A 131,924-nucleotide genomic window follows, 5' to 3' on the forward strand; every position below is an offset into this window, starting at 1 on the left:
GCACTGACAGCAAAGAATGCTTCCTGTGTTTCTCTCCTCTTTTTGTTTGTCATGGTTCTGAAGTATATGGTTATGTTTCAGAGGCCAGTCTTTGCCATTCAGCGGGGACACTTTCTTTGAGATTTCTTCTGCGTCAGTCCAGCCAACATTAACTCACAGAAGCATCCCGGGGGGGTGGGGGGGTGGGGTCGGCGGGCCACTGTCGGCTCGTGCGAGAGCTGATTGGTTGCAGCTGTTGTTGCCGTGGCAATAAGAGAGGAAGTGAACGAGTCTGTCATCTTCAGTTCTCCCTTCTCAAACTGGAAGGAGCTCAAGTACCTGGTATGGCTTACAGGGGGGGACGGGGTCTCATTGTTCTTTGCTCATTTTACTCTTATTAGGCAAACGCTCTGTTACTCTTTTTTTTTAAATAATATCTGGCATCTTTAGAAGTATATGTTTTTTTTATTTTTATATATTCTTTGAAATTAAATGAAAAGTTTTTGCACTCATTTGTCTGGCACATTCCCTTTATCGTCAGCGCGAGTGTCCATTGAGCCTGGCGGTGGAGAAGCTTGTACAGTACAGTCCAGAAAGCTCATGGTTGTTCTTGTTTTTAATGGTTGTTGATTATTTGAAAGGGGGATGGGGAGGTGGGGTGGTGGCGGAGGGGAGTGTATCTCTCCCACCAGGTCATGGGTCTCTTTAGAGCACAGCGGGCCAGCAGGAGGCTTCTCTCAGCAGCGCTGAGCCCAGCAGCAGCAGCAGCAGCAGCCCGGCAGAGGACGGAGGCGTCAGGGAGGACTGGCCTGAATCGGCGCCCCCGCACCCTCCCAGCTCCGACTCGCAGCGGGCCTTCTCGCACAGCAGGCCCGTGTAGGTTGAGGGACAGGTGCAGCGGACGTGGTTAACACACACCCCACCATTTTGGCAGCGCAGGAGTTCGTTGTCACACACCCGGGCTGTGATGGAGGCAATATGAAGACAAGGAGAGAGAGTGAGACTCAAACACTCAAGAGGGTTTTGGGTGACACTTTACTTGAATTGTGCTGTGATGCTTCAAAAACACATTATAATAGTGCTCATCATCAAACTCCAGAAAATGTAATACAATTTAATGATTGACTCAGTGCCCCATTTGGATTGGATGAAACTAAAATGATCAATGTGGGGAAAAGTGAATACAGTTATAAAAAATTCACAGTATCCTTCAAGTAAAGTGTTACCACGTTTTACTCCACATTAACATCATCAGAACTCTTCAGTGTTTCATCATACAACATACTACACTTACAGAAATATAATACATATTAATACCATGTATTTCATGATAGGGTCAGCAGCATATTTAAAATAGGCAAAGTCTGGTTAAGTCGGGTTAGTAATGTTAGTGTAAATTGTTAGTAATAGCACACTTGTTAAAGCCACTCTGTGTTGAATTTAACTTTGGCACCGTCAGTGGTGACATTCAAAAAATACACTTATTTTCATTTAGTTTCATTTTTATATGAAGAAAAATGTAATCCATCAGAATCATTTTGAAGATGGAGTGATAACAAAAAATATCTACACAAAGAGGTTTCAGAGCACTCTTATTATACCTAGTTTACTGCTTGAAGGTGCTGACAAGTGCTGGAAATGTTTAAACATCCCTTGAGAATTAAATACCACCTTATATATTATATATTCACATATTTATAGTGAGCAGAATTTCCTCATTATTTTATGAAAAATGTAAACTTTCACATCCTCCTATAATAATGTTGACATGCACACTATGGCACCTGAAATCCAAATGTTACAAAAGTGAAGATTCTGAAGTTTCCATACAAGCTAAAAATGAACACAACATTAAATGATTTTCTGTATCTATAAAATCTCTCTTTTTGGACACCTGGCAACTAGAGCAGTTTCATCTCATCTTTTGCATGTGAACAGAATCATTCTGTAATATGAACAAAATCCCTTTTAATCATCTTAATTTCTTTGATGACAAAGCTGATTGAACCCTCATCCCATCAGCTGTGTTACTGCACCAAAATCCTCACTTTCCTCAAAGCCTGTAAAGGCTTTCCCCCAAACAGCACCGACTTTAGACAAACTGAACGTCAAGTGAAAATTGGTGTATATTTAGAGCTGGGACACCGAGGCCACTCTATTCCCAGTGGAGGCAAGCTGTCAAGCAAGCTGGAGGCAAACAAAGCAGCGCCGCACAGACTAATAAACCAACAGAGACAAATAAACAGTGATAAACACAGGGGCCACTTCTGCCCATTTCAGTCCTTTATGGGAGTGGAAAACAATGTGGTGAGCAATCTATGAACTCTATGGGACATAAATATCACAATAACAAATATCAAGCCTCTCTCCTAATACTCAGGATTGGATGCATGCTGTCTCCCAGGAATAGCCAAATAGGGCTTTGATGGGAGGCTTGTTAAGAAACATTGACTCTGCGAATCCTATTTGTGCCACATCTGTTTTACTGGAGAAAGGGAGCTACTGTTTGGCTCAGTGAGTTTTGCTTCTGGCCGCAGCTCACCAATTACAATGCACAACTAGATCCAAAAAAGACATCTGAACTCTGTCTTCTTTTCCCCCCGTCAAGTGACATATCAATTTCGTGACCAAACCAACTCAAGAAACTGAACTAATGAGTCAATAAATAGAACTACAACGTCGAGTTTCTGTCTTCAGAAAGCCTTTATTCACCTGGATTTCTCCTTATGATGAGGCAACAGCTGGGAGGAAGAGCAATCAAGTGTATTAATTAAAGAATCATGTTTTTCCCTGAGAGGCCTTGATACCATCAGGACACAGGAGAGAGTCCTCTAATTAAACAATGACCTTTCATCTTGTCCATCCTATCCCCCTCCTCACTTTCAGAAAAAAATGTTTAAATGTCATTAAAAATTTGAAATAACGTGCAAGGGGAATTCAGCTCAAGGTCAACTATTTGCAGAAGTCTAGACTGTGAGGGACATTGGAAGCCCTTCTTGAGCATTGTTTGGGACAAAAACGACAGCAGTTTTTAGATAACTAGTGCAGCTCAAGGTAAGAGCCTGGAAATAATAATGGCATTGTTATTTAACTTGCAGCATATTTCATTTTCACCATGATCAGGATGACAGTTCCCTTTTGGAAGACAGCAAAGCAAATAGAAACATGGAAGATTTGAATTAAGTTGATGGCAAAAGCCTAAAATAACATCACGCTTATTTGTTGATGCAAGATGTGAATCAATGGTATATTGTTAAGTGATGCCAGAAGAAAGAAAGCTTGTATAAATATTTTTTCCAATTATCTCCGAAGTCATGTTGGTTGGATTGTGTAAATTTAGGATGCACAGTTTAGAAAATAACTCTCCAATTTGACTCCAATGTCCAACAAGTGCATTCATCCAGTTAATATGAATTCAGCTAACTTGGTTTAAGGATATTATGTAGGATAACATTAGCAATGTGGGATAACTGTCTGCTAATAGCTATTTTCAGCAGCATGGATGTTCTCTTCAGCTGCTTCACTTTCTTCCTGAAACTAGGCTACGACCAAAAGCAGCAACACATGAATGGAGTAAAAAATGTCTTCTTTTCTCTGAAGAATCCAAAAGAGAGACAATTTGAGCAGCAGCTGAGATTTTTAAAGGAATGGATCATATGAAAATGTTGAATTTTAATTAACCGATGGCTGCCATCTGGTTTCAAAGCGTAGCTACTGTAGCTGAATGTGAGCTGAGAGGGCAGGTACACACCTACCTACATGTATTTTAATTACTGCCTGATTTCAAAATGTTAAGGTGAACAAGTCTACAACAATTCTGTAGTCCAGTTGACTTTAGAGGGACAAACAGAGACACTGAAGTGTTAATAATCAGTTTTTATCAACAACATACAGTTGGGCCACTGAGATTGCAGGCAACAATAATATAGGGTATTAAATGGGATGAATTGACCCTCATACTACTTACTTGGTGTTCCTGGTAAGGTTTGGAAAACAACTGTGAGAGTGCTGCTATATTTTAATATCATACTTGTATTATTGTGGTAACCGGAGAGTCATCCACAAATAAAAACAAAAACAACAATAAATTCACAGTTCTACCGATAAATGAAAACTGTAGGAAGAATTATAGTGAGAGCTGTGCACCTTTATCTCCTTCTAGTCTCTCACATTAACCATTTCTCAGCATGCAAACAGATCCGGCACAGTCAGTAAATGACGAGATTTGTTGCGTTTGCTTTTGATATGAGTGATAATATTTAGAGAGGGGACCTATGAACTAGGTGTGCCTGTCTGAGATTGTGATGTGTTTGATGAGAGATTTCAGTTTTAATTGCATTCTTCAGTCTGCATGCAGATAGAGTCTTGCTCATGCACATAAATACTGCAGCACTGGGGAAGCTATGGAAGGTCGACAACTGGAAAGTTTTCAAACTATTTCAGTTGTGCAATAAATCAGTAGTATAAGCTCCTTGGGCAGGCGTGATTTCAGGTGTTATGTTGCATTTGCTGTGGTCAATATAAGAATTCTTTACCCTAAAATAGCTTTGTGTGTTTTGGGGCCCATTTGCTGTTAACATTATGTTCCTAATTCCTGAGGGAAACTCTTTCTTCCACCTACTAAAACATCAACACTAATACATAAAGAAACTCATAGCGGGGGCAGTTATACTAATGTCTCTGCTGTAGCCTCAATAGACCAGAATGCAGAGCAGTTGTGGGTTTCATAAAATTCAGTGAAAATCTTCACCAAATATAACACTACATCTTTGTTTTTCTCAGAAACCCCCATTCTTTGGGGTTTGCTCTAAGGGATTCTGGGAAATGTAGGAAAACATGCTAATTGAAATAACAGTAGATGAAGCAGAGCGGTAAAATGAACACAGTAGATTATAAATTAATTTAAAAAGAATGTACATTTAAATAAAAGTTATAATGTTTTGAAGCTTACTTCCTCTTGGATCTCACAGTAGGAAGACTAAAAGTTTGAGGACATGTAAATATTAGATATTTTTTAATCAATGCATCATAGCTAATCTGACAAATGAAACTACTGATCCATGCTGTGCTCTCTTTCACCGCATATGACTACCCATCTGTTTGACTTAAAAACAAGAATAACTTTCACTTTCTTATTTACATTTAATTACTGGTTGTTGTATAACTCAGCATTGTATTTCACTAAGTAATGCCTGGGGTCTGTATATCTATGCATCATAAGATGGCATGGGGTGTGAGCCATAACAGTCTATGCCTTCACAGTTACCTTTTGTGCAGAAACAGATGTGCAAAGCTGACAGTGTGCATTCACACTATACACGCTGAATATATTAATCAAAAACAGTCCATTTTAATGAACATCCATCTGTGTCAGGATCTACTAAAATAAACTGAATATTCCTTTTCCACCGAATTTAAATGATAATGCACCAGAAGCACTTTTTATTTGCATGTTGCAGTCTAACCAACACCAGATAGGTTTGTGATGGTATTTCTTTTCTGATGATGTGGTGTGAAGCTTGATGTTTAAATTTCAAATCATCCATCTGATTTATATTGTTATTTACTGGATCAACCTGTGTTGTTCAATGCATTTCAGAAGTTATTTCTGTTGTTTTCTAATTTACACTATTATGAACAGCTACACCTGCTTCATTTACCTCTTCATAAGCTCCATCACACATCATAAGGCAGCATTGCATTCTGGTATATTGAGAGAAGAAACTCCTGCAACTCATTTGCAATTTTAGCTCATTGGCAACATCAATGGACACTTGATCAACAATAAACTAATTGCAGTTTGGTAAATGATAATAGAAATATGTCAATGTGATATGACAACAGCTATTTCATTGAAACATGTCACTTAATCATATTTGTATTCTAAGCTGCCAAAGCCTGCACAATTATCTGAGCAGATATATATTTACTTTTATTTTCAATTACACCAAACAATAACACTGGCTCCTAAATTATACATTTTACAAATAGCTGTTTCATCTTATAAAGTCTGGTTATGTTTTAGTGCAGATTGTAGACCACTATTGAAATTATAATTGTCCTTACTGTCAATAATCATACAAAAGTTGTTGGAGGTATACATTTTTATTCTTCCAAGATAATACCATTATTATGTGCCAATGACAAAGTGATTCTTCCTCTTTACATTCTTCTTGCTATAGTTCAAGATAAAAGTGCTAATTTTTCCTCAACAGAAGCTCTCTCATTGTTATTCCTGCACATAATGAAAGGCTACCTCCCACATTTTTAATAATTCATCACAAAAAGAGATAAAGCCTTAATTGATCTTATGTTATGCAAGTTGGTGTTGTGCAGTTATTTGGGCTGTGTCTGACTTTCGTTTTCACATTGAGACACCCCTGATTGGCATTCATTCGACCACTTGCTGACATCCTTCATGATAATATTGCACTCTGCTTACACAGGTCATCACCTTACATGCACAGGAAGAAATAGAGGACTTGAAATGAATCCCTCAAAATCATGTCATCTCACAATATGGGGGCACTTTATTTAGGGTACCTTTGTTAGCCAAGATAGAGATTAATGTAGGGCTACAGAAAGTAGGCAAATAAATGTCACTGTCTTGTGAAAAAGCTTAAAAACAATGCTACAGCAGGTGAGACATGGGTGGTCAAATGCCAGTTAGAAGGAATTATCTCTATCAGTCATGTGAAGTATGTCTATCAGGAAGCTCCACATTTGCCAAACAACCTGTGCCCAAATTCCAAGTGTATTGGTCAAAATGCATATATTTAAAAAGGTTAAATGATATGTTAATAGGAATCATCATTTCATAAATGGGTATAAACTTGTTGATTGACATGTATAACCAGTGTTTACAATGGTGATTCTGTTACTTCAAAGTCCTGTCTGTAAATCAATAAAAGTCCTTTATCAAGAGCTGTTACTTTATTCCGTCTGCCTCCTGCAGGTTTGTCACTGAAGTTTGACTTGCTTGAAAGAAACAATGAAAAATTGGTGACATTTGAAAAAAAATGACTAAACATGGCATGCATCGCAAATTGGCCAGGGGGAAATATAAACAGCAGACAGTAATAAATGGGCTGAAGCTCAAAATGACCTGCATTCTCCTTTAAAAATGTTGGTGTTGGATGACATTGCCCTGTTGTGGACTGGCAAAGGGGGTGACGGGATACTCAAACAGATCACAGGCAGCCTGTCAAGCAGTCAATATTGACTCAGCTGTTGTGTTGTTGGTGTGTGACATGGCTGAATAACTTAGCTACTGAGCAGCATGCATCCTGACATGCTATTGCGTTCCCCCCCCTTCCAATTTGAGCCATAGAAGGCACCTGCATTGCTAACATAGCCACAGCAAGTGTGAAATGCAGGTTCAGTTAGTGAATCAAATGGCGTAGTATATTGGGTTAGCTCATGTTGTGGGTTAGATCTGTGTTTGTCAAGGCAGCTGGGCAGTCCTGCGCATGTGCAGCACATTCTTCCAGCCAAGCTCAGAAGTCACAGAGAGAGAAAAGAAATTGAGAAGAGAGACAGCAGAGAAAGAGAGAGAGAGAGAGAGAGACAGAGCTGAGGGGGTGGGAGGTGGAGAAGAGTTGGGAGCTGCGTGGGGAGGGTTTGTGGTTCTACTTACATTTGCAGCCATCGTCCCACAAATAGCCGGGTAGACACTCCTGACACTTAGGCCCTGTTGTGCCCTCCTTACATATACAAAATCCTGTGCCATTACAGCGATCACTGACTGAGCCAAAGGGATTACAATTACACTCTGGAAAAACAAGACACACACATACACACACAAGCTGGAGACAGGGTGGTGCTTTGACTTCCCGGCACACTTGTAGGATTTTCACAGCATGGACCACAGTCCTCGAGCTCAATTATAAACTCAACCGCATTATAACTTTTAAATGGGTAAAAATATGTGGGTTGATTTAAAGACTCATACAGAAATTAATGCTACCATTTCAACTGTAATGGAGAAGAATGAGAAAAGAATGAAGCTGACTCTAGATGCATGAACACTTTGTATTCATTACAGCATATTTGTAATTAATATCAAATTTACTTTACTGTTCTACAGATACACAATGTGCAATGAGCAAATATGCAAAGCATTATCATTAGCTTTAATTTAAGATGGACAAAGTTGGATAAAATGCACATGCGTTTCTATAATTTGATTCATACAGGTATAGATAGAAAATGATGGAAAGAGGAGATGGAAAGTGACAGTAATAAGCAGGATTCAGATGGATAATGGCATGAAACAGAGATAAAGAATGAATGTTAACATTTTAGAAGAATGAGTTTTGTACATTGAAATGGGCATTGTTGAAATATGTTCTTTAATTCTCTCTCATTTCCAAATGTATATAACTAGTAATATAAACTTATCATTTTTTAATTTATCTTTCAATCTTTTGGCCTCATTGCCAAATGCCTCTTCACCAGCAGACAATGTTCATTAGCCATGATTAAATGTTCCTATAAAAAACCTAGTCTGTTAAAAAAAAACCTGTCAAGTAGTGTCCTATGCTTAACTGACCTTCCAGCTTTCCACAGCGACTGGAGCACTCTGCAGTCAGAGTGACACTTATTTTGACAGTCCCTGACCATCACATTGCACCTTCTGTGGCCGTGCCTGCTGCCCGTGGCTGCACCCGAGTGACATCCAGGGGTCAGGCAAGAGGAGAGAGGTGACGGCAAGTGACAAACAAGGGGGGTCGGTAAAAGAGAAGCAGGGTGACGGTGAGCTTGGCACTAGGTAGCGCCTCACTGACTCTTAACGCCTTGTGACGGGTTTCAGCTGCTACTCCTGGGGCCATTTCATGTATATGACATATGCACTTGCGTGGCACCTCTGGCTGGCAGTGTGACTTCCCTGCGACATTTCTCTCAGAACTCTTGTTGCTTGTCAGACTCCCCCCTCAGGACTAGCAAATGCACCTGGCACTGAGCACTGTGAATTCACTCTCCACATGCTAGTTAAATAATCCAATAGGGAACCAAACTGTTGCCTTAGGAACTATGTGAAATGCAATTTTCACACATTCTTACACATAAGAAAAACAGATGATGCAGCGTATGGACGCCTGCATAAAGGTCATGGACAAAATAAAAGAAACACCAGATGAAAATGGCCTTTAACTTTGACATCACAACTTCAAAAGCAGCACTGTCTTCACAGGCAAGTGACACTAAATTGAATACCAATTAGCAGACTGTCAGCTTTAAACATTTCTCACAGTGACTCATTTTATGTGTCAGTTTTTAGAGAGGCATGGTAAAGCTAAGGATACTGCCCACTGGTCTGAAGGTGCATTATACTGAAACCCCAATACTACGAACAATGTCCCATTGGAGAGAAAGCCCATTAGTCCGTCAGCCTGTTAATCCAAACAGACGTCCATTGCTGTGAAAATACACACTCTGGAGTTGGAGTTCAGTGACTGCCGGCCTTATATTTCCCAGAATCCATTAAGATACTTCTCAATTTAACACATAATGTAAACTTATGACTCCTTAAGAAAAACTATTCATTGAAACCAATGTGTAACTTAAACAGCTCTTATGTGAACTAAGTTAAATAAACTAAAGTAAGTAATGTTACTGTCTGACATCTCCAAACACCAGTCAGCATGTCTGTGTAGTTTTTAAGTATAATGTGACGTATTGTTATGTTATTTTATTTTATTTAATTATTTCTTATGACTCATAAACAGATGTGAACACATTTAGTAAACATTAATATTAATTTTAGCTCCATGTAAACTGAATAAGCGTTTCTACTGAGTTCTACTGAGTTCTACTGAGTGAAACATGAGACCATTTTTAGCAGGAGACCTCAGTAATAAAAGAGTATTTTATCAGGTAATAAACATTATGAGTGTCTAATAACCAATAATGATGCACTTCTATTATATATGGTTAGTCGTTCTGATTCTTTTGCCCTTAACATTGTAATTTATTTTGGCATGCTTGTTTTATGTTTTATGTAGTGACAACAATGTGGTTATGGTCTGGTAAAGTTTAGGCACAAAAATCACTTGGTAAAGGTAAGCTAGAGATCATGGTTTGGGTTAAAATTATCATTTGCATGTCAAAATACACCAAGATATTAAGGGGGAAAAACTCTAAGGAGAGTGTGTATTTTCAGGGCAACTGGCCTTCATGGCAGTGGGTTTTTTTGGTTTTGGGGATAACGGGTCATTGGACTGTGGACTTGCTAAATAATAAAACTACATCTGTTTAGCTCACAAATGATGCTGCTAACATTTTGTGACAATATGCTTTTCACTTCCTCCAAACCGCTCTCACCTCTTTAGCTAAGGCAGGCTAGCTTAGCTCAATAACAGCTACACTAGGTTTTTGGATATATTAAACCAAAAATATATCATGTTAATTCATGAGCTTTAGAGGTAAGAGGTTACCTTTGGACAAAGCTAGGCTAGTCTTTGTGCTAAGCTAAGCTAACAGGCTGCTGGTTGTAGCTTCATACGTATTGTACTGATATGAGAAGGTGAATATGCATATTTCCCAAAATGTCAAAATATTTGTTGAACATGGTGAAGTTTTGTGTAAAATAATGACAAAAGTTTATGAAAACTGCATTGGTAAAATAGAGCAATCAAAGCTTACATGGAAAAATGAAGTAGCCTACACACCACAATTGGCTGTTTTGACTGTGAAACATTAGCCTGTTTGTGATATTTTAGGTGTTTCTATTATTTTGTGCACAGTGTTCATTGTTTAATATCTATTGGCAACTGTCATTTACACATACAGCTTTAAATCAATATCTGGCTCAGTTTATGCCTCTTAAAAACAAGCTGACAGCTAGACATCAAATGTAACATACTGCATTAGCCAAATATCAGTCTACAGAAATCCATACCATACCTGAAAGAATGACTGAAACGTCAACATCAAGTTACGGTGTATCTGACTAAAGCTAAATGACTAGCATCCTCCATGACACTCATTCTGACAGGGAGGTTAATGAGTGACACCATTGTGCAGAAGCAGAAGAAGCAAAAGAGGAAGATGTAGAGACCACAGAAAGACATGGAGACAAGGAGGGGGGTACGGATGATGAGACCGTGGGGAATGAAAGATGACACTTTCTCTGGTGAGAAGTCAAACACATGAAGTGAGGCGAGGAGATAGTTTGTGTGAAAGCAGGGTGGCAATGACGGGGGGGAAGGGGACTAACCTATGCACACATTTTCATCGTCCAGTTCTGCAGAGGCATTGCGGTAGTATCCCAGCTTGCACAGCTGGCAGTGCTGGCCCCTAGTGTTGTGCTTACAGCTCACGCAAATGACGGTGTTTAGCAGTTCGATGTAGCTGCATCGGTTGGAGTGGCCGAAGCATTCGCAGTCTTGTAAAGAGGAAGAACGTGTGAAGGTGAGAGAAGAGAGAAAGAGAGAAAAATATAGAGAAAGAAAGAGAAAGAGAGAGACGCAGCAGGGAGTGTTGGAATTGCTCCTGTTGCTGCGAGCGCTTCGGCGGTGGGGTTAGCAAGAGTTTGACAGAGGCGCCATGGCATGCGAGGTTAAGAATGGAGAGACTGCGTTATGGAGGAGGAGAAAGAGATGTTTGGGGAAGTGATGAGAGGGAGGGTAGTTCATGATTAGTCTGGCATGGGCACAGCCAGAGTTAGAAAAAAGACATCACATAAAAAAAGCACGGCATTAGTAGGACTCGGAGAGGTCACATCACTTCAAGCACACCACAACACGAGGCGAGGGAGGCTCTGTTATGATTGCACAGAGACACGGTCACATTGGAAACACCACACAGCGTTAGGCAGGTCAAACCATGAATGGGATGGATCTTTCAACCCAGGGAATGGCGTGGCGGACTTTTGAAATTGTTGTCTAATTGATCTCTTGAATGTCATGGCTGATTTGATCTGAGGTAACGGGATAAGTGGATGAGATGAAGCTTTTAATGGCACAACCCTCTATAATGAAATGCATGAGAATTTCCAGTATTTCTGAAGTAGCTGGGTAGGTAGGTTTGTAGAATTACAGAATTACAACCTAACATTGAGATTATGCAAAATCTCATTCTGCAGTCTATGATACTCACTGGCAGCCCTGCGCTAAGAAGTGCAGCCTCAGCTCAGCTCTCTCCGAATGAAGATCAGTCTGCCATGCTGAGTGACCACTGACACCATGTGTCACAGTGCAGACAGATGTGACCCTTAAGCCTCACTGGCAGCCGCTTGGACAGAAAGCCCTCTCAGAGATCCAGAATGGGGGGTGGCGAATGGGGCTTTCGTCCAAGGGATTGTGGTTATTAAGGATCTGTATTGAGGTCAGGTCTCTCTGTCCACTCACTAACAACCCAACAAGGCTTGGAAATGAAGAAGCAGCAGTCTAGTCCACTCTACCTTTCACCTAAAGCGGTAAGTCTTGTCCAAGTGTAAGATAAGATCTTTTACATTAGATGGCTCACTCTCACAGACATACTCTCAGAAGACAAATAATCTCCCCTTTTCAGAAATGGGCTAAGGTCATAAATCATGCAGGCACGGGGAATAAAAAGTCTTGAGTCTCGGAAACACATTTCCCAAGAATAGTTGTAGTCTCACCCACTTTATTTGCAGTGAAAAAGATATGATTCCAAGGGACTTTTATAGTGTTTAGAAACGATTCAATAGACAAATGAATCTTCAATGTGGCCTGTACAGTAAGACCCATCAGTCCAGCACTGAGCTGGATATATGGAGACAGAGTGCTCTAACATTGGTGCTGCAGGGTTAGGGAGCTTACAGTTAAACAGAAACATCAGTTCATACAGTAAGGAGGCTTGGGTGTCATCTGGGGGTCAATGTATGAATACCAGAGCTCCTACCTCGCTTGCTGTTTGCAATGTGGACAGAAGGGGCAGTGGACAATGCAACTTGAGGAGCTACTAGACAAATTAAAAGAAGAAAGAAACAAAAAAAAACATGATATTGCAAGTAAACATAAAACATGTAATGTCAGAGAATTAAAAATACTGAGCATCAGGCTTAATAATAAATGTAACAGTAAAAAAGAAAGAAACATACGCAATAATAATGAATGATGGCATTGGGAAATAAGGAGTGACATTGCCAAGTGAAGTTGGCTGCATGTAGCAGCATCTGTTACAAATGCCTTAGATGCTGAACAATTCAAATATTATGGTCCTTCTTTTATGCTTCATTTCATTAACAAGTGCTTTGTATAATTCAAAGGCCCCAGTGTATGTTTCCCCAGACAGAAACTACCCCCTGACAAACTACTCTCCACCTCGGTGGAGGCCAGCCAAGAATTTACACCCTATAAATTTGTGCACAGGAGCGTGGGTAAGGAAACTGGCTAGCGGTGAACACATCAATCCCTCGATTCCTTTCCGGTCATAAAACAAACAGTGGGAAAAAGAAATAATAGGCCCAGCCTCTGCCATTGTACTGGGGGACATAAGCCCCCGACACATACGCTTGGCTGCAGTCATGGAAACACAGAGATGAGTGGTTGTGTGCTAGTTGTTTGGGATGTGGCTGCACATCACATCTGCGCAATGGATTAAGCTGAGATGAGCCTAACATCGATCTGCATAAAACCACTGTGAAGCCTCTCTTCCTTTTCTTCCTGATGCGCTAAGATAGGACTGAGAATCCCTGTAAGCTTTATAGCTAATAAAAGTAGAGTGTGTTTATAAATGTACAGTGCACACATTGTTTGAGAGGATAATGCACAGCACTCCAGCACGTTGCAACATGAGTGTCCCATGAGTACTCAAGCCCCCACTGAGGAGCCAGAAACCTTTATAATGAGCAAAAGACAAGCAAACTGAGGATGTGTTTTTGGTTTGTCAAAAAGATACCAAGCCTCAGAAGGGGTAAGATACTACAAATAAGTGCTTTATCTACCAAAGAGCCATTTTTTTGTTTCTACACCCCGAGTTCAATGAATCTGTGAAAAAACATAACTGTTGCATAATCTTAGATGCCTACCTTCTTTTCGGTTAGCGACACCTAGAGATGAGACATTCGGCCGAACTGCGTGCAATTGAGAGAAACCAGGAGTTATTCATGTGCACTTGTGTGATGCGCTTTACAGATAGTCTAGAGTGGGGACTACGTGGTAGTGGACACACACAACTGGAAACACGAACATGTCCAGCATGACTTAAATCAGTAAATCAGGAAACAGCAAATACAATGGGGCAGGGCTGACATGGACGAGCAAAAGAGAATGCATCCAAAGACCCATTAAGGACATTGGAGAGACGTTGTATGTAATTTGTGTGACTTCCATGGGCTTGCTGTGTATGCACATGTTCATGGCAATGGTTATGATGGGTGAAGAACTGAAAAGAAAAAAAAAAGATAAAACCCTCTTGAACTTGAATTTGAGTCATGGTTTATGCAGGCAAGTCTAAACTATGTATAGCAAATTAAGACGTTAGGGGGGCATTTTGTTTAATTCATCACATTGACTATGTAATCAATATCTAATTACAGTGTATTTCTGGTGGAGGAATAACAATGAATAAATAATGGCAGGTGTTGGGACTTGGAATGACGGACTGCTGTGGGTAGCATAACCTCATAATTACATACAAGTCGGTATTTCCGTGTCAGGGAAATACTTTGCGGTTGGAAATGGAGAGGCCTCAAGCAAAGGGACGAATACGGATAAGTTTCCTCATCATGCCCCTTCATCTCTTCACTTGATCTTTCTGTCCTTTTGCTATTGACTCCATGAATCATGCAATCTCGGGTAATTAACATCCAGTGGTGTCTTGGCACGAAGCCTATTACCCTAACTACGTGTGAATAGAGAATATGACTGCTATTCATGAGGCCAAATAATTTTAGAAATGTCTTTTACACATGGGCTAATTTATTTCTAACTTTTTTTTTTTACTGCATTGGAATTAAATAATACATTAGCATTGGGCTTGGCATGTCTACTCACTGTGACAATCACTTCTAAACCCCCCTAGCGTTGCCATTCATTGATTTCAAAACGGCTTGAACAAAAGACTATCATGCGGAATCTCCTGTCTCATCCTTTTCTTTCATTTTTTATCCCACCAAAAATGTTTCACAACTGATCCAGTGTGGGGATTCTGGCATCGGTGCTGACTGCTACGTCTCCAGTGGGTTTAAATCACTCGAGTCAGTAGTTGAGAGGCTCTTTGAAAATGACAGATTAACAAATGAAGAGCGTAAGAGAAAAAAGGGGCACACCACATCTCCTCTTAAAAACTGTGAAGTGCTCGTTGTTGCAGTTGTTTTTATCCACATGCATTCCTATCTGTTCTTTTTATTAAGCTTTTTGTGCTAAAGCTGTTTCCTCAAAATAAAAGTGACTTGCGAGGACATGAACAATTAAATTATGACGACAGGACAAAATATGCACTATTTGATATGAAAATAAAACACACATGAGCAAACCACGCTGCTTGGATCCGGAACGTCTAATTGGTAAAGTGAGTTCATTTTTAATTATTCTGTGTTGCCAATTGATTGGATGTAATACACATCTGGGTGCCATTAATTATTTTGTTATGGGGAATATTCAGGTAAGGCGAGCTAAATGAGTGCTGACGGATTTTAATCAATGCCATACCCATAATGAAATGCAATCTTGCAGAGCCAGAATTGTTTTTTTAAATATTAATTTCACTTTAATGGTCCGCATTAGCCAATTCTGCCTGGCTTAATAAACTTGAAATAGAATTGAGAAAAGTCAATAAGGAATTCAATTACCTTCAAACAACAACATGAAAAGTGCAGTGCTCTCTTATTTTCCCCCTCAAGATTAGCATTGCTTCTAGTCCGTTTAACAACCTCAAGGACATCCTAACCTTTTTTTTTTTTTTGGCCACTCTATTCTTACTTTATCTATTAACTTAGTTTCTGTTTGCATTGAAAACAGCCGTATCCTCTTCTGTGTGTTTTTATAGAAGTAGTTTTTTGTGTAATGCCATTTCTTTGGGAAGCTGCTGTCTGTGCTGCTACAAGACAGCTACCCGTGAGAAACTCTAAATCCCTTTGGGCCAATCTGGATGAGAAGTGAAGACTTTGGTTTTTCTGAGTGTCCTTTCTACATCACCCACCCACCCCCTTCCCCAACCCACTCACACACACACAACCACACACTTATCAGCATGCACACTCTCCCCGTAAAGCATTTGAGGGCAGCCTTTGGACATGGTCTGGCCTGGCATTTGGATGGGACGAAAAGGACTCATGTGCAGCAGTGAATATGTACAGTATGTATATAGAACATATATGAAGAGCATGCTCACACACCCACACACACATACATACATCTAGCTCAAGTCAGGCCATGCATGGAGTTAATTTCGAAGGTGTGAGGAGGTGGTGAGGGAGGCAAGCAGTGGAAAATCGGGAGGGTTGCTTGGTTTTCTTGGCCACATGTCCATTTCTGACTCTGACATCGCATTAGACTTTAAAGCCAGTGTTCACTTTCTGTGCAATCTACCCCTCTAAACCCTGATTAAAAACCACCTTGGAACAATCTGTTTCCACCCTGTGGCTCTCACAACATGTTTTGGGAAACTTGCCCAAAGGTCAACTCGGCTCGTAAATGATGAAAACAGGACGAGTGTGCATGTGTCCCTTAGCAAAACTTGGCTTGGGTATTGAGTGGAAAGTAAGTCACTAGCTTTATATTGAAAATCAGCACTTAATACTCAGTGATAAACAGATCTTGAGCTAAATAATAGGTAATCTGTTATTATCTAGGTGAATCTTTATTAGTGACAAAAAGTTCGTCAGGTTAAAATTTGCAATTAATGACAAGTTTGTGCAGTTACGTCAGTTTGTTAAATCTAATATGGAAAGCTTATATGTGAAAAATGTAAAATGTAGACTGTGTTATCTGTTACTGTAGTTGAGTAGTAAACAATGAGCCTCAAACAGGAACATCAACTATACCAACATCAAAATTAAATATATAAATCCATGAAAGCCACCAGTAGCGTGCTAGAACTAAAGGTCAGTCTTCATATTTTAAATGAAGCTAGTGGACTTCTTTCACTCTTTCCAGCGCCAAAGTGCTAAAGGCCAACCACAATGCAGCTACAGTACAGAAGACTGTAGTGTATCATCACTTTGCAAATATGTCAACCATTGGGAGCAATTTATCCAAAACTTGCATGTCTCTTAACCGAGGTAGTTTATGTATGTCCAGGATCAGATAGAGAAGAGGCATTTTGATAATCAATATGCTGCTCTGGGTACAGAGGAAGCTCACTAAGAACAAGGTAAGGAGAAAAAAAGATAAAAAAAGACTGTATAATGTTGAGCCAGGCTGTGAATGCACTTTGACTTGTTCAATACAGTCCTATGGTTCCTGCATCACACGGCCTTCCAGGCAGCGGTAACCTGAGACATGGCACCTCTCTTCTTCCTCCTCCTCCTGAGGGGCTACTGGTTGACGAAGATAATACCAGCTGAGGCGCTTGCGGTTTATATTAAAATGACCTCCTGTGACATTATACTGCCAGAGAGGTCCTGGCACTTTAATAAAGTCTAGATGCTATTTATTTATAATGCATGGAAGGAGAAGGAAAAAAAAACAAACAAATGACATTCGGCATGCAGAGCCAGGCAAGTGTTATCTGGTTGAGTTGAGCCTGGGTATAATAAATTAATATGCCTGCGTCATGACAGTATTACCCTAAGCTATTACTCATCTTTCCCCCTCCCTGCCTAAAAAAGGTTAATCAAGAATTTAGTGAGTAATCCTTTGTAGGAAGATCGATTGGAATCAGAAATGAACACTTGGCACCAAGTGGATGTTCAGAGTTGTGTGGTGAAGAGTGACACAATAAAGGCAATAGGCAACGCAAAGCATCAAGCATTCGCTGTAGTTCCTTTGTGACTGTTTACTTACTAACTGGACCAATGTTATTGGGAATACCTGCAAGAGAAGAAGAGAGAAAGAACAAGTTAAATCAAAGCAGACTTACTGCTTACATGCATTTAAAACTGCAACATTTCACCATAAGATTAGGTGTATAATGGTGTTCCTGTCATCCTCCCTTGCATTTGATTGCGTCCCCACGCAGCTTATTATGATTCACCTTGATAAGCTGCATACACTTGAAATATCACATGAAACAGGAAAAGCAATGCTGGAGTTCTCCATGATGTGAAAGTGTCATCTGTTGCATGTTTAGCATCACTCTTCTTTGGTTTCTTCTGATTTCCTTTATTATTTATGCTTTGATGTCCCTGTGGTTGGTACTGCCAGAGAAGGTTATTACTTCCCTCCCCTCTTTCACATCTCAAAATGTACCAAAACCACTGAAAAAAAATGTCTGTGGACACAACATGCTCACAGACTGTTGAGATTTGAGTTATTTTAAAGTTTTAAAGTTGCCTACTGTTATCAGACGCTGCTCAGCACGTCAGTTTTTCAAAAATATGTCTTGTCAAAGGCACATAAGACAAAATTCTCATGCACACAGGCACACAATCACACACACAACACATCAAATGGCATCATATAGCAAACTCTGCCTCTGACGCTGAAGGAAGACATGTCTTATCCTGCTGTCTGCCTGTCCGTCCCTCCATCAAGCAATCCCTTGTGCCAGACAGCAACTGAGCAGATAATACAGTCTGTCTCATCCCCATGGTGACCAGATCTCTCCCACACCAGGACGCTAGCTGGCTATGGATGTGAGGGGATTGAGACGTTCACAGGCTTCTCGCACCGATCATTTTGCCATCTGAAGCGACCGCCGTCATCTTGGTTAGGGTATTAATTCGGTCTGTAAGTGACGCACAAGTTCATATCTGTGGCAGATTCAGACGTCATTGAGCGCAGGCTACGCTAGCGAGCACTTTGCCATTTTTTTCTCTATTTGAATCCATATTCTTCAAAGACACGTGAACACACCGGCTGTGTATTTTTGGACAGCACTGGCTTCAGAGGAATGCTTTGCTTTCAGGACATCAACGCCAACTCCGCTTTTTCTAATCATCCGTTTGAACGGAGGCCCTCCCTCCTATTTGTTCTACCCCCTGCCCTCAATAAGGCACACTGCCCATAAAAACAAACAAACCCCCCCCCCCCTTGCCGTGGGAAGGGGAAGCATGCTGGGCAATAGTAGAAATCAGCCCACGTAAACTAGAGAAGAAATTAAATAAAAAGGGTGTTTTTTTTCCTCTCGAGCTTGCATTGCTCTCCTCATCCGCTCACTGCCACACCTAAAGCAGAGGAAGCTGAGGAGGCAAGGAGGCATCTGTGCAGGATTTTTGAGCGAGGCCTTTCATCTAATGGAGCCGTCACAAAATATCTCCAAGTGTTCAGGGGAAACATGAGGATTTCCTGAGCGTGTGCGCATGTTTGTGTATGTGGACTTTGATCAAACTCCTGTCATTCAGTCACTCTCTCTCTCTCTGATCTCTACCTGCCAGATGTATTTAAGAGCCAAATGTGTGACCTGTCTGAGAGCTGTGAAGTGCAGGAGGCTATGCTGACACACTGTACGGAGGTGGAGCGTCATAGATGTCAAACATGGAGAGGGTGGGCAGATGTTAACCAAGAGACAGGGAGGATGAGCACGAGGATGATCTGAACCACCTTAATCACCATGTACAGTCTGACTTAGCAGCATTGGTTTTAAAATAAATGCAAATTGAAAAACTTGTAGCGCCTTATTGAAACAAAGTGCTTCATAATAAAGGATAAAATTAAAAGTACATTAACAGTGAAATAAAATGATGCGTCCAACGATATTGCAACTGCATATGAAATGAATCAATATGAAGTTTACGTGAATTTATGAGAAATAATAACAGAAATAATGTTTTGCTGATACATCTCAACCTATTCTCCAACTCCATCATGTCATATCATGGCATGGTTTGAAGTATGTACAAGAGGCCCACATTCTGATTCATTACTAATGTGAGAAACTGTGTATTGTGCATCTTTTTTTGTGCATTAGCATTCATACGTCCCACCTGTAGTGATTGATTATGGATATTTGAAGGATAATGCCAATATTTGTTGAAATGACACTATGTATTGTATAGCTGAATCATGAACTCAGCACCAAATATTGATTTGATTGAGCTTTTTTCTGCGCTTTTTTTGAGCACTTTACTTTTAGTGCCTAAAACACTTGCACAGTACTGCATATTTTCACTGAAACTAATACTACTGATATGAACAAGCCATTATGCAGGCATGATTGCGTGTAATCGGATTAAATGTGTCATTTTAATTAATTTAGGTAAATGATTTCAGCTAATGACAGGAGCTGATGACATGTACAGGGAGCTGTAAATACACATGCATGTACAATCCTGGAGCCAAACATGCATTATATGAGGTTGTTCCAGTCTAGTTTTGGCTGTGTAACTGAACAACCCTAAAAAGAGAGAGAGAGAGAGGGGAAAAAAAGTATTACTGTGCTAAAAAAGGCCTGGTTAAGTAGCTGACAGTGCAATAATATGCAGGCCCTATCTACATCTAGTCTGGAAGATTAGCAGTGGACCCACTACATTAAATGTAGAGGGATATAAATATAAAACCAGAGAGAGAGAGAGAAAGAGAGAGACTTGCTCATGTTAGTGTGTGTCACCAAATTGGAAGTTCACAGTCAGAGCAGAGAGAATAAGAAGGCTCTTTCTAACACTGTTTACACAAAGATTCCTATTTACTGCCAACTGTATGTGACTGCTGTTTGCCTTCAGCTAAAAGATGAAAAACAAAATCACAAGTGATAAAAACCCATCACACCATTTACAATGATGTGGGATGCATTGTTATGAATAAGACATGGAACAATGTACTTATTCTAATTAGACATTATAAAACAGTTGTTGCATGTAATTGACTCGTGATGTGTTAATCTACTTATATTTATGACGCCTTACAGTTGTGTGACACACGCTTGTACAGTTATGATGTGAATATATTGTACTTAAAAAAAAATAAAGCTGTTACCGAAATGTCTACTCTTTTGTTTTGACTTCTCAATTTGTCTAGTTCAAGGCCAAATACCCTTTTCTTCTAGGTCATGATCTGCTGCGCCGATGGCCTGTCAGTGCAATTATTCGCCGCTTTATGAACAACCTGTGGGGTTCGAGCAGATGTCCGGGATCCCATGTCGGGTCATTCGATTAATTTTCAATCACCGTCTTTTCCAATCCCCTTCACCAGCCCGGCCCCGCCATTATGGGGCACAGTTGCAATCTAATTTTGTCCTATCGCACAGGAAGAGCATTAGGAGCTGCTTATGTTGACAATGTGCTTCATTGATTTTTATTGGGCTGGGATCATGGTTGCGTGTCGCTGGGCACTTGAACGTGATCTCTGAGGGGTGTGTGCGATTCACCGAACATGATCTGTGTGCATGTGGGGGGTCAGCACATGCGACAGGCCACACACACAAACACACACACACACACACACACACACACACACACATGCAGGCATTAAAATACAGTAGAGAGCCTGAGTCTTGTGGGGCATCAACTGATTTACAATAAATCTCACTTTACTGTGTGTGGTTGTGCTTGATGTTCATCCTTCATTGGCTTGGCTCGGTTATGCTGTCATCCATCTAAGAACATCACTGTAACCTTACTAATGGATGATCAGAAACCCATAATAAACATGTTCTCCCATGGATCTATGGGCTTTAAATCTTTAACATGCATCCTATTCCCTTGCTGAACAATCCAATCTGTCATTTATTCAGCCGGCACAAGTACAGAGAGAAAGGACATCTTGGTCTGATTTGGTTCCTAGATGCTTCTGTCAGCTGTTGGCGTGGAAGTCAGATTGCATTGGTTTGTTTGTGTGTGTGATAGTGCATGTCATTACATTGTTTCTGTCAGTATCCATCCAGTTTTGACCTTCGATGTGTGTCACCCGTTTTGCCTTGGCGCTACCTGGACTACTACGGAAAGGGTCTTATCTGCTGAATTTCCACCGCAGGCAAAGTTGGTAATTACTTTCCCTGGCTGCCATCATTTTTATAGCAATCCATCATCATCTGGAGCTCTTTGGCTATACAGAGCCCAGTGATGGTGACAGGCATTGCTAACTGGTTAGCAGCGGAAAGGCTGCCAAAACACAAGCGCACGGCATGCGACTTGATTGAATTCTTCAGGAGCAAAATTTCGGCTTTCCTCGCCGGAGTACCCGGCTCGCTCGCTCAAACTCAATGTGTAGATGTGAATTGAAGGTGGCAAGTCTTAAAGTGCCCAGGAGCCAAGTTGGAAGAAGCACAGTTTAAGATTTCAGGGACTGAATGAGGTGTACATCGGTGGTGGCAGCAATGGGGAAGGCAAGGAAAAAAAAAAAAAAAAAATCTGGAGATGGAAGAAACAAATATTTGAAAGAAAGATTACCGTCACAGCTGCACCGAGCTGAGATGTGGAAAAGACAGAGTAAACAAGCTCGGTCTCTGGGGTGGTTTGGGGGTGTTGAGGGGGAGAGAGCGATAGAAACGCGAGCATGAAACAAAACCCAGAGATGGAGCGAGAACAGGCGGAGGCAGCGAAGAAGAAGGGGAAGAAGAAAAAAATTGGTGGGGAAGAAGGGCAGGAGGAGCAGCTGAATGAAGAGGATGCAAAACAATGCGATGATTTTACAGAGGGAAAAAATGAAAGAGGATGGGGGTAAAATGGAAATTCAAATAGAAGTGGAAAAAGGAATATAAACACAAATGAGTGGGTGTTATGTGTGAGAGAGAGAGGGAGAAGGTGGAAGTGAAGCTATGTGTGCACGGGGAAACGTGTTTATGTGTGTACATGCATAAACACATGGCACTAATTGAGTGTGCAGTAGAGCTGTGAGCCTGGATAGAGCTCACATTTTCTCACAAGGCTCACTGTGTTTAGAATTAAAGAGGAATGACACTCTTTCTGATTCATCAAATGATTATGAGGCAAAAAACCCTAACTTTTTTTAGAGTGTGTAATGTGATTACATTAGTTCTGTAATAGTCCAGTAAAGCAGTATGTAAGTATTATGACTACATCAATGTATGAATTAGTAATTGTACTCCTAACTCCTTGTAATGCCTATAATAAATATTTTTAAAACAACAGATTTTTCAAGGTAGCTCCCCATATGTTTATAAAAATCATAAATATTCCAGTCAAATCTGAATCTATTTCAATAACATAATGCAGTGAGCAGGTCTCAGAGACCCATATACATAATGGTTGTTTTTGTTCACTCACAATACAATGAGATTTATTCTACAGTGGCATTATCAGTTCCTGTGGGATTTGGTCTCGCCATAGTAATATGTATAGAGACCGACTTCCTCTGTGCAAGGGAGAAGATTCATCAGAAAAATCTGAATGTGTGTATATGTGTGTGTCTGCGCAAATGAGTGTGTTTGTGATGGTGGTCACATTTCCACCATCAGTTCCTCCCAGTTGGACTACAGCACTGATAATAAGGCTGTAGCATCTGGTAACTCAGAATTAATGTGCGCTAATTAGACAACAACAGCAGAAAAATGCAATTTGTAAGTCATATAAAATAATGTTTGTAATATTTATTGTGACTGGCACCTCCTGATGTGACAGTGCTTCTTTTTATGCTCGACAGGGATTCAGGAGATGTAACATTTTTTTTAATTATTGGGACGGTGGAGGGTTGATGTGGATCTTCTTTCCAGGCAGGATGAATCATTACAGTGAAATCCACTGCATGTCCATGGCTATCACTGCTTTGATCAAAGGAAATGCATAAACTCTGGCTTTAGCTACATCTGAATAAGTGTCTCCTAATCCAGCCCTGAAAAGGAAATCTACTCATTTTATCAAAGCTGCAGACAAATGAAGACTTAATTTCTTAAATGTTACATATCAGTGGGAGAAAAAAATTAATAGAGAAAGAGAACCTGTTTCACTACTAAGAGTTGTTAGTTCATTATTCCAGTCAAAACTCCACAAACAACATAAAAAACCCTCCTCTGCTAAACCCTCAACAAATCAAAGGTTATGTACATCATGTCCAGCTGTGGGACCATCATAAAACAGTAATGACAGCAGGTGATTGGAAGGATGTCTTCCTATTGTTGCCGTAACAGCCATCATCAGCTCAACAGTTGAACATTTACAAGGCTGTCACCATGCAGCAAGGCCACCACACGTCCCTTATATAACTTCCCCACCTATGTCACTGCGTAGAGGCCAGTCACGACCTTTAACAGCTTCTTTCTTTCCTTCGCAACAACTGCATCTGGGTTTGTGTTTCACTGGAATTTGCACATGTAAAAATATATGCTGGGTGTAGTCAGAATGGATTAATTACTATGAGTTTAGTAATCTGTAGTAATGAGTTTGTGTGGAGATAATGTGCATAACATGGGAAATTCATGTTTTCATTATTTAGTTTATACTCTGCAAAAATAGAAAGGAGCAATTTAGATTATAGTTTGTAGTGAGTCAAAATCTTGTCAAGCAGCTTTAAAGGTGCAGTGTGTAGAATTTGAAAGCCATGAAAGATTAGGACTGCTCTGATTGCTCGCTCTGTCTCACACATACACATACACACACCCACCCACACGCACCCACACGCACCCACACGCACCCACACGCACGCACACACGCATGCACGCACGCACACACACACATACACACACACACACTCACACACACGCACGCACACACACACACATAAATTCTGGATTATGATGATTACAGGTGCCGGTGATATGAACATGCCACTTGTTTAATCCAGATAAGTGATAAATACAAACACTGCACAATATCTGCACTTGTTAATCAGATGCTATTACTTACACATAGAAGTGCTGCCAGTGCTGTTGTTGACATTGCACTGTTCTATCATCTTAGTTTATACAATCTCTGATTGCACATCAACACGACATTGTTTTCCTACTGCTTCAGCCATAAGCCGTGATATCCTCAAATCATAACCTTCATTGGCTTATCACAACAATCATAATTATTTGTGCAATTCTTACTTAATCTAAACAATAATGTGTAGCTCTTGTACTGATTCATATAAATAGGCCTACATATTTCGATGAGTGATGTCATTGCTGCCTATAGTATTTAATAATTTGTCAGACTGCCATATAGGGGAAATATCTCTAATGACAATATAATCATGACATTTGAGACAATCTGCATAATTGATTAGCATGGGTTGGTGTACCCTGTGATTCTGCTTTGACCTTCAGGCCCAAAATGCTGAAAATCACTGTAACAGGCTACAGTGTTACATATAGCATAATACAGAGGTTATATATCCATGACCACAGATACTTGCATGGCTTTAGTTACAGGTCAGAGCATTATTTATATAATAAAACTCAGGATCCTGAAGAAATATTTACTCAAACGTATACTAATATTACTGTAATTATGCATGATACTTATCTATTCACTTCATGCTAGTCTCCTCAAGTAACACACAAGCCTGTAAATTGTTGGTATGTATACTGTGGAAGTGATTGCTTAATACCTTAAAGTGTGTTATGCAGATCAAAGTGAATGACTTTAACAGCCTTAAATATGGTCAGAACCTGTTTTTATTATTTATCCAGAATCATCCAGGATAACTATCTTGTTATATCAGTATATGCTATAATGTATGGTATAGTATTCAATTCATATGATTCATTTTGAGTTAATTTAGAGGAAGATGGAACCCAGGGTTTGCATAATGCATTTTTATTTGCTGGTTTGTTGAGACTGCTGCATTTGACTACTTAATAGACTTTTGTGCTCAGAGAAAGGTTATGTGTATACATGTAGCCTATTCCTATTAATTTATGCATATTAAAAACATCTGCACACTTAGAACTGCCTGTGAATTGCTGATGCCCCAACACGTCTATCCATTAAAGGAATAGTTTATAATTTAGGAAATACTCTTATAGGATTTCTTGGTGAGGGTTAGAGATGTACCACTCATGTCTGTATGCTCCTGTAAATATGAAACTTCATCCAGGGAACAGTTAGCTTAGCTTAGCTTAAGCATAAAGACGCCAGCAATGGCTTCCTGTAGTCTCAACTGGTTGCTTGGCAACCTCTGTAAAGACAAGATTCCATTAAGTTACTTTGACGTCCCAAGAACTAGGCCAGTAAATAACACCCTGTAGAACCTCAACCTGTCGTTTTCACACTTGTTTTTTGTGTGTTTTTAAAGCAGATATGTGTTAATCAGCTTTAAAGGTGCTAGTAGGCTTTTTTTAACCTTTACGCAAGCTTTTTCTCCCTGCTTCCAATCTATATGCTAAACTATCTGTCTCCTAGCTACATCTTAATATTTAGTGAGCAGACATGAGAGTAGTATTGATATAACCCTCTGCAATAGAACAAATAAGTATATTTGTCAAAAACCATCCAAAAGCTGTTTATAAATGTTATGCTTTACTAGGTCTCAGACATTTAGCTTCCCAAAAGTCCCATTTGTCTGTTTGCAGGATATCGGGAAAAAAATTCTGGACAGCTTTGGATGAAACTATTGTGAGATCATGAGCTGAAGATGAGCTTATTAGTTTTTGCTGTGGGTAGCTCCAAATTATGTTAAGTTTTTTTAAGGATTTTTTTGCCACTAATATAAAATTCAAGATACATTTGTACTATTTGAAATCAACTTTTCAGAGGCCACCCAGTGCCACCCCCCTCCACCACTGACCTCTATCTTTCTCAGCATCCTCAGCCCGACAGTGAAATGAACTGCCATAGTTAATTCTCAAACTGATCCCTCTCCTTCTGTCTCCACAGAGGGAGGAAGCAAGAATGAGTAAGGCTGAGAGAGACGGAGAAGGGCGGGAGGGGTTTGGGGGGGGGGGGGGGGTGAGAGACAGAGATGGAGAGAGGGAAAGCGAGAGAGACAGAGCCACCCCAGAAGGTTGAGTTAGCTGTGACAGAGAGTGATGCCCACTTCCCCTCCTATCTCCGCCATCCTTTTCTTTCTTCATCACTTTTTAAATCCTGCTCTTCTTCTTTGCTCCCAAATGCAGCACCGTTGTAAGACGACATATCATCCCCCCCCCCTCCATTCCACCCCTTTAACTCCGCCACACCCCCTCCGGATGATGATTCATCGATCTCCTTATCGCATCAGACGACTTGATGGGCATAGTAAAAAGAAATTAAATCTTAATTAAATTTTCATCTTTGACAAATTTGTCTCCACAGAGCTGCCATATGCTCACTGGGTTCGGGGGAAAACATTGAGAGGGAAGGAGACTTTTGGAATTGGTGTCGAATGGGCTAGAAAATTACAGAACAGCACAAGGTGCATTTTTCTGTCAGCCTTGTGTATTTTTTTTTCTATTCAGGAGGGATAGCCTTGCATTCTTATAGATTTTTCACAGTGTTATTACATTATAGATTTTTTCCCCTCCAAGACAAAGTATAATAATGCACTTTATACTAAGACTGTTTTTCATCACTTGCAGGGCAAAGGGAGTGTGTGTGTCCTTGTGTAGCGCTTATGAACGTGTGTGATGTGTGTGTGTGTGAATAAGGAGGTCTGGATGAGCACCTGAGTGTATATGAGTGTGTGTGTGTTTGTCACCTTTTTTAATAATGTGCTGTCAATCCAAGCTCTGGGAATGGCCATTTCACTAACCCACTCTAAGTCTCATAACGCCAATCCTCTGAGGGGGACAATAAGTCATCAGCCGGTTACCAACAGTCCTGGAGCACCGTCGAGAAAGGCAGAAATCACAGTAGACGCAATAAGGAGAGCACTGAGCAGGATGAAACTTGGGCTTTGAAATGAATGCCGGCACACTAGGACTTATAGTGCTGCTGCTCATCACTCTGCTGTTTTAGCTGATGTATGGGAGGCAAACCGGTCGCCATGGATCCTGTGTTCATGTGATATCGTAAAGAATGTTGTGTTTACTCAGAGATCCATCCGTTCATCCATTCATTCCGTCACTGGCAGTTGGACAATCTGCCGCCTAGTGGCCAATATGAGGAATATGCCAACTCCACACATGACACATTGAACCTGGATTATTAAGTCAGCTGCTCACTACAGTGCTGCTAAACTACTGTATGTGGGGAGCTCTGTATGACCCTTGTTTTGTTTGGACCCCAGAAAGAGAAACTTTTGCTGTTTCTAGTGGGGATTTAAATGATTAATAAACAGCAAGAACTCAGGCATGTGTTGTGAAGTGAAGGGGACGCTACATCCCAACTTTCATGGCTTTTTACAAACTTTGAATGCTTCCCTCTTGTCAAATCATGTAATTGTGTACCTACAAAGCCCAGTATCACAAATAATGTTTTGCTGGTCTTTACAAGCCCACGTGAATGAGCTCTATCAGCATGGAAGAAAAGACACTCACATGATGTCAGTCCACCACAAGACATCAGACATAAAGGAGTTGGCCCATTTTCCTCAGTTCAAGCAGGAGTAAATAATTGCTTCTCTACTACATTAGCATTTTGCAATTGCAGTTTGAGAACATTATTTATTAACTGTAATAAACTGTGTACCCTACATCCACAGGCACTTTAAGACAATAATTATACCAGATCATTCAGTCCACTGCTACTTGGAATTGATGGATTGTACATGATGTCATGACAACTGGCCGCTGTAAGAGCACATTAATGGATCGAGTAGGTTTATTATAGACTAGTGTGTTCCTGATCATGACAGATGGGAACCTGCTGTGATGTTACATGTAATACCACTAGTTGTACATGTCTTCCTTTACTGAAAAGACCTTATTGTGAATTAAACAGTTTCATATTGTTCATGGTCGAAATATGAACTTAAAAGCAGCACAAAGCATATGGTAACATGTTTAAGACCATGCTGTCCAGGGTGAAATGAGTAGTTTGCTTTAGTAAACAACATGAAAAAACTTCCCTCAGTGTTGCACCTTATGCAGCAGCTGGCATTAAAGTCCATCTCCACTTAAAAATGTGTTTTTCTTCTTTTTCCTTCAGTTAGTTGTGTGATCTGTGCTGTGCAGAATGATGTATTTGCAGTTTGACACTACAAGGATGTTTCCACATTCATCTGCTGAAAGTGAAAAGTTTCTCTGTGCTCGATGAAAATCTGATTTCAACACTAGAACCATCACGGGTAAATATTTTTATGCTACATGTTTCTTGTTGTTTTAATATTATTATTTAATATTTATGTACTTCAGTTTTTGACTTTCCCTAAATTAATGTTGCGTTGCACCCCATATTGTATAGTGAAGATGAATCCAGAGTATAAACACAAGCATTTATACCTATAACCACCACCAGGTAAAATTTACCCAAATAGGAAACGCATATATTTTCCCATGGTTAAGGTTTAAATATTCTTTACAGATGTGATCAGACTACGTCAAGTCATAATTAAATTACAAACACAGCAGATGACCTTTAAAAAAGCCTTCAGCAAACGTCTGAAGTGCAGGAAAGCTGTGTCTGCTCAAAGTGTGTTTGAGAAACTCTGAAAATCAGAAGTGATTAAAATAAAGATTCAATAAAAATAATTTTGCCTACTCACAAATGTTCACTGTGTTCATAACTTATGTTTAGTTATTTGTTATTGTTGTTTATTGTTTAAAGGCTATTTATCCTAATTTGCCTGTTGCTTTACTTTGTTTTCCTGATTCGAACACTGTAAGAGAAATATATAGACTACGTTATGATGTGATGTAATCTTTCAGCTTTAATAGTTACCTGAAGTTCATTATTGATGTTAACTTATTTATACATTGTTAAAATGCCTAATTTAGTCACTGATTGGGTGAAATTGCAACTTTAAATCACCCATAATAGCAGTGGTTATTTATTGTAATAATTGTCCATTTGGAATATTCAGGCTATGTTAGTAATTTAAATAACATGGGTTATCTCATTATGTGATGATTGTTGTTTTATAATAACACCACCCAAATATGCAAATATTTCCTTCTAATACCCATTTACAGTGTCATATTAGCCTGATTAACTGACGGCTATGCAAAGTGATCAGTATTCTTAAAGATGTTTCAATTATAAAACAGCAGGATTTAAACGCAGCTGATGATTAAACAAACTCCTGTTGTGACTTTATGCATTCCTTTATGAGGACAATGCTATAATACAACGACAGTAGAGTTCTTAGTTTTAGAAATGCGGTAGCTGGTTTTAGGAATATAGTGACCCCTGGTGGTTCTGGTGTTCAGGGGCGGGCCTTTGAGCATGATTTGTGACATCACAACTAGTTTGGAGCTAATCCTGGTCCAATATTCAACTTACACAAATGTGATGTGGAAACATAAAGCTTCCACTGCACAAACACTGAGAATGGACTTTACAGTGATGCAGGAGACATTTTGTGATCAGTTCAACTTTTCAAATGAATAGTATTTATGGGTTCTGGAGGGTGAAGGAGTAAGTGTCATTTTAATGATTTTAACTAGGTAATAAAACTTTTTGTGAATAAACCATAACAGATACAAACTGTTATACAAAGTAAAGTCTTTTAATAACGTCTTAAAGCACCTCAGGAGGGGATCTTTAAAAAATACATGGTAGTGCAATGCATTTGCAATACACTATCCATTACAGCTCTCACTTACTGCTGTTGAGCCACATGTTTCATCAAAGCAGAGCTTATCTCATGAGGTCTACAAGTCACTTGCCTTGTTGAATACCGTTTTAAAAAAACCTGAAATTGAAAAGTAAAGTGAACTTAAACCCTGATGCTGCACACTGTCTTTGTTAACATACAGAGAGAGAGAGAGAGAGAGAGAGAGAGTCTTTTCAGGCAAAGCTCTGCCTTCATGATGTGGGTGTTTTGTAAAGAGTTAGGAGATGGTAACTAAGACTGAAGTCACACCCGGGGCACCTGATCCTGCTGCTACAGCTGGTGCAGCTGCTGCTGGACACACTTTTCTTACACTTGTGTTGCCACGCAGGTCCGTTTGTCATATTTGACTGTGATGTTGCATGTGAAGTTTCATGACCAATGACTTCCCAAAACGGTACTTAGTTTTTCTCATGTTTTTACATAATTTTACAAATAGTTTGTCCTATTTCTGCTGCTGTTGAAAATTCAATTAAAATGTCTCTTAGTCTTATTGAGCTGAATTGAAACATGGGGCTACAGAGCAGGTAAGATTTCCTATTGATGCCATTTTTCACCAGTCCCAGTCTGGGTTTGGACACATTTGTTTACAAAATCAAAAAATTACCAAAGTTAGTCTCCTTCCTGTCTTTACTTCTCTGCATTTTGTCTCTTTGAAACACTGTTAATTGCTTCACATTGCTTTGAAACCTCACAACTCAATATCTCAGTGTTTTAATGGTGATTGCCAGGACTCTCAAAGATGAGATACTAGATGCTGCTAATTGGGATTCAACTTTTGCCAGCTGTCTGTGTTGATGCTTTTGTTATTCTGCTTGAGGAGAAGTCTCCGTAATTTAGCCCAGCGCTTGTATTCTTGTCTGCAGGACCTATACTGATACCTGCTCTGTCATGTGACTCATCCTTTTAATTAGTCAACATGTCTGTGGTGTGTGTGTGTGTGTGTGTGTGTGTGTGTACTCACAGATATTAGCCGTGCCCTTGGGGATAGGAAGGTAGGAACCAGCACTCCACGCTCGTCCCTGGTAATTCCTCTTACAGCGGCCACAGTCAGGCCCGGTGGTGTTGTGTTCACACTCGCAGCTCAACTTGTCTTTGTCATAGATGCAGCTGTTGGCGTGAAGGTTGCACTTGCACCTGTCAAATAGGGAAGGGGGTGTTCGGGTCGGGGGGGTCGAAAGAAGACAACCACGTCAACATGAGTGAATTTTCTAGCACTGAATGAAAAACATCGCTTTAATTCCGTTGGACAATGCAAAGGGCAGCGTGTCCTTCACTAGCGGTGGCATTGGAACACAGAACAGCGAGCTTCAAGAGGAACTAGTTCAAAGGAGGCAGACGATTCTATGAACAAATGTGGCATCATTATTTCCTCCCTTTTCTTGCTCTCCTCTCCACTCGGGAAGGTAGCTCAGTTTTAATTGTCCCACTGGAGAATGCATAATTGTAGTAAGGTCACAGTCGACGGGCGAGGAGGGATCAGGAGGGAGAGAGGGACAAAGGGTTGTGAGGGGAGACTGAGGAAAACAAGCCAAGTTAAATTGTGGAACAAGCACTGGGAGAATGAAGGCAGCCGGGCTTGTAACTCTGCAAGGCGATAAATAGCTCAGAGTTAGCCAGAGGGCGGCAAGGAGCAAAAGCACGGCTGCGCTCTCGTTGACAAATTAAAATGAGATGAGATCTCAGAATCATATTTTCAGTTTGGAAAGAGGGACTCCCTTAAGGTGCACTAAATCCTCACTCACATCCTGCTCAGCAGAACCTTCATTTAACAATAAACTCAGGAAATTCATTTTCTGCTATGGCTAGATGAGTATTTAGGGGGGTATCAGTTAAATTAATTTATGATCCTCATGCAGCATAAAGCACTCTGTAGAATATAGGCAACTTCTGGCATTCATTTCAACAACTCAATTTTTTAAGAACTTTGCAATAGAGAGCAACATCCAGTCAATGAACATGTGACTGCTCTGCATTATTTCTACACAAAGATTATATGACAACATGTCTAAGCAGCAATGACTGATTGTCCAAATCAAAGAAATCTGGAATCTCGTTTTATAACAGACTGAGGCATCAGTAGACTACTTTATTGTAGACTTGCTACTTTGTCTACATAACAGAACTGTTAAAAATAATTAAGAGTCTTTATTCTTTCAATTCTATTTAGTTTGATAAAGCAGCACATTATCACTGTGATGAAAATGTAATCAATGAAACTTATTCAAAAGTAAAAACAAAGATGATGAGAGAAACAAACTAAATAAAGACTAGCAACAACCCTCAAAGATATAAAATCATACACTTCAATATTACAGTACTAAAGGATAGCAAACACCATTTTTCAAAAATGCATCTTTCAGAAACGTATCCATTGAACCCTTCTGTTGTCTTTGGGGCAGTTTTGACTGAAGAGGACAACAGGTATCATTTCAAAAACGAGGTACTGTATACTTTCATTTAAATGAGGCCTATTGACTTTAATTTTTAAAAAATTGTGTAAAACCTGTAGTAAGTCGTTGGTAGTTGGCTAAAAGGGTATAACACAGAATTGGGTGATAATTTTTTACCTTATGTTTCATAAACAGTCAAACCAGACCGGGTCAGTTGCATGGTAGACAGGAAGACAACAAGAGGGTTAAAAAATGTATGATTTTCAAAAGTACTCAGTAAACATGCTAGCAGATTGGCTCCCTAGCTGTGGTGCTAGCTTGGTTAACCTTTACGGTCACATGACCCTCAGCTTTTGAGTCGTAGTCTGTTAAGTCTCCTACCCCGATGCAATTCCTTTAGTTTCCATGTCTGTGGTTAAATCTTTAGTCACAGTGAATAAAGATGTGTTATGTTATGTAAGTTAAGTTATGTTCCTTTACATGCTACTATGGCCACCCCCTCGCTAGTAAGTGGTGTCTTAATACTAGAAAGTTTAGAGAAAAAGTGAGCTGGAAGCCCTCTCTCCTTGACATATAATGTTGAAATTCGATCCGACACACTCCCAAAACATCAGCGCGAGGATGCTTGATATTCAAAGATAACCTTATTGTTTCCAAGCCGTACCATGACTCACGATCCAGCGCCAACGCTGGCTGCAACTTCAAATAAAGAACTGCAAATCTGACTTCCAACGGGCATGACTCATTGAAGATTAATGGCACATGCAGTTGTGTTTGTTTATTTTAGGGAAAAATGCTGAGAGGCAGACAAAATAGCACTATTCAAGCCTGCGTCTTTACTCTGAAAGTGCCCTTTCATTCAGCTGTTTTTAAAAAAATACTGGGAGCCAGGTGAAAGGCGTCTCTCCGCTTAGTCCTCAGGCAGATAGAAGCAGACGGAGGGAAAGGTGTTGAGGAGGGAGATGACACAGATAGCCCTACAGTTGTGTTCGTTAACATCTTAGTGAGAAACTCCAGTGACAGCTGGCCTCTTTCACCCTGCCCACCCGCCCGTACTACAGCTTAGCCTGAACCCAGAAAAAAAGACAATAATTTAGAGGAAAAGCACAATCTTAAACCACTCACCGCTTCTTGACCTTGAAACTCAATGTATCTGCTGTTCATACGAAATTCGGGAGTGGTGTTCTGACTTCCAGGTTGGTAAAATACCTGCAATGTCTAAACTTTTAAACTATCAACATTTTAAATCCAGTCTTTTGTCTCTCTTCACTCTTATAAATGTGTAAACAATGTGCTTCTAATTTTTAGCAAGTGCACATTGTTGCTTTCACCTTGTTTGAATTAGAAACAATACCAGCAGCAGATGGCATCAGCTTGTAGCTATTACCATTCATTCTGTGAATAACCAAATGTAAAGCTTGCTTGCTTGTTTATGTAATAGACTGTTAAGTAAAAGAAACTCTATTGGATTTTCAATGAACTGTGTGTTTTTACAGTTTAACAGTACTCAGAATCTCCCAGTGAAACATTTCATACACATCATATCCAGTTTTTAAGCTCATCAGTGTAACAGTTTGGATTCAGGAAATATTTAGGTTAAGTAGCTAAAGAAATATAAGGTGTGGAAAAAGTAAGTAGGTTACACTTATTATTCAAAGTATCAGATAAATGTTGAAATGTCTTATGCTGTCACTCAAAACTGTAGTTTCTTCCTTCTCTCAACAAAAGGTGATTACACATCTCTAGAGAATCTTTGAGCAGAAGCTAAGCTATTTTCAGCTTTAGTTACAGATGTTTAAAGCTGAACTTAAATGGATTTAATGACAGACTTGAAAGGATTCAGATTTGATAAGAGGTTATTGAACCCAAGTGCTGACCAAAGCCAATATGATACAAACTGTTTGAGCCTGCTGTGGCGGTCATGAGCAACACCGGATTAGAGCATCAACGACTGTCTTAGCAATATCCAAGGGAGACTTACTGAGACTTTATGACAAAGTGGTTCAAACTGAGTTAAAAATCAAGAAAAGAGCAGCATTCCTACACAGCCCTGTTAAATGTGCTTCCTTTCCTTTTCTGTCCAAAAACACTCACTTGTCAGTGTGTATGTGTGTGTGTGGGTAAGGGATGTGGTGTGGACTGACTCCACACAGAGTCCTTTGTGATTTAACCTTCAGCTTCTTTTAACACGGCCAACATTTTAATCAGCATCCAGAAATGATAGCGCCGTCGGCATAATGATGGAGACCGCCAGTAAGGCCCGAAGGCTCTTATACCCAGCAGCGCTGTCGTGCTGCCAATCTGAAGCGGCTCCTGAATGTGGATACATCATGGGGAGGCTCCCTCACCACCTGCAACAGCTTCAGTGGAGTAAGCGCGTATTTAGCAGCATTTTAATAGCAAATTACCTCCAGGGTCCCTCATGCGTACAATGTAGTGTCTTCATATGCTATTGGGCCTGTTTCACTTTGAAAGCTCTGTGGCTTTTTCACCTGCTGACTCCTTTTTTACTCCTATCTTTTTCTTCATTTCTCTCTTCTCCATCCACCTATTAGCCCATCATTTTAAACTCCGCTCCAATATCTCTTATTAATAAATATTCATGGAGCTAAGGCATCTTTGTTTTTGTGTGGTGCTCTCAAAGTGATATTGCTCAAGGCATTATTGAGTGTGCCAGCCACCGCCTGTGAGCTAAAGGTCCTGATATGTATTCATAAAATTACCCATGAGGCTCAAATTGCTAGACTGGCAAAAAAAAAAGGAGAGAAGAAAAAAAAATGACTGGCTGGGGTTTTGATTCCATTCTGTCTGAAGGAATGCAGGAAACATATTCTTATATCTGACAAGAGTTTTAAGTTCTCCTTGAAATGTGGGGGACGAAATCTGGTTGGGCGCAAATTTATTATTTTTCTTTATCCTGGTGGAAATGTGAGCGGAGCCCGTTGAGACTTAGCTTACCTGAAGCAGTGTGTCTATGACCTCTGCAGTAATGGGATTCTCATTGAGACTGTGGGTGCAGACAACATATTGCGCCTTCCCACTGATGATGCCGATGACAGCAAACAAAAACAAGGCAACACAAAGCCCGGCTTCTCAGGAAAAATGCCATTTTTCCTTTCCATCGCTTCAGCCGTTATCTATATATATTTCCATTCAGCCAAGTTCATTCCCAACATGGCTCCTTTGTACTCATTGCTGCTTCAAAGCTAAAAGTATCAGCTGCTAATTAATAGTAATTATCCACAATCCAAGCCTACAACATCCCCAACGCGCAAAGCTGCTGATCCCAACAAATTGAGCAGACTAAACTCAACATGGTCCTTAAGTGGGTTAACTAAGTGAAGCAATTAAATTTCAATCTAACGCCCAGGTGTTTTCATATGCAAGCCAATTGGGTCAAACGCTTGGTTAATAAACTCCTTTTTTTAGCTCATGTCTGCATTCAGTGTCTGCTGTAAATGAGCGACAACACACCGGGGGTTGTGAGGGGGCGGGCAGTGGGGGGAGTAGGGGAAGTGGCATGAGACAGGCGGTTGAGAGAATACTCCAGCTTAATTATGTGTGATGAAAATGAAATAAAAACACAGGAGTGGCTTGTAAAAGGCCTTGAGATGTGTGTGCGCAGGTGATTTGTTGTCGGTGGAAAGGATAATTGCACAACGCTCGCACAGAAGGAAATTTACTGAACAATATATTTGTCCCACCTGATCTCCCCTAACACATGTGTATATATATATACACACACACACACACACACACACACACACACACACACACACACACACACACCTTTTTCGATATACACTGCAATGCTCTTCCCCACTGACACATACTGTAGCTTGCAGCTGGGTATTGGCTCAAAACACATCAGCCAGCCTGCTAACGTGTTACCTGCTAATTGCCTCTTCTAATCCCTCCCCCACCTTATCTCACAACCCCTGCTGGCCTGCAGTGCATTGTGGGAGAAGAAGTGAGATCTCAGCACAACCTCCCATGGGATGGACCTCAGCTCCCCAAACTCTTCATAATTATATCTTTCTTCCACATCCCTCCTTCTCCTCTCACTAGAAGGTAGGTACAGTATGTGGTTAGAGAAAAGTGGAGGCGGTGGGAAAAAATCTTGGCAGGTCCTATGTACTGCTCCTCTATACGTGACAATTTCTGGCTCAATTTGTTGACATGTGAAAATAAATAGAGAGCCACTGTATATAAAGACATTATAGACCTGGTCTGTTCATACGTTCAATGTGCAATCTACTTAAGAAGGCAGATAAGTGGAATAATGTAACATCAATAGTTCAATATAAAGCCTTACACAGACTTTTAGACAGTCATACTCTTGGGTATCTAGCAATCATACAAAAAACTAAATCTCCATCAATTTGGAAGTTCCACACTGTGGTTTAGTGAGGCAGAAAAACTCACTTGAAGTCACGGCACAAGCGAGACAGATACTAAGAACAGCCATGCCGTGCAGATGCGCTCTCTAATTTAGATTTTTAAACAGGTGCGCGGTCAGTCCTCCTCACCCTCAGTCCTGTTTTATTTATTTCAACAGCTGCCAAGCAAGAGACATACAGAAGGAAAAAGATGTTATTTGAGGCCAGACTGAGTAGCGATGGCAAACAAGTTTTTATTACAGTTTGTAAAGACGTGACGTACACAGACAAATGATTTACCGCAGAGCAGCTCAGTCTCAAAACTAAGCTACAGCCATAACTGCTTAACTGTACTGCACTGTACTGGCTGTGCTTGTATTTACAACAGTGAATTTACTCTGCAGGAAATGAGATATGCTTAAGTGGCCAATTAAGACTTGGAGAGGCACACACAACAGTGATCCAGCTACTATGGCGGCATGCTTAAAAAAACCCCCAACTGCATCACTTCAGATTATTTTAATGATTGTTTTGGCGAGCACATGAGTGATTCTTGTTTCCTGTTTTTTTAAGCTCCTCTCAAAATAAGTCATTATAAATCTAAAAAAAGAATCTTGACAGTTAATATTCATCTTAGTCTCATTACTAATGAGTATGTATAAGCAGCTACACAGGGCCAAGATAACATTTTAGAGTTTTTTTTTAAACACTGCAAACTCAGCTCATCTCCGGTTCCCCACTTTGAGGTGAATGTACCGCCTGCCTGCATCAATCCGTCCAAGCCATCCATCTATTGAATCCTCAGCATTACTAATGTATGCAGTTGGACATGCTATCCAAGCAGGAGTCAATGAAGAGGTCTTTACTGCCTGTGACATGCCAAGCTAGTTCAATAGAATCGACATGCTGGGCCTCACTGATACTGCTCTCTGCTAAAGACTATTGGCTGCGGACCCGCTGACAGAGAATTCATTGCAGAGGAGTGAGCCAGGCTCCATCGCCGGGACGACAGTTTCATACAGAATCGGGGCGAGGCAAAGCCAGGTGGAGAAGTGACATGAAGCGATCTTGTCATTTCATAAGCGACGTTGCTGATTGGAGCCCTTTGAAGGAAGTGACTCCCTGAAGATTGCTGCACATCGATCAGTTTGGGTCAGGAGCTTGTTCGCAGAATGTGAGAGGTTAGGCTGCGTTTGACCTCTCTCTCTCTGTGTGTGTGTGTGTGTTATAGAGTGTGTGTGTCTGCATTCGTCTGTATTGACAGAAACAGAGGGCATGTTCACTGCTGCAGCATCAAACATCTCCCTCATCCACAGCATCACATTTTCTCATTTATAATCTGATATTTTTGTACAAACAAGTACACATTTTGACTCAGTCTCAAGGATTGAATTATCCATTTTAAATCACTTGCAGCACAAAGGAGAGTGTGTCTTATATTTCAGATTTGTACAGAGAAACAGAGCAGCTTTAGTACTGGTGTCACAATTTGAGTCACAAGTGATTTAAAGGAAGAGCAGTGCAAAAACAAACCTACCCTAACCCTAACCCAGATATAATGATAAGCAGCAAATAATAAAAACAACTACCTCTTAATTGTCATTTACTATCTACTGCTATCATCCAGCACCCTCATCACAATCTGCTGTTGCCCCTTGCTAATGTCACCAGCCATTAAACTCTGGCAACCTTCTCCCTTGTTACCTAACACCGATATCTGGAGCAGACATTTCCCATGACTACGCCCACCAGAGGCCATCATCGAAAACCAGGGCAGGACCCAAAGAGCAGGTGTAATTACAGAAAATGTCGGCAGTTTTCCAGAAAGCAGATGGGGTTAATTCTTAGCCCTCTTAGTTCTCTTAGCATCTCGTTTCTGTCTTAAACCAAGGGCGCGGGTCAGCACTAACAGTGTTGAAATGAAAGAGACCCCGATAGACTAGGAGGGCAGCATTTCCGCTAAATTAAATGAGAGGCTGGAATCCTGATGATTAATGAGAACGGCATGAGATGGAAAGAATTTCTTGAAGGAAGGTGTACCGGTGTGTGTGTGTGTGTGTGTGTGTGTGAGAGAGAGAGAGCGACAGAGAGATCAAGATTTAAAGAGAGCACAGAGAGACGAACTGTGAAGAAGAACTGGGTTTGTGTGTGTTTACATCAGGGCTGTAGGTTTTGTGTGTTTTGTACATTTCAGGTCAGCATAGAGTAAACTCATTTTACTAAATATTTATGGCAGCTCTTAGGTGCTGAAGTGTGAGACCACATTTGTCTATATTTAATATGGAGCCACACCAAACTTTTGAGCTTCGTCCAAAAGACAAAAAGACTGAAAACTTCTTATTTTTTTGGAAGGTGTTCCTGTGCAAGACTGCAAAATATGGCAAGACATTATTAAAACTGATTTTTCATTGCAGATTGACTGCTGCAGCACAGGAGGAAAATGTGCAGCAATTTAACATTTGGAAAAAGTAGGTGTAAAACTGGTGGCATGGTTACGTGAGCACAGAAAGAAAGAAATAGAACCAGCGAAAAGGACAGATTTAGAAAAAAAACAGAGAAAAGAAGGGGAAAAGTAAGATTAGACAAACTGGGCACTCTTATGAACAATTTAGTACCAGCTACATGACAATGGAACCAAAACTATTGCAGCAGGTTAGAGGATGTGTACTCAGTACACTTTACGGGAGCTGTCCATTCAGCACCACACAGCTCAATACAAGCCAAATGACCAGCAATGCAATTAGAGCAGCATTTTTCATTTCACTGCGGTTTTTCACTGACCACGGTATTGTAAGGCTGCAGCTAATGATTATTTTAATCATCAATTCATTTGCTGACTATTTTCTTGATTAATTAATGAATTAATTGATCTATAAAATTTCAGAAAATAGTGAAAAATGCATATTACAATATCTTAAGCCCTATCCTACCTATCTCAAGTCTTGAGTTGATGCCATTAATTGCTTGTTATGGCCGACCATATTTTAAAAAGTATATTAAAAAAGAGAGGCAGCAAATCAACACTATTGAGTAGCAATATAGCAGAGAATTTGATTTTATTTAATAGCAAAAAAAGTTAAAAAATCAAAGAAATCCTTTTTTGTAATTCCAGGAAATCTATATAATATAAAAAAAACATATTTATTCATTTTTAAACCAATATTTCTATTTTCAAAATGAGCAGCCTTCTTCACAAAAACACTTCTGTCCAAATATGCACAGGACACATCTTAAGCAGAGGACAAGGTCTCATTTAGCAAAGGCCTGCAAAACGTTTATATTACACAAAACTACGCAGCCCTGGTGGTTATTTGTGGTCAGCACAGTAAATCAGCTGTACTGAAGTTTAGCCAGACCCTACCATTATAATCACCATCATTTCATCATCATCCCGTATCACCAGTGAGTCATCGTGCTCCAGTAAGTTATATTACCTTGCTGAAGGAGAAAAGGTCTGGAAAATTCAATACGGCACTTTCTTTGTTTGATTGTTATTCTTCTCCTCTTTTGTCAGTTGCAGCTCTATTGTATGCTCCTGTTCTGCTTGAAGGCTAAAGCACCGTCGGGTGGCCATACATAATGAGCGTCTGCATTCATTGGCCTCCGCAAAAGATAACTTGCTCAGAATCGCTTTTCATGACTCAATGAACCCATTATCAAGCAGTTTTTATTCATCACTCCCTGTCGTCTTCAGATCAGAATCAAATATCTCGCTTGGGGAGGTTCAGGATCTTACCACGTTTGTGCTGTCACTTTGCGCCCGTGTGTGTGTGTGTGTATTTGTGTGCGCACAAAGTGAATTTGACAAACCGAAACAGTATGATGACGCTGTCAACACTTCTCCCTCTGTCAGAAAAGCTGTATCTGCTCCAGCTTGTGACGGAAAATACTGCCATATGGTGTTTTCTTCACTCAAAAGGCTCTCTTCTCATAACGGCAATGCTGATATGGCTATCTCTGTCTGATGGGTGTCAGGAATTGGTGCACTTAAATACTATAAATTATTATTATGCACAACTCAAATATGAAATTATTTGTCCAACGACATAACTCATTCTAGAGTTTGTAAATTAATAGTCGTCCTTGCTGGACACACAATACATGTCTATTAGAATCATGATTGTTATTCATGGATTATTATTATGATTAATTATGATGATGATTTCAAGGACAGATTCTCACAGAGGATGGAGTTCGATGTGCTGAGGTGAGAAGCTGGAGTCTGGATCTTGTAATGATGAGTAAGTTGTCCGGCTCGGATTTGAAAAGTTCCGATTGGAGCAGTACTCTTGGTGTAGGCTCCCTCCTAGTTTTTAGTGTTAACCCATGAAATGAAATGTTGAGGTTTCACTTCCTATTGTTCCAAATTACACCTTCAAAAGAGCAAAAAGCAAGCATTGAACTGACATGGCAAAAAGAGCTTTCCTACCCTAATCCTTGTTGTTTGCAGTATGTGGTCTGGTGAGTGAGAAGTTTGGAAAACTTACTGATGTCTTCTTGGTCAGTATTCCTAGGGGGGTTGAGGAAAGAGCTGGTGTTGTTTGAGGGTTTGTACTGTCTGCATTTGAAGGGATGAGGAGACTTTCCCCTACATGGGAGAATAAGTTTTGTTTTGGGGGTTTTTTGCTGATACTTTCTGCTGATATTTACTGCTATACTTAGTCTTGAGGAAAATGTCTGGCACCAGCAACTCACTGACTTTGTTTAACATTTGATGCTAGACAGATAAATGACACTATGAGCACCGCAAGAGTCAACGAAACAGAAAAGTAGTTGGCCTGAAAACCAGAACACTGAGCTGAACGACGCTGCAAAGATCCATAGAGCTGAGAGGAACTGCGGAGTTAGGTGCTACTTCTCTTTTAAACTTGATGTTTTGTTACCACAGTTAATAAGTGAATATTTTTACAATTATTTTTTCAACAGACATACCGAACCTGAAACTGTTGATGTTCACACTTTGTTGAGTCTAGTCTAGTTGAGACTTTGTGTGACGGTGGTAATTTAACCACTATCAGTTGGAGTCGACAAATGTGTATTTTGACTTTGCTTACTGACTACTTTCCACACACTCTAAATCACAGTTGTTGTTGTTGTTGTATATGGCTACATATTTTTGGGGTTTTTTTCTTCCAATTTTCCACATTCCCCCTGTAAATTGTTCATACACCATGGTACAAAAACACATCACAAGTAAATCTGATTCCATAAATTTGTGTAGAAGTGCTATACTGCCTTTTCAAATCTGAATATTCAACTAAGTTCACATGCTTACAGTCAAACAGCACTGTTTAGACTTCAAGTAGAGCATGTTATGTTTCTCCAGATGTAATTCACTATGCAAGCATTACCACCATATCCCCCATTCTCTACTAGTTACCGAATCATCAGTGTGGTGGAGGGGGCTACAAGTGAAGGAGAGGTCAATGAGGGGATTAGTCATGAAACCCTGACAGGAGGGCCCATTATGAAGACGGCTGCAGTCGACAAAGACAGGGGGAAGACACGTTGAAAAAAGGCCTCTCCATTAATGAAATGGGTCACCACATGAATGTTGAATGTGCTCTGTCGACAGCGAGAAAGAGAAAAATGCCTCTGATATGGCTGCTTTCTGTGCCCATGACCCTCTTTCTTGCACAAAAGAGGAAATTGGCCATCCTAACTTAGAAGATAAAGAAGGCTTTATGAGGAATCAGATCGGGAAATGGCTCATCGCAGCTGTCAGATCGTCATGATTGTAACGTCACTTCATCATAAACAGTAATCATTTAGCTTGTATGGTGGCATTAATGTATGGATCATGACAGGAATGAAAGATGCTGGCTGCGTGATTTGTGTAATCTGTGTGTGCGTGTGTGTGTGTGTGTGTGAATTTGAGATTTAATTAATGCTAAACTAGAATTGGATTCATGGAAGAAAATGTGACCCATAGATATTGTCTGGTTTCAGATATGCCCACACACATGCAAGACCATGCACCCACAAACAGACACACACACACACACACACACACACGCCATAGTTGTGGACATACTGCATATGTTTCCACCACACCCTACACATAGCAGTGAAGTGTGAGCTGTCTCATCATGCTGGGCACATCAGCAGTGCAGACTTCCAGTCCAAGTCATAAATTCAATTTGTTGTGTGTGCTGGCTAGTAATAATGGTTAACCCATAGGGAAATAAATCAATGTACAAAGTATAAGATCTGCATTATGAGCAATGCAGCATTCTACATGCAATATTGTATGAGGTTGAGGTGAAAACTCCAGCTTCTGAAGTGAAAAATAAATGTTGCTTCATCCCTGAGAAAGGGAAAAAAAGGGAAACAGGAAAGGGATTTGTTGAGGCGTCACACCTCCTGTCCTCTGCTGATAAAATCTTCATGTCACTTGTAGCTTTGGTCCTCATATCTCTGGACTCGGTCGATACCTCTGGCCTGTGATAAATAGTGAGAGATTGGTTCGTACAGCTTCTGTGGGTTCAATGTCAGCCACGGGGCAGCTTATCACTTGATTTTACTTGTAAACAAAGCTTTCAGTGCACATGAGTTTAGTTCACAACTTAGCTCTTCTCTGCCATTAACACTATTCCCAGGGTTTGTGTTTTTCTTGTCTGTTGTCACTAAAAATACTGATCCTGGAAGCTTTCTTTATGAGAAGACACCACAGATGATAATACATTTTTATTTTTAACATATGACCTGATGACTTTAATTGATTCATTTTTGGTTATTACTATAATTAAAGGTGGTCAAGGGAGTTTCTCACCACTAGTAGTGCTGTGGAGCACTGTATTCATGAGGCTTCATGAGGTAACATAAGGTTTTGCATGATGTACTACATTCCATATGTTCCACCTGCCAGTTTTACACGGTTCTGCTCGATAACAGTTGGTGGCTGTGATGTACAAAGAAGCACAGCAGTGAACAGTGAAGAAACAGACAGCAAACAGCAAACTAGCTTGACAAGCAGACTTAAAATATTCAAAAAAATTGACTTCACTATGTTTGTTAGATCTCAAGGTTATACAATGTGCATTTTGGTAAGAAACATGGAACACAAACATAACTTTTGTTTTTCTATAAACTACAAGGATATATACTTTTTGTCAATGTCACAGGTTCTATCATTCTCACTGTTTATGATGTCAATCAATTTGAAAAAGTCCTAATGACTTCATATCATTGTTTTAAAAAAGTACTTTTTAAAAAATACCCATGCATGAATAAGTCCTCGAGTCATTTGGAAAGAGACAGAGACATTTTCATTTTACACAATATGCAAATTAACTCCATAATAATAATTTGTTTTTTCAGATAACTTTAATTACATAACTAATAATGTTTTGAGAAGTCAAGAAGACATTTTTATTTATAGCAAAAATGCACATTTCCATATTATACTGAGCAACTTTTTCTTAGTGAATAATATCACAGTTTTTTTATTTTAAAAACAATAAATAACAAATAATGTATAACTAAAACATTATGATGATGAAGAATATTTGCAAACTGAAACAAACTGAAAGAAACTGCTGTAGTTCAAATTGTGATGTTTTAACTAGCAGCTAATTTTGCGCGTGGAGAAATACTGCTATTATAATAAATACAAATAACTGTAATTAAAGATTGCATTCTCACCCCAGCAACCTGCTTCTAAAATCACCAGTAATTCTGATGCTATCTATCTCAAAAGCAAAGACTGTCACCTTCACCTGGGTGCCTTTCCTCATACAAACTACGCCTACAGGTTTCTATAGATAAATACTGCTCCTGCTGCAAACTTCATTCAGGTAGGAAAACAACACAGAGCAAACACTCTGCTGTTTGTGTAGTGAATATTAAAAAAAAAGAAAGAAAGGCACATCATGGGACTTATGAAAGTACAGTACAATAGGTTTAAGCTGGATTGTCTTTGGAAAGGGGCAACTCAGCAAACAGAGACTAAGCAGTCAAAATCCATCCCTCTTTCATCCTGCTATTGGTATGTGAGAGTGGTAGGGAGAGAGGGAAGAGACAGAGATGGTTTTAAAAGAGAAGAGTCTGTGCTTGAAAAAAAAGGTAGTTTATACATGGGAGACAGTCTGGGACTTAAAAGCTAACCTTAACACTCAAACTCATATTCACCTTCTAAACACACGGGATGGATAAAATGCATTACTCAGACAGATAACCTAGAACACTGAGTATTTTTTGTTTGTTATTCTCATAACTATAGCAACGACTTCTTTTTCTTCACAAAGAACTTTTCATTTGTTAAACAGTGGTACCTTGGATACCTGTTATTCCTTCTTTTACTTTTATATCCCCATTGTACTGAGTCTGAGTGTTATAGAGTTATATGTGAACCTCAGCCTTCAAACCAAACATGGCTGTCAGACTCTCAAGTGTTTCAGACCTACTGCACCTGACATATAATAGCTGATCAAAACCATAGACTGTATATAAGAAATCAGAGATCAAAACAGAGTAAATACAGTGGAATGTGTATAACAGCTGGTTGCATTTTTTTACAAAGTGTCTGTCTTTTTTGGCAATGAGGCAGAACCCCATGTGAGATTTAGATTGCAGAATGTATTTAGAGAAGCACCCCCCCCCCCCCCAAAAAAAAAAAAAAAAAATCAGACACTTCTATATTTCCAATTCACTCGAAAATAATTTAGAAACAACTGAATATGTAATTTGTACGATGTGTGGTGCTTTCTCTGAAGAAAATGAAATGCCTGTTTTCTCTCAAGATTAAGTTCATTAACTGTGCTGTTTACGCCTTGGGTTAGGTAAGATTAACTCCATTTCTATTCTGTATCTTACAGAACCAAGTGCAATGCATAATACCACTTTAAAGATTAGAGAGGGACACAAATCATAAATAAATGCAATATATGAATGGGTTGGGTATAAAAAATATTGTGGTCTGGAATGCAAATCTAAACTTGGAGTCATGTGATATCATTTGTATGATATCACAACCTGGACAGTGAAAAAACAAAACTACAAGTGCCTGAATAAAAAGTCAGACACTCTCAGCCCCATCAAATGTTTATGTAACCCACATGGTTAGAAAGCCATTCAATTCATTTGCAGTGTATGTTACCATGCCGCGCCACTAGGCGGCGCATCAGCCCCTTACTCATTACCAAGTGCACAGAGTTCACTCTTTCTTTCTGACCTGAGACACTGAGCAGAGAGCCACGGTACTACCAAGCTGATGAGCTTCAGAATAAACGTGGTTCTGAGAATTCATGAGAGGAAGATGTGCTGTGAAAAGAAAGATGCAGAAAGTCGTAAAGGAGAAAGAAATCAAGCCTGGTGTTGAGAAGTGACACTGGGAAGAAAAGCTCCGGTAAGCATGGTGGCTAAATGCTAGAGGCTAAGCCTTGTGGTCGGCTTGTAATATATATTGTGTTGAAAATACTTGTTAAGTCCTTACTATAAAACCAGTCGGATCTACGGGGACGTTTCCCAATGTTTGAAACTACTTTGGTGCTGTGTGCATCACTGTAAAGAGTAAAAAGTACATTTAAAAAGATCGCTAATTTGAATGCTAACGCTAACCGCGAGTGGCGCTAAAGCTAAGCTAACAGATATCAGTATTTCTTTGATGTCAATGTGAGTGCTAGAGGTATGGTAAAGCTAATATGCTGATACTATGATTAAAAGAGAGTGATAGAGACAATATGGTGATCATTTGAGTTGATGAAATGTCAGATTTGGGCATTTAATTGTTGTTTATGGTAATTGTGATGAGTTAGTGTTTTATTACATTTTGGTTGTTTAAAATGTTGATGTTGGGTTTAAAAAAGTAATGTAATACTGTTATTTACATTTAAAAACTGTTTAAAAAGAAGAGTTATGGTTAAAAGATAAATATTGATTGGAAACATGTGAATAATTTAAGTTCATGATTAATAAGTGTCATGGTGAAAAAATGCTTAATGCACTGTAAATGTGTACTGGGTCATTTACACTGATTGTGAATTATATATCCTGTATCTGAGTATATTTAGGATGATTTTCAGAACGAGAAGAGAAAGTGAATTGATACTGGTGATTGAATAGAGAGTAATATTAGTGTTTTCTGCACTTCATGTGTAGATTGTTTTTTTTTTCTGTGTGGATAAGGAACAAGATTTCCGAGCCTTGAAAGTTCGGTAGCGAGCCAGAAGGACATCGACAGGGACAGAGAGGTGCACAGCGTGGCCAGCTGTGGGATCCGCTTTAACCTGGACATTCGCTTACTTTCTCACAGATAAGGAACAAAACACAAAATCTACCCGGGTAGTAAAAAAACTGAACTGAACACACTGAACACTTACACACTGGACAATAAAACAAAGGGGTATTTTGTTTTATTTTATTTATTCTTTTTTTTTTTCAAGTTGTAAGGAACATTTATTTTTTGGTTGAAATTTATTTTAGAAAAGTACCAAATACAATATATTAAATTACAAAATATAAATATCAAAAAGTACCAAATAAAATATATTAAATTAAATATAAATAACAAAAAGTACCAAATAAAATATATTAAATTACAAAATATAAATATCAAAAAGTACAAAATATTATCGGCGTGACATGCTGCTCTCTTTTTTGAACATAATTTCTCCTCTTTTTATAACAATTATTTATTATTATTTAATCTAATTTTCAAACATTATTAACATAACATTATATAGACATTATATCTCACAACATGCTAAACTGTTTCTTGGAACTAGCAAACTACGTACAGCGACGTAACTTCTAGAAAACTGGGTTTACAAACCCTTCTTCCTGGGATTCTTCCACCAACAGGGTTCCCGGAAGGGGAGTGTACTGGACCTGGGATTCCAGAATCTCCTGTTCCTCCAACAGGGTTCCCGGAAGGGGAGTGTCCTGGACCTGGGTTTCAGTAGTCTCCCCCTCGTCCGCTGCTCCTTGTCCAGGTGGAAGGGGAGTGTCCTGGACCTGGGTTTCAGTACTCCCCTCCTCCTCCGCTGCTCCTTGTCCGGATGGAAGGGGAGTGTCCTGGACTTGGGTTTCAGTACTCTCCTCCTTCTTCTCCGCTGCTCCTTGTCTGGGTGGAAGGACCAAGAGCAGGTCCTGGACCTGGATTTCAAGAATCTTCTCCTCCGCTGGAGTTTCCTGAACCTTGGTTTCTGGAAACATATTAACTCTCGCAGTTTTAGGAGGGGATCCAAATGTGTGTTGTCTTCCTTTTCTCTTCTGGTACATGTATATTGAATCCTTTTTGGACATGTAATACATAGCAATGGGACTTTTCAACTTTTCCAGTTTTACAAAACAATTGGATGATGACATTTTTTCATACTTCCTTTTGTTGGGTGAAGGAATATTGGGCTCCGTTGAGAAATTCAATTTCTTTCTTGACCTGAAAGACTCAGAAGTAGGAAAGTCTGGGGGCTCATCCTCTGAGGACTCATCCTGTGTAGAGCTGTCCTCAGGTGCGTTAATCTCTACAACCCTCTTTTTTCTTTGCATCCACATCAGCTTCTCAGTCGATGACAATGACAAGCTCGAGTCTGGTCCATCATCAAGAACGGGTTCCTCCTCCTCTGAACTGGTATCAGACATTTCAGTAGATGCCCTATCCGATAAGAAGGACATTTCATCATGTTCTTCATCTTCCATGTCTTGGAAGGACTTTTCAGCGGCATCCTTCAGTGCCTTCATCCTCAGTTTCCTCGTGCTGTATGCCTGTTCTGTGTCTGGGAGAGCCACATAAAACCTTTCGGCCGTAGTGGGGTCATGGCACATGGCCTCGGCCACCTGCTTCCTCTCTGTCTCTGAGAGATGATGCTTTGCTTGTGTAGAAACGCTGCTTCTGATTTGGTTGAAGGTAATGGGACCGTTCATGCCCGCATCCAGCCAGGCACTGTTGAGGAATTGGGAAGGCCTCCCGATCTGCCTGCCCATCGTCGTGTGGAAGACGTACTGGATGTCTTTACCATCAGTGCAGCATTTCCCGCTGGCAACCCATCTCACCCAGTTGTACTCTGTGGTGTTCATTACACGGTGGCATGGCCGAACGACCCCATTGTTTTGTGTTCATCCACAATAATCCTATGCTTCTTTCCACCAGCCCAGTTGTCTGCAAGGTTGACTTGACTCAGAGTCATGTTTGTGAGCATGATGGACCGGTGTCCCGTCAGGATGGTCAAGTAGCCCATTAAGTAGCCCATCAGCTTACAATGATCCTCGCCCAGGTTTCCATCACCAGGTAATGTGTTAAGCAACTCTGGAATTTTCTTCTTGGCTGCTTTCATGAATGCCACCTCCTGGCTAGTTCGCCAAGTTGTATGTAGCGCCCTTAGTCTGGATTGACAAACCACTAATTGCACTTACGATCTCTAGGTTCGTAAGAGTTGGACTCCTGAATCAATCAAAGGAGAGAGCATGAACGTTGACCGTTTATTGTTTCACAATAACCATCAGGTTTCTTTAGTGAATTAAAATAACAAAAAAGGGCTCTTTCTTAGAAAAAAATAAAATAAAATAAAATAAAATACCCCTTTGTTTTATTGTCCAGTGTGTTCAGTTCAGTTTTTTTTACTACCCGGGTAGATTTTGTGTTTTGTTCCCTACCTGTGTACAAAGTACAGTCCATCAATGGGGACGGTCCCATCCGAACTCTTCATAGAGACTTACTCCTCCCTTGTGGTGACCTCTCTGAAACGGAGGAAACTGAACCAGCCAACCCTACGGTCCATCGACCCAGAACTAGACAGACTCATCCACAACTCTTGGAGGAAACCTCAGATTCTGAGGATGACGTGTCCATCTACCCTGCTCAGTCCTCTGTTGCTCCTGAGCAAAGATTCACTCAGGTGTATGAAATACCAAGAAAGCAGCAACACAATGTAAACCCAGAAGAGGACAGTGCACAACTGGATGTGGCACATGGAAATGAACTGGATATGACAAATGAACCGGATATGGAAAATGAAATGGATATGACAAATGAACCAAATGTGACTAACTTACCGGATGTGACAGATGAAAAGGATGAGACAAATGGAACTGATGAGGAAAATCCTGCAGATGGAGAAACTGTGGAAGTTCTTCAGGATGCTGAGCCACAGCACACTTAAGCACCTGAGACATCCCACAAAGAGACTGAAAATGAGATTGCAACAGATGGAGACACAACTGACCCCACTCGGAGGTCAGAAAGGTCACGACAACCCCCTGACCATTTTCACTACATCCAGTTAGGAAAACCTTTAATGTCCTTTGCACAGAGTATTTTACAGAGTTTTAACCAAGCTGTAGACACTATTGGCAACTATGACAATCCCGATGCAAAGAGAGACCAGCTCATGAAGGGACTCATGCAGATTCAAGAGGGGAGGGTGTAACCCACATGGTTAGAAAGCCATTCAATTCATTTGCAGTGTATGTTACCATGCCGTGCCACGAGGTGGCGCATCAGCCCCTTACTCATTACCAAGTGCACAGAGTTCACTCTTTCTTTCTGACCTGAGACACTGAGCAGAGAGCCACGGTACTACCAAGCTGATGAGCTTCAGAATAAACGTGGTTCTGAGAATTCATGAGAGGAAGATGTGCTGTGAAAAGAAAGATGCAGAAAGTCGTAAAGGAGAAAGAAATCAAGCCTGGTGTTGAGAAGTGACACTGGGAAGAAAAGCTCCGGTAAGCATGGTGGCTAAATGCTAGAGGCTAAGCCTTGTGGTCGGCTTGTAATATATATTGTGTTGAAAATACTTGTTAAGTCCTTACTATAAAACCAGTCGGATCTACGGGGACGTTTCCCAATGTTTGAAACTACTTTGGTGCTGTGTGTATCATTGTAAAGAGTAAAAAGTACATTTAAAAAGATCGCTAATTTGAATGCTAACGCTAATCGCGAGTGGCGCTAAAGCTAAGCTAACAGATGTCAGTATTTCTTTGATGTCAATGTGAGTGCTAGAGGTATGGTAAAGCTAATATGCTGATACTATGATTAAAAGAGAGTGATAGATCTATAAGGCCAATTTCCCCACCCTGTTACATAAGTTAGCAAACAATATACAATTTTGGAAAACACTCCCCATTTCTCTGCTGGGCAGAGTGAATGCGATTAAGATGATTTTTCTACCTCAGCTACTTTATCTTTTTCAAAACCTACCTATCTACCTCGCCAAATCCTTTTTCATTAAATTGGACTCAATCATCCTCCCCTTTGTATGGAATTACAAGTCTCATAGAATAAAAAAGGACCATCTTTGTAAACACAAAACCAATGGGGGGTTGGCACTGCCTAATTTTATTTCATATTACTGGGCCTCTGGGATACGCTCTATGGTTTACTGGTTAGATGACAATCCAATACCCTATGATGGGCTAGAGATGGAACGAGAAGACTGTCTGCCTTATTCTATTAGAGCTGTTGTACTATCTCCCATCCCAGTCAATAGAGCTTGTTTTAAATATAACCCTGTAATTAATGCTTTAATTAAGATTTGGAAACAACTAAGGAATCATCTCAAACTGAAGGCAGTTTCTTTTCTGCTACCTACAACTGCAAACCCCTCTTTCACTCCCTCAGCTCTAGATGAGGCCTTTTCCACCTGGAAGCGATTGGGGATCTGTGTTGTTGGTAATTTATACATAGAGGGGACTTTTGCCTCTTTCCAGCAACTCCAAGAAAGGTTTAATTACCGAGGAATCAGTTTTTCAGATATCTTCAGATTAGGAATTATGTCAGAACACACCTCCCTAATTTCGAGAAGGCAAACCCAGACAAAATGGAGAGTTGATTTAATCTGTTCCCCAATCCACGCTACATAATCTCGCATCTATAAGAGATACTACAAAACATGTGCCTTCCCAAGATGGACAGGATAAAAGAGGAATGGGAAAGAGAGCTCGGAGCCCTGATACCTCCCAATGTGTGGGAGGAGAGTTTAGAGCACATCCATGAATGTTCTATAAACGCCCGACACTGTTTGATTCAATTTAAAATATTGCACAGACTACATTACTCCAAAACGAAGCTGCATAAAATATTTCCTGAAGTCTCTCCATTGTGTGAGAAATGTGAGTCCATGGAGGCTACCCTATCTCATAGTTTCGCTCTCTGTCCCAAACTTCAAAACTATTGGCACGAAATATTTGATTTCTTTTCGATGATTTTGGGAACTCAACTAGGCCCAGATCTTATTTTAATAATTCTGGGAACATCTGAGGGGCTAAGGAAGCTAAATAGTGCACAACAGCACCTTCTGGCATATGGCCTTATAACAGCTAAAAAACTGATCCTACTTAACTGGAAGAAGAGGGAGGTCCCCTCATTTAAGTTGACTGATTTGACAGACACCTTACATTTGGAATTCGATTTATTTTGAAAGACAAGTTGGGGGACTTTGATAAAATCTGGCAACCCTTGGTCTCATCTTGAAAGAGGATCTGACTGAGTTTTTAGCTGGATGCACTCCTAAGGGGGGTTAGGGATGGGGGGGGGGGGGGGGTGTTGGGAGGGGTTATTTATTTGTCTATTTATTTTATTATTTATTTTTTATTATTATTATTATTATTTTTTTTTTTGTCTTTTGTCCTGTCCTTTTTGTTTCATCTGCTTGTTGATGCAGGGCTCTGTTTGTTTACTTGCTAATCATTTTTGTCATTAGTCTTTTTTGTCAGGGATTATTTTTTTTCACCTTCTGTAAAAAAAAAACAAGGAAACGTAACTGTCTACTGTTAATTTCTCTGTTATGTGATTGGTTTCCCAATAAACATATTTGAAACAAAAGAGAGTGATAGAGACAATATGGTGATCATTTGAGTTGATGAAATGTCAGATTTGGGCATTTAATTGTTGTTTATGGTAATTGTGATGAGTTAGTGTTTTATTACATTTTGGTTGTTTTAAAATGTTGATGTTGGGTTTAAAAAAGTAATGTAATACTGTTATTTACATTTAAAAACTGTTTAAAAAGAAGTGTTGGTTAAAAAGATAAATATTGATTGGAAACATGTTTAAAAATATAAATAGTGACTGAAGAGTATAAATAAGATACTTTAAGTGAATAATTTAAGTTCATGATTAATAAGTGTCATGGTGAAAAAATGCTTAATGCACTGTAAATGTGTACTGGGTCATTTACACTGATTGTGAATTATATATCCTGTATCTGAGTATATTTAGGATGATTTTCAGAACGAGAAGAGAAAGTGAATTGATACTGGTGATTGAATAGAGAGTAATATTAGTGTTTTCTGCACTCTATGTAGATAGTTTTTTTTTTTTCTGTGTGGACAAGGAACAAGATTTCCGAGCCTTGGAGGTTCGGTGGCGAGCCAGAAGGACATCGACAGGGACAGAGAGGTGCACAGCGTGGCCAGCTGTGGGATCCGCTTTAACCTGGACATTCACTTACTTTCTCACAGATAAGGAACAAAACACAAAATCTACCCGGGTAGTAAAAAAACTGAACTGAACACACTGGACAATAAAACAAAGGGGTATTTTATTTTATTTTTTTCTAAGAAAGAGCTCTATTTTTGTTATTTTAATTCACTAAAGAAACCTGATGGTTATTGTGAAACAATAAATGGTCAACGTTCATGCTCTCTCCTTTGATTGATTCAGGAGTCCAACTCTTACGAACCTAGAGATCGTAGGTGCAATTAGTGGTTTGTCAATCCAGACTAAGGGCGCTACAGTTATATTATGCTAAATATAGATATGACCCTAATGAGTTATATAATGCTTAAATTTGTAAAAATGGGTAAAATGTCCCTGCTGCTGCATTTACCATTATATGAAAATCAAGACAAATGTGGCCCCTGTCCCTAATTAAAGCTAATTAAGCTTGTCAACTAATGCTTGATTGACAGGAGAAACATCACCATCTAGAATATTTTTATCCTGACATCCAACATCATGTCCATCCCGTTTTGTCCACTGCCATAGAGGACACAGGTGTGACAGCGCTGGTCCGATGTTGCCAGCAGCCGTATGCAGATGACTCTGCACGGGCAGCTGTGGCATCTAGAAAAGCAGCGCACTACGCTCCACTGCTGCCAAACTGATGCACCTCACATTCTGTCTCCTCCGCCTCCTATGCCCTATCAAATCCACCCTCTCCTCATGCTCTTTTTATTTTATTTTTTTTTTATTTTAACCTTCACGGTTCACATGTGTAATGCTTGGGGAGGTTTCTGCAGCTGGGAATATCCAATTAATTGGATGGGGGGAGGTGGGGTTGAGGTGGGTGGGGGGGGGGCAGATTCTATATTAAATACAGTCCTTACAAAGAAACACACCCACTACAACTGGCTTTGAGTAAATAACTGTAAGTGGTAAATGCTAAACACAAACCCAGCAAATTTTCTGCATAAACAAGTGTTTTAAAAAGTGTGAGGTCAAAGCAGGAGCTGCATGAGAACAAGGCCGGTTAAAAACTGTGCAAGGACAGATAGAGCTAATACATCATATCAGGATTTACTGTAGGCAAGGATATTTCTTTCTTTCGCCAGCTTGTCCCTACTTCTCTGCAGCTATGGTTTGGTCCAATAAAACTTTGAGATGCTCTGTTGTCCAAACACTATTACTTATGCATACGTTTCAAAGATATGATAGCCTTATCACGCAGGCACTACCGGAGCACAGGAACAGGGTGAGTGAAAAGTTTCTGCCTTGGCTGATAAAAATTTCTTTTGAGCTCAACCTGGCAGAGTCAAGCAGGGAGGGCGTCAGCTAGAGATGAACTGAGGAAAGAGGATCAAAGACAGAGGTGTAAAAAAAAAAAAGGCCTGGACAGAAGTCAGGAGAGACAGGTGACGTAGGTGTTGATGGGGAGGAGGACAAAAAAGACAAAGGGAGAGATAGCGAGAAAGAAACAAAAGGCTCATTGAGTTCTATCAGTTCTGTGAGGCAGATGTGAGAAAAGTTAAAGTGTTATATTGAGCTAAAAGAAGGTTTCTGCCAGCTCAAAAGCTGAACACTCGCTCACTGATGCCTCCAATGTGGACTTCAGAGTTCATTCAGTTGTTTCTGCACATATTAATAATAGAATAGAATATTAGAATATTAATAATAGAAACGGGTAAACATGCTGCTCAAGCTCCACCAGTGAAGCAAACTTTACAATCTTCAAACAAAGGCATGAGAACTCTTGACCGAGTGATGACATTTCAGTTGCAAACCAGAGGTCAGCAGTTAATAAACCATCTTTGCAGGTGGACACACAAGTGTAGGAAGGCAGAGCTTCAAACTGAGCTGACTCACAAAAAAACCCCAGCTGATATAAATAAAATAAATGTTCACTAAGCACTTTGAAGTGAGAGGGAGGATAAACAAGAACAAGTAGGGGAATAAGGCAAGCGTAGGTCAAAGGACAGACTGAGGCAAGAGAACAATTTAATTTCACTTCATGGATTTGTTGCCTGAGCGATCCATTCACTAAAAAAACGACACAGTGATTAGGACTGCAATATATACTATACCGTATGAAGCTATTGCCTACATAAATATGATGAAAAATCAATTATGTTTCAGTATGTGCTAATAGGCAGTGGTAGACTCTCTACAAGTACAATTTTATGGTGTTTTACTCCTGCTCCACTACTTTTCAAGGGAACATTTTATTTCATTATATTTGTATTTATTAGTATTAACAATTTGCTATAAATAAATGTCTTAATTAATTATATATTTATCATATGGGCTTTTTTCTGCAGACTAAGTATCTTTACTAAGTAGGTAGTAAAAGTATTTACTGTTCTTCTGCACTTTTACTTTATATTTATATTGAATTGTAAATGCTTTTATTTTTGCATCATGGTATTGCCACTAAAGTGAAGGATGTGAGCACCTCCTCCTCCACTGCTGTACTGCTTTACTGCACAAACTGCACATTACTTTGGGGCAAAAGGGCACAAACCAATGGCATCAACATGTGAATACACATATGTATCTTTGCCATGACCTGGTCAACAGAGCAGCAATAAACATAAACAACACAAACACACAAATAAAACTGTCACACACTACAAACGAGTGAACACAGTACCCATAACAATAAAAAAGTGACAGGATGATAAATAGGAGGGCAGAATAAACTGATGCACTGATCACAACTGCTTTACACTTCTGCCCTTTAAGTGGCAACCACAACACTATCTTCTTGTATTTCCTCTTTGATGAGTCACCCCTGGACCTGCAGATAAATGCAAATGAAATATAGACACAGCAAATAATTTTGAGTTATAGCCTCTCTGACTCTTCAAATACTTTACTGAACTCATTTGTGCTGGACTAACAAAAGGCTGTGGGTCATTTGATTACAGCCACATGTTAGTTTAATACCAACATGTGGCGTGGATGTTAACAGATGGCGCAAGTTAACTGGACCAATCTCTTGGCCTGTCCCACACACATGGCATGCTCCCACACAATGACTATTACAGACTGCTGATTCCAAAAAAAAAAGGCTGAAATGCAGCCCAAGGTACATAAATGCCTGTAGTGGCATTGAGGGAGAGAGAGAGAGAGAGAGAAAGTAAGAGAGAGAGAAACTAAGGAGGGTAGACAAGTGGAATGACTTATTCAAGGGGGAAGTGGGCAGGAAGAAACATAAAATTAGCACAAACAGATTTTCTGTCGACTTCAGGCAGGCCTAAAAGCAAGCCAAGCAGTGTGGAGGGAGGAGGAGGGGGAGGGAGAGAGGGAGAAGAAAAAAAGCAGATTGACTTCTTGTTTGTTCCTCCCTTAGGGGAGATCCGATAGAGCCATCACTCACCAAATTGCTGATCTGTAGTTGAAACAGCTGTATCCAAAGCACACATGCATGCACTGAAGTACGTGGCAATATGACCCGTGCACTGTGGGAGAGATGAACTATGCAATCCCTTACAGACTGCCCCCAATGATCACTTATCTTTATCATATGTTCGAATATTAGAGCAAGTGTGGACATGACCCAAAAATAATGGAGAGTAGCAGTGCTTTTGTAATGATAATTCATCTACAATTTTAGCATAATGTGCTACATTGCACTTAATACTGTTGTGTTTTTATTGCACAACATACAGTGAATCTAGCCCAGTATTCTATGAAATATGATCTTACCCCATTATTTTCTACACTGCTGTTTCTATGTATAGACTTTGTGAATTCTAACAACATTAGCACTGAATGGAAAATTGTCCTATACTGACATTATTGTGTGGTGATAGATTTGAGTCAATCAAACATGCAATGTGCCAAAAAACTAATACACATTACTTTAAGTGACTTGTGAATGTTTGGTCTGATATGTTTGCATTTTGTTGGCAGAGGCAATGTGCACTGCACAGCAATAGGATTACAGATGTATTTCATACCAGATATAGCCTATATGCTGGATGAGATTTTATCCAGATAGTGATAATCCATATGATTTCACATGTTAGGTGAATTTCATTCTTACTTCCACATGTGGAAGTGTTTATAATGAGAAGGACTGATTAGAAGTCAGTGTAAACTGAGAGTGCTCCCCACTGACTAACAAGTCAGTGGGGAGAGTTAAAATGCAGCAATATCCTACGATGCAGGGGTTCATTTTCAGTGTGGGCTTTACAGTCGTTGAACAAGACTTGCTTTCCGTGAGGCTGAAGGGAATCTAGACCAGACCGCTGCATCTAATAACCAGTTCACCCCTTCAAGTGAATTACCTGTCTACCCCGCAGTCAAAGTGACTGTGAACCCTTGAGGTCTTTTCTGACCTTCCCTGATAATGCCCCGCAGCATATATATGCTTTGGAAATTGAATCACAACTCCCACAGGCAAAACGGTAAATTGGTGAAACAAACTTTCCCTTTCCTTATCTTCTGTTTTGCTTTACACAAACAGACTAGAAACAAGCTGGAAATGTAGTTCCTGATATGGGGCTTGCATTATTATTTAGCCCTGACAGCAGGAGAAAAGTTTGGACCTAATAGCACAAGTGAAAATGTGGTGACTAACTGGGAGCCTACCTCAGAGTCCATAGAGCCAATAAAGGGATTGACCTGTTAGATTTTGGAAATTAAACACCAAAACAGTGCTTTGATTTAAATAGTTTTTAAAAAGCACCAAAATATCCTTTCTACAGTTCTTACTGTGGGTATGTGGTTGGTGTTTATATCTGGAGTGGTGGTACAGGGATGGAGTGGGGTTGGGTCCTCGTATATAATTCAAGGCAGGGATCCAGAGCCCCTTTGGAGACAAGTCTTCTCTGCACAGGAGAAATAGAGCGAGACAGGGAGGGGGGGGGGTACAGAGCCCGAAAGAGCGAAACAGAGAGCTAGAAAGAGATCCTTTACTAGCCTGAATCTTCTCCAGCTTTAATTACACTGTATTGATCACAGGCGGGAGGGAGGACGAGGTGGGGGGTGGAGGGGGAAGGAGGGGTTGCGCAAAGGGGAGACACAGTTGGCGAAATTGCAGGCTGTAGTTACTGTAAAGCATGTAAAAAAAAAAAGAGGCAAAGCAATTACGCCAAAGTCATACAGTAGATAATTAGAAAATCCTCCCAACTCTCCATGCTTTCTGTCTCCACACACCCATTTAGTACAACTGACACAATAAAACAGTGAGGGTGTCAAATTCATTTACGTCACTGGGCAATATGCATTGTTCACATCTATCTCACAGTTACATGCTTGGTTTGATTTGAAATTCTTTGCATTGATTTTTCTCTCCCCAGTGCCTTCAGTCCGGCTCTTCCTTGTAATCAGCCATAATAGAATGGTCATGCATGACACTTCTGGCTTCCCTGTAACAACTTCAGCTACATGTCACAGATGCAAAGAGATCTACTTCTGCAAAGTTGTGCCTCTTGCCTTCTTTCTCTATCCTTTCTAGGTTGACCTACTTTGGCAAAGAGCTTAGGTTTCTTTCTTTGTTTCTCACACTGTTGTGGCAAGGCCAGAAAAATCAGCAAGCTCTCCTACAGTATTTTCCTCCACTCCCCACCCAACCTCCCCACTCTTGATCCACACGGATGGCAGCCGAGTCCAGCACAGTGAAATATGCCAGATTCAACCTCACTGCCCCTGCAAAATCGCTCCCGCCGAGTCCCACAGAACTGTATTCCGGGGGTTAAGAAGCTTATGTCTCGTATACGACGCATGGAGAAAGGGGCTGAGCAGTGATTCGCCATGGGAGGGGAAAAAGGAGAGTGAAGCCTCTCTCTGTGTAGACTGTATCTCATTATGGCTGAACTGTGTGTTACCTTTGGTAAACCGTTGGGAACATTTCTCAGGCGAGCGTCACTCTAAAAGCAGCGGGCTAGTAAACGATCGCGGCCCGACGGTGGCGCACAGCCATTGCTCAAATCTACAGCCCCACAGGGATGTATGAGTTCGGCCATGATTAGTCAGATAGAATAAATAATCTGCGCTTATGACAGCCCTCTTCATTTCAGAGGATGTTGAATGGATGCCCCATCCAACTCTTTTGTGTTAGTAAATTCCCTCCAGTTAGTTTTGCTGAATGACCTTCTCAATCATGAGAAAAGTCAAAAATTCAATTTCTGAATGAGGCATTCATTATCATAGCCCCTATGCTCAAGGGTACCTGCCCATTTACAGTGCAATGAGCAATGCATAGTATAGCTGTACTCTATTTTAATGGCATATTAAGGAAATCAACAAATTAGAGATTCATTAAATTAGCTTGAAGGCATTTGACATTATTAGTGTAAATAATGTCACAGCAGCAAATGTATTATTGCAATCTAACTGTGTATTAGTCAGTGTAGCACGCGGATGCAAACGATTCAGTTCCTTTTAATTGTTGGCATTATTATCTTAAATTGTTATCTGATTGTGACCCTAACATTCAGCTCAGGAAACTTTGATTCATGTTTTTCACACATCCACAATGGTGTCAGCCAACGACACAACTGATGTTTCTATTTGTAGTCGTCTTCCCGAGTCTATCTTCAGGCCGAGCCACACTGTGACACAGCTACTGTTGTGAGCCACAGTCTGGCAGTCTGACTTCAACACTTCTACCCATATCCTCGAATTGTTGTGACGTTCCGCTGCTCCGCACTTCTGTACTGCGAGCCTCTCATGTGTGAAGAGCAAAACAAGAGTAATTAAATCTTCATTCCTCCAACCCTACAACCATATTCACATCTGTTAAATTGAAAAACCACACAGTGTAAAACAGATCCACTTAAGTCTATGCCCCAGTGACTCTTGTAGTAGCGTCAAGAAGCTTTTGTCAGCCTTTCTGCTAACAGTATAATGGCGTCTTGTTTTCATGTTATATGACCCTCTGTGGATTCCATAAATCAAACACTAATTACAACGTTCAGTGACCTGACAGCTGAAATGCTACCTCTAATGTCTTCCATAGGCTAACAGACAGACAGCTGAGTGAATTTGGCGTCCAGAATACAGAAGAGTGCTTCAGCAAGCCGTAAACAGCTTGGTTAATTAAGACATGCTGATGACCGGGGAACTCTGCACATCGTTATAGATCTCCTGCCTAATTGGAAAGAATGGTAACGGTAAACGCATTTTTCTTCACTATTGGGTAGCTGTTCTGTGGTTGACTGTACTGTTGCAATGCCACAGAGAAACCACATAAGTTCTGGTCCACAGGAGTATTATTACAACATCAATTCTGAGAGTTAGTCCATAGGAATGAGCATGTGTGCAAAAGAATTCATGTCTTACCTGCCCTGAACTTTGATGTCTGAAATGGCGTAGAAGTATCTGGACAGGTTGTTCTCGTCCACCATCGTAGCTCCTGTGGCAGGCCGGAGCAGCCGGACTCTCAGGTCTGTGATGGTGAAGAAGTCCCTCAGGTTCTTGGTGGTGTCCAGTTGACCGTAAAGGGAAGCCATGTTGTGGAGTCGGGGCCCAGCAAAGAGCGCAAAGCGGTCCTTGATCTCAAAGCGCACCGTTTTGTCATACTTCCACACATAACCTCGTGAGTAGTCCTCAGTGCAGATGATGTCCAGCAGGGTATGTTGGCTCAGGTCCTGCACCGTCTTGGGCTCCATGGTGAAGGCGTCCAGGCAGTCAGTGGCATAGAACTGGTAGGGCTGCCAGGTTCGTCCATAGTCCAGGGACTTCTCTAGGACCATCTGCTCGGGCCGGCCTGACTCGAAGGTGAGGACGATGTCGTCTGTCAGCTCGATGGTCTTGTTCCAAGATAGCGTGATGTTAACCAGGAGGGCTTTGGGGTACTTTTTCCAGGATGTGGACTGCCAGAAGGTTGTGGGGTTACGGCCCTCGATGTCGAACATGAGCTCTGGAGGGTGGGCGAGCTCCTCAGTGCTGGCGTCACATTCATTATTACACATGTATGGGTTTTCCTACACAGAGAAAGCAGAGAAAACAAAGAGAAGGTAAGGTTGTTAGCCGTCGTGAGATATGACAAAAAAGAACATTTTCTGAGTTGATTAAATTTTACTCAGATGAATCAATGTAAGCATGCCATTATATCTCTCATATACCACCATTATTGGCAGTAATGTATGGATTTGTCAAGCCTCAAGTTTCTCATGAAACAGGCTGAATTTATATATCGTGAGCCTGCCTTAACTTTTCTTCAACACTAATTTTTGCATTGTTACACGATTTAACTATAATTATCTTAATTTCCGGACTGGAAATGATATTTAATCTCGCCTGCTCATGCATGTTGGTAATCTTTATGTGTAAAATGGTCATGAGGAATACACCTCATAAACAACAGATTGGATAAGATGAATATTGTGCTAAAAGGAAGCAAATAATTGTCTCTTTTGGTGTATTTTTGCACAGGGAGCTCATTGGATCTTTATATTGATATTATTCCATATGAAATGCCAATTTGATTCACTGACACTGAATATATTCATTCTCATTCACTCTCACTCCATCTAAATCTTTACCATTTAATCACATCCATCATAGCTTAATTCATACAGGGCTAAATGGATGCCTATGAGTATGATTTGTGGATTTAGAGTTTCTTCACAAGCTTTAAATTCATAAAGCCCCTTGTTTGAAAGAGGTCTTCCCAAAAACATTTGTCCGATATACCACAAATCATTACCAGACCATGTTCTCTCCTTGCTCCCTGGAGGCTCGATCTAGCTGTCAGAGGGAGCAGGCACTCCTCCAGCAGGACCTTTCAAGTGCTACAAGCTCCAATTTATCAGGACAAGATAATCCACTATTTGATTAGGTGGGAGATGTCACCCTCTGTGTGTGCGTATGGGTGTGTGTGTGTGTGGGAGTAAGTGTGGCGATGTGTTGAGGAAACATGGATGGAAGAGCAGACCTCTGATGTAAGACAGTCTAATGAAGCAATGAAGCAGAGATCGAGTAAGTTAGAGGGAGAAACAGCTCCATTCGACTAATAAGCTTTGCAAGTTTTTTCTCGTCCTCCAAGGCAAGGTGACAATGAAACAGGGCTCTGTCAGGCCTTCTGACTGTTGGAGGGCCCCATTAATATCCTGTCTGGACCATCCCCTACAGGCTTCTTTCAGCACTGGACAGCGTTTGCTGCGAGGAGATGGAAGGAGGAAGAAGGCAGGCTGGCAGTGGAAAATTCCACTTGGGTTTTAGTATATCATCTCATGGTGGGAGGTTAGGTGTGCCATTAACTGCAGCATCTGGTGCACTGTGTACCCATAGACAGATGTGTAATAACTCATACGCGACAGTTATGCCTGGTTAGGGGGTGTGGACAGTCTCTAAAAAACACACTTGGCATGCAGGGTTGCTGGCAGTGTAGTGGCTTGTTGGAAATGTGTATTGGAACTGGAACTATTGAGGTTGATGTAAAATGGTTACAGTTGGAAGGAGAGAGAAAAACAAATGCTTTAATTATAATCACAAAATAAAAAATAACTATAATAATAGAATACAGTATTTACACTGTACCATACTAACTAAACTACAGCAGTAGCATTTGGCCATCAGCACTTTCTCTTTAATCGTGGTGCCCTTGAAATTGGAAATTCTATTAAATGTTGTTGAAGACTTTTATATTTTGATTAAATCCTCACTTCATCAGTATTTCAGTCAGAATTATTACATTTTCTACTTAACCCTCACCCTCATTAAAGTCACCTTAGGACTGAACGTTTTGCTTCATTTTCAATTATAAAAGGTACTTTTACACTCCTTATAAGTGTAAATACCTGAAGAAATACCCCAGTCTTCTATTCAAATCCTTATTTAAATCGGAGGACAGAAGTGTCTTAAGCTAGATCTACATTTAGTATCAACAGTAATAGCACTAAAAATGCAGTAGTATGGTGCCTGTGATTGTTTTATTTCTATTATATGATATATAAATAAAATTAATATTAATCCGCTGATTTTATATATACCATTGGACAGGTTTGTCTTTAAGAATTCTTCATATTTTATGTCATAAGGTTCAGTATGTACAATGTCATTCTGCAAAATAACTAGAAACCATAATTGAAAGATAAATGTGGTCAAGAAAAAAGTATTTTGCTCTGAATTGTGGAGTGTAAATATATCATAGCAGAAAATGAAATGAGTATAAACACATTACAGTCCAAATCTTTTTGCATTTGGGACTCCACTAGTCCACGCAGTAGTATTCCAGTGTGAGTTTGATCCAGACTGCCAAATGCCAAAAACTCTGCTACAGTAAAGCCTCTACTGCACCTCTGAACTGAAGACAGTAAGCAAAACGGTCTTAGAGTGTCTTACTGTAAGTGACTGTATCATGTCTGAGGTCAAACTTTTTCTTCTTTTCTGTCTAAGTCAGGAGGATCCAATGATCAGCTATTACTGTAACACCCACACCCACACACACACCAACACACACACACACACAAACTACCATCCTCACCAGCACCATCTCTGTAATCAGACAAAGATGTATCCCTATCGATCCTTGCGGCCAAGCAGCTGAAAATCTGCTGCGTGTAGCACCTGGCAAACCTCGGCCAGTCGTCCTCGTGCCCACCCCCGACCATACCCCCCGAACACACAGGTTAAAAACCTTTCATTACTGTCTCCTCCGCTTCTCGCCTCGCGACAAAATACTGCCTTTATGAAGATCAATAACCTCACCGGTCAGCCCGGAGAAGAGAAAGGACATAAAATGCTGAGTATAAGGCCTTGTGAAAATCAATGGCAGATTTCAGTGTTTTACTGTAGGGCACCACTGAGGTCTCTGTTAGCCGATTAATGGTTTGGCACACATTAAAATAATTGACAGCAGCCGGCATGGCAACGCAGCATTTCTGTAATTACAAAAGATGTTTCTATTAATCCCAGTGTGATGATAAGTGGCCAAGATGGAGGACAGCCATCATAGATTACAAAGCCAGCGTCGAGGTTGCCGGAGCGGAAAGGTCACGCTAAATTGGCGCTAATAGAGATGCCGTCGACCTACCCAAAACACACCGGCTTAATCCGATTACTAGCATTGTGATGTAGTGAGACGGTGGGAGTGTGTGGGTACAGGTGGATTGTTGTATAGCAGCGTGTACGTGTTGGTTGTGGGCGGATGTAGTGTGTGTTTCACAAATTATCAGGAGGCTGCTCTAAATTCCTTTGGCGTTGTCCCCATTACTGTCAAACTGTTTAGGCTAATTTTACCAACCAACTAGAGGAATAAAAATCAACAATGCAGCAATGTCGAGGATAATAAATTAGACTAATTCCATTCAGCTGCACTTCACAGACCAGCGTTATTTTTAGTGTTTAGGTCATGGGGAAATGTTTTTCTCCTGCTTTGCCAGCCGAGGCTTTTAAACACGTTACAGAGCAATTTGCCTGATGCACTCACGGAGGTAAAACAACACTTCATATCACTTGTCTGGAGCAATTTACCTCGCAAAGATTTCTAAATGAAGGTGCAATTTCAGTTTGGAGATCTTGTGCTGTGCCACTGCAACAGTTAAATGAACAATGATCAATCTGTCGTCTAAAACAATTAGAAGAGGGGAAAAGCTGACAAACTTCATCTTCTGAAAAATTCTTCTTAATTTTATGCAAATGCTCACCTTTTTTTAATGATTCATCACTTGACTTGAATATTCCTGGCAAAAAATACAGGACTGCATATCACAGGTGTTTTCTCATTGTAGAAAAGGAGTGTTTTGTCTTACAAGTTTCAACCTTTACCCAAACAAAGAACATTAAGAGCAAACTTTTAATTGAAAAAGTGCTCTGACAAAGGGGGTACGGAATATTTAAAGCTGTTTTCCTCACCGGCTGAGGTCACAGTTGGGATCCATTAAGAGTAAATATGGGCATATATATACAAAAGAGCTGTAGAGCAGATAAGTTAGTGAGGATTTGACCGTGTCCAGTTTTAAAATAAGATATGAGCGTGGTGTCTGACAGCCTTGGCCCAGCTACACCGTAACCACTGATGGAGGATGGGACTTGGGGGAATATAAATTTACCAAACTGCTGACAAGCCATCTAGATAGATGGGCCCCCACCAATCAAATCAATCCGTTTGTGTGACAGATGTCTTGGACTTGTAACCCAGATAGCAAATTGAATCTATCCTCCATCAATTCCTCCCTGTGCCCTTTCCTCTCCTCTCTTTCTTGCTCCTCTTTACTTTTCCAATAACACTTTTAATTATGAAAGTAATCAGCATTCACACTGCTTTAAACAGTCATTTCATCTTCTTTTTGACTTCAAAACTTTTTTTTAGAGCAAAAAATGTCATTCTCAGAGGATTGACAAGAGTCATGTGATATTTGTTTAGTTATTTCACAGCTGCTGTATTTATTAGCTGTTTGTTATCACTGAACAGAGCTAACCTTGCAGAAAATGCTGCGTCAGGACTGTATGGTGCATTTCAGATAAAAGATTCAGACAGTCACAGCTCTTAAATCAATACAGACCCTTTTCACAGTTTGACCACTCTCTAACTTTTTCTAACTTTTTAAATCTGTAAAAAATGAAACACGAAGCAAACAAATTTGTTTCAATGTTATCCAAGTACAGCCTTCCCTGCAGTGTTTCCAGCTTTCATGTAATAGGTGTGACAATCACACTTTGAGCTTCAGTGCCTCTCACACAGGGAAATGGGAAGAAAATGCAATGTTCTTTATTATTACCGGTAGAATACAACAGCTCTGTGCATATCCTGGATCAAACACAGTGTTCATACTGTTTTCAAGAAAAAAAAGTCATGATTAATGAGCTTCTACCGCCACCTCTGACTCTCTGTAGTCCCCTACAGTAACTGTTGCTCTGACACCGACACTGCTGACTACTGCACTGATCGTCATCTGCAAAAAATATGGAAAGGAAGCTAAACAAGCTCCTGAGTACAATGATAACATTATTAGATTGGCTAACAGAATAAATAATAATTTGCTTTTTTAGAAATGATTAGAAAATGTATCTAAATCGAATTATATGATATTACATTCCATGTTACGGATGCATTACTTTACTTCACAAAGATGCCGTATCTCGTATGAGATCATCATACGAAATTATATCATAATAAAATATCTCATAATACCATATGATTGTTGGTTTAAAGGTAATAATAACATCCATCCACCAATTCATCCATTTATCCATTCTCTGTTCTGTCCAAGGTCACAGAGGACTGGAGTCTTTCCCAGCATGCACTGGACAAAATGCACAATCCATCCTGGACAGGTCAGCTGTCTCTTACAGGGCTAACCATAATACACCATCATATCAAAATTGATTTGACAATAAATGTTACTTATCAGTCAGTAAAAAAAATGCTACATGCAGCACATTTAAAGTTCAGCTCCAGTTTGGCATAAATCCATAAATCAAGCTAATGTAAAACTACTGTAAAATCTATACTGAAATGATATTACAACTTTGTACGTGTGTGGCCGTTTCATTGCATCAACAGTGTAAGATTTCTTGCTTTTTGCGCAGGAATGTACAGTCTCTCTCTCCTTAAATCTATCCATTTCTCTTCCACATTTTTTATATGTACCTCTTTTTCCCCAGCGAGGTGTGTGTGCATGTGTGTAAGATGGGAGGTGGGGGTTAAAGCTATCCCTGCTGCATTAATGAGACCTTGTGTTCCACGATAGATTTCTTCACCCCGACCTAGGGGCTTGATTGAAGCAGTGCTCTCTCAATTTCAAAACCTCTCTCTCTCTCCCTCGCTCTCTCTTTCTCTCCTCCTCCAGTCATGCCAACACCTTTACTGGATCCCTTCACCCTCTCTCTCTCTCCCTCTCCCATGGTGATGGGTGGTGCAGACAGAAAGAGGGGCTTAACCTGGACGTGGAATGAATATTGGATGCCAGTGTGACAGATTACAGTGGTAATAGACACCCAGGCCAAATCCTCACAAGGATTACAATCATATTTTCAAATGGCTCAGGGTCGGCCAGAGGTCACTCACACACATACACACACACACACATACAATGCTCTACTTGCCAATTGTGTCTGAGATCAGACATGGTTTTAGCATATATTTTCATATATTTTAATATAGCATTTTGACATAAGTAGTTAGTTTTACAATAACCTTTAGGTCAACAGAGTCAAACCACAGGGCATGAATTGATATTATTAATTGGCTAAAAATGGTTTAGAGACTTTAAAACACAATGAGAGAATGCTCTTACACTGGTATCTTTATGGTGTACTGGAACATGTGTCATCTTTGACAGAGAATCCATCTGTCCATATAAAATTAATTGACAACAATTTTGATAATTGTATCAAGCAAAAAGCTTGCACCTTAGGTTCCAACTTATGCCATGTGAAGGTTGCTTTTGTCTTTTATATTTGTCCTTTTGGATTGTTGGTTGGACAAAACCGAGTAAATGTGCTGAGAAAAAAAGGATGTTTGAGTTGAACCTATTTAATTAGTTTCATCATAACATTTGTTGCACCCTCACACAAACACATGGAAAAACAAAGAGTACTGGTGCTCCACCAACCCTCAGCAGCTTGAAGTGGACCATAGAACTACAGTTCAAAGGGTCCAACAGATGAAATATGCTGTTTTGTGGCACCAGTGGGGGAAATCTAATTCTGATCGAAGGCAGCGAGCTGCACTGTTCAACCACCTTAAGCACCACAGTGTGGGCCGTCCAGTCGACTGAGGGGAGGTTATGAGGCGAGACAATGTTTAAATGTCCTCATGTTTCGTTCATCACTATCAGTGGCGGCCATTTAGGAGATTCATGAGCCTTAAAACAATAGCTAAGAAGCCTTCAGCACGAATCCTCCACACATTCAGAGGCTATAAAAAACAATTTTATATTCCATTATCTTTTATATGGCATTGCAAACCCCATCGAGTGCCACTGTGATATGGTTTGGAGGACAGGCCGATATCCCCTGCTTAAGACATGGTATATTTGTAAGAGCAAGGCAAGTACACCCATCAAGAGCTGCAGCCAGGGCTGTTTAATGTCTGTAAGTACACCTCTAACATAGGCAGTCAGCTTGACAGGTTAATGGTACAGTACACAGCTTTGGCACAGTCAAGTATAAGTTGAGGAACCTTGTTCTCACAAAGTGTACAATTATCACAACCTCATATACACAAGCATAGTGTTACCTTCGGGAAAATATGTTTTGACACATGAAAGGACCTCATGAACAAAAAAAGGAGTGAAAAGGTAAATGATAAAATAAATAAATCTTTGGACCACATGCAGTACACCACAATTTATTCAATTAACTTAAAATAGCATGTTTGTGTAGAGTGGTGACAGGTATGAAACCTGTTCATTGGGATCGTTCCACACTTAGCTTCTCAGTTTTGGCTTGTTTTTCTCTACAACTTTTGTCAGATATACTCCCACAGCCCTGTCAGATGAACCCAGTTCCCCTTTCATGCACCCCACCTGTCATTTTTCAAATGTATTCATTTGAATTGATTTTAAACTTGTATAAAAGGGGATATTGCAATATTTTTTTCATACAATTGAACTGTTAATGTTTGGTCTGTTTAGTCAGGTCTTCATGTTTCCATACTACTGCCACTCAGTGTGGGACATAATTATAACCATCTATCCATTTTTTTCACCATTGATATAATATTTCAACTGTTAACCCATTACTTTATGATAACTGTTTATACTTCTAAGTTCACTTGATAGCTAGTTTTCATGCATTCTCAGAAGACAACATTTCGTGTTCAGGTATTACAACTAAGTCAGTACAATATGTGTATTTTTTTTATAAAATCATTATCAATTATTGTTTCAAATAATAAAACATTTTTTTAGATGACTAAAGCATTGCCAATGGCAAATCAGGGATGGATCACTGTTATTTTCCACCATTTACCGAACAAGTGTCATTCATCTTTTATTAAGATGACATTTCCACAGTGAGCCAACAAACCAAGGCATTATTGATCTGCACTCTGCTGAAATGGTGCATCTCTCAATCAAACTGTCCTGTCAGATAACATGAAGACTTTGGAATTTTTCACTGTACATTAAGACAACAAGGCTAGCCTGTAGCTATGGTCACTCCTTATCTTCTAGCTGAGAAATCCCTCAGGAATTGACATTGTGAAGCTGAGGCTACATCACACTCTCACTAACGCTCCATCCCCCCATCTTTCCATCCCCTCGTATTTTTAATGGTATAATAATCTTGTATAGAAGCCCTCCAGAGAGACATGTATCATTGTCACCTTGACCAAGCTAAGAGACTAACCCCAGCTGAGGGAGCTGCCCTGGCTTCTTCCCCATGGATACAAACCCCCACCTTGCCTGCAACAATGAGGCTTCCTAAGAAATTAGTGCTAGATCATTGGCTGTGCTGCCAGTAGAAGAGTTCTAAAACACAAAGGAATATTTGAGCCTGCATGTCAAGTACTGCTGGTATGGCAAAGTGTGGCATTAACCATGCTTTAGTCTTATGCTATGCTCACAACTGGTCTGTCTGGTTTGGCTACCACTTTGGTACAGACTGAAATATCTCTGCAACTCTTGGATGGATTGTCATTAAGCGCCATCATCAGTTTAAAATTTCAATGTGTCAAATACTACTCAAATATCTGCAAAGCTATACCCATCTTCCTCAATATAATGTGATGCAGGCTAAGACACTTTAATTAGCTCTAAACACAAAGAAAAGCTAAGATGTTCACCTGGTAACAACCCAACTGCTAAACATCACTATGTTGTGACTATTGGGAGAACGTTAGCAGCATGTTAGCGAAACAGCCTCACAGCATGTAGACTAATTTATGTTATTTCCAGGAACGCTCTGCCAACACTCACAGTTACACTCACCATACCTCTTAATTTCAACTTCAGGATACAGACACTGTGAAGTTCCTGATGTGGAAAAAGTGAAAGAAAGAAGTAGGTTTCTATGGGTGGGCTCAGTGACGAAATGAAACTGGCCCTAACGAGTGTTTTCAGCTCATAAAGAGATCTATTCTGTTTGGACACATACCAATTTCTGATTTAGAATAATAGAATAACATATCTACTTTTTACTTTAAGAATGAGCAGTGATGAAAATAAACGCTCACCCCAGATTATTAATCATTTCTAATGGGGCTTGCTACCATTGAGGAATAAGCAGAGCAGCGTAGTGTCCATCACACAATTTGTGCTCTACGAAAGCTCTTACAGTCATAAGTGCCATCACATTTCACTCCCAGCAAAGCCTTTTCAATCAAGTTCCCGTCATCAAGCTTCACCCCTCATTAGTGGCTCTACAGACTGCCGTGAGTACATGGAGAATCTATTCCTGTTAATGAGCGCTTCTGTGACTCGGTCAGCAGCGGCCAGAGCAGGGGGTAAATTTAGCACCTTATAATCATCTCAAAGGGGTCTCAGGGATTATGCGAGGGAGCTCAGGGTGCAGATGGGGGTGTGAGATGTCAAAAAATCAAATCAGTCATCATCTTCCGGATTCACAAGATTTCTATTTTCTTTACCCAGGCCTTTAGGGTTTTCTTTTTTATTTATTTATTTTTTAAAGTCTCAGCTTTTAAGAGATGATTAAAATCAATAGTGTGGTAAAGCTCTGCATTCCCAGTGTGGATATTTAACTGTGCAGAGCATATTTGGGATTCAGCTCCAGGCTTCACTGTCAGATCACTGAAGGTCTATTTAGTCATTCTACAGGGAGACTTTCTTCTTTTTCTTTTCCCTTTATTCTTCTTTCTCTGTCTCCTTCCTTCCCCTCCATTTTTTTTACCACTGAATCTGAGAAAATGATTGGCAGATGACTCCTGGGAAAAAAGAGCTCGAGCCTTTTCCTCTCTCTGAGCTCAGGAGTTCACAACACTCAAACACACTGACAGGCAAAGTGGCCTCGTGCGGACGTGCACACACGCACCCAAATTCATTTAAAGGCAAGTCACACAGAATACTGAAGAAAAATAAGGACACACACACACAGGAATCGACTTGACATCATTCCTATGATCCTTGACAGCTTAGTATATTTACAAAAATGTCTGTGAAGATTCTCAGTCATCCAGGTTATAGTTATCCAAGGAGGGTTGAGTTGAGGATAATTGCCCTCAATTCAACCCTTCTTGGATTTCCAAAAATGAATGAGACTCCTACACCTGGGCATAATTGACTTGACTAATTGACGGACATCATCTTCTCCGATTTTACATAAAGCAAAATTGATAGCTCAGCATTATCAGCAGGAGAAATTACCAAAAGTGAATTATGTCCCCTTGCTGTCACCACTTTAAACTTTTGTCAAAGGATGATTATATAAAAAAGTGACAAGTAAGACACTATAAATCCATTCTTCAATTTCAAACTATAGAAAACTCTTGTAAACATTCACCAACACAAACCCAGCTATCAAAAATCCTATAAATAACAAATCCAGTTCTGAAATATGTAATTCTCCGTCATCATGCTTCAGTAAAGCGAGTTAAAGGAACTCTTACCACCAGCAAAAATGGTACAACACAAGAGGGTACTCTTGATGCATTGATTCTCTACAAAAAAAAAAACCTGCACTCGTCATCTTCATCACCCGTCAAGCTGAGAAAAGGCAGCAGTCTGTAAAAATAAAACTAAAGACAGACTCTAAATGTGTGCAGCCTGCAACAATGAAACATGAGTGGATCCACTTGATTCCACGACAATAACTTTAAGCTTCCACCATCATCGTAATCACAACCCTCAAAAAGGGAGTCAAGGGTGCTCTGCCAGCTGATTGTCTCTGAGCTCTTGATGAGCCACCATTATAGAAGATGAGAGAGAAGCAGTGGTGGTGGTTGGGGGTTGGTGTGGTGGTTGGAGGGGGGAGGTGTGGTGGGGGGTAAAAAAAAAAATACAGAAACGGAAATCAAAAACTTTAACAGGGCCAGAGGGAAATACTACACTAATCAACTCCACTCTGCTGAAATTATAGATGAATTAAGCACTCTGTTAGTGATTAATTAAACCAAGAGATTCAAATTAATGAGACCACACAGAGCAATGTGCGTGTATGTGTGTGTGTGTGTGTGTGTGTGTGTATGAAGTGGCGTGGCCTGTAAAATTTTCTGTGTACATTTCTGGAGCCAAACTCAGAAGAAGCACACCGGTTTCAGGCTGCAACCCACTTTAAAGAGGGATTAGATACAGTGCTTGATCTTGTGATTGCTGCACACGCGCCTGCATGTGCTCATTAAACAGTCAACAGATAGGCTTAAAATAGATGAAAAAATAAAGGGACATCTGAAAATGGTCTCGGACTTGAGAGATAGAAACTGTCGTGGCTTCATAAACCTACCTTTGTTTACACTCAGAGGAAATTAACATATAAAAACACTGTGCTGTAAATTAAGATTCAGGTCACATCACTGCACATATTTAACGTTTATATTTTGAAAATGGGGCAGAGGGTTCACTCCTGTAGCCGCAGCAGCAGGTGTTCATTTGTTGTGTGTATTTTTAAGATATAATGAAGTTGTGTAGTCTTACAGGCTGCTCCTGATGAGAGGATTATTTATCATTTTATGTATTCCATGTTCTAAATCTGCATATGTTTGTTAGGGATATAACACAAAGCTGGAGGTCTTACACAGGAAGTTGCCCAAATTGCTAAGATTGCTTATTTTCTATGTTCTATGTCTACTGTCATGTATGCTCACAATAACATGTATAATATGCATGTTCAAGTTTGGCATAGTGGCACAATATATAGCACAATAATTATGTACCTCAATTAATCAAATAAATCAGCATTATTTGCATTTCATCCTACCTAAAAATAAAAATAAAAATGACTGTAAATGAATAGTGGAAATAAAATATAAAGTTAGTTTGATGTGTCTATGATAAAAAAAGAGAAAGCTATTGACAAAAATCTGAAAAGCTTTCTTGGTCATCTTATAAGCACTTTTGAGACGATCCCTAACTTCACTGCCTACTGCCAAGTTGCACAAGCTGCCAGACTCCAATTTGAGATCATCAGGGCAAAATAACTATAATAATAATAAGTGAACATATCCTGAACTACCCTACATACTGGTGAAAACTGCTGAAAATGTATTAGTGAATGCTTTCAATTTAAATACAGCACATTACTGAACATATTTGAATGTTGATTAGATTTGTTCAGAGTGCATTACCATCTCATATCTGGATTATATATTCTGTTTGTCTATTCATCTGCATCTGTAGAATATATAATGTTAACAAGGTTGACAAAAGATCATACAGCTAAAGATGAAAGATGTTTTAGTACAGATTCTATTGATATAGCTTTCAATTTCTACCCCTGTGCTTCTTTATCTGCAGTGAGAGCAAACAAGCCATTTTGCTGTTTCATATGAGCAGCTTTGTTGCTAATGAGCTCTGGCTCTGATTGGCGGCCACACAGGAGAAGAGTCACAGCAAGTTAGAGCTGATTGTCAAGACAGTAAGCTCGTCTCAAATGTACCAGACACTTGAACAAAATCAGAATGGCTTACTCAAGTGTGTTGTTAATAGGCGGTGACTCTGGGGAAAATGCGTGACGAACATAATTTGGCTTTTCTCTATTTTTCAGCTCAAAATACTAAAATCAACAGAAGCATTGAGAGTTGCCACATTCAAGGATATTCTGCTTTTAAAGTGAGCTGTCCTGGGAGTGTACTATTACCACCAGACTATTTAACAGCTATTAATATAGTATGATCTAGGACATTAAATACAACAATATCACTCTCCTTGTTTTTAGAGATGAATGAAGAAGGTTTTTGTAGTCTGGGTTTGTACAGTGCTGACTGCAGGTTCCCATGTCCTATTTTGGTACTTGACTATTTATGAACTCCTACAGAGATACGCGCATTCGAAACTGAATTTGTGCAGCCACAGTAGGATTTCACCTTACATTTCCAATTCTAAGGTTTGCTCATTAAGGAAGATGCTGGAAAATCTTTCAGCCAAATTTTTAGTTTTTAAATTATACATACTGTAAAAATTATCACTAGCCATATTTTTCTTGTCTTTAGACATGGCTGAATGAACACCAGTACAGAGAGAGAAAAGAGAGCTGGGGCCTCATTTATCAACCTTGCATATGCTTATTTCTACACATAAAATCCAATTCATTGATTACTTTCTGTGTTTTAGAATATCTACAGACGCCCACTGGTTTGAGGGTGTAAATCACAGGTACATTTTTAAATTAAGGACACACAGTCAACCTCACTGAAAATCACATGAGCATGATTAATAAATGATCAATTATTATTGATTTTATTTGGAAAACAAGAACACAAAAGCAAATTCATGTCTTTTTATCTATTAATTCTCTTCATTCAGAGGATCTGTTAATGAGATTCAATTGTAATCAGTCTGCATTACAAAGAACTGTTATGATTCTGTTTCATTCATTTCTATTGATTTAAACCAAGGTATATTTGTAGTGCTGAAACTGTAAAAAGTGCAACAATTATGAATTACACTGAAGTGGCATAGTGTGCACTTTTGCATGCTTTGATAAATCAGATGCCTTGCTCTTTTCCGGTTATAAACTATGTACCGTCAAGGATACCAGTCTGTTGGTTTTCATTCAGAACTGTAAGACACCGAGGTTGTTTAATTCAAGCTCCCTGTCTTACAGGCTCACTGTTTTACCACTCATGGTGGTAAAATAGGTAAAACAAGGTTTATGCTCACCCTTGGCTTCCTGTTGTGCTATTCTAATACCACCCCCACGTACAATCACCCCAAGCCGAGGCTAGACTTTATGGCTTGTGACTGACAACAAAAACAATAGATAGGGAAACTAGGATGCAGCGCTTGTGTTTTCAGCCCCAACAATATCTCAAACCCGCCCCTTCTCGCTGAGCACAAAAAGATCTCTCTTACTCCTGTACGTGCCTTTTCCCTGTTTCCCCTCTACCACCTCATTCCTTTACTTCTCCTCTCTGAAAGTTGATTTCATCTGACGTGACAGAGTTGTGAAAGCCATAGGCGGAGGTGTTACAAATGCTCTGTCACCACGCTAAACATGGCAGGAAGCGAACGCCTCGACAGCTCTCGGATGCAACTTGGGAAAACGGCGACGACGCTCTGCCTCACCGCCGCCTGTTTGACTTCAGCCTTTATCTCTCATTTCAACTACACCGGCAAACTGCTCTGTGCCTACCCCGTTCAGCTGGCCTAGTTTTGATGCTGGCGAGGGAGAACTCACTGGCAGGCAAGTGGTGGCGAGGAACAGTGACAGGCAAGGCGAACGGTGGATGCCGAAGGGAAAAATTCCAGGTTCAAATGATGCATACAAAAAGTAAACACAGTTCACTATTTGGTTAAACAGGCCTTTTGTATGTATGTTTGGGTAAAACGCTAAAACACCATAAACAAACAAGACGCATTATCGCAAGCACTGTGGAGCGGAAAGCAAATAACTGCAGCTTTTATGGCTGCAACTGGGATCGACAGTGTCAATACCACTCAAACTGGAGTTTCATTTCAACGTAAATAAGGTGTCACTGAAGCAGTGGTAGAAAAAATAGTTAAAGCATATCACTGTGGAGTATCAAACTTCTACATTTCCTCTGACTCAACAGTATCAGCAGAGAGGAGGGCTGGTTGTGATTCAGACTTCCTTAGAGATCTAATCTGTGTGGCATTATCAGACCACTGCCTGGATATGTGTGAGTGTGTGTGTATGTGTCTGTGGGTGTGTGTGTGTATTTGCTCTACTCTAGTCTGTGTGTATGCAGATGACTTGTAATTCCAATTTCTGTTTAGGGCCATGTTTTCCTTTCAGTTTAGGGATTCCATGATGCTCTGTTGTACAAACAAAGAAAATTGGCGCTGCGTATGAGGATCTGTGTATGACAACATTCTGATTTTTTCGTCCACTATAGACCAATACTATCAGTGCGTGTTTTTGTATCTCAACCAATGCTGCAAACAAAGGCGAAAGAAAAGAAGACCACTAGCAATCAAACCTTGTCAGTGTCCGTATGTTCATATAGTCCTTTATACATGGCAACATCTGTATCGTGTGATGTCATCTAACAAAATGGAAGGAGGTAGTATATTTTAAAAAGGATGGGCTAATCTGCTGCCTGTGATCTGAAGCACAGATAAAACACTTACTCTACATGTCCAAAGGTATATTGTTAGTTCCTTCCACATAAGTTTGTATATATATGATTTGGGGCTGTTGTGACATTTGATACTGTTTCAGAAACATTACCTACATTACTTCCTGTGTGTCAGCAAATGTTCCCCAGGTTTTCTCAGGTTTTGATAACAGCAAATGTGTGGGAAATGTGGATCATTGAATCATTCCTGTCTTTTAGCAATTACTGACACAAACTAGCTAAATGGACATTAATTGACAATTCATTGAAAATGTTGGGCTGTAACATTACTTTAATCCACCAAATTATGCCTGAGCACATGAGGCTCACACACACACACACACACACACACACACACACACACGCCTACACACACACACACACACACGCACACACACACACACACACAATGTAAGCTGTCTCGTTTCACTGACTCTACTCTGTGTGTGTCTGCCTCCAGTTCCAGACTGAAACCCTTGGAGAGAGTCTGTTGGCAGAGAGACAGAACAGCCTTGCCAAACCTCCTCCCAGTTTTAACTTCTTAATGGGAATATGGCAGTCAATCTACCTGAATTAATAAACCTCCTAAATATCAATAGAGTCCTGAAAACAAGCTGTTGAGCTGTGTGGAAATTTAACATAATTGAAAATTGTAAGTGTCAATTGTCAGTTTACCCAGACAGTGGGTGCCACTGCCATGAGTGGTCTGGTAGTATGCTTAGTGTTAAAATGTTGTCTTTAAATAAGATCTAACCTTGGACTTGATTACACTCTTGGTCTAGCCTATTGCTTTTAGCACTTAATTATTTTGTTGTGCTGGCAAAAGTGCAGCACAAGTGCTGGCAGAAAGGTCAGAAATCCAAGATTATAAAGTAAAGCAAAATGGTACTGGCAATTTGGTCTAAAAATGAAACCCTTAAGGCTCAGTAAACAAACACACCATTATGGAGTTGGAAGCTTAACAAGCTGAAGAATTGTTGTGCTAATTTTTGCACCCTGAAACTTTCTTGAATAGAGGATACTCTGAGTTGATGTATTGTATCTTGTGTGCTAACCGTGGGTTTGAGTTGTGTGGAAGAGCCTGAATGAGCTCTTAAGCAGCCATGTTCATGTGGAAGGGATAAAGACTGCTGTATGTTCAATTTTACGTCCTTAAAGTCTACTGTAATAAAGCCATGTTCTGTACATTGTTTGCTACATACGAACACAAAGGCGTAGTCACCTGAGGCACAATAAGCCTATTATGAAAGGATAAAAAAAGTCATAAACAGAGTCACTTGTAGAAAGCTATATCATCAACATAAAGCTTTATCTATCAGTTGCACTGGAACAAATGTACTCAGAAAGCCTCAATAGTGTTGGTTATTTGATTTCAATCGCATTTCCAGTATGACCCAGGGAACTGAACCAGGATTATAAATTCTGCTTCTCTATCCATTAGCCTTTGCAACCCTATTAAGGAAAAACAAACAAACAGGTAGCCTAATTAATTGTTGTAAATATACCACCAGGGACATACAAAATACAATGCTGTAGAAATACCTCAAAATTACCAGCAGATAATTAGTTACTTCTTCAGGATAAACTGCTTTCTCACTTCTCTACTTAACTTTGGTTTAAAGCGTTGAAACAGGTCGGAGAGACGACCTGCTTGGATTCTGAAGGCTTAGCTCTCCAGCAAGGGGTGGTGTGTTGCTCAGCTAGGTAACAAAAGGTTGTGTGCTTGTGCTCAGGAGGAATTCAGATGTGAGGGAAGCAAGGAAGATAAAAGATGGGAAAGAGCAACAAGGAGACTGAGAGGGGGGAGCTTCAGACTGTGTGATGTTGTTTATACTGTACTGTAGGAGTGCGGTTGCCTGCGTGTGTATATGGCAGCCTTTATTTAGATATGTATGTGTGAACCTGGATGTGCAAGTGTGGCAGAAGCACTGAGAGTCTGCTGAAATTCTGCTGAAATAGAAGTACAGCTACTTGTGTAAACATTCTGGGTATGTTATTAAAAGTAAATGTGTGTATAAAATGAACTTTAGAAAAGAAAGCACTGTATATACTTTACTTCCTCCACAATACACCAAGTATGACAGATGAATATGAATAAAATGAACTTTAGAAAAGAAAACACTGTATATACTTTAGTTCCTCCACAATACCTATATAATATGACTATGATGAATATGTACAACTTACTTTATGGCAAGATAAAAATCTAAATGACTTCAACAAAGCACGAATCAGACATTGCAATTGACAAGTTCCCTATTAAGTTGGTGATTAAAAATAGAAAAAATTCACACAGAAATTGGATAGCAGTTACTATGCAATTCAGTTTACTTCAGTCAAAACAAATATACAAGTTTATCAAGGGATTGGCCAAATTGTCATTTACTTATTTATGAGAACATAAAAGTAAAAATGATGCATGTGTTCCACCTGCATGATTCATGTTTTGGGTAACTGTTAGGATCAGTGCATGTATGTATTAAAATTAGACACAGAACAGACGGAGAGAAACAGATGAGAGAAAGAGAGAGAGATAAACAAATCCTGGTGTGTTTACCTCAACCTGACTTTCCTCACAGCAGGATCTTTTTAGCAGGGGAAGAGAAAGGGTGTGATCATCAGCCAGTCTGGATCTCAATAATTCAAGGCTGGTCTGCTCTTCACCTCAGCCTGCTTCACACAACACAGCCACACTTCCAAATGCCTCACTTTGGATCCTTTGCTGCACCATCACCAGATAAAGTGATGCACCGCACGTTTATTTAGCCTTCACTTGCACCTCTGTGCACATCAACAGCCGGTGTCACAGGTCATGGCTGTAACAACTCAAGTATGGCAGACCTGGTTGGGGGTAATCAGAGAGGTGAGTGATTACGTCTTGGCACGCCTCAGCCCTCCAAGCTCTGTCAGCCGATTAAATATTATTGTTTGTTGCCTTCAGAATATTAGCTGATTACTCCACAGGCTCCACTTACGTTGTGTTTTATGGCCCGCAATGAGCTTAAATCATTGCCATAATGCTGGTGCGATTTAACATAATGATTGTTTTGCTATTTTACATGCAGCTGAGGTTTGATACTTCCCTATGAGTATGTAGATGGTGAACAGACCTTTGTATGATAATGTGCGCCTACGCTGACATCTCAACTTAGTTCAGAATACTTTATGGGTTTTTAGAGATGTGGGAGAAAGGAAGATTCTTATTCAAAGCTCAATTCAGACATTTTAGAGTAATCCTTTTTTGACCAAATAAAAGTCAGGTTTCAGATGTGTATTATTCAAGAAATGTCTTTGCTATGTTATGGCATCATACATCACTGGATTAGTTAGCAAATGTGACCATGTTGTGCACAGATAGCTAACTTCTGGTCACTAAAGCTCATACTCTTTTCAAATTGTTACCTCTCACTGGCATTTATGACCACCAATTGGCAGTCATGTCACACTGTGAAAAATGTGTGCCCTATTATTGCACTGGATTTGGTCATATGCATGTCACTGTGTTGTCAGCAACGTTTCAGAATGGAATTGAAAGCTTTATAGTTTCTATAATAAACTGGATAGATTCAAATATAGCAGCGGGCAGTCTGTACCACATGTACAACAAACCCAATCAAGTGCTGTGAAGATCTACAAATCCAAACAGAAACATTCAGAAGTTCAATAATTGCAGGAGCAAACTGCAGCAAATGTCATATCAAACTGGCTGTCAATTCTCAGCAACATGAACAAAACTCGTACTATGCCTGCTTGCATTCCCTTAGGGTGCATTTTTCCCTTTTCAGAAAAGGAAAAACAAAGACCATTGTGAGGAATATCCACTTGCTAATTTGAAAAGCAAACTAAACAGTGAACACGGCTGACTTGATGACAGCTGTCAGTGTGACAAGAAGTATTATCAGGTGGGATTTAAATTGTTATGCTGGAGGCAGCCAGGCGGTGTCCAGAAGGGATTTGAAAAGACAAGGTTTGGGAGGAGGAGGGGGGGGGTGTTCAGCGGCTGTCACTCAAACATATATCGTATTTCTACCAGGCGTTTATGAAGAAGTTTCTGTGCTGAATATTCATAAGGCAGAACTTGAAACGGCCTCCCAAAAAGTGAAAAAAAAACAACTATGCCACAAGCAATTATATACCAAGGTAAACACTGGCTCATTGTACAGTAGCAGAAAACAAGGCAAGTTTTTAATTTTCATATCTACTATAATTGCTTCAGGGAACAGCCACGGTGTTCAGAGAGGAACAACTAGGTTGCTTTAAACTTGACACAGGAAAGTACAACAGTAACAACAGGAGTCCTGAACCTAAAGCAATAATATTTTTGTTAGTGTAGATATGAAGGTACCTGTCTGTAACATAATTAACAAAAACTTGTTTTTATGTGCAAGCAGGGGCTAGTTATTCTGTTGCTCAGATGGTTAGCACCATATGTTAGTAAGTAAAAGGCTGCATTTTTACATAGTGCTTTTATCTAAAGCACTTTACAATGTTTTCCTTCTGCTCACTCACCCATTCACACACATACACATACTGTATCCTATGTGGTAGCTTGCCGCCATCAGGGGTTATGTGGGGTTCAGAATCTTGCCCAACATTTTGACATGCAGACAGTAGGAGTGGGGAATCAAACCACTGATCTTCTGATTGGTGGACGACCCGCTCTACCCCCTGAGCCACTGCCAACCCCATGAGGACAAAGTTAAATGAGGAAAAGCAAGAAAGAAAACCCAACAAAACAAAAAGGAAAACCACATGCACTCATGTTACATGGTGTATTCTTGCACTGTTTGGAAAGCTGCAAAACATGCTGGCTGTAAATTATGCTGTCAGAGAATCCAACACTGAACAAGAACAATCAAAGATGTCAAGAAAAAGACAGCTATGCTATAAAAAGTCAAAAACAGGAAGGTGAGGTCTCATAGCTCACTCAAGTCTTAAATTCCTGAGTTACTTAAGAGCACAATACAGAGCAGCTAAGCACTTTTCAAATAAATTGTTTTGAAGAGGAAGTAATGAATTTGAACTTTTATAGCCTAAGTAAGTATTTTACAGGACCTGAAGGAGATAAAGGAATCAGATGACATGTGAGCACAACTTTTGTTTGTGCTTCTTTAATCACAGGTGCTCATCTACAGAGGTCAGACAGCAGTTGTATTAAAGGAGAACTCAACTTCTAACAGACGAGTTCAATTTTCCCATTAGTCATTTCATTAAATCCGCTAACTGTCACAATGACTCTCCATAAACTGTATGTCTGATAACTTATCTGTTCATTGTTCAATGCAACAGTTGGTGTACAGCTTACAGTAATACACAGGAGAAAATGTCCATAAGACAAGATAAGATTCCTAAGTCAAAAAATAACAGTCAAATCCATGACTGATGCAAAAGCAAGCACACAGAAATCAGATCATTTGGTAACAGTGCCACATTGCCTGTTAGCCAACCAGCCTCTCTCTACAATTATGCTACTCCTTTTGTCCGATGGACCATTAATGAGGACGAGCCTCAAACAACCAAATTCACTTATAAAATTAAAGACCAGTTTTAAATAAATCCGTGGTTGCATACTTGGAGAAGCTGTAAAACCACTTGCATGACACTGTGGTTACTGACACTTTGTCCAATAATATAAGACATTCACTGACAAGGACCAACAATCAACAAGATGTGTTTGAATGATTTATCAAGAAAAAGGATTGATGTGCGTTGGTCTTCTGATTGCTGATTGCATTGTGGGGAAGCTTATAGAGAATCCACCATAGTACCCAGACAATGACGGACCCCATATAAAGAGTAAGAAAAAGATGAAGAAATAGGAAGAGAGAAATGCAGTCTGTGTGTGTGTGTGTGTGTGTGTGTGTGTGTGTGTGTGTGTGTGTGTGTGTGTGTGTAAAATACAAGAGGGGGTTGGGTGAGTATTGACGGGAATGCTGGAAGTGCACAGCTGAAGTATGGTCCTGCTCCTGAAACTTCGCTAAATAAGCTTCAACTAAATTACCACTAGGGGATTAAATTATCACAGTGCTGCACTCCTAAAACAAGCTAAAAAGGCAGCCTAGCAAGGGTAAGCACTGTTGAAGCAAAAGCCTGCGAGTCTCCCCAGCCATATGCCAGCCTCCGCCTACACTTCCCAGCAGGCACTGCCCTCTTGTTGCAGACCTGTTTGCTGACTGCTGCCAACATTTCACTGGCAGGACTCTTCTGCAAGGCTTGCATCCAGTCAGCACAACAGTCTAACACCTTCACTTCAAGAGCAAGTCTCCCTTTATTTCACTATGCACTGATCTGCAGTAACACAGTAGATTAAACAACATCTCTCACATAATCTTCGTGCTGCTATAACACTATAAAGTACTTGAGATTAAAGTGTTTACATAATCAAAAACAATTAGAACAGCCACTACATGCTAATATTCCTAATCACCATGCCAAACTGTCCTTCATCAACAATGCTTTAACACCCTTACAATTTCCAGCCATTGCAGGATTTAACTTTTTCCCCTTGCTTTCAAGTGCTTTTCAATTCATAATCTATTTCAAATACATTCTCACATTGAGCGTGTACACCATATAAAGTCAATGTGGCGCTCCGGAAGAATTGTTACTTTAGAAATGGAGCAGCCCTACAACTTCCAACAAAGACGATTCAGAGGTGAAATCCAGTAGGCTGGCACAGCGAGCGGCTTACCCTGTGTTCTTATCTCTTGGCAGAGCAAAGCTGAGTCGCTTAGTGCCACATGGCACCCGGATACACAGCGCGACACAGTCACACACAAACCAACACACATATAGACACCCGTTGGCTTCTATGATCTATTCCACAAAAGTACTTCTGCAGGTTCAAAAGAGTCAATTGCAATGAAGTAGGAACACCAGCCAGGTTTTTCTCCTTAATATCATTAACACCACAGGGAAAACTGGGAATATCACAGTCCACTCTTGTTTTTGTAATCTGACCTAAATCTGGAAGTGTTTCTTCTTGTAAAATAGATATACTGCAAGAGACATCTCTTTTAAATTAAGTAACTTCAAATTATGGTGGCAGCCCCCCCCCCAAGTGCAGGCTGGCTTTTGATTTCCAAAAAAGATGCCAAAAATATGATTGAGTTTAAAATGAATGGGTAAAACTTTTTTTCCATCAATAGCTATAGTGTGAAGTAACTGTGATGTAATCCCGAGAAGCTGGATGGTGGTGGCACAGAGGAAGTGGTTCAAATGGACTGCTTCCACACCAGGAGAACAACAAATACAAAACTAGAACAATACAATCGAATGTTTAGCAAATTGACAGATGTCCACTACACATGGTAGTCACATTAATACTCACATCTTTCTGTGCATTTTAAATAGGCAATGTACTAATTGCAATTTACAAAACTGTGAGTCTACAGACTTGCTAGTGGCTGTACTTAATGCTAACATCAGCTAACATTGACAATTACAACATGTTGAACAAGTACAATGTTTACCATTTCACCATCTACTTACAGTATATACACTTGCTACTCAAAAGTAAAAAATACAGCTGAGTCTGATGGAAATGTCCTGAGTTTTGCAGGTATTTGGTTGTTAAAAAAATCTTGGTCTGATGATGGCTTTAGATTAAAATGTTTCAGGATTATCAGAGTACTTTTGCTTTGGGGAACAGAAATGTCTATATCACATTTCATTATAACCCTTCCAAAGTAGTTGGGATATTTCACTGAAAACTACAAATGTCAACCTCATGATGGTTTTAGAGGAAAAGTCAAGTGCTCACCAAAATTAATAGTATGCATAATCTATATTGGCTGTAAAAGATCCCGAACAAGGGCTCTAAAGCCGAGATATGTTCAGTTCCATGGATGAATTAACTTAAAAAAGAAACTGAAAATGTTGTTACTGTGTTAACTGAAGCCTCCAACAGTAACACCGGTTTCAACTTCCATAGTAGCTGGGAGTCTCCCTATCAGTCAGACAGGCAGCTGAGAGGTAGTGGCAGGGCTGAATGGGTTCCAGCCTCAATTGCACACCAGAGGGAGTATTTAGAGGAGGAGGAGGGGGGAGTACATTAGAGAAGCTAATTAGGATTATTAGCAGGACGTATTTTATTCAGCTGGGACTAAAACAAATTGCTCAGTCGTTGCAGAGCAAAATTGAAAATGAGTGCAGAATTACCAACAGCCAAAGTGCACTTACATTTTTTTTTTCAAAGCCTGAATGTGTTGTGAGATGTAGTGTAGCTACAACCCCCGACCTCAGGGGGATTCAGTGACACCAGTGATGTCATGTGCGATTCGAAGTGACTGTGATGAAGTGTAGTCAGCAGCTCAAACACCATATACATTGCCTGATTAACAGCTCCATCACGTCATCATTGCATAACTTTAAATCATACTGTAGGACTCGATGGCTCAAGAACTATGTTGTCATTTCCCATCCTTGTTTCTCTTATTGTGTATTTTTTACCAGACAATTTTCTGCTACATGGTTTCATAACCGCAAATCTCCTCACTAATGCTGCTGCCAACAAAATTAGTTTTTCTAATTTTAAAGGAATAGTTACACTTAAGGACATACCACTCTTATCTGTCCACTAGATATGAAGCTACTGCCAGCAGCTGATTGGGTTAGCTTAGCATATAAGGTTGCCAGGCAACAAGTAGAGACTCCAGGAAGTCAGCTCACCTGGCTATGAAATAGCGCAGCACATAAAACCACAAATTATCATTTTTATACTTCTGTGCGATTAAACACAGAAATAAAACATGTTAATTAGTGAGATTTAGGGTGAGATAGTGGGTACATTTTTTTACCCTTAACAGAGGCTGCTGTCTTTTCCAGTCTGTATGCTAGGCTAAGCTAAACAAACTGCTGTCTATAGCTTTCTATTAGGAGGACAGATAATGAGAGTGCTATTAATTCTCTCATCTATAATATATATATTGGTTTTCCTAACATGTGAAGATGCTAGTGACTTTAGCTCAGACAGTTAATAACAACAGACAATGAGACATTTACACAGTCTAACTTGGCACAAAGGGAATAATAAGAATTCTCAACAACAATGGAGACAAACTCATGCACATCACCATACACAGCATCTAATGTTGGCATACATGCAGTCACAAACTCATCATTTCAAAACCAAGTCACGAAAGGAAAATGAGAAACTCCACATGCGCTGATAGATGAAATCTGACGACAGAGCATTCCAAACGGCGGGCCAGAGAGGAATGTATCAACCATATAAAACTCAGACGTTCATTTAATCGACAACTGATATGTAATAGTCTGCTTCTCAGCGTTTCTCTCGTATTCTCTAAAACAGTAAGGGTGATGGCAAGCCAGCAAGCCAGCTAATAATATGAGTAGAAGAAAGCCCTTGATGAGATCCAAGGGAATTCAGGCGAGGAGCGGATAGCAGACTCATATCAAACGCCAACGCTCCCTGCCATAGTGTCTGCAGCTTGGCGTATCGCCCCTGTGTTTACGGTGAGGGAATAGTCTGAAGCAACGCTGAATGTCGTTGAAAGAGAGCCTTCAACGTAACAACAATGCGTGTCCCAGAGTAACAGCTAATGTCTGGCACCTCTAACTAAATCATTTCATTTAGAGTCTCTGATATGCAGACAGAGGGGATGTAAAATGCATTTCCACGCCAAACCGCTCAATTGCTCGCTGTCCTTGCAAACATAATGAACAGATTACCGTTTGCACCCTCGTCACATTACCGTTTGCATCCTTGTCACATCATGCTCTTGTGACAAGTACCTGGCACCTTGTGGTAGATGTTTTCAATATATGGCTTCTCATTCCATAGTACAGCCTGAGAAAAAGAAAAAAGGGCTGAAAACTAGTTTAGCAGCCACAGGAAATAAAACAACTTGCTAATTAGGGGAGCAATGGACCGAGGCAGACAGTATTGCCTGAGTGGATGGTTTGGGAGATGGAGAGGTTGAAATGCCAAGTGTCTATATCCCAGCACCCTTAGGCCAATGTCCTGCAGACACTGCAAGTCTACACCCAATTTACCAATTACTCTCTCTGTCCTGACTCCGGTTAATAAAATGCTAACCATCTCAATATCCGTGACGGCACTTTGCTAACTACCTTCCCTCTAGTTAAATTCAGCTCCTCTTGTCCTTTCCTCGCTCACAGAAAGAGACTGTAACTCTCTCCTTGGCTTAATCAGGAGGATTGCTTATTAAGGAAAAGCTCTCGGGTACTTCCTAATTTGGGGAGAGAATGGTCTCGCCAGTGCGATAACTGCAGATTTATGTCAGAATTAGGTGTAAATAGCTGCACTGGTTATCCCCTTCTTTAATTAAGCAAGCATATTTTCCAGGCCTTCGTCTTGTGAGCTGACCGGTCCAGTTCCCTCTGCGGGGTACACGCTAGCTTACAAAGCAACTCAGCCATATGTGGCACAGTGCACAGAGGAAGCATTTCAGTGCTCTCACGAAAGTTCAAACGGCTAACAATCTCACTGACAGCTCTCATATTTGTGTAGTTTTTGGAATGTATGCCCCTGTATAGGTTTGATAATAGTTTCAAGGAGAAATGTCACTTTATTCTGCGTGTTCTGTTGTGTTGTCGGCTGTCTTTTTAAACAAGTAATATGGCCTGTTTGCAGCTAGCAATGAGGAGTGAACACAATGATACATGGCAGCAAACTTCAAATTACTTCTCATTGTCAGATCAAGCTGAGCGCACAGGAAAATGAAAATGCTCTACCACAGTGCTATATCACTTTAAAAAAAAGAGCCGACTCTGTGCTTTGAAGACAATTCCATCTGTGGCCTCTCATCTCCCCGAGTTCTATTTTTGATGTTCCAAAAAAGGTGCACGTGCCAACAAACTTTACACTTTCTCTTAGCTACGGCTATACTCATATCTGCCAGGGAGAAAAATACCTGAGATGAGCAGAGGGGGGGAGCGTGGGGGGATGCTCTTATGCAGTTCATGAGGGGGTACTCAGCGTTCAGATACGGCATTCAATTTCCATCACTGATAGCAGTGCTATTGATTCAGAGTTTGCCCTGTGCTCAGTGTGGACCAGACACAACAGATATTAGGGTTTGGGAGCTGTCAGTCAAGGTAATCCAGGAGTCTTTTTTTGAAGCTTGTCAGAGTGAAGCCTACCGCCTCACATTTCCTTCAAACAAGGAGGAAAACAGAATGGGCCTAAAAGCTAAGAAGAGAGGAAAGCTCCACAGAGGAAGGAGAGTGAAACCAAACAGACAAGAAAAAAAGAACTTAAATGGCTTACTACTTATTCGTCTGAGGTAAAAGAAAAAAAGAAAAAGTAAAGCACAAATGAATGATTTGAGTCAACAGAAGAAGAAAAATAGTGTTTAGTACTAGGTCATACCCCATTTCACCTTTAAAAATGTTCATTATTTGATCTTTTCCAGTTTTTCCCCCCATGCTGCTGATCTCTTATTTTGACATCAAGAAATAACACACATATTAGACTTCTTACATTTTCAAAACTCTGCATCTACAACTGCTGTTTTTTCTCATTCTATCTGATTGTGATGTGTCTGAAATACAAAAAGCAGCAGCTGCATTTTTCAGTTCCACTTAGGTTGACATGAATGTGTCACATAGAACTGATCCCAAAGCATGCAGCCTACATGTGACAGCGTTGCCATGACGGTGAGTAAATGTTCACCTGAGACGACTGTAACACTGGTGTTATGGAAGCGTAGCAGTTTAACTAAGAAACTGCAATGGTGTAAAGAAAAAAAAAAAAAAAAGGCAAGACAGGTAAAAATAAATCCAGGGAGAATTTGAAGGCACATACTGGTACATGTTGTTATTCTGCACATCCTTTTTTTTCCCTACATAATTGAAGCTCACATTAAGACAGCCTATACAGTAGGTTATCCCAAAATAGATGCAGACAGTGGTCTCAAAGAGTAACTGAAACAGTAACTGCTGTCTAAAACTGCAATAAGCTGCAGTTCAGAATCCATGAAAGCTTGTGATGTGGATGGAGACACACGCACTAATAGAAACAGACAGAGAAGTGCACTAACACGCACTCACACTCACACTCACACACACACACACACACACACACACACACACACACACACACACACACACACACTCACTCCAAAAAAAAGAAAAAGGCATTTATTGTGCTGATAAGGGACGAGAGGCCCTGCTGCTTTGAAATGCTGAGTAGAGGAGGGAGAGTGTCTGCCACGGCTGTGGGAGCATCTGACCTCCCACCATGGATAAAAATGAGGAATGGGATCACTGGGATTGCTCCATTCAGAACGTTCCCACTTATCTGCTGCAATTAACATTAAAAGCCCCCAACACAAATAAATGAAATCATGAGTGCCTCTAAATATGAATGCCACCGTATGCCATGCTTGCGGCTCTGTAAGTGTATCTGCTTACCATTTGTTATCCCAAAGAGGGAGGGGCATTGTGGAAAATCAGTGTTCAACTGCTTGAGCTCTGAGGGGAAATCCGTCCCAAAGGTTCAAAGAGCAATTAAAAGTCAACGGATCCCTCTGACAGCCCACTACTGTATCTCCATCCATTCTAGGAGCCTCATGCACAAAAGGTGGAAGGAGTACAGTGGGATGATGAGTGTGGGGGGTTTTCCAGACCATAATTTTCCATGAGTGATGAACTGTGAAATGCAACAAAAGCCCCCATTACTGCAAGAGGGATTTAGAGCCCGCACAGCAATAGACGAGTGAGAGGGGGTAAAAATGCCTTCGTCGAATAAAATACAAGGGAGGGAAAAAAAATCCCTGTGTCATAGAAATCAGACTGAAGGCCCATACGGTTCATATTATGCATGGCTCCTCAAATCCAGTGAGTGAAGAGAGCCTTTAACAGTGAGACAATGTGATATTTCTGGGTGACTTGTAGTCAATAGTGAGGGCCTTTAAGATATTCAGAGGCTAAATCTGAGCTATGAAGGATCATTCCACCCTTGACTTATATTCAATACTAATTTTCTGGGAATTCATTTCTTTATTTGGAAGCTAAAAGTTGAATAAGAGTGAAATATAATGTTTTTGTTTCCCAAAATGAAACATTAGCCCTTCTCTTGCAGATGACATTTTTACGCATGTGACAAAGTTTTTTTCAAGTGGCACTTTCACAGTCTGACATACAGTTTCGTATTTTAAAAAAAGCTTCTACAAACTTGTCTCTCCATAGTTTGTGGCAAAGGAAGAGGTGTTTTTTCTCCAAACTTGGTGGGAGGGGGGGAGTCAACAGAGAACCCTGTGGGAGGCTGGAGTCAAGCAGGCCCCCTGTTATCTTGTTATGGCAGTGTAAACGGTGAGGCAACACTGAACGCCTTGATGGAGCCCAGATAGACAAGTCACACACTCACACAACACAACATCACAGAGCAACACCTGATGTTGTCTGCATACCAAGTTCTCACCAACTTTAGCGTTAGAAACTTTTCTCCCTGAGGGTAAACATTTCTTCCCGTTTGCACTTACATCCATTCATATTTAAACCATGCAAGCACAGACTGATGTGGTGATGGTTGCATCACTGGAGATAATACTGAAAAAAATGCTGTTGATGATGTTGACTGTGATAATCCTGCTGCCGATGGATGATAATGTTAATAATGGGGATGATAAAAAGGCAAGTAAAAAGAAATATTCACTTCAATGGCACTGAACATAAAGATGACTGTTCGCACCCCTCTTAGTTACTGTTGCTATGGTAGTCAAATTTTTCCATTCCTGTCCTGCATAGATGTATTTTTCACTTGAGTTGATTTTGACATATTTAATCAATACAAACAAACACCATACTTGAGACATGTACATCAGCAACAGTACTGCAATACTCAAATGTATCTTGACTTTATGCTCACAAACAGGCCATAGAGCCACTAATGTTACCTAAAACTGTGATAGCATCCAACACCAACTCCTACACAGTGAGAGGAACACATGTGCTAGTTGTTAACAATCGAATCGAGTTTGTAAGTTAATTCTGTGTTCCTAGGCTTTGGAAGTAATGGCTGGTTACCATGGGTGGTAAGCTAGCTAGCTGGATAATGCTCATGTTTTTAGCTGACATTGGAGAAGGTAAATACAAATCCATTCCTTACACTTTTACTCTTGTCTTTTTTGTTTTTTAGAAAAACTAGGGAAAAAAACTCTAGACTCTTTAAATGCAGAGTACTACTCCAAATAAACCCTAAACACATCATTTCAGCATGTGGAGAAATCCAAAACTGCACTGGCCTGCTGTGCCTACTTATGCTTGCTATGGCTAATTAGACAATCTCTGTTGATGAGTAGCACATTATCAATTAAGCCATGTATTTCATCAAAGTCCCTAATAATCCATCAAGATATGAGTGTTATCAATTATCTAAAGGTGACAAAAGACAATCCATATCACTAAATACACACTTGATCTAACTCTGGATTATAGTTATTTTAGTTATAGTTATTTGCCAAAAAGCATTCTGAGAAAATCAGGAACTAATTTAGATGTGGCACATTGCTGAGAAATTCAGTATATTAAAACATGTACATGACAACACACTATCACAAAATATCTCCTGGCATGCTCATAACACAAACTGTGGGATTTTCTGCCAACACTTGTTTAATGGACTTCTCTTGAGCCTGGCCAAGGCTGGCTGACCACTCTGTGTTTATGTTGGCGCTTGAAGACTTGGAAGAACAAGTGGCTGAAGGAGAAAAAAATGATAAAAATTCAGACAGTGCCCGACGCTCATGCAAACTTTATGGCACTGGATTGCTCGGAGAGAATATGATGAGATCCTCCTGTGACCAGACATGGTGCATCTAACCTTCACATTGGTCAGATAGATTCAGTCAGACTGCCTTGACAGTTCTGTGCAGTGTTAGAAAATATCTGACTGCAATGAAGTTTCAGCTGAATGTATCAGACTACAAAATGGAAGTTTTGCATGCTGCTGGGCTCAGATTATTCAGATTAGGGAACTCTTTGGGTGGCAGGCGGTGGGTGGCAGGTAGGCAGTAGACTACAGTGTGAAAGCTAGAGCTATAAATTAAGGAATTTATTATGAGTGTACAATGAGTGTATTTTATTTTACTGTATTGACTTACATTTTTTGGACAGTAATGAATGTATTGTCACACCTCTTGTCATTATTTAACACACTGGGTGTCCCTTGGCATCATTTTTAATGTGCAGGGTAGTCCAGTAGACTTCTATAGATCTCCCACAATGTCTGAATTAAACAGCATAAGACTGATTACTTCTACATAAGGTCATGTCATACATAATATAATGCAGATATTAGACAGCACAAAATGAATTTATACCTGAATAAACAATCACAGGAATGTCCTGATATAGAGTCAATGTCACCTCTTCTAATTTCCATGCCGATGGATCTGAGAGTGGATATGCTGTTCTGGGCTTTTTATTTTTTAAATCTAATGGACAGAAACTGGGCTTGTAACATCCTGGTTACAAATAGCACATCTGTGTTCAGTGATCCTAGCTTTGAGGGCTCTGCTTGTTTTTCCAATATAAGCAAGACCACAGGGTCATTTAAGTATATATATACAGTACCAGTCAAAAGTTTAGACACACTTTCCCATTCAGATCAATAAGAAGGTGTGTCCAAACTTTTGACTGGTACTATATATTACATTCTCATGTTGCAAGACATAATGCTCTTGACACTGAAGCTTCTTCCTTGGTGAGGATGTCTTGGTATGAAGGTATGTCTTTTATATGTGAAATGGCCTTGTTGACAATTTAGTTTGGTTTAGCTCATAGAACTTGGTATAATTCCTATAAACTCTTTTATATGTGAAATGGCCTTGTTGACAATAATATGTTGATATCAATGATATGATGGGTTTTCATGTAGAAGAGTTTGAAACATCACTAGTGGATGTCTCAATAAGCAGCATCTAAAAGAGCAACAGTGTGATTTAAGTCATTTAAGAGGCCCTGTACTTGTAGCATTATATATCATTAACAGATGAGTCAATGACTGCAGCCTCTTTAGTTAAGATACAGAGCATTTCATGGCTCCTAGATAATGAAAGCTGCTCCACCCACCTGTGTGTGTGTGTTATCTGTCATGTCAAAAACAATACATAAAGTGAAAATACCTTAACTACAAATTGAAAATGTGATTAGTGTTGATTAAGATCATGTGTGAAAAATTCAGTCAAGTCTCTAATAATGCCCGTCTGTGAATTATTCAGAAATATTGATGCCGGCTTTGTTTGGCGTTCAAGATAGCTATCACGAATCAAACAAAAAACAATCTATTGTGTGCCAGGAGTTGGAGAATTACAGTACATGTCTTTCCTTCAAGCTTGTTTTGGTCCATATCCTGTGCCTCTGTCACAAATTTCAATAAACCTTTGATTTGGTTTGGTTAAGCAGAGATGAAAGAAGACACATAAAATGGATCAAGTTGACTTACTCCTCTGATGTTAAACAGTTCTATTGAATGAGTAATTAGTTTTTCAATGTTGGTTAATTGCCACTACATTCCTGGAATCTGACCTTTTCTTGAAGTCAATCAGCAGGTCTGAAAAGCCGCTTTTACGCTTATTTTCGCAGTCTCACCCTCTCACAAAAAAGCCAATATAAACAAGTTTATTAGACAGAGTGTCACCGACAACACTGTAGCCTTGAAAAAGATGCCGCCATCTCTTTTCTCTCCCTCTCATCCTCCTCTAACCCCTGCATTGACTGAGTGTTACAATATGAAATTAGACATATTGCTGCTGACAGCGCGCTCGTCTCTCAAAGAAATGTCAGCATGGAGCCTGTGGAGAGGCGGCACAGTGCCTGAGTGCAGAGTGGGTTACGGAGTATGGAGTAAAACGCTTTGTCTGTCTGAAACCTCTAATCAGGATTAGCTTAGGGAAAAGGTCAGATTTGTATATTCCAATGTAAATCCATGAGAGCCCCCTCACTTGCATTTATTGGCTAAAACACCTCACAAAGTACTTTCTGGTGCTTTAGTGGGCTTGTCATTGAGACAGCAAATAAAATATATTGGACATGCTGTTGTTCTAAAGTGCTATTATCAATGCTGCTTGTCTGTTTGGTGAAAGCAGACCATATTTATGCATCCAACAAATAAAAGCTGCAACTTTGTTTTTTCTTTGTCTGGCAGTGAAATTCTTTGAAGGGGATGATGAATGCATGAAAGAAATTGGACCAAGAGGCACAGTTCAACAAAAACACCATTAATCTGAAGAAAAATGAACAAACAAAAGCTAGAGTTTCACATTAGGTTGCAGCCTTTCTCTCCCACTACAGATAAGTGAGCAGCATTTTAAGCATCTTAGCCTGATTTAAACTGGAATGTACCATCTGCTCAGGTAAGCACAGGGGTGAGTTTAACAGCTACAAGTAGTCAACAACTATAGAATAAAGAAACAAAAACTTCATATAATTCAAGTTAAGATATAAATACACAAATGCACACTCATCCCCTATGCAGCAGTTTTACTCTGTGCCCTGTCACTGTTGAGGGGTATAACAACACACCCCTGTTTTCACTACCACTAAGTGAGCAGATGATCTGACACACCACAAGAAGGAAAAGAAACCCACATCTTATTTTCACCACTGTATTTTTAACCAGTTTGGCATTTCACAACCATGTGCAATACAGATTAATACTAACTCCAACAAGCGTGTGCCCTGTTGTTATCGTATTTAATGCTGACTCATGAATAAAGTAGTACTTGGCAAAACACAGGGATGAAATAAATTATTTAACACTAATGAAAACCTAATAATACTGGACCAAAAACAGAAGGAAAGGGGCATGTCTATTCATTTTAACAGGTGCACCATGTGGCATATTGCACCATCAGCCATATATACTGTATAGCATTTGCTGCATGAGCATCCAAAACATCATCTCATGGCAGTTTAAGGAATTTAAACATACAGAGTGGAAATTTAACTTTCTGATAACATGATAAGCATGAATTAAATTCCATAATGCTGGTGGAAAAACAATTATCACATACTACTGTACCTTTACCAGCTCATCCAGCTTTGTTAATGATTTTTTTAAAAGGCCCCATAGTCCACTTTTTAGAGCTTAAATTAGTGCATCACTCTACTATTCTCATTAGTGAAGGAGAATAATTAAGACACTATTTGTGAGCAACCAGGGCGCAGCTTTAATGACCTCTCATTGGAGCTAAAATGAGGAAAAAGCCACACACTGCACCACCTTTTTAATAATCCCCTTCGTTTCCTCATTTAGATTTGATTGGCTATGAAATGCACCAGCCTGTCGGGACTCGGGTTTCAGCATTCATCAGCATTTCCTGGTTGTAAATTGATGGCACAAATAGAGACATAAGGTACTTGCACGGGAATGCATGAGGACATCCGCATACACACAAGCGTGGTTTTCACAAGCCAGGTGGTATAAATTATGGAGTTACACCTAGAAAGGGGGTTCCTCTATTTTTAATGCCATATGCATCAAAGAAGAACCGACACATGCAAGGTCATGCTGTTTGATAAGTTGTGTGTTGGAGTGTGTGTTGGAGTGTGTAAGCAAATGAGTGGATGTTATTTGACGTAAGTTTTAACTACATATCTCTGCAGTAGAGTCAATGAAACACTGGTAATTCCTTCGAGGCTCCATCTATATATGGTGCAGGAGCTACACAGGCAGCACAACTACAACTCAGTTTAACCTACCTATACTGATCTATCCACATTTAAATGTACATTTTCAGTTTAGTATGATCTCAAGGAAACATACCAGTTTAATATATTGGTTGTGGTGCGTTAAAGGACTGTGGAATACACAATAATCTTTTTTTTTTTTGATACATCATTTTTTGTATGACGTCAAAGCTTCACGCCTGAATCCTGCAGAAACTCAATCATTGACTGGTTGAGGCTGTGTGACCTGTCCATTCTAACTGTCTAACTGGAGGGGACAGAGAAATCTCATATGATGGCAGATTCCTGTACCAGAGTTCAGTGAATGCCAGCTTATTGCTATCGAAAAGGTCACTGGGCTAGAAGCTGAATAAAAAGTCTTTACTGGGGAGTGTGGTGTGTGTGCATGTGTGGATGTGTTGCATGTGTGTGTGTGTGTGTGTGTGTGTGTGTGTGTGTGTGGCTGTCTTCCTCTATCTGTGACCCTGGGATGAAGGCCGCAACCTGAGATAACCATGCTCATATTAGCACCACGCCCTCGGGCTGCTGCATCTCTCTCTCTCTCTCTCTCTCTCTCTCTCTCTCTCTCTCTCTCTCTCTCTCTCTTCTCTCTCTCGTCAGGCTTTGGTGTCTGTTACCTTCAGCACTCCAGGAAGCAGACACAAGGCTTTAAAATACACCGGCCTCTATGAGCACAAAATCAATTACCAGAGAGATGAAATTCTCCGATAATGCGGCCTAATGATAATTGCCCCGAATCTGCAATGATCTTACTTACGATACAAACCAGTATTGGCATTGCAGAAACATATTGGCAGCCAGAGTAGCTGGAATATCAATGACAATTGTTCTGATGTTGATTTGGAGCCACGTTACTGCCTGGGGTAAACATAAACCAATTGCAGAGAATTGGACTCTATAGTAAGAAGCAGGGGTCATATTTCACTGATGTTTGTGTGATTTGTGTTAAGTAGGGTACAGTGGAGAGAGGAAATGGTTATGTGGGAGCTAACCACTGCTTGTTTAATTGAAACACTCCTATCACATTGACTGCCGGAGACATGAGGGGCGACAGCGCGGTACAAACTCCCGCTAATTCAATAAGCGATCATCAGACTGTTAAAAGGCTGGCAATAATTATAATAAACTCAGTTTCAACTGTGCGTCCAGAAATAGAAGCGGCTCAGCGGAAGCATCAGACACGGACCGCTGCTCATCCAGGATTCAGACATCATCCAATTTATCCACAACACAGCCGCTGCAAAGCAAATATCAGACACACTTCAGGTTCAAATGCGGATCAATCAGAGGTCATGGGGCCGCCCCGAGGGAGAACGGAGGGTGACCCCATTTTGACAATGACCTCCTAGATATGTCATCCTTCCCTCTCAACCCTCCCCTCCCACCCTTACCAACTCCCTCTTTGCCTTGAACCAACCTTCAGTTGATCAGGGGTGTCAGCATTTTTCAAAAAGTGCCTGAGAGATGTCGGGCTGAATAATGTGTCCTATGAATAAAACACATTAGCTACAAAACATGTTGAATTATTCACATTTCAGAGCCCCCGTCCCACCCCACGCAGGAGATATTAGTTCTTCAGTCACCGTATGCTTTGCACATAGTCCTCTGAGTCTCTGTCTCCCCCATGATCCCCCTGTTCTCGCGTCTCTCTTGATCATTCGCTTGCTGTCTCTGTCATCTGTGTTTTGTTAATCCCTCTCTGTTTCTCTGTCTCTCCTCTCAGCTGACTCCGTGCTGATGGCGACTGTCTATTTATACTCCTCAAGTTACCACTTTTCCTGGAACATCTCGCTATTTATCCAAAAAGCTCTTGAAGCTGTTGAGGAGCGCATTTGTTCTGAGGGAATCTTTGATGACTTGCTAACACACGACGACCCAAAATGGATTCATCATTTAGTGTTAATCTGAAGCGACCAGCTGTGAGCTTCAAAGTGAAAAGGACCCGGAATAAGGAGGAGGGCGGTTTGCTAATTAAATACTTGACCTAATATGCATCTTTTGCTCATTTTATTTTCAGCTCCACTAGGAATTTGTGATTTTCATGATTGCGATATAATTTGCAGAATCAACAGCACCACATAGGACTTCAAAGTGGGAGGCAATCAACCAATCACTGCTTTTTTTTTATTGTGCTGTTTTTAAATATGAAAATCACCCTCCTCATCTGGGTTTGCTGTAGTGTGCAACAATGTAGAGCCACTTATTCACAAGTCAGCTCTGGTAAATTTGTTCTGTGATTCAATCACTACTGCTGCTGCTACTTTAGTGAAATTAAATCAAAAATGTGTTAATTGACTCATTAAAAACATTTTAAAAAACAACAACCCCAGAATGTCAATGTTTTTTTTTTTTGGTCTCAAAACAACTATAAGTCTCATACCTCACTTCAAAAATCTTTCACTGATGTGGTTAAAAAATAAAAACAGCAATAAAAAAAATATGTCAATACTATTTTCCACTTTCACTGATTTAAATCTTTTCACCAACGTCAGTCCTGATCATAACTACCAAATATCCATTCATTTTCAAATTTCCAACCCTTTAAATGCTAGGGGAAACATGTTTTTGGAATTATCACCATCTGAAATATGTCAGTGATGAGCAACATTAAAAACACACAGAAAAAACATGTTCCCTTTCTAAAAACCACCATAGAATACTACATATTAACATCATTTCTACTTTTACTGAGTTAATGCTTTTGTACTAATAATCAGTACCAGACATTCATTTATTTTCAGAATTGTAGCCCTTTAAAGGCCTTTTTTTAGGGAAGGAGATGGGGGGGAATGTGACCTTCAGTACCATATAATTTCTGTTTATTGCATACACACACAGACACTCAGACACACAGACAGACAGACAGACAGACACACAAACACACACACACACACACACACACACACACACACACACACCTCTCACAGATCAACTTCAACACACACATAATTTTAGTTGCATACATTTGCTACATTGGCCTGCAGTGTTCCATTATACAGCAGCCATGGCACTGGAGGAAACCTGGAAAATAGCATTTATTTGGCCCAAAGGGCAAACATGAGAAAAAGGTTAAATCTGGTGGAAAATAGTAAAAACTACAATTTTGAAGCCACGGTTCTCAGTTAGCCTGATATAATAGAATGCATTTTCATGCAATTTATGTTTCAATGTCTGTGGGATCAACAATTATTGTTTTAATGGGTTTCATGCAGGTATCTTGCCATTAAAGAGCTGAGTGTCATTATTGTGATTACACAGTTTATTATAGACTTATTATAAAATGAAATGAGCCTTTAGAAGTTCTATTCTAGTTCTAATTGGACAAAAAGTCTACACTCTTATCAAATTATTGCAAAATTGCACATTAAAAAGCCAAAAGTGTCCCTAATGTGGCATAAGGCTTCAGCTAAACACTTAGGAAGTTAGCCAAATGGTAGAGTTTGTCATCTTAAAAAGGAATTTTAATAAATTTTTATCTTTGATTCATACAGTGAAATAATAAATGAACCTGTTTCAAGCTCCTGAAATCATCCTTTGGGGAGAAATATCTCTTTTTCTCAGCAAGTGTTGCACTAAATGTGTAGATGAAGAATTGAATAGATAACTGGAGCACTGAGAACTTCTGTGGCTGAACAGACAAAATAAGTATTCCTACCCACTTTATCTCAAAGTTGTTCATCAGAAGATCTGAGAAAACTGAAGCAGATAAACTTTTCAAAGGAAGACAGGTATGATTAAAAGGAAGGCAAATGGATCCCTAAAATAAAAAAAATGGGGTGAAAACTTAGGATGAGGACTAACTCCAGGAAAACTCTAGAAAAGTAGCAGTAAATGTGCGTGTTTACACTTAAATAGTGCTCCATTTAAGTTCCTTATACAAGCTGCTGTATTTTTAGCCCACCTGTGCACTATTTCACCCAGACATTGTTTGAATTTTAAGGCCGCTCACTCACCCAACTCTGGTAAAAGACGCACACTGATGCAACTGAAAAGCTGTGCTGTAACATCTTTTCACTTTGAAATCTGAACTACTGAGGCGACTGTATTCTTATGTGACTCTGACGTGTGTATGCAGAGAGACGAGGAGGTGTGTTGTTATTGGTAAAGTCACATTGTAGCGTGTTTTCTGCGAGTAAGCCGCATCAACAGCACATCAGACGGTGTTTGCTGTGCATGTCGACGAGCAGCTCTCTGAACAGCACAACGTTGATGTCGATTGGCGCCAACCCCTATTTCTCCAGCCACAGCGACGTATTTGAGTCACACGGGCTTTGAAAGTGTCACGTCTCTGAGGGCAGAGCAAGCTGAGCTGATATGCGATACACACACATACACACACACATAGATAAGAGAGCTGCCTTACTGTTTTCTGCTAGGTTTACATTTTATTTTAAGGGCTGATTTCTTCTCTGTGCTTCCTGGTGAAGCTTTTTGCATGTCAGTGTTCACATGTGTGTGTACTCACCAGGGCGCAGTATGTCTCTGGAGGGTCTCCACAGGTGATATTGGGGGGATCCAGAGTAACCTTCAGGAACTGGGTCATGTCTGCTGCCTCTGGCTGGCAGGCCATGTAGTCCCAGGTCAGGCCTTCATCTGAGTAAACCTGGGACTTACACACATCGTAGTGGCCCCACGCTGCAGGGTAGTTCTGCATGGCCGCCTGGCAAACACCAGTCCATAGCGCCTGCAGCGTCAACGCAAATTGGAAACGCATGACTGGTCCTCTCTGGGCAACCTTCTCAAGGAGCTGTATCTCCTCACGAAGGCGTACGGATAAAGGGATCCCTCTTCTACTTCCGCTTACTACAACTCACTCAGCTGGAGTGAGGAGGCATGCCAAGCTCCCGTCAGGTGGAGCGAGTGTCGGTTTAGAAGCCTTGTTTTTCTTCACTATTTCAGGTTTCTGGAGCTGTGGATAACTACGGCGGGATGGTGAGGTTACCAGCCCATTGAGAAGATAAGAGGAGAGGATCGAGGGAGGGAGGAGGACGGTGGAGGAGAAGGAGGAGGAAGAGGGGGGAAGGCGAGAAGGAGATAGCCCTCTGACACGCTGATATGAAGATGAGTGACAGGTCTCCTCAGCTTGCCTGGCTGTCAATCATGGTCCTTGTCCTGCGTAGCGATCTGGCGCTGCGGAGAAATGAGAAACAGAAGAAAGGGGAGGAGGGTGAATAAACATCTCTTATGGGAATAGAATTTGACAGTGAGAGAGCATTAGCTGGCGCCGTTGCACGGGGGTGAAAGGTGTACGTGTGACTAGGAAGTTGGATGGGTGCTAGAGAGGGGTGCCATGTTGGTGTTTGTTGTCCATCAAAACAGAGAAAATCAGCAAGTGAGGGCATCAGGGTGAAATGGATCCTGCTGCTTTCACACCAAACCCTCATCTCACTCAATGGTATCAAGCCTATGGTGTTACAGCTTTTACCACCCACCCACACACACCACACTGCATGGGATTGAATGACAGAGAGCAGACATCAAGATCAAACAAGCATCAAGTAGCACTGTGTCTTTTTTTTTGAAGCAATTAAGGTCATATACTGTGTAAGATATTTAGATTTCTGGCTTTAACTTGATCTTGCTCTGTTTAATGAAAATGGGATTTCTTGAGACTATCCTATCATTCTACACATCACATGAAATGAAACAGTCCACATTTTACAGTTTTATCATGAACTGCTTCAGTTTTAGCAGGCAGAAACTATTTTTGGTGTGTCAATGACAACAGGAGTGCTGGGAAAAAAGTGAGACTGGTGTGTTGCTGCAACTGTGCAGTGAATGACGATAGCTGTACCTGAAGTGGTTGCATTAATAAAAACTTGGCTATATCAGCTATATTGAATTATCATATTTCATCTTTCAAACATCTACATATAAATGAAAATCACACAAAAGCAAAGGTGTATTGTTAAAAAGTCTGTCAAAGTGTGAAGTGTTTCCATAGAACAGTCATAGAATGGGTTCTCAAGGATCTCATGGAGGACGTTTGTGTCATTATTCAGTCTGTGCGTTGATGGACCTCAGTGGGGTTTTTTTTTCAGTTTAATAACAAGTTGTTACTGGAGATAAATGTCAGTGTTCATTTGAAATATCACAAAAAAATGGTGTCAAGCAATGGAAATAAACTAAGGATATTTCAAGTTCCTACTTATGTACTTGAGATCCTTTGAAATAAAGTTAACAGCAAAAATACCGACACCAGAATTTCACTGAAACAGGGTAAAGTTGCCACTCTTCCTTTTTATAGTCCCACTTTGCAGTTTAGGATATAAACCATTGTACTTTAACATAAATATCTTGTGACTTGTGCTGCTTTCAAGTGTCATCTCGTAAGTAGTGGAGCCGCTGCACTGCTTCACACACTGTGACTTACTTCCGAAGCTACGTAGCATCCATTTATATATATATCTGCCAGCTGTTTCTGGGCTGCTGCTGCTGCGGCCTCACTTTTCCTTTTGTCTCTAGTTATTGCATTGAAACACCTATTCAAACACAGCCGGGCATTAAGTTGTTCATTATTGTTTATTTCTTTTCCTAGATTATATATGAGTACTCACAAATACAGTATTAGATTTTTTTCTTCTTTTTTGACCTCAAAATGTAAAAAATGAGGTTATCTACAAACTGCAAACACCTTGATGTCTCTCTAGCCAGACACACAGCGGTGAGCCAGCTGGCCGAGCCCACAGATGCAAGTGTGTGAAGGTTTCCTGCCTACAAACCGCAGCCTGAATGCAGTTGATTGATGGAGACAAGAGTCAACGGTCGGAGACGGGAGGGACAGACCGGTAGATATTTTAATGCTGCTTAATCAGTCAGCTGAGTCAGTGTATGTGTGTGTGTGCTGACCCAACACACCTTTCAGTCATCAGGGATCAATTAGACCTTATGTGGCTGTCAGTTGTTTATTGCAAAATGATGTTATTAATACACACATTGATAATTATTCAAATTGCTATTAGATGAGATTAAATTAGATTAGATGCAATTAGATTAGATTAGATTAGGTATTGGGTCCTAGCAAACAATAATATGTCAGTAAATATTGGATTATATTAACACATTGCATGCAGACTGCTGTAAATGGGAGATCAGCAAAAAGTCGAAATTTCAGCCGGTATAGGATGTGCATGAAAGCAGCGATATCGGTCGAGCACAGGCTGCGACAAAAAGAAGAGGTGACATATGTGTAATGTGAGAGTGTGGGAAAGACAATATGTGAATGTGAAAAATAATATACTGCATATTGGAGTCATATCCACAATTTAATGGTCTACCTGAGGCTTTGAGATAGGGCGAAACAGCCAGACACATTCTAGATTATACACTTCATTATAGAGACAGCAATATGATGTACAGATGTGGGGATTTGACGTACAGTGGGACACACAATGCTAAGGCACATCTGGCACCATTTCACTTGTATATACAGTGGCATTAATATTTGAGACTTTATAAAATTCATACAGTGGGAAAAAAATATCCTTTAATGCTACTTGAAACTAGATGACATGCTGGACATAAAAGCTTGGTAAAGGTGAGGTATTAAAATGGACATAAGAAGAAAAATAGTCCCCTATATTGTAATATGGCATATACTGTACTAAAAATAACATACTTTAACTTTTACTTTATTCTAGTGCAAAAAAAAAAATCCATGGCATGAATTGAAATGAGTATTATCTGCAGATATGACAGGAAACTGGTCTATTGCAGGAGATGATGGAGAAAGGAAATGTAAGAGCTGTACAAAAAAAAAAGAACAAGTATTTCAAGTCAGTGGACGTAGGAAGGGGGAAGAGGTTAAGGGGGAAAGAAATGAAGCACCTTAAATGTAAAATGTAAGAATGTCAATGGGGGAGATGTCAGCAGGTGAGGAAGCAGCCAATTATCCAGAGGAACTGTTGGCACTGAGCTCCCTGTTCCCATTAAGAGACATAATATTATCGTGTTAAGGAGGAGACTAAAGAACTGGCCACAAAGTGTCTCTGTGTGTGTGTGTGTGTAAAAGTATGTGTGTATGTGTGTGTGACATGTGCAACCTCTGGATAAAGAGAGGTTCAAGTCATGGGTAATGAGACAACAAGCGCTGGCGAGGGCTTGGATAACAAGCAATAGATATCACAAAAGCGGGGTCATTATCACTCTACCATCCTGGACACAACGGCTCCTTCCTCTCATTACTCCCTGCTTATAACCCTCCGTCGCCCCGAGGAGGTGAGGTGAGAGAGGGAGAGGAGAGCAGATGGAAGGAAGTGTGGATGTGCATTTTAAGTGAGAAAAGGGTTTATTTTAGGGCAGGTCGCTTCCTCCGACCATCGATCAAGGTCTGAGGACATCAGAGGAGCCGCTTGCAGGAAGTCTCAAAGTCTTCCATGTACAAGAATATATATTGCATGGCAGGCACAGAGCGATAAACACTTACAGTAACAGTGGGAGGCTTTGCCATGACTGCACAAAAACTATTATGTGTTCAATTGTGAGAGAAAAAAAAGTCCTATCTCCTTTTCTATTGTGATAAGATGCTTATAATGTACATTTACTTGCCTGGACACAATGACATTATGTTTAGATTTTTTAATAACTATATGAAATAGATATGAAAAATGATGATAGAAAAAATGTTAATATAAATAAATATAAGCAGCATTTAAATATGTTTCAACTACTTTCTAAAGATGTTTGCAAAAGTGAAGTAAAACAAGTGAAGTGTCCTTGAATATCCACTCTACACATTTTAAGATGGCAAAACAGTTCAGTTACATACAACAATTCTTACATTTATCTCCTTATCCCTAATGAAAAATCCAGAATCTATAAAAATCTGACCCAAGATGTGAAAAGTCCAATTTAGGTGGAGTGGAGGCTTCCTGGTTTCATGTCCCACTGTAAGTGTAAGTGGCATTACGAGATCACTGATGTCATAATTCATGCTTGTAAGTACAAGTCTCCAACTCTGAGTTAACACCAAACAGCTTTGCACTTTCAGCAGAATGAATGTGAAAAAAGCTTTTGAAGGTCAAAGTACTCAAAAGCACAGTGAAGGTCAAAAATTCAAGTAACAATAAACAGCATGTTTGAGGGAAGTGGGACTTTAAAACTGTGAAAAAGGTAAGATATGAAAAATGTAGATATATAAAAAGAATATAAAATGTAAAATGTAAAAGCAGCAATCTAGTGGTGTAACAATGGGGGAAATAAATGTGCTTTAAACCATTTTTAAAGGTATGTGCACATTTTTTTTAAAAGCTGAGTAAACCAAAAGTATTTTATGTATGAAACTGTTAAAACATTACAAACAAGATCAATGATTTAATACAAATAATGTAGAATGTCTCATGGTGCTCTAAATTCAGTTTCAGATGATTTACCACACTAAAAAGAATATATTAATGAAAGCCTGAAAACATGCATGTTTCTCTGCATGAAAATGATCACATTTAAAACTATGTATGTTATGATGTATGATATAAAAAAGCAAAGACAGCTACTGCCAGCTTCAGTCAATGTAAACATAGAACAAGACTACTAGTAGTAAAGCTCATACAGTGAGTCTATGAGGTATGTGCAGAAGATGGTACGTCCCACCTTTCCATCACTGCAAACGGCACGCTCCACTTTATATTTAAACATATGAATCTTTCACGAGGCCCGGTCGACCCAGGAGAAGGTTTGCTTAGCTGGCGAGGTCACTCCACCCACCCAAACAGCCACCCACGCGCCCGACTGCTTGCCTGTCTCTGGGTTGGAGAAACAGCCCCTGGTGTCCGCTTCCATTTCATCCCCGAGGCCAGTGGAGCATGACTGAGTGTTTCTCCAAATCACCAGGGAAATGTTACACGCGTGTCCCCTGAGCAGCTCTTTACTACTGGTGGGAGTCTCTTGTAAATCATGCATATGATAAAATAAACAAAGGAACAAACTTGTCCTTTACTTCTGTCCTTTTTTTTTGGTTTCTTATTTTTGCAACTCTTCCTTCTCACTTTAACTTGGACCGTTCCAGTGGCGATTTTACTATACTTCAAAATAACACCTTTACACTTCAAATTGGCAGGCTAACACTCCATCTGCCATTTTGATCCACAGTACCCGCCCCCCTTCCCTCCCCCCTCTGTCCCCAACAACTTCATCTTCCATCCTCCCACTTTTCAATTTTTGACCATATTGATCGTTTTATTTTTATGCTGGCCGGTGGTTTGTGTGAGTTCAGCATTTTGTCCTGCTGCTGGCTGAGAGATGCCAACGCTTTCAGCTGCTCCAAACTCCGTTCTCACTTGTTCACTGATCAAAAAGGCCCAATTTCTCTCATCCAGGACACAGCGGAAAAGATTTGTCAGGTTATAACATGACCTGACTCCTCCGCAGCGGCCCACAGGGGGCAGTACTTAAACATCTGCCTGACTATTTCACAACTCCACAAATTAAAAATGTCTCCCCCCCAAAAAAAAAAATGTTTAAAATGTCTACTTAAACTTTAAAGGATATGCTCAGCGCAGAGTGACGTGGAATAATTACAGGGTTACCGCTGATATCAGGGCTATTTTCTCCCCTTTCATTTTTAATTTCACGCATTTAATGCACTTTCAAGGGGAATTTCTGACCCTGCTTCTGTCCTTTCTCTACCTACTTTCATCTTTCCTGCCTCTACCTGTTTCATATTCTCTACCAGCTCCCTTACTAAAAGAGAAACAAGAGCGCAGGAGAGAGAAGGGCAGAAAGACAGGAGGGCAGACAGTCAGAAACAGATGAAAGATAAATAAAGATAGAGGCTGGCCCGGCTTCAGAAAAAAAAAAAAAAAAAAACCTCCTGCCTCCACTCACCAGATTTCTCTGCCTGCCTTTCCAGAATCTCTAATCTTGCCTGTTAACAACCTGCCAATAGGGCCGCTGTCCTCATGAATAAACATATGGAGAGTGGAGCATGGCCCTGCAAACATGACAGCCAGCCTTCCTGTGGAACAGTGAGCACGCCTATAATGCATCCCCAGGGCTTGCCTTCGAGTCAACCCATCACTTAGTGCTCCTTTCCGCTTCTTAAAATGTCGCCGCCTTCAATCGGCAGGCTTATGATCTTTTAATAATGACGACAGGTAGCAAATGGGTGGAGTGCTGACAGCTGGTTAAGTGACTGTGTAAGGGGACGGGTGAGCAGATTTAGAGGGAATCAAAGCTGAGGCTCTGCTCGACTATAGTTTGCCAGTTTCACATTGCCAAAATCAGCTCGGCTTGTTTTCACCTCTGATATGATAATTTATTACCTGTTTGTGAAACCTGCATGAATTAAAAATTAGAGCAACAACATCCTGAAGGAATGTCATTAGTTTAGAGTTTTGGTATATCTCTCGTGTTTGAGAGGTTTTTCCACCCTGATGAGAAACTGAAAAATTAGAGAGTAAAATTGGGAAGAATCACAAATCCCTGCTTGAATCCTGCTGAGATAATCATTCCTATGACGGAGACGTGGCTGCAACCTCTCCTCAAATCCAGCAGCCACTGGAGCCACACAGGTCTGAGGCCCACCGAAGGCGAAGCAAGTGGCTGCCTGACTGCTGAAGACGTGCTTCACTTGCCTCCACCAGCTGCATCTGCCACAATACTCTTATCACACCCTATTTCTCCCTCTGTCTACTTCCTACTACATTCAACCCCCCTCCCTTGAGCTGCTGAAGCTGCCACATGCACTTTGTTTGTGTGTGTGTGTGTGTGTGTGTGTGTGTGTGTGTGTGTGTGTGTGTGTATGAGAGCAGCACTTTTGACAGGGTGACTGTGGTGATGCTGCCCCAAGCCGAGCTGAACACCCTCGGGCGTCAGTTACTCCAGCGCCACATATACAGCAGTGCACGGGGCACCCACCGAGACAAGATCGCCCCTCCGCCCTCCCTCCATTCCTTCCCCTCTCTCTCTCTCTCCCTCACTCTCTCTCTCTCTCTCTCTCTGCTTCTCCTCGCCACCAAGCATGCCTCTCTTTGCGACACGGGAACACCTTATGCATTATTAAAGACACTTTTCCTAAAAGGCTGCTAGCACATTATTCTGCAACCACAGTGACATGTCTGGATACTCAAAATGTCCACTTTAGCTCTAAAGAATGTGCTCACCCAGGTAGCTCTCTCTCTCTCTCTCTCTTTCTCTCTCTCTCTCTCTCTGTCTCTCTTTCTCTCTCCAAGCTGGAAATATTGTGAAAAAGCCAGAATAGCCACATGGTTTAAAGCGACAGCTGCTAACACACAAAGGATGACTCACTACCTGACGTTATTTCATAGAATGAGTAAAAGAAATGAAAACAGACTCCAATCACATTTAGTGAGCCCATAGAAAATAGTTGCAACTTCTAAAATTTAATAGAATCAGTAATCCAGCTATTTCAACTCCAGTTGTTAGTCCTCTAAACCAAGCAATATTTTCAAAACTAAACTTTAAATGTCCAGTTTGTTCATCCATTTAGCACTGGCCATTAGCCTCAACCCAGGAGCAATCATTTAGTGTTATGATAATGGGTCTGTGCGAGTCTTTAAAAGAATAATTGTGGATAAATGTGAATAAATTGTAAATAAAGAATATCATCCAACACAAGGCCGAGCTAAACCCACGTGGGCCGAGGAGATTACATTTAAATAACACCATTAACCAAACAGCATGTAGACAGCCACAGGCAATCATGTTCAAATATCTGCCTTTGGTCTAACCTCAGCAACAAAAAAAAGAAAGAAGGGAGCACCACACATTTAAAACAAGCACATTGGAAATGGAGAAACTGAATGGAACTAAATGGAGAACTAATACTGTGTCCATGCACCAAAACAAGTCTAACTGCAATAGGCTGCTCATATCATGACGTATTGAGGGTAGGCCAGTTGGCTGCAGCATGACACTAATGTAATTATGTGTGATAGATAGGCAACGATTGGGTAATAAGTTCCACAAGGGGGCGCCCCCACAAATATGAAGATATGGAGCCAAGTTTTGCCACTTGTCTAAAGTCATAGATAAGAAGTCAAGATGTATTTTTTTGTGATCCAGAAAGTTTGAAAAAGTTGCACATACGGTTTAGAACAATGAAAAGCCCCACAGCTCTCTGCCCCTCCTTCTACTGCTCATTATAGTAGAAAAAAGCAACCAGGCCACAGCTGAGTAACTTCCAACACTGATAATCAGCTACATCTAACACACAATACACGCTTCTATACAAAAAAGTTACTTTTACAAGCAAATGGAACAACTTACGTTTCTTGAATGCCCCTCCTATAACAGTCCTCCCTGTCCTGTCCCCCTTTTTGCTCTTTATCGCCGTTCAACAAGTTCAGAGCAGCAGAATGAACATGAATGAAGAATGAAGCTCTTTAAACTGCGCTCCTTAATGTGATGAGTACGCACGTCAGTCTCAGGGGAAACGCTGCGCGCACCATCTCTCACTCTATTTGGCGACCTGGGGGTGGGTGAGGAGGAGGGGTGGTGGTGGTGGTAGTGGTGGTATTGAGGGTGTGTGGGGTGTAGAAACGATCAAGAGGAGGATTTTCCCTGCCACTTCAAAACAACTGACTGATCACCGTCCTGAGGGCTCTGTCAGCACCACGCAGGATGTAAACGGGAGGCTTTCTGAGCAGGAGCTCCGGTGCCAAAGTGTCCATCATCCTCTCTCTCTTTCTCTCTCTCTCTCTTTCTCTCTCTCCAAGTGTCATTCCATCACGGAGTATATCTGAGGCGCTGTTATGTCCGCAGAAAAAGGGAAAAAAACCCCAGCTACAGCAAAAGAAACTTTGACCTGGCGTGCGTCCTCCCTCTTTATAATTCCTTCATCTCCAAAAAAAGACGCTTGACTCCTGCGTGTGGATCTCTGCGCGGATCTCGTCTCCACTCACTCCTTCCTCTTTCTCCTTCTCTCTGACTATGAATAGGTTTCAGCCACTCAACAGGAACATGATTAGACTCGGCTGCTGAGAATATTCGCTCGCATCAACGCGTCTTCTCCTGGCCGTTCCCCCCCTCATCACACACACACACAGACACACACTCTCCAGCACGGCACGGCGCAGCACCGACGGCCCAGACGGAGATGACGGGGAAGATAATGCGCTCCCAGCCTCTATTAGATGAGACGCACACTCAGCTTGTTTCCCCACCACCACCACCACCTCCACCCCAGACACACACACACACATACACACGCACACCTATGGTTTCTCTCCCCACCCCTCCAGCCCTTCCCCACCTCGCAGTCAACCCCTCCCCACCCACACACATTCACACACACAGACCATCCTCTTTCGGGACCCGTGATAAGTCAGGAGGGAGGAGGATTGCCTGTAGTTGAACCCCCTTTTGCTGGAGTTCACCAGTCGTCTCATCGCGTTAAATTATCTAACAAATGCGCGCGTTAATACAGTCCCAAAGGAATGATTGCATCCGGGGTAAAATATTTGGAGGAAAAAAGCTCTCAGCTGACTCACAGTTAGATATTATTACTGACCATCCGACCCACAGTGGAAACAAAAATCCTTGATAGCCTATTTGATGAAAAGTGTTGTTGCATTTTTGTTTTTGTCTCCAGAGCAGCCCAACCCTTTTTGAGTGGGTTTAAATGCCACATAGTGCTTAATTCAGCTGATTGCTCATCACTGTATGTAGATTATAAAATAAATGTAAAATGTGTTATGTTTGTCACAGTATTTGAATGGTGCGTAATTCTTCCAAAACGCGATTTGGCACGATTGTGTGTCAAAGTTTACTTAACTCCACATAGCTGTTAAAGAGTGTAACTGTGCATCTTTTGATTGTCAGTTTTCCTCCTCGGTGTGAATGAAATAATTATGATAGGGAAAAAGGGGGTCACTCCAGTGAGAAGGCGTCGGTGGAGGTGCCATTCTAAAAAATGAAGCGTTCAATTGACCTCGGTTAATTAGGCAATAAATAAATCAAAATGTATGAGGAGTGGGGGTGTTAAGCTATGCATTTATTATAAGTTGACATGAAGACTCACAGATGTGCTGTTACAAACTGTCGTGTTTTCTCAGGAGAGACTGAATCAACTGCTGGCGTCAAACCAGGCGACACGGATTCTAAATAATTTCTGATGTGTATATATATATTTTTTTGCTTCATATCTACCCTAAAATAAAACTGCTAAAAACAGAGAGCGAATTTTAAAAAGCTTTGTGAGTGCGCCGTCTTTTCACACCTTAATTGATTAGCACAAAGAGTGAGAGGGAGGGAGAGAGGAGGGTGTTAAAAGAAGTCGGGTCATGACATTTTGCGCACGGGTTTACCTCGCAGCAGGTCTCTACACATCTGGATCTGTAGATGTTTACAGTCTGTATGCAGACTATAGACCCGGAGAGGCCCTGATCACTCCTGCAGATATTACACCTGACTTGTGCTGGTGCTTGTATCTCTCAAGGATAAGAAAGGGAAAAGATGCGCCATGCTCTTCTTTTATTAGCGCAGACAGGTTGGTTTTAAAATAAGAGATGGAGATAAAAAAAAAAGAGGATCCAGCATGTGATGGCACACTGTATGCCACATTATTTAGGCTGCAAATGACAAGGAATCAAACATGTCGGTTCAATGATTATCAACAGAGCATTACTGATTTAATTCAATAGACTTTGATGTGAGAAAAAAAAACAGTGTCCACACCGTCTTGGTTCTGCGCGCGCCCTTTTTAGTCTCACATCCAGGTGAATTCTCCACAAAATTGTAAGAAGCATGCAGAAACAAAACATCTCTGTCCTTTACTGTGTGTACACATTATAGCTACAGCGTTTACACCTGACTCCTTTTTGGTTTTCCCACCAAACGCGTCGCTTGTGTTGGATGTGAGTACATTTCCACGAGTGGGTAAAGGTAAGGCATTGAATGAAAGCTGACTAAACATCACCGATAAAATATCATCTGTTCTCAAAATAGTCGGATTACTTTCTCTAATCACGATGTACATTTTTTGGCCACCCACTCTGCGCGCGTCGTAGCGAAGCTTCAAAAGTTTACGCGCCCCAGCATCCAGTTGGAGATGAGTGAAATCAACAGAAATCGGCTGTCTGAGCCTCTCACCTTGGTTTTCAGTGCTTCATACCGTCGAGGACAACCAGCCATGTAGCCTGTTGCAGCCAAATAAATCCGCTTTAAAACGGGACATCTTAACGAGACGCAGGAACGGGAAACTCGCCGTGAAGCGACCCGCTTGTCTCGGCCGCTCCCGGTGAATGGAGGAGAGCTCCCGGTACCGGCGCAACGTCACTCAGACCCGGGCACACAAGTGGCGACGATAGGATAAAAATTCCTCCAGGGTCCTGCAAAGCCAAGTACAGGCAATGCTTTTAGAAAAAAGTTGTTTAAAATGAAGCGATAAGGCTGCTGAGAAAATAAGATTCCAAGTGAGTCCTGTATAAAAAAAAAGAGGCTGAGAGCGACCAGGCTCACTGCTCTCACACACAATGAGGTGGTGAGGCTTTGACAACTGACTTTCACCTGAAGTTTATTTCTTTGCTGAAGCCAATGAGCAGCAGCCGAGTGCAGCCGTGAACAGAAACATCTTTAGCTGGAGTCATTATTCTATTCATCTTAGGGAATTTTTTGGAGTTCTATTCAAATGTGACACATTTTTGTAACAAATATGAGATCGCATGCAAATCCAGGAGACAGCAGTGGCATAAGTAGCAGGAATTTGAGGGGAATCTGTTGGACTGCTTAGTGGCATAAAGCTTTATTGCACAAAAACAGCAAGAAACATAAAGCTCTCAGGAGGGACTGACGGGAAAATCACTTGCTAATGATGTAAAATCGCTTCCCAGAGACACAGAAAGCACTGTGGGTAAATGTGGTCTTAATTTTGGAGCTTCCAGACACACAAGCTGCCACTCATCTAATTGTTTGCAGTCATTAGTCAAAGCTATGACAATTTATTTGACAATAACAGACCGATTTTAAAATTGCTTCAAATGGTACTTCTTAAATGACAAAGGAACTGGAACATTGACAGAACTCTTTGCACAATCTACATTAGCCTCTAATGGACAAATCATTACCTCAATAGGGACATAACAATCACATGAGTGGAGAGTGCAGTGTAGCTAGTGTGATGCCAGCTCCTTATTTGGGAGATACAGTGTCCAGACTTTCGTCTCTCATTTACTCATTTAGTTCTTTGGTCCACTACCTGATTTAGGTTTTTGTTCCAGATGTGCACTACTTTTTCACTTCCTTATCTTCCTCCATTTTGAGCAGTTTTACAGCTGAGAGTGTTCACAGCTGCGTATGAGTATGTTTCCAAAGCCAGAAATCTCAACATTAAGCCAAGCTGAGTTGAATCATTGATCAATAAAGCGTCCAATGGGTATAAAGTACACTAACATGGTACTTTTGGCTTGATGAGACACTTCAGACCTTAGTTAATTCATCTTTAATTGTGACAGGTTGGAAGAGAAGGATACAGCGGTGACAGCTCTCCATGCAGCCACCTCTCTGTTTCCCTCCCCTCTCCGAGCCCAAGGGCAACTTGCCTGACATGAAAGTCTTTTTCTAATTCACTCACCGACAAGAAAGAGGAGCGCATAGTGGAAAGCTACCAAAGAGGACATTTAATTCCCACTTATTGACTCAGTACAATGACACCGTATAATATGTTCACCCACAATACATTTCTGAAGCTCATCGGCACACTGTTAAGCTCTTTTCCGTCTTTTCTCCCAAGGCCTAACACTAAGCTCAAGCAGGCTGGGTGTGCATACAGCGACTCTGTAAATAAAGGCAGACACCATTAAAAAGCTCAAATACTTAAATGCCGAGAGATATGGCAAATGCATTCACATGTTAAGGCATGTCGTCTGTGTGAAGGAAGACATGTTAGAGGTCACTGAGCGAGGAGAATGAGTCCTCAAATCCATCTGAGTTCAATAGATGGGCTCTTTACTTGAGAGACCATATTCCGATATCTCACCTCCACCCTTGAGTGTTGTTAAGTTTCCCTTTTTTCCCCTTCTTGTCATGTCTGATGATGGTCATTAGAAAATTGATGGGTAAAGCTGTTTTTGCACATCCCTGTCTGGCGGACGCCAGGCACAGTGGTATTGGATTTTTACGCCTGCTCAATGGAGTGTAATGTTGCCTTCATCCGGAGGAGTGTGTTTGTTAGTTGAAGGGGTGGGGGGGGGGTGGGGTGGAGGGAGGAGAGGAGGGGCAGGTTATTCATAAAGAGATAAGCTTGTGCTCGATACACTTTTATGTGGTAAAATACAGCTGTGTCATCAACCTAAATCTGAGCGTGCACAGGGCTGAAACAGACACATGCATGTTCAGGTAAATCTGCAGAACAGACAGTAGTGACTTCTGACTTCTGGAACAACAGTTTGCATATGTTTTAATGGTGATGGGTAAAAAAAAAAGAGTATTAATGTCTAAATCACAAAAACTGTATTTCAGTAGAGAGATGTGTTTTCCTCCAGCAGATTTAGTGAGTTCACAATTTTTTGGACAAGGTGAAACCTGCAAAGCAGAGTCTCAGAGCTGAGCGGAGGAATGAAAGAAATGTGTGTTTTTCTTTGCAATCCCATCTCTGTAAGTTTGACTTTGTGAACTTTTGATTTTCTTGCTTCCAAGGTGAATAAATGTGGCAGCTGCTGTCTTTACTTCTGAACTACTTCACTATGCAAAGCATCTGAACCTCTCTTTGAGGGCGAGACACTTGGTGAGAGTCGGGACAAATACAGGTCTAACATTGTAATGTTGGGATGTCTTTGGAGGAGTGAATCGGGTCAGTCTCACCACCTTTATGCACCTGCTCCATTTAGACTTTGCGTCAAAGGTTTATCACGGTTCTTTCAGCCTGGCACTAACCCTCAGCTCCAATCTGCTGCCTGCAGACTTCTACTGCTTATCCAATCCTGCACCGTGTCCTAAACCCATAACCCAACTCCCCTAAATTGAAATATCATATTAAGTTATAAAACAATACCTGAGAAGAATTACATAGAAGCATAATCCAAAAAGTGCATGATTGGAAAAGGATTAGTGGGGAGGGGGAGGGTTTGATGGATTTGTACTTTGCTCACAGGGTGAGAGCCGTCTGCCTCGGGCTGATTGTGAATCGGGGCCATCCCGTTCAGATTTACGTGCCCCTGCGAGTGATTTGGGATTTACTTTCTTAACAGGCGCCGTCCAGATCTGTCCTCGTTGTACGGTGTGTGTCCATCCATGAAGTCATGCCTCAGTGCATTCAGCTGGATGCATTTCTGATAGGCAGTGGCTTTCTTGGCTGAGATTTGCAGCTCAGGGCTAGAATAAATACTGTTTCTCATTTAAATAAGTGTACTGTTTTATTATTGTTGAGAAAAAATGTAGGGACATACAGTGGGACAGAGTTATTTTGGGGCAGTAGGCACATAGGTCAGTTCCTGTTGCTAATGATAATGATGACAAATGGTCTCTGTTGCTGGGCCCCAGAGAAATAAAGTCCACCACTCCGGGAGTTGGTCCACTAAATTAGCTTTTGTCAATACCATGTTCCCAATTTGTCCTCTCAGGATGTGCTGACAGAAATATTGGTTACTGTAACCGACTGTGGGAATTGAATCCTATTGGCTTATTCACGGTGTCATTTGCATACGAGGATGAATGAGGAGCCATGATTAGACACCGTGCCACCAGAGTCCAGTCAGGTTTCAGCAGCGATCGAAAATGAGCTGTGTAGAAACACATTCAATGATTTTCACTGGGTTTTTATGCGATGCTTGAAGTTTAGGATTCATATTACCCACAGAGGGTTTGGATATCCATGTTAATCAGGTCATTAAAACACATCAACAGAAACAAATGACTGCAGGAATACATGGGCGTCCAACACATACTGACAAATCAAAGCATATTACATTATGGAGATTACATTTTTCCCCCCCTTATTTTAGTTTCAGAATACATAATTCATAGTTTTTTTTTTGTCACAGAGGGCATTATTAGATTTGATCAAGGTGACAGTGAGGTGCTGAATGTGGAAGTGAAACAACCTGAGATCCATGCAGTGTAGTAGTGCAGTTACCGTTTTTGTAATATGGCAAATTTTGTCCTTTTAAATAAGTCATGTTGTGGTTTTAGTGTTATGTTACAGAGATGTCAGTGCTATTACTTTTTAACACACTGTTGATAAGACTGACATCAAAGTAAATGTTATCTTCATTTTCTGGACAATAGGAGTCTTGTAAAATGAGCTCAGACTTTGGTGGACACAGACGTGAGGAGCTGAACACTGTGTTCCCGTCTCTCCTAAGGTGGACAAATCCATATCACCTCTGTCACGATAAAAACACGTGAGCTTTGTCAAACCACGACTGTATCCGGGATTTTAGAAATGCTGTGGTCATCAGTCCTTCGTGTGGCTTTCAAAGGTCTTTTCTTCATCCACTAATTTTTAAATCTAATTGTGACAAGAAAAGGAATGCATGGAAGCAGAGAAACAGAGAAAGCAGGACAGTACATAGACTTGCATTCATTTCCTGGAGACTTACTCTAACCCTAACTATTGACCCAAAAATCAGTGTTTTTTGGTTTTGGGGTCAAAAATCATATCCCCAATTGAACAAGCCATCCCCAATTGTCCTCAAAACTGGCCTATGGCAAACCCACAGACACACACACACACACACACACACACACAATCACACATTACAGGGGTAATTGCAAAGACTTCTAATCATTTCCTGGATACTGACCTGTCACTACTTACCTAACCTTTACTCTAACCTTAACCTGACACAAACCTTAACCACTGACTCCAGAATCAGCTTTTCCCATTCAGGGACAAGCCATCCTTTATTAACTGGTCTTAAGTCTAAAATTAGTCCCCAAAAGTAGACGTAGCCTATGACAGATTAGACACACTTACAGTACATGCAAAACAAAGATGTGAAATGCTGGGGCTAAGGACACATTTCAAAATGAGTCAGGATAGTCACTTTTCTACATTTCTTCAAAATTATATGTTAGAGATAGAATCAAAACCCCACAAAACACCTTAAACACTGACAACATGACCTTGATGGCAGCTACAGCCCAGCTTGAAACCATTTCAGTGAGCACTGAAACCTATAGCAACACCTCATTACCAGTGTTCTACATCAGCCAAATGTTTTTAACTCCTTTTTTCCTCTTATGATGAATATCCTTTATTTTTTATAACAGAATACTTTTATTTTATATGCTACAGAAATCATTTGATTCTTTACATGTTGTGGTAAGCTCAAAATAAATCAAATGAATACTCAATAGTACTCAAATTCAAGATATTTTCTACACAAATGAACAAATAATGAGTCCACCTGTTGTTAGAGTAGAAGCTACAGAACAGTGAGAAGACACAGATCAGAGGAAGTGTTGTTAATCTTCATCATTGATGTAGTTAAAGTATTGCAGTGGTTTGGTCCCTCTGACTGATATTTTATTGTATATAAGCAGTGGAGGCGTTTGAGTGGGCCAGCTGAATATCACAAGAGGATTTGTGGAATCATTTGTAGCAGTTAACAAATGTCTTCTGTCCAACTGAAATTAGCTTGACTGAATCTAAACTGGAAAATGGCAGAAAATGGTCAAATTGCTAAGCTTATAAATACATTACGGTGTCGTGATTAAAAGCATACATTCTAAGTTGTTAATGGGGCTTTTTTTTGGTATCTTATTTTACATACAATTGTAAAAACTTTATGAAGAATATCGTGAAGCTTATGTAATAGGATCATTTGTGTAAAGCGGTGACAAATCTCAATTTAATCCATTTTAAAACTGGGAAAATATTCATGAGTTTTAATGCTTTCATTGTATGCTTTCTGCACGCTGCCTCAGTCTTTCATATAATACAGAGAGGTAGAAACCTGACATCTGGACTCAGACTGTCTGGTCTGTCAATCCTACTGTCTGATACCTACTGTAGAGTTTTTAGATGTGCTGGATTTGAAACACACAACATAATTTATTACACTTGATCACATTGCACTTTACTTCTACCTGCAAATCATCACTGCTAACTGTCAAAAAGTTGAAACATTTCTAAAGGTAACTGAGTTGTGGCTTGTGTTGTTCCTCTGCTCCACTTACTCATCCACCAATGATTCTCCAAAAAGATAGATTAATCACATTGTCTATTGATTGGCTCCTAAATTGTGGCGCAGTGCAAGACGAATAATCCCATTTCAAGTTTCAACACTTGTTTCTAAAGGTTTGAAAATCATGTCAGGCAGGAAGGGATCACAATTAGTTTAGCATTTAGCAGCCAAGAGTGGCCACGCATGCATGAGTGTGATTCTGGGCTTCACGGTGGCCGCCCGCGCTGTGTTTGACATTTACATTCTCGGGACACCTTCCTTTGTTCTGACTGCGGGGCTTACTTTATTTTTTCCAGGTACCTGTAGAGGCTGAGAAGAGATTCAGCTGCTGTGTGTGTGCGCATTAGGCCCAGACCCTAGCTGCAAGGATAGAATCTCATTTTAGATGTAGTCACAAACAAGGGTTTTACGTCAGTCTGACAGGCTGACTGATGCCTGGTGCAAAACACTGCTGCTTTTATCACTTCTATCTATGGCAATGACATCTAACACCATGTTTAGAAATGACATTTAGCATCTTCTATTATTGTATAATGTTCAATTACCTTCAATTACCACTGCTATTTTAAGCTAATTCAACTCAATGCTGTATTTTACATACACAGGCAATTTGAAATATGATCTTCTAATTTAGAGAGTGCTAGAAATCCTAACACACAGTTTTGAACATTTGAATTTAACCATCCAAAACACTTTACTATAAAATAGCAGAATTACCCCAAAAGACTCAGATGATGGCTGTTAGGAACATGAAGAGCAACTAAATGTCAAGTTTGTTGGCACCATGCTGTGCTTCCTGGGCTCTATAGCTGAGGCTCAGCACTGAAACTGTTGTTAACGACGTGCTGTGACTTCATGGATGACTAGTTTTCTCTTAACGTTCCTCTCTGTTTATGTACTCTCACTGTACACCCATCAAACGTATCAGGAGCTTGATATCTTCACTGTATTTTCTTTTGCAGCTGCTCAATTTACATTTTTGTCTAATTACATTTTCCACTAAGACTCTCAGAGACGGGGATTAGCAAATTAGGCAGTTTTTAAAAATGAGTCATAAGTGTCAATGCAATGATGATTGATGATTGTGTAACAGTTTTAAATAATGCCTTGTCTTTTCTTAGATTCTGTGAATTATAGACTATAATGCTTCATGTTTCAATATCTCTAGCTTCATGTTTCAATATCTCTAGCTTCATGTTTCAATATCTCTCATAAACTCAGCATAATATTCACATGTAGGATTTGGAATTTCTACTTTATTAATGGTGTTAAAGTCCTGCGTTTTTCTACAATAAGAGAAAGTGAAGGTCAAGGAAAGCAGTTTAAAGCCAGATTCACTCTTCAGATTGTTCAGTAAAGTCTTTGATACAGTGTTTGGAAAACTGAATTCAAGCCATCAGCAATCCTTTTTTTCATTTTTCATGACAGCAACTACCAATTATTTTGTTTTAGATCATAGTGGAAAGGCAGTCCACAGCATGTGTGCTTAATCGGCTGTCTGTTGATTCACACTTATTGACTGAATATACACAACTCATTTCTAATTAATGTTGAAATGTTCAGTTTCAAGGTCACGAGGTAAAAGACCTTCTGAAAGATTATTATGATGGCATGTCCGCATGTCTCTGTATGTGCTTTTCACATAAGGAAAGGTGAGAAGTTGTAGGTTGACTATCTTTTCACACCTTTTTAAAGTTTGTCTAATAAGAAATGGAAGTTGAGTAAAAGTGTATGATACTAGGTTGAGGACCATTAGCCATAGCTGGATAATGTGGAAATCTAGAGCTATACAGAATGAAGAGGCCACATCTTAAATCTTCATCCAAATGGAAAGCAGAAGTTGTTACAATAGCAGTTTGAAAATGTGATACAGCCATTACTGCAACACCTTACCTCCACTGGCTGACAATACTCTTGATTTGTGGACACTCTAGCTTGTGATTAATTTTAAGTGCGTTCATTAGAGGGTGGGTTCACATTTGTACCGATGACACGGACACAAATGGAAACCATATTTCAAGCGGCGAGATGCAAAAGATGAATTATCAGCTAACATTTTCATGTTTACATAAAGGTTTTATCAACATGTTGTCCTTGGATTGACCTCAGAGTAACTACATCCTCCTGGAGGAGTGGATTCATTATTAGTATCACTTCTAGTGTGAAAAATATTGTCCAACAAAACCAAAAGAGCAGCAGATAGGGCAGGCTGGTACCACTGCTATTCATATCTGACTTTCAACTACTAATAATTAGTATACACACTAAGAGGAATGAATAACAGATAACATAATAACACGTTATGGTGGCCAGTTTGTGTCATGTGACTTAGGTGATGACCTGTTTGAATAATAATTATGCAAAATCCCAGTAGCTCCCATTCTACTGACTAGGACTAGGATTAAGACTCAAACCATACACCACTCACTCACAGTTAAAAAAGACTGATGCTGCACATGTTTTTAAGTATCTTACTATGTAAATCCCAGAATTATGTACTATATATGTCAGATTTGCTGCACATTGCACATTTATTTATTTATTTTATCTGTATGAGTGTATATTCTGTATGTTAATCTCAGGAACATTCACATGTCTATAATCTCGGGAACTTCTGCATATTGCACTTTTGTATATTGCTGATTTATTTAAACAAAGATGCAGTAATTTATCTAGTATTTTATTTTATCCTAAAATTGTCTTATTTATTGTTGATTCGATTTTTAGTATGATTTTTAGTTCCCTTACACTGCTACTTTTTCCACTGCACTGCTGTGTCAATTTGAATTTCTCCCAAGGGGGATCAATAAAGATACATCTTATCTTGTTCTTTTAATCATTTAAATCATGCTCATTAAAAAAAATCCACATTCTCAGTATTGTAGGTATTTTATCTACAATTGATATATATAGATCCTAAAAAACAAACATTTTTAAAGTAGTGATTTGTCTAAAGAAATGTTGTGCTGTTCTACCAAGAGAAGGTCAAAACCTACAACATACTGTTCATATTCTGACCCGCCACAGTATTTCCTCACATAATAAAGTCTCTATACCAAACATCTGAACCACAAATCACTCACAGATAAACATGATTTATCCTTAATGAAGCTTTCAGAGAGCAGAGAGTTTATTATTTAGTTTTTATGATACAAAATGGTATGAAAACACTATACTATGGTCCAGTGTTAGATAAAACATGAGAACTATTTCAACAAAATGATTTTCTGATGAATATGTATCAAATGTGTTTCCATTTTTGTATTTTTTGGGTCACATTAGGGGAAGACATCAAATTTCAGGCGAAAAAGAAAAAAAGGTGTTTGACCCTGAACAGTATGTAAAGGGTTAAGGAACAGTTCACTCTCCAGGTGATCATTTAATATGAAGATTCCTTATGGTAAGTAACAGATGTGACTGAAGTTGTACCAGGATAATGTTACTAATGGTGTAGTTGACTACTGTCTGCTTAGTGTGTAAGAGGCAGAACTCGTGACACATGAAACAGTCAAACTATTTATTAGAGTCTAGTTCCCATTTGTTCAATACTGGAACAGTTTGTACACAATGTCTCTGTGACACACAGATGTGTCTATTCAGATGTGCCAAAACAATCCAAACCCACTTTCTGATCAGTATTCAGATATTCTTTAGTGAATAAAAGTTGCATGGTAAATGTTTCGATGCATAGCTCATCAAACTATCATTTTTTTTTATGTATGCTTGATTGTTGCTGCCTGTTACCATGCCAAAAACTACAAGATCATTTTCATTCACTTCAGTATAGCAAGGTGTGGGCTTGATTATTGTCCCGAATCACTGCTATCTCACAGAATGCTTAAGTAGAAGTTTCGATCGAGTCAGTGCTTTCTGTCAACAGACGACAGCGTGCACTAGCTTTAAACCAAAAATAATGAGCCAATTTGATGCTTTATTAAAAACTGAATACCAGCCAGTGTTAAACACCTCCTGCCTGACTACAGCTAGTCCAAGTCAATATAGTGGTTTAGTTCTCGTTCGAATGCAGCATTTTGATCAGATTCCACACAATATGCATGTTTGAATTTATTAGAAAAATCAGATATCTGAAGCTTGGTTTTGAATTTATTCAACAGTTTGGAAGAACACCAGTGAAATCTGCCTCACTCTGCCTGAAGGAGCCTCAGACCCTCTTAAAATTGTTTGATTAATCTGACTTCTATTAGTTTTAGTCTCAGGAGATGGTCAAATAGTGTGTCAAATATTTTCTGACATCCTGATAATAATGAAATTGGTAACTTCCATGAAGTAAGAGACATATTGGGACAAATGAAAAAAGAATGATCAAAATCCATACAGCAGAAACCACCATATTTAGACTTAAGGTCACTAGTATGGGTCAAGACACTATATCCTACATTTCCCATAATGCAACTAGAGCGGGTCTTTTATTAGACCCTCAAAACATATTAAATGCCCACTTCTTTCAAACTCCACACCACTTTGTAACACAGGCTTGTCTGTTAAAAAAAAATCAAGTCTCAAGCCAGAATAGAGACAACTTATCATGAGGGACATATTTTCAAACTTAAGAGGGCTCCGTTCAGAGTCACAGAAGATACTATACAACAGTTTTTAATGAGTTGTAGAGATGGGCATTAGTACTCGAGTACTTGATTTAGATGTTAGTATTCATTCAGTGTTTTCAGTGGAGAAGATGTATGAGAAAGCGTGTTGAAATTAAGGGCTGATTAAGCTATTAGGACAGATTCATGGACAGCACTTACCACAGAGTCATATGTAAGCATCACTTTTCAATTCATTCAGAACTGGCAGTGTGCACTTAAATGTTCATTTCAGGCTCTCTTCTTATATTAGAGGTCTCTATACTATAATAATTTAATGTGAATACTCAAATATTGAAATGACTTAAAATGCACATCCCTACTGCTCAGTAGTGGTGCTGATGAGTTAAACTGATCTTTATGTGTAAAAATGGGGGAGTGTCCCTTTAAAAGTCATACTGCTTTGTTTTGATGCAGTATACAATAAACAAAAAAGATGTTGGTTTGGTTTTGTGAAGTTAACATGAACATAAGTGTTAAGGGTTTGAATTTGTATTCCTCCAATTCAGGTGTCAAATTATTTATTAGGTGTTGTATCATAAAACATAAACAACTTCAAACTGAGAGCTTGTATTGTAGCTCACTTATTAGATTGTAGTTTCAATTGTGTATCTAGAAATGCACTAAATATTGACCTGGAGAGATGAGTAAAACCCAAATGTAAGCTCAATTAAAACTGCAAGCAGTGATGAACGGGCCCTCGCGCCCCCATGCACCGCCCCGTACTCGCATGTCGGTGCGTGCTGCAGTCACACGGCAGACACAGCGGGCACGGCAGACACAGCGGGCACGTAGACGTCTTGGCACCTGGGCTTGTAATGAATGTTGTGTGATGGGGCTAAGTCACATTGCATGTGTCCACTAGGTGGCGCTAGAGATCACCCACCAATTATATGTCATGTTGCAGTGTATGATGTGGAGAACACATCCTGTAAATTTCATATAAATCGGATAATGTTTGTCATATGAGGCTTACTTCCTGTGTCCACTAGGTGGTGCTGTGTATATGACACAGTATTGATGCATAGATGTGTTCAGGGCGGGACCCTCTCCATGCATGATGAATTTGGTGTAGACAGGACAATGTCTGTAGGAGTTATAAGGACTTCCTGCCTCATGGCGAAGCATCGAAATTGTCCGCACAGCCACGCCCAACAGGAAGAAGTCATAAAAAAGATTTTGATAACTGGCGTTATGTCTTAGCTGAGTCAATTTCAGATGTAAATACTTAAGATTATGAGAGTAATTAGTGAAAGAATGAAGCAAGTGACTTCCTGTTGCCAGTAGGTGGCGCTATGACTGTCACTAAATATGAGACTGTACATGTGTTCAGACCAGGACACTGAACAAGCATATTAAATTTGGAAAAGCTCAGACCATGTGGAGTCAAGTTATGAGGGTTTGAAATTTCATGGCGAAGGATCGAAATTCGCCGCGTCACCACGGCAACCAGGAATGGCGGGGGAAAAAGCTTTTGAGAAATTTCCATCTCCAATGTCTCAAGATGATCCTGTGTGAATTTGAAGTGGATGGGATGAAGATTATGGGAGTAATTAGTGAAAGAATGAAGCAAGTGACTTCCTGTTGCCAGTAGGTGGCGCTATGACTGTCACTAAATATGAGACTGTACATGTGTTCAGACCAGGACGCTGAACAAGCATCTGAAATTTGGAAAGGCTCAGACCATGTGGAGTCAAGTTATGAGGGTTTGAAATTTCATGGCGAAGGATCGAAATTCGCCGCGTCACCACGGCAACCAGGAATGACGGGGGAAAAAGCGTTTGATAACTTTTCATCTCCAATGTCTCAAGATGATTCTGTGTGAATTTGAAATGGATGGGAAGAAAACTGTAGGAGTAGTGCGTTCAAATATGATGCCACAATTTGCATTAAAATCAATATTTAGATTCAAAATGGCCGACTTCCTGTTGGTGTTAGGGTATGTGTCCAAGAGACTTTTTGGTGCGTCTTGACATGATGAACATGTGTACCAAGTTTCGTTTCTTTATGTCAATCTGTCAAGAGGGGCTCGCTTTTATTGATTTTGCAGGGGGCGCTAGAGAGCCATTTTGCCTCGCCCATTTATGCAAACCATAAAATATCAAATTTTTCGCCGGGTCTGACTTGCATGCTAACTTTGGTGAGTTTCGGGGCACGTTTAGTGGGGGAAAAAGGCAGTTACTTTGTCAGAAGAAAAATAAAGAGAATAATAATAATAATTAAAACTGCAAGCAGTGATGATCGGGCCCTCGCGCCCCCATGCACCGCCCCGTACTCGCATGTCGGTGCGTGCTGCAGTCACACGGCAGACACAGCGGGCACGTAGACGTCTTGGCACCTGGGCTTGTAATGAATGTTGTGTGATGGGGCTAAGTCACATTGCATTTGTCCACTAGGTGGCGCTAGAGATCACCCATCAATTACATGTCATGTTGCAGTGTGTGCTTTGGAGAACACATCCTGTAAATTTCATGTAAATCAGATAATGTTTGTCATATGAGGCTGACTTCCTGTGTCCAGTAGGTGGCGCTGTGTATTTGACGCAGTATTGATGCATAGATGTGTTCAGGGCGGGACCCTCTACATGCGTGATCAATTTGGTGTAGACAGGACCATGTCTGTAGGAGTTATAAAGACTTCCTGCTTCATGGCGAAGCATCGAAATTGTCTGCACAGCCACGCCCAACAGGAAGAAGTCATAAAAAAGCTTTTGATAACTTGTCATTGTCTCAAGCTGAGTCTGTGTGAATTTGAAGTGGATGGGATGAAATCCCTAGGAGTAGTTCGTTCAAATATGAGGCGTGGAAATGACCAAAACATTCACCAAAATTGAGCATTTTTCCCAAGATGGCCGACTTCCTGTTGGACTTAGGGTATGGGTCCAAAAGGCGTTTTTGTGCGTCTGGAGATGATACATAAACCTACCGAATTGCATTCTTCTATGTCAATCGGGAAGGCTGAGGTTCAATTTTGAAATATTCAAGGGGGCGCTATTGAGCCGTTTAGCCACGCCCATCCCATTGAAGTATATAGGATGTGAAATGACCCCACTCCAGACGTGTGTGTTGAGTTTCGTTACCGTGGAGGCATCCTTTGCCTCTGAAAACTGTAATCGTATTTTCATGGCGTTGAATGCGTTGTCATGGCAACAGTATTTGATGATGGGTCATGAGTTGCAGAATATGGCATCACCAAGGTCTTATGTCTCAGCTGAGTCAATTTCAGGTGGAAATACTTAAGATTATGGGAGTAATTAATGAACAAATGACGCAAGTGACTTCCTGTTGCCAGTAGGTGGCGCTATGACTGTCACTAAATATGAAACTGTACATGTGTTCAGACCAGGACACTGAACAAGCATCTGAAATTTGGAAAAGCTGAGACCATGTGGAGTCAAGTTATGAGGGTTTGAAATTTCATGGCGAAGGATCGAAATTCGCCGCGTCACCACGGCAACCAGGAATGATGGGGGAAAAAGCTTTTGATAACTTTTCATCTCCAATGTCTCAAGATGACTTTGTGTGAATTTGAAGTGGATGGGAAGAAAACTGTAGGAGTAGTGTGTTCAAATATGATGCCACAATTTGCATTAAAATCAATATTTAGATTCAAAATGGCCGACTTCCTGTTGGAGTTAGGGTATGTGTCCAAGAGACTTTTTGGTGCGTCTTGACATGTTGAACATGTGTACCAAGTTTCGTTTCTCTCTGTCAATCTGTCACGAGGGGCTCGCTTTTATTGATTTTGTAGGGGGCGCTAGAGAGCCATTTTGGCACGCCCATTTGTGCAAACCATAAAATATCGAAATTTTCGCCGGGTCTGGCTTGAATGCAAACTTTGGTGAGTTTCGGGGCACGTTCAGGGGGGCAAAAAGGCCGTCGTCGTGCAAGAAGAAGAAGAAGAATAATAATCATGGCAAAAACAATAGGGCTTCGCGCTGGTCAGCGCTCGGGCCCTAATTAAAACTGCAAGCAGTGATGAACGGGCCCTCGCGCCCCCATGCACCGCCCCGTACTCGCATGTCGGTGCGTGCTGCAGTCACACGGAAGACACAGCGGGCACGTAGACATCTTGGCACCTGGGCTTGTAATGAATGTTGTGTGATGGGGCTAAGTCACATTGCATGTGTCCACTAGGTGGTGCTAGAGATCACCCACCAATTACATGTCATGTTGCAGTGTGTGCTGTGGAGAACACATCCTGTAAATTTCATGTAAATCGGATAATGTTTGTCATATGAGGCTGACTTCCTGTGTCCAGTAGGTGGCGCTGTGTATTTGACGCAGTATTGATGCATAGATGTGTTCAGGGCGGGACCCTCTACATGCGTGATCAATTTGGTGTAGACAGGACCATGTCTGTAGGAGTTATAAAGACTTCCTGCTTCATGGCGAAGCATCGAAATTGTTTGCACAGCCACGCCCAACAGGAAGAAGTCATAAAAAAGCTTTTGATAACTTGTCATCTCCAATGTCTCAAGATGATTCTGTGTCAATTTGAAGTGGATGGGATGGAATCCCTAGGACGAGTGCGTTCAAATATGAGGCCTGGAAATGACCAAAAAACTCAGCAAAATATAGCATGTTTCCCAAGATGGCCGACTTCCTGTTGGACTTAGGGTATGGGTCCAAATGGCGTTTTTGTGCGTCTGGAGATGATACATAAACCTACCCAGTTTCATTCTTCTACGTCAATCGGGAAGGCTGAGGTTCGATTTTGAAATATTCAAGGGGGCGCTATTGAGCCATTTAGTCACGCCCATCCCATTGAAGTATATAGGATGTTAAATGAACCCACTCCAGATGTGTGTTTTGAGTTTCGTTACCGTGGAGGCATCCTTTGCCCCTGAAAACTGTAATCGTATTTTCATGGCGTTGAATGCGTTGCCATGGCAACGGTATTTGATGATGGGTCACGAGTTGCAGAATGTAGCATCACCAAGGTCTTATGTCTCAGCTGAGTCAATTTCAGGTGGAAATACTTAAGAGTATGGGAATAATTCATGAACAAATGATGCAAGTGACTTCCTGTTGCCAGTAGGTGGCGCTATGACTGTCACTAAATATGAGACTGTACATGTGTTCAGACTGGGACACTGAACAAGCATATTGAATTTGGGAAAGCTCAGACCATGTGGAGTCAAGTTATGAGGGTTTGAATTTTCATGGCGAAGGATCGAAATTCGCCACGTCACCACGGCAACCAGGAATGACGAGGGAAAAAGCTTTTGATAACTTTTCATCTCCAATGTCTCAAGATGATCCTGTGTGAATTTGAAGTGGATGGGATGAAGATTATGGGAGTAATTAGTGAAAGAATGAAGCAAGTGACTTCCTGTTGCCAGTAGGGGGCGCTATGACTGTCACTAAATATGAGACTGTACATGTGTTCAGAGCAGGACCCTGAACAAGCAAAGTAAATTTGGAAAAGCTCAGACCATGTGGAGTCAAGTTATGAGGGTTTGAATTTTCATGGCGAAGCATCGAAATTCGCCGCGTCACCACGGCAACCAGGAATGACGGGGGAAAAACCTTTTGATAACTTTTCATCTCCAATGTCTCAAGATGATTCTGTGTGAATTTGAAGTGGATGGGAAGAAAACTCTAGGAGTAGTGCATTCAAATATGATGCCACAATTTGCATTAAAATCAATATTTTGATTCAAAATGGCCGACTTCCTGTTGGTGTTAGGGTATGTGTCCAAGAGACTTTTTGGTGCGTCTTGACATGTTGAACATGTGTACCAAGTTTCGTTTCTCTATGTCAATCTGTCACGAGGGGCTCGCTTTTATTGATTTTGCAGGTGGCGCTAGAGAGCCATTTTTTGTCGCCCATTTATGCAAACCATAAAATATCAAATTTTTCGCGAGGTCTGACTTGCATGCAAACTTTGGTGAGTTTCGGGGCACGTTTAGTGGGGGAAAAAGGCAGTTACTTTGTCAGAAGAAAAATAAAGAGAATTAAAACTGCAAGCAGTGATGAACGGGCCCTCGCGCCCCCACGCATGTCGGGCTGTGTCTCGGTCGGAGAATGTAGCATCACCAAGGTCTTATGTCTCAGCTTTGTCAATTTCAGGTGTAAATACTTATGATTATGGGAGTAATTAGTGAAAGAATGAAGCAAGTGACTTCCTGTTGCCAGTAGGTGGCGCTATGACTGTCAGTAAATATCAGACTGTACATGTGTTCAGACCAGGACGCTGAACAAGCATATTAAATTTGGTAAAGCTCAGACCATGTGGAGTCAAGTTATGAGGGTTTGAAATTTCATGGCGAAGCATCGAAATTCGCCGCGTCACCACGGCAACCAGGAATGACGGGCGAAAAAGCTTTTGATAACTTTTCATCTCCAATGTCTCAAGATGATTCTGTGTGAATTTGAAGTGGATGGCATGGAATCTCTAGGACTAGTTCGTTAAAATATGTGGCCTTGAAATCATCAAAAAATTGACCAAAATTGAGCATTTTTCCAAGATGGCCGACTTCCTGTTGGACTTAGGGTATGGGTCCAAATGGAGTTTTTGTGCGCCTGGAGATGATACATAAACCTACCGAGTTTCATTCTTCTATGTCAATCGGGAAGGCGGAGGTTCAATTTTGAAATATTCAAGGGGGCGCTATTGAGCCGTTTAGCCACTCCTATCCCATTGAAGTATATAGGATGTTAAATGAACGCACTCCAGACATGTATGTTGAGTTTTGTTACCGTGGAGGCATCCTTTGCCCCTAAAAAATGTAATCGTATTATCATGGCGTTGAATGGGTTGTCATGGCAACGGTATTTGATGATGGGTCATGAGTTGCAGAATGTAGCATCACCAAGGTCTTATGTCTCAGCTGAGTCAATTTCAGGTGTAAATATTTAAGATTATGGGAGTAATTAGTGAATGAATGAAGCAAGTCACTTCCTGTCGCCACTAGGTGGCGCTATGACTGTCACTAAATATGAGACTGTACATGTGTTCAGACCAGGACGCTGAATAAGCATATGAAATTTGGAAAAGCTCAGACCATGTGGAGTCAAGTTATGAGGGTTTGAAATTTCATGGCGAGACATCGAAATTCGCCATGTCACCATGGCAACCAGGAATGACGGACGAAAAAGCTTTTGATAACTTGGCATCTCCAATGTCTCAAGATGATTCTGTGTGAATTTGAAGAGGATGGGATGAAATCCCTAGGACTAGTTAGTTCAAATATGAGACCTGGAAATGACCAAAAAATGCACCAAAATGGAGCATTTTTCCCAAGATGGCCGACTTCCTGTTGGACTTAGGGTATGGGTCCAAATGGCGTTTTTGTGCGTCTGGAGATGATACATAAACCTACCGAATTTCATTCTTCTATGTCAATCGGGAAGGCTGAGGTTCAATTTTGAAATATTCAAGGGGGCGCTATTGAGCCATTTAGTCACGCCCATCCCATTGAAGTACATAGGATGTTAAAGGACCCCACTCCAGACGTGCGTGTTGAGTTTCGATACCGTGGAGGCATCTTTTGCCTCTGAAACCTGTAATCGTATTTTCATGGCGTTGAATGCGTTGTCATGGCAACAGTATTTGATGATGGGTCACGAGTTGCAGAATGTGGTATCACCAAGGTCTTATGTCTCAGCTGAGTCAATTTCAGGTCGAAATACTTAAGATTATGGGAGTAATTAATGTACAAATGACGCAAGTGACTTCCTGTTGCCAGTAGGTGGCGCTATGACTGTCACTAAATATTAGACTGTACATGTGTTCAGACCAGGACGCTGAACAAGTATATTAAATTTGGAAAAGCTGAGACCATGTGGAGTCAAGTTGTGAGGGTTTGAAATTTCATGGCGAAGCATCGAAATTCGCCGCGTCACCACGGCAACCAGGAATGACGGACGAAAAAGCTTTTGATAACTTTTCATCTCCAATGTCTCAAGATGACTCTGTGTGAATTTGAAGTGGATGGGAAGAAAACTCTAGGACTAGTTAGTTCAAATATGATGCCACAATTTGCATTAAAATCAATATTTTGATTCAAAATGGCCGACTTCCTGTTGGTGTTAGGATATGTGTCCAAGAGACTTTTTGGTGCGTCTTGACATGTTGAACATGTGTACCAAGTTTCGTTTCTCTATGTCAATCTGTCACGAGGGGCTCGCTTTTATTGATTTTGTAGGGGGCGCTAGAGAGCCATTTTGGCACGCCCATTTGTGCAAACCATAAAATATCGAAATTTTCGCCGGGTCTGGCTTGCGTGCAAACTTTGGTGAGTTTCGGGGCACGTTCAGGGGGGCAAAAAGGCCGTCGTCGTGCAAGAAAAAGAAAAATAATAATTAAAACTGCAAGCAGTGATGAACGGGCCCTCGCGCCCCCACGCATGTCGGGCTGCGGCTCCGTCGGAGAATGTAGCATCACCAAGGTCGTATGTCTCAGCTGAGTCAATTTCAGGTGTAAATACTTATGATTATGGGAGTAATTAGTGAAAGAATGAAGCAAGTCACTTCCTGTTGCCAGTAGGTGGCGCTATGACTGTCACTAAATATGAGACTGTACATGTGTTCAGACCAGGACGCTGAACAAGCATATTAAATTTGGGAAAGCTCAGACCATGTTGAGTCAAGTTATGAGGGTTTGAAATTTCATGGCGAAGCATCGAAATTCGCCGCGTCACCACGGTAACCAGGAATGACGGGCGAAAAAGCTTTTGATAACTTTTCATCTCCAATGTCTGAAGATGACTCTGTGTGAATTTGAAGTGGATGGGATGAAATCTCTAGGACTAGTTCGCTCAAATATGATGCCACAATCGGCATGAAAATCAATACTTTGATTCAAAATGGCCGACTTCCTGTTGGAGTGACGTCATGGGCACCTGACGTTTTTTGTGCGTCTTGACATGATGAACATGTGTACCAAGTTTCGTTTCTCTATGTCAATCTGTGGCGAGGGGATGGATGTTTTTCATTTCTCAAGGGGGCGCTACAGAGCCATTTTGCCACGCCCATTTACAAATACCATAAAATATCACATTTTTCGCCAAGTCTGGCTTGCTTTGGTGAATTTGGAAAAGCTCAGACCATGTGGAGTCAAGTTATGAGGGTTTGAAATTTCATGGCGAGGCATCGAAATTCGCCGCGTCACCACGGCAACCAGGAATGACGGGCGAAAAAGCTTTTGATAACTTTTCATCTCCAATGTGTCAAGATGATTCTCTGTGAATTTGAAGTGGATGGGATGAAATCCCTAGGACTAGTTCGCTCAAATATGTGGCCTTGAAATCATCAAAAAATTTACCAAAATTGAGCATTTTTCCAAGATGGCCGACTTCCTGTTGGACTTAGGGTATAAGTCCAAATGGCGTTTTTGTGCGTCTGGAGATGATACATAAACCTACCGAGTTTCATTCTTCTATGTCAATCGGGAAGGCGGAGTTTCAATTTTGAAATATTCAAGGGGGCGCTATTGAGCCATTTAGCGACGCCCATCCCATTGAAGTATATAGGATGTTAAATGAACGCACTCCAGACATGTGTGTTGAGTTTCGTTACCGTGGAGGCATCCTTTGCCCCTGAAAACTGTAATCGTATTTTCATGGCGTTGAATGGGTTGTCATGGCAACGGTATTTGATGATGGGTCATGAGTTTCAGAATGTAGCATCACCAAGGTCTTATGTCTCAGCTGAGTCAATTTCAGGTGTAAATACTTAAGATTATGGGAGTAATTAGTGAATGAATGAAGTAAGTCACTTCCTGTCGCCACTAGGTGGTGCTATGATTGTCAGCAAATATGAGA

The 131,924-nt window shown here is 40.4% G+C and overlaps 1 protein-coding gene across 1 annotated transcript; it reads right to left on the bottom strand.

Moving 5' to 3' along the window:
* Positions 1-684: 684 nt before the first annotated feature.
* ntng1a (netrin g1a) lies at positions 685-100,182 on the bottom strand. Its single transcript, XM_053342390.1, has 7 exons — positions 99,934-100,182; positions 60,992-61,635; positions 31,522-31,694; positions 17,895-17,921; positions 11,198-11,365; positions 7,616-7,750; positions 685-941 (listed from the first exon to the last, which is right to left on the bottom strand). The coding sequence occupies exons 1-7, from the start codon at positions 100,180-100,182 to the stop codon at positions 685-687; spliced, it is 1,653 nt and encodes a 550-aa protein (XP_053198365.1).
* Positions 100,183-131,924: the final 31,742 nt, after the last annotated feature.

The sequence above is a fragment of the Scomber japonicus genome, chromosome 21, assembly GCF_027409825.1.
Source record: "Scomber japonicus isolate fScoJap1 chromosome 21, fScoJap1.pri, whole genome shotgun sequence".
Lineage (NCBI taxonomy): Eukaryota > Metazoa > Chordata > Actinopteri > Scombriformes > Scombridae > Scomber > Scomber japonicus.

Excerpts from the sequence above, each read along its gene's own strand:
- ntng1a (XM_053342390.1), bottom strand. The coding sequence starts at position 100,182 with ATGCGTTTCCAATTTGCGTTGACGCTGCAGGCGCTATGGACTGGTGTT. Across the intron at positions 31,695-60,991 it reads GACATCAAAGTTCAGGGCAG|GTGCAAGTGCAACCTTCACG; the intron begins GTAAGACATGAA and ends CCTATTTGACAG. Across the intron at positions 7,751-11,197 it reads CGATGAAAATGTGTGCATAG|AGTGTAATTGTAATCCCTTT; the intron begins GTTAGTCCCCTT and ends TTGTTTTTCCAG.